Below are 140,808 nucleotides of genomic sequence, written 5' to 3'. Positions count from 1 at the left end.
TAATTTGTGTTTTGACTGATTTTAATTGTATTTTATTTGCAGGTTCAATTGGTTTATTTGGAGGTGTGCGTTGAATTTGGTGAGCGAGTTTATTTCTGTTTTGGCTGATTTTGATTGTATTTTATTTGCAGGTTTTGATTGGTTTGCTTGGAGGTGATTTGGTGAGCGGTTTAAGTTATGTTTTGGCTGCTTTTAATTAGTTTTAATTGTAGGTTTATACTTTCTGGATTTTTGCTCTACCATTGGATCAAGTCTTAACCATTCGGCTGGAGGACGCCTTCCTCTTCATCCCCTCTGTGGTCTGGCACTATAATTCTTTGTATACCCAATGGTTGGCCCCTGATTCTTTCAAGTATTGTTTCCCTAGTATATTTCCTTGAGCATACATTTTTCTGTACACGTTTATTTGTAGTTCGCAGAATCTGTCCGGGTGTTTGTATGGTTTTTTCTTCCGTTCGGCCTCTCTATTGTCCATTTTAGCCTTTTCCAGTCTTTCCTGTTCTTCGTTTTCTAACCTCAGCAGAGTAGGAAGTCCTTTCCTCAGGATGGGTACATACTTCTCTACTATAACTTTGCGCTCAGCTTCGGAATAGTATCGGTTCGGATCCAGATCTGGATTTTGCTGTTCCTGACGTTGTCCATTACAACGCGGAGGATAAACTTCCGGAGTTGATTGTCATATCTGTGGCGGCTAGATTTCAATCTATTAGGACATGGGGTTGGTCAGCAGTCTGGCCACTTCGGAGTTTGAGTGATCCACGAGTGAATTAGCGAGACGGCCGCTAGCCTTCTCGTAAACCTCCTCGACAGTTTTGATATTGTATACACTTCTGATATTGTCGTTTCTTGTATATCTTGTGGCCCTAACTGCCCTCCTCACTAGTTTGTTTTGGAGTGTTTGTATCTTTTTCACTAATGAGTCGGAAGCCAGAGCACCCCAGACTGGAAAAGCATAATACCAAATTGGCATGATTAATTGTTTTAGGATGGTCACTTTGCAGTCTTTGGCAAGCCGGCTTTTGCAGCCAATAATCCAATCAAGTTTTATTGACGCAGTTCTTGTCTTATTTATAATGGCTTTGACATGGTGGTTAAGGCTAAGTTTCCTATCGAGCGTAACCCCAAGATACATTTGTTTGAATTTGTTAGGAATTCTTTGTCCATTTAACTTAGGCGTACTTTCTTGCTGTGTTTTGCTAAGTTTGTTCAATGTGAAAAATACGTGGCTGTTTTCTTTTCGTTAATGCCCATTTCCCATTTTTTAGCCCAAACACTGAACTTATTTAGGTATTGTTCGTTCATTTTTGCCGCAGTCAGGGGGAAGTCCGCTCTGCTCATAATAATTGTGTCATCTGCATACGTAGCTAACATCCTGTTTTTTTCCCTCAACACCGGTATCGAAGTGGGGTGATATCCATTCAAGCAGTTTGGTAGCGGAACGTCAGATGAGTAGATGCTGTATAGAAGAGGACCTAAATTGCTGCCCTGAGGAACACCGGCTTTTATTTTTCCAATTCTCGATGTAATACCATTGTTGGTAATTACTTCGAAGGTCCTTTCATTTAGGTAGCTTTCTAGTAGCTTGAAGGCCTGAAGAGACACCAGTTTTGATAGCTTATATAGCAAACCGGTGTGCCATACTCTATCAAACGCTTCAGATATATCTATAAAAACAGCTGAGCAGTATTGTTTTTCTTCGAAGGCCCCATAATGAATTGCGTTACTCTTGCTAGCTGTTGTTCAGTGGCATGTTCTTTTCGAAACCCAAATTGATGTGTGGAAGGCTCTAGAGAAATCCTCAAAATCAAATAATCGTTTGATAAAGAGTTTTTCAAAGGTTTTAGCCAATCCCGAAAGGAGACTGATTGGGCGATAGGATGTTACCGACTGAGCAGGCTTATTTGGCTTCAGAAGTAATGTGATTGTGGCGTGTTTCCAAGCTTGCGGAAGTGTCCCAATCTCAACATTGAGTTGAAGATCAGGAGGATGTATAGTAGGGCTTTCTTTGGGAGAGCTTGATTAACACATTGTCTATTCTGTCATTGCCTGGGATTTATTTGAGATCAAGTTTTTGATTTCGGTTGTCAGTTCTGGGAGTGTAAATGGTCTGAGAGGACGTGTTTGTGTCTTTGTTGCTGCATCCGTCAGCTTCTGTTTCTCAATGTCTAGGTCTTTTTGTGTCGTCTCGCGTTCCTTTTCTGAGCTTGTATGTCTGGGTTTGAATCGTTCTTCAAAGTGAGAGACAAATACCTCGGCTTTCTCTTCGTTACTCTTGTCCATACGGGTCGTTGGTTAGAGTTCCCGTCTGCGTGCAAATGGCCAGTTTGGTTGAGGCTGTCTCTTGATTGTATTTGTTACTTTCCAGAGCTTTGCCATTTTGTATCTGTCTTGCGTGTTTATACCTTCAAATTGCTGATTAATGTTGTTTGTTTTAATTTTTGTAATTTTTTCCTGAGGGTGTTCTGGGCGGCCTTGTACAGTTTTTTAGCCTCTTCTGTGCGGAATATTTTAAATCTGAGGTTCAGTTCGTTTTTTATTTGCAGAAGAGCTCTAGTTTCATCGTCTAGTTTGTAGCGTGCTTTGTCCATCCTTCGTTGTCTGTTTTGAAATCCCAGGTCTGTGTCCTTGAATGGAGTTTACATTTTTAGTGGCTAGTTTTACCGCGTCTTGTATGTTTGTAGTCAGTATATTTACTGCGTCGTCAATATCCAGTCCCGAGTGAATTTCCGTGTTTAAGTTTATGGTCTGTTCCAAGTGCTCTTTTACTCTGTTAATATTTGTCTTCTTTGTAATTAGTCGTCTGCCTATAGAACTTTGGGTGAATGTTGTCGGCCCATTTATACACATTTCGATGGTTATTGGCAGGTGATCGGAGTCCAGACTGCTACATGAATGGATTTTCAGCCTATGTTTGTCAAGCCACCACAAACTGCAAAGTCAATGGCCGAGGGTCTTTTTCTGCTGTCGTATGGGTAGTGAGTGGCACCTCCTGTGGCCAAGATATTGTATCTGGCTCCAAAGTTGACGCTTCCATTAGGGCACGCCTCTTTTGCAGGATCTGGCGTTCCCCCACCATGGGTGCTTTGCGTTCCAGTCCCCGCAGCAAAGGAAGCCAGAGGTACCCCTATTATGTTGTCAAAATGCTGTAGTAACGATCTAAAATGACTTTTTGACCAATTGAAGCTGGGTGGACAATATGTTGATGCAACTACAGTCATGTCTTTTCTATTGTTTGTGTTGGGGATAATTACTATTGGTGCACTTTGAAGAAATTCGGTCTGTATTGGCTCAAGCGCGGCATGTCTAATGTTGTCTTTTACATAAGTGACGACGCCTCCTTTTTTATGATTGTTTGGATTGGCAGCGTGATATGTCAGGTAGTTCGGTATTTGTAATAAAGTTGCATCCTGTTTGACCCTTGTTTCGATGACCATCATTATGTGTATGTTCGCATTTGTCATATGAGTTTCTAATTCAATCATTTTATTTTTTATTCCACAGGCATTCCAAAAGGCTACCTTAACGTATTGGAATTGTTGTTGTTGCTGCTGTTGTTTGTGTGCATGAATTAAGTTTGTATTGGCTGGTTGTCTATGTTGTCTGTGATATTAACATAAGTCATTTTAGTTGTCTTCTTCCATTTGGTTGCTGTTATCTCTGTCTGCCTGAGAGGCACGGACTTGTTCACTTTGCCGTTGGAGGGAAGGCTCTGCACTAGACTGCCTAGTTGACTGATGGCAGCCAGGATGTCACTTATGCTGGCTTCGATCTTGTTCAGCCTTTCTTCAAATCGCTTGCTTTCAGGTTCGGCCGGACCCACTGCCATAGTTTTCAAGGACTGCGAGAGTGCAATCTGCTCTTCTCGCAGTCTATTCTGGAATTTCTCCAGATGGCTGGCGGCTGGGTTGGGATTCATGTCCACGGCTATAGGAGCTCTCCGTCCTTTCCCTACTTTATCCTTTTTTTGGCTGGGTGTTTGTTTTCTCTTTTCTCTGTTCTTAATCTTGGTAAGCCTTCTCTTGATTTCGGTACTATGGTGGCTGGGCTTTGGTTGGACATTTCTGCAGAGAAAGGTTTGTGAAGCCCTCACTGGTCCACTTCGGCCTCGTCACAGCCACTCACATCCCTGCGATGGCTACCTGCTGGAAATGGGGCCACTCGGAATGTTTGAGGACGTTTGGATATCTCCTCCATACGCTGGGTCTCCCTATAGCTTGCTTTGTGAGTCTATCCTCATTGATCATTTTATTGACCTTGAGCCTGCTTCTGGCCGCTTTAAAGGTGGACAGCCCTTAAAGCTGCTGACGTGTTCCCCGTCGCAGTTTGCGCACTTGGCTGGGGTGTGTCTGGGCTTCGTGCATTCGGTTGAGAGGTGGCCTCTGGCACACTTCATGCATTTGGGCTCGTTCCGGCAATAATTTTTGGTGTGACCATAGGCCTGGCACCTGTGGCATTGCAGGGGATTCCTGGGTGGCAGCTTTTTTTCAAATGCCACTGACTGGCCTCCTAATACATTTATTTTTAGTATTTCGTCATGCGAGCCATCCTTTTCTGCTCAATCTCTAACTCAAACATGTTTATTGGCCTTCCTGTAACTACATGCTTCATATTGGCGCAGAATCTGACGACGAAGGCCCTTTTTTTAATTCAGCAAAAATCCACTCATTCGTCGTCGAGTAGTGCAGGTGTCTCAGAATATAGCGTGCACCACGCTGACCGTTTGGCTGGTGCGTATGCATTAGCAACTTTTGGTCGTGGAGGAGTTGTGTTATTTTCCTATGGGCGTTCATATCAACGCATTGAATTCTGATACCGTTCCCCGGGGTGCTTTTCGTTTTGAAGCTGTCCACCCCCGCTTGTATAATTGAGTTTTTCTAGTAGGGGAACTATGGCTTTGACACCAGCTATGTGAATAGAAGGCACCCTCTTGCTCGATGGCACTACCTGCCATGGAAGGAGCTCTGGCTGTTCGATATGGTTACTTTCGCTGTCATTGAGATCTTTGCTATGCCTACTCATTGTGGGGAGTGGACAAGGCTGAGCATTTTCGTTTGGCACAGGGACGACGTGTGACACCCCAGTGTCATTACCTTTCTTCTTGGAGGTGACGTTGATAGCCTGTTTGCCTCTGTGGAGTTGTGATTTTTTACCTTCTTGAAATCGGAGGCAAACTTTTTGGCGGCGATGCTTTGGAATTTTGGGGTGTTAAGGTCAAGATCAAGGTCCATTCTCGGTGTGCCGATGGAGGAGTTGTCCTCATCAGTGCTGTCCATGTCCCTATTCAATCTTTTACCGGGGGTAATAACGGGGGCAGGGATGACTGCCGTGTTGAGGGTCCTAGTCATTGGCATATCCTGAGCCAATTTTTGACCAAGTCATCTAAACGACCTCTCTTCTGATCATCTCCCAATGGTGATTGAGTTGAGCATGTCTCCAGCGGAGGCGGTGACTAAGAGACGCCTCTTGCCCCAGGGGCTAGCATTTCGAGTTCCAATCGTGGCTTGACTCGCACATCCATCTGAACACTGAGCTCAGGTCAGCAGAGGATGTTGATGATGCAGCCAATATCCTTGAGAGGAACGTGTTTAGAGGCAGCGAACATGCCACAAGCAGTCTGAGGAGGCCCGTCCGACCTAGAGTCCAAGCTGAGTACCAGGTCAGCAATCGCATACGGCTGATGATTGCCACCAAGAGGCGCCTGAGGAACCTGCTGAAGCGGAACCATGACCGGCAGTGCGACAGCTGTACAACATGCTTGCCACAGGATACATAAGGAGCTAGAAGCGGGCAAAGCCAGACGCGCTGACGCTATCATTGGCTCAATCGATCCTACCGATCGCTACAGCATGCAAAAGCTGTGGAGGTTGACCAATGGTTTGAAGCGGCAGCCAGCAGCCAATTTGCCTGTGAGGAAGTATTGTGCGGATGGAGAGGATAATGCTGACGATCCCTGGTGCAAGAGCACTGAGGAGAAGGCAGAGTCTTTGCATTGCATCTGGAGCAGCGATTCAAGCCTGTTTTGACCAGCGCGGCAGCCGACAGACGAGTCATCGAGGAGTCCTTGAAGAGTTTGGATCCCTGGGCCCAATTTGAGATTCAGAGCGATCACTCTTCCTGAGATTGAGGCACAGGTCAAGGTACTGAAGCTGAAAAAGCCCTGGAATGGACAGGATTGACAATCGGACCATAAAAGCTCTACCTAAGTCTGCTCTTCTATATTTCGCGCTCATATGCAACAGCTCCCTTAGGATTGGTTGTTTTCCTAACAGATGGAAGCACGCGGCTGTTAGCATGATCCCCAAGCCAGGAAAACCCGCCGATAAGTTGGCATCTTATCGTCCCATCAGCCTGCTTTCGGGCCTGTCCAAGCTGTTTGAGCGACTTCTTCTGACCAGGATGATGGAAGCTGATGGATTTTGTTGAGGCTATTCCAAACCATCAGTTTGGCTTCAGACATGTGCACGCGGCTGAACACCAATTGGGGAGAGTTACGAAGTTCATCCTGTCCACTATGAGAACAACCTGTACTGCTCTGCCATCTATATGGACATACAGGAGGCTTTCGATCGAGTCTGGCATGCGGGGTTGAAGGACAAGATGAAGCAGTTGTTACCGGCAGCAATATACAGAGTCTTGTCCCACTACTTGGATGATCGGTCCTTCTACGTTGAATGCACAGGCGGCGTCAAATCGGGAAATAAAATGATTGCAGCAGGCGTTCCACAGGGCAGCGTACTTGGGCCAGTATTATACAACCAGTACACATACGACATGCCTCTTCCTCGCGACAGTGTATGCTCTTGGCCACTTATGCTGACGACACAGCAATTCTGGCCACTGGCATGAACCAGCTCATGGCTACCAACAGCTCAACCGCTTCCTACAGAGATCTCCAACTGGGCAAAGCAATGGGGCATCACATCAATGCCTCCAAAACTGTGCATATAGTGCATACCATTGCGCGCGATCCAACAGCCAGTGGCTGAATTGCAGCCGCACATTGCCGACCAGCGGATTAGTAGCATCGCTGTGCATTCGTATTTGGGGGTCAAGCTGGACGCTAAGCTCCAGTTCCCACACACATAACCAACGTCATCACAAAGGTCAGGGCAAGGGTCCAAAAACTGCGCTGGCTCCTAACTCAAACAGCAAATTGAACGCTCAACACAAAGGTAATGTTGTACAAGCAGATGATTGCACCTATCTGGCAGTACACATTGGCCGTATGGGTCCATTAGCTAGCAGCGCGGAATTTGGACGGATTCAAGTTGAGCAGAACAAGACCCTTCGCTTATTTGCAATGCTCCATGGTATGTGAGGAACGACACATTCACAGGGACCTGGAAGTGGACATGTTGAGGCAGTCTATGAGAGGGCATGCAAAGGTACACGGAGCAAATGAGATCCCACACAACATTGAGGCAGCCAAAGTGGTCAATGACCTTATGTACCGCATAGAGTTACAAGACCCCGGTATTCCGAGTTTCTTGGAAAACACCTACCCAAGGAACTCGCGAAGCACGAATGGAACCGCATCGAGATGATCCTAATCAGCGCCCGTACACGGAAGAGGACCAAATCAGCCACGACAGGAACCTTGATGACATGCGGAGGATGCTGATCAGGATGGATCGCCCAGTGTCGCCGCCATCAGAGTATAACTATTACACAGAGGTCATACTCCCAAGACGAAGATTACTGGAGCCTGCTCCCATAGCCACAATAGACTTGACGATCAGCAGCAGAAGACAGCGATTAGAGCAATTGGGCCTGGCAATTGAAGCAGCTTTGAACGAGATATCCACTCATCAGACGCCTGACACACATTCGCGGCAGAGCGAGAACGGCCAAGTCAATGGAAGCGCGCACATACACACTAGCACAAATGCCCATGAAAGTCAACCACCGTTCAGCAACAGGAACAAGAAGCACAGAAAACAACAACCAAAATGCTCAGCAGCAGTGAAGACTTACGCCAACAAATTCCCGTTCAGCCCCTAAGAAGGCAACAACCATGGCTGCCCCATTTGGACACAGAACACACAAACGCACGAAAGAAAAAACAAATATATGCGAGCGCGACGAATGCCCGGACAAAGCAGACACCGAAATGGCCGTTACGGAATGATCACTCTGCTTAATATCTTCCTAAACCGATTAACTAACGACATAGAAATGGACAACTGCAAATTATTAAAAAGAGTAGAAGACTCATGCGAACGATTGCCAAAAACGCGTCCGAACAAGGCGCTGCTGTTCAAGCTATGAGCGTTAGCATTTCTGCTGCGCAATTTCTGTCTCCTCCTTCTCCTATAGATCTCGAATTGCCGCCAGTGAACTCCCTGAGAGGAAGAGAGAAGCCAACACAACTGGAAGGTGGTGGACTTCGGCCATTTCCACTGATGAGACAACGGACCGTTGCGCACATACAAGCGCACATACAAACACTCATCCACACAAACGCTCAACTCAATGCTGGCTGCCCCGGACCAGAGGGCGGAACAGTAACGAAAGAAGAAAGAAGACCAAACCATAATAAGCAATAGCTCTGGCTGCCCGGACCAGTGGGCAGAGGAGAAACAAAAACAAACAAACAAATAGAATACAACACATAGAATAGATAACATATATATGTATACAATCTCCCTTTTCTGCCAATGAAGGCAACCAAAATGTTCCCCTTAATTATAATCTACTTTTAATCTATCTATAGTATCAAGAGTATTATGCTTTAGCTCTACCCACTCCCTCTCCCCCCTCTGGCAAACGGACTGTTTACCAAAGTGGAGAGATTTTCCCAAAAATATGTTTGCGCCGGCAGCTCTGCTGGCAATGGAGAATTCGCGCTGTAAAAAAAAAAAAGCACTGTATTTGCTGCCTACGGCTGCTAACAGCAGCTTGTAGACAGATATTTATATATTTATAAGATACAGCCTCAACATATTGTACCTAAAAATGTTAGACTAAGTATTGGTATAATAAAGTCCCCATAGCGTAACGTAACTCTGGCTCCCTAACCTGCTGGATCAGGCCAAGGCTCGAGTTGGGTTACGTTACGTTATGTTAGTTACGTATCGCCACCGCTGCATACGACACACAAAAAAACATCCAACCAAATCGCCAAAAAATTCCCAAATTATATTGCACATGTATCAATATACATTGTGCAATATTCTGTAAAAACATTCCGGGCAACGCGAAGTGTTGTTCCGTGCATAAGTTTTCAACTGAAATACATACAACATAACCAAAGTGCCAAAGAGAAAAAAACGTGGGGTAGGCTTCAGCCGCTGCTGACCCCCCCCCCCCCCCCCCTTCGCATATTAACACTTGTGTCTATCTGCACTAATAAAGCTACACAAAACAAACAATGGTACGTAAACCGTGTCCCAAATCTAAAAAGAAGACCACTTTGGCCTCAAGTGCTCCCTGCTCAGACAACGAAACCGATCTGCATTCCCCCCCGCTACTAATGTCGGGAATTTCGCAGAGTGATTTACGCCCCCTTTCCTGTCGCTCGACCTCAATGGCAGATTTGACCAGTGACATGCCATCAACTTCAGCTGCCGCTGCAGCCAAGTTGATGCAGGCCCCGTCCGCTGCACTGTCAAGCAAGCCATTGCTAGCCCCCCCCGCTGCCATGCTAACCAGAGCTCTGCTGCAACTGCCTGTGCTGCCATTCCTGCTGCTGCTAAAGCCACCGCCCTACTCGCGTAGCTGCCGCCGCAGCTAAACGCCCTTCAGTTTCTACAGCTCCTAGTTCTGCTAGTGCTGTTCGTGTAGGTGCCCACGCTGCTCAACATACCCCAGTTTCTACTGGTGCTGCTCGTGCTGCTGCTTCTACTGCTAACTGTGCCCCTGGCAGTTCTGCCATTGCTGTCTCTACCAATCCTACTGCCCTTGCAGCACCTGTGCCGAGCCAGATGACTCTTCACGAGATCCTCAAGGAACAGCGGGAGAAATTGGCAAGGGAGAAGAAAGTAATGGCTATGCTGAAGGCGGAGTCTGAGGGCCGTAACAAGAAGCGGACGACCACCTTGGCCTCGCCGATTACTAAGGCGTCGCAAAGAAGATCAAACGGACAGTATCTCCAAGGAGAAGCGTGACCCTAATCAGATGAACATAACAAACTACTACAATGTACTTTCGGATGCTGACGACTTAGCAAATGACGAGATGGATGTGGACACTGACTGCAGCGAGGGAGAGACGGAAGCCGAGGTACCTGTTCCCACAAACAGGCCCTCTACTTCTCAGACCACCCCCCCGCCTGCCCCTACCACAGCGCACGCTCCTAATGCTGCTGCTACTGCTGACGCCAGAATTGTGCGGCCAGCCCTATTTACATTCCTAATTTTACAGATATCTTTCCCCTGCTCCAGTGCTTCGACAATGCCATTGGCGCTGGTACATATGACACCAGGCCTGCTGCTAATAGTCTCTGAAAGTCATGTGCCACACAATAGATGGACATAGGGCCCTAATTCGGCTCCTAACTGAGGGGGAAGGTGTTGATCACCATACGTTTCGCCTGCGAAGCGAGAGGGGAATGCGTATTGTTTATTCGTCACCTGCACCGTTCCACACCCACAGACTGGGTGCGTGAACAGCTTGGTAGACTCGGATATAAGGTGAGGCATATTGCCAATATACATAAAAGATTTACAAAGGAGCCATTGGACCTATTCGAGGTCGAGCTAGAGCCTCAGGAGATTAACAATAGTATATACGAGCTAACGGCAATTTGCAGCCAACGGGTCAAGGTAGAGAAGCCCATACGCGCGCCAGGTGTTCCCCAGTGCCATAAGTGTCAGATGTTTGGGCACTCGAAGAACTACTGCAGCCGTGCAGTTGTATGTCTGAAGTGTGGGGAGAAGCATGACCCCAAGGACTGCCCAAGAAGCGGGAGGATGTGCCGAAATGCGCAAATTGCGATGGTCCCCATGTTGCCAGCTACCGTGGTTGTATCAAGTATAAGGAGTACTGCAATAAAAGGAGAAATGGGTTTAGATCAGACCAACAAGATGCTAAGTAAACTTTCGATGCCTACCTTACCCGCCACTCAGGGTTTGCGGCGTCCCCGCCAGCCACCCGTCATGAATCAGCAGGGCTTTCCAGCACTGCAGCAGCCAAGCCGCCGGCGAGCGCGCTCAGGTGCAAGAGCTCCTGCTCCTCCAGCTCAGATGAGCAGCTATGCCGATGCACTCCGCACAAGGCAGCCAGCGAGTCATTCTCAGCCTCTTCCAGGGAGGCAAGTATGGCAGTCGTGCCACCCACAGCGACCACAATCGGATTCCAGCCCACTGTGAGCAGTCAGAGTGTCCGTCCTAGCGATGAACTCAGCCAGAAACTGACTACCTCATCGCTCTGCTGACACAGAGCGGATCCAGCATGCGGCCGCTGCTGCTGAATCTACTCAGAAATTGGAAGGGAAAATGGATATATTAATTACACAAATGACGAAGTTAACGGATTGTTTATATGCTAGCATTCAGGCGAATTCCTTTGCCAGAAATGTTTAATACTAATGCTATTTACTCTACCCGCCAACACAGCAATCTAAAGATTGTATTTTGGAACGCCTCGGGACTCCGAGGAAGACAGCCGAACTTGCGGCATTTGCATGCAGACACGAAGTTGACGTTCTGATGGTCTCTGAGTCTCATTTTAAAAAACTCAGAGACCTTCAGCGTTAATGGATACTGCACGTACAGTGCTAATCACCCATCTGGGACTGGTCGTGGGGATCCCTGCTCCTAGTCAGAACTGGAATCCTTCATATTGCCCTGCCTAATATAGAAACAGACCACATTCAGTGTGTATCTGCTACCCTGACCCTGCCTGATGGCGGCCGACTAGTGGTCTCATCCATTTACTGCCCCCATTGCAGGAATGGTCGAGGACGACTTCTTGGCATTGTTTGGTCAGTTGGGACCGAGATTCGTTGCTGCTGGCGATTGGAATGCGAAGAACTCATGGTGGGAAACGCAAGGGCGTGTAGAAGAGGCGGACAGCTGCTCAGGGCTGTACAGAAAAGCAGCTGCAACATTCTGGCCACTGGATCTCCTACCACTACCCGTACAATACTCGGCATACTCCATCGGCAATTGACTTCGCGGTCTACAAGGGCGTGAGGGACGAAGTGCTGCATATCTCCCATCTAAATGACCTCTCTTCTGATCATCTCCCAATGGTGATTGAGTTGAGCATGTCTCAGCGGAGGCGGTGACTAAGAGACGCCTCTTGCCCCCAGGGGCTAGCATTTCGAGGTTCCAATCGTGGCTTGACTCGCACATCCATCTGAACACTGAGCTCAGGTCAGCAGAGGATGTTGATGACACGGCTAGCATTCTTGAGAGGAACGTGTTAGAGGCAGCCGAACATGCCACAAGCAGTCTGAGGAGGCCCGTCCGACCTAGAGTCCAAGCTGAGTACCAGGTCAGCAATCGCATACGGCTGATGATTGCCACCAAGAGACGCCTGGGGAACCTGCTGAAGCGGAACCATGACCCGGCAGTGCGACAGCTGTACAACATGCTTGCCAACAGGATTCACAAGGAGCTAGAAGCGGGCAAAGCCAGACGCGCTGACGCTATCATTGGCTCAATCGATCCTACCGATCGCTACAGCATGCAAAAGCTGTGGAGGTTGACCAATGGTTTGAAGCGGCAGCCAGCAGCCAATTTGCCTGTGAGGAAGTATTGTGCGGATGGAGAGGATAATGCTGACGATCCCTGGTGCAAGAGCACTGAGGAGAAGGCAGCGATTCAAGCCTGTTTTGACCAGCGCGGCAGCCGACAGACGAGTCATCGAGGAGTCCCTTGAGAGTTTGGATCCCCTGGGCCCAATCTGGGCTTCAGGGCGATCACTCTTCCTGAGATTGAGGCACAGGTCAAGGTACTGAAGCTGAAAAGGCCCCTGGAATGGACAGGATTGACAATCGGACCATAAAAGCTCTACCTAAGTCTGCTCTTCTATATTTCGCGCTCATATGCAACAGCTCCCTTAGGATTGGTTGTTTTCCTAACAGATGGAAGCACGCCCCCCCCCCCCCCCCCTTCCTTCGCCATATTCACACTTGTGTCTATCTGCACTAATAAAGCTACACAAAACAAACAATGGTACGTAAACCGTGTCCCAAATCTAAAAGAAGACCACTTTGGCCTCAAGTGCTCCCTGCTCAGACAACGAAACCGATCTGCATTCCCCCCCGCTACTAATGTCGGGAATTTCGCAGAGTGATTTACGCCCCCTTTCTGTCGCTCGACCTCAATGTCAGATTTGACCAGTGACATGCCATCAACTTCAGCTGCCGCTGCAGCCAAGTTGATGCAGGCCCCGTCCGCTGCACTGTCAAGCAAGCCATTGCTAGCCCCCCGCTGCCATGCTAACAGAGCCTCTGCTGCAACTGCCTGTGCTGCCATTCCTGCTGCTGCTAAAGCACCGCCCCTACTCGCGTAGCTGCCGCCGCAGCTAAACGCCCTTCAGTTTCTACAGCTCCTAGTACTGCTAGTGCTGTTCGTGTAGGTGCCACGCTGCTCAACATACCCCAGTTTCTACTGGTGCTGCTCGTGCTGCTGCTTCTACTGCTACCTGTGCCCTGGCAGTTCTGCCATTGCTGTCTCTACCAATCCTACTGCCCTGCAGCACCTGTGCCGAGCCAGATGACTCTTCACGAGATCCTCAAGGAACAGCGGGAGAAATTGGCAAGGGAGAAGAAAGTAATGGCTATGCTGAAGGCGGAGTCTGAGGGCCGTAACAAGAAGCGGACGACCACCTTGGCCTCGCCGATTACTAAGGCGTCGGCAAAGAAGATCAAACGGACAGTATCCTCCAAGGAGAAGCGTGACCCTAATCAGATGAACATAACAAACTACTACAATGTACTTTCGGATGCTGACGACTTAGCAAATGACGAGATGGATGTGGACACTGACTGCAGCGAGGAGAGACGGAAGCCGAGGTACCTGTTCCCACAAACAGGCCCTCTACTTCTCAGACCACTCCCCCGCCTGCCCCTACCACAGCGCACGCTCCTAATGCTGCTGCTACTGCTGACGCCAGAATTGTGCGGCCAGCCCCTATTTACATTCCTAATTTTACAGATATCTTTCCCCTGCTCCAGTGCTTCGACAATGCCATTGGCGCTGGTACATATGACACCAGGCCTGCTGCTAATAGGTCTCTGAAAGTCATGTGCCACACAATAGATGGACATAGGGCCCTAATTCGGCTCCTAACTGAGGGGAAGGTGTTGATCACCATACGTTTCGCCTGCGAAGCGAGAGGGGAATGCGTATTGTTATTCGTCACCTGCACCGTTCCACACCCACAGACTGGGTGCGTGAACAGCTTGGTAGACTCGGATATAAGGTGAGGCATATTGCCAATATACATAAAAGATTTACAAAGGAGCCATTGGACCTATTCGAGGTCGAGCTAGAGCCTCAGGAGATTAACAATAGTATACGAGCTAACGGCAATTTGCAGCCAACGGGTCAAGGTAGAGAAGCCCATACGCGCGCCAGGTGTTCCCAGTGCCATAAGTGTCAGATGTTTGGGCACTCGAAGAACTACTGCAGCCGTGCAGTTGTATGTCTGAAGTGTGGGGAGAAGCATGACCCAAGGACTGCCCCAAGAAGCGGGAGGATGTGCCGAAATGCGCAAATTGCGATGGTCCCCATGTTGCCAGCTACCGTGGTTGTATCAAGTATAAGGAGTACTGCAATAAAAGGAGAAATGGGTTAGATCAGACCAACAAGATGCTAAGTAAACTTTCGATGCCTACCTTACCCGCCACTCAGGGTTTGCGGCGTCCCCGCCAGCCACCCGTCATGAATCAGCAGGGCTTTCCAGCACTGCAGCAGCCAAGCCGCCGGCGAGCGCGCTCAGGCGCAAGAGCTCCTGCTCCTCCAGCTCAGATGAGCAGCTATGCCGATGCACTCCGCACAAGGCAGCCAGCGAGTCATTCTCAGCCTCTTCCAGGGAGGCAAGTATGGCAGTCGGTGCACCCACAGCGACCACAATCGGATTCCAGCCCACTGTGAGCAGTCAGAGTGTCCGTCCTAGCGATGAACTCAGCCAGAAACTGGACTACCTCATCGCTCTGCTGACACAGGAGCGGATCCAGCATGCGGCCGCTGCTGCTGAATCTACTCAGAAATTGGAAGGGAAAATGGATATTAATTACACAAATGACGAAGTTAACGGATTGTTTATATGCTAGCATTCAGGCGAATTCCTTTGCCAGAAATGTTTAATACTAATGCTATTTACTCTACCCGCCAACACAGCAATCTAAAGATTGTATTTTGGAACGCCTCGGGACTCCGAGGGAAGACAGCCGAACTTGCGGCATTTGCATGCAGACACGAAGTTGACGTTCTGATGGTCTCTGAGTCTCATTTTAAAAACTCAGAGACCTTCAGCGTTAATGGATATTGCACGTACAGTGCTAATCACCCATCTGGGACTGGTCGTGGGGATCCCTGCTCTAGTCAGAACTGGAATCCTTCATATTGCCCTGCCTAATATAGAAACAGACCACATTCAGTGTGTATCTGCTACCCTGACCCTGCCTGATGGCGGCCGACTAGTGGTCTCATCCATTTACTGCCCCCCATTGCAGGAATGGTCCGAGGACGACTTCTTGGCATTGTTTGGTCAGTTGGGACCGAGATTCGTTGCTGCTGGCGATTGGAATGCGAAGAACTCATGGTGGGGAAACGCAAGGGCGTGTAGAAGAGGCGGACAGCTGCTCAGGGCTGTACAGAAAAGCAGCTGCAACATTCTGGCCACTGGATCTCCTACCCACTACCCGTACAATACTCGGCATACTCCATCGGCAATTGACTTCGCGGTCTACAAGGGCGTGAGGGACGAAGTGCTGCATATCTCCCATCTAAATGACCTCTCTTCTGATCATCTCCCAATGGTGATTGAGTTGAGCATGTCTCCAGCGGAGGCGGTGACTAAGAGACGCCTCTTGCCCCCAGGGGCTAGCATTTCGAGGTTCCAATCGTGGCTTGACTCGCACATCCATCTGAACATGAGCTCAGGTCAGCAGAGGATGTTGATGACGCGGCTAGCATTCTTGAGAGGAACGTGTTAGAGGCAGCCGAACATGCCACAAGCAGTCTGAGGAGGCCCGTCCGACCTAGAGTCCAAGCTGAGTACCAGGTCAGCAATCGCATACGGCTGATGATTGCCACCAAGAGACGCCTGGGAACCTGCTGAAGCGAAACCATGACCCGGCAGTGCGACAGCTGTACAACATGCTTGCCAACAGGATTCACAAGGAGCTAGAAGCGGGCAAAGCCAGACGCGCTGACGCTATCATTGGCTCAATCGATCCTACCGATCGCTACAGCATGCAAAAGCTGTGGAGGTTGACCAATGGTTTGAAGCGGCAGCCAGCAGCCAATTTGCCTGTGAGGAAGTATTGTGCGGATGGAGAGGATAATGCTGACGATCCCTGGTGCAAGAGCACTGAGGAGAAGGCAGCGATTCAAGCCTGTTTTGACCAGCGCGGCAGCCGACAGACGAGTCATCGAGAAGTCCCTTGAAGAGTTTGGATCCCCTGGGCCCAATCTGGGCTTCAGGGCGATCACTCTTCCTGAGATTGAGGCACAGGTCAAGGTACTGAAGCTGAAAAAGGCCCCTGGAATGGACAGGATTGACAATCGGACCATAAAAGCTCTACCTAAGTCTGCTCTTCTATATTTCGCGCTAATATGCAACAGCTCCCTTAGGATTGGTTGTTTTCCTAACAGATGGAAGCACGCGGCTGTTAGCATGATCCCCAAGCCAGGAAAACCCGCCGATAAGTTGGCATCTTATCGTCCCATCAGCCTGCTTTCGGTCTGTCCAAGCTGTTTGAGCGACTTATTCTGACCAGGATGATGGAAGCTGATGGATTTGTTGATCTATTCCAAACCATCAGTTTGGCTTCAGACATGTGCACGCGGCGAACACCAATTGGGGAGAGTCACAAAGTTCATCCTGTCCACCTATGAGAACAACCTGTACTGCTCTGCCATCTATATGGACATACAGGAGGCTTTCGATCGAGTCTGGCATGTGGGCCTGAAACATAAGATGAAGCAGTTGCTACCGGCAGCGATATAAGGTCTTGTCCCACTACTTGGATGATCGGTCTTTCTATGTTGAATGCACAGGCGGCGTCAAATCGGGAAGCAAAATGATTGCAGCAGGCGTTCCACAGGGCAGCGTACTTGGACCTGTACTATATAATCTGTACACATACGACATGCCTCTTCCTCGCGACAGTGGTATGCTCTTGGCCACTTATGCTGACGACACAGCAATCTGGCCACTGGCATGAACCAGCTCATGGCTACAACAAGCTCAACCGCTTCCTACAGAGCATCTCCAACTGGCAAAGCAATGGGCATCACATCAATGCCTCCAAAACTGTGCATATAGTGCATACATTGCGCGCGATCCAACAGCCAGTGGCTGAATTGCAGCCGCACATTGCTGATCAGCGGATTAGTAGCATCGCTGTGCATTCGTATTTGGGGTCAAGCTGGACGCTAAGCTCCAGTTCCACCAACACATAACCAACGTCATCACAAAGGTCAGGGCAAGGGTCCAAAAACTGCGCTGGCTCCTAAACTCAAACAGCAAATTGAACCTCAACACAAAGGTAATGTTGTACAAGCAGATGATTGCACCTATCTGGCAGTACACATTGGCCGTATGGGGTCCATTAGCTAGCAGCGCGGAATTTGGAACGGATTCAAGTTGAGCAGAACAAGACCCTTCGCCTTATTGCAATGCTCCATGGTATGTGAGGAACGCCACCATTCACAGGGACCTGGAAGTGGACACTGTTGAGGCAGTCTATGAGAGGGCATGCAAAAGGTACACGGAGCAAATGAGATCCCACCACAACATTGAGGCAGCCAAAGTGGTCAATGACCCTTATGTACCGCATAGAGTTACAAGACCCCGGTATTCCGAGTTTCTTGAAAACACCTACCCAAGGAACTCGCGAAGCACGAATGGAACCGCATCGAGATGATCCCTAATCAGCGCCCGTACACGAAGAGGACCAAATCAGCCACGACAGGAACCTTGATGACATGCGGAGGATGCTGATCAGGATGGATCGCCCAGTGTCGCCGCCATCAGAGTATAACTATTACACAGAGGTCATACTCCCAAGACGAAGATTACTGGAGCCTGCTCCCATAGCCACAATAGACTTGACGATCAGCAGCAGAAGACAGCGATTAGAGCAATTGGGCCTGGCAATTGAAGCAGCTTTGAATGATATATCCACTGATCTAACGGCTGACACACATTCGCGGCATAGCGAGAACGGCCAAGGCAATGGAAGCGCACACACACACACCAGCACAAATGCCCATGAAAGTCAACCACCGTCAGCAACAGGAACAAAAGCACTGAAAACAACAACCAAAATGCTCAGCAGCAGTGAAGACTTACCGCCAACAAATTCCCGTTCAGCCCCTAAGAAGGCAACAACCATGGCTGCCCCATTTGGACACAGAACACACAAACGCACGAAAGAAAAAACAAATATATGCGAGCGCGACGAATGCCCCGGACAAAGCAGACACCGAAATGGCCGTTACGGAATGATCACTCTGCTTAATATCTTCCTAAACCGAGCAACTAACGACATAGAATGGACAACTGCAAATTATTAAAAAGAGTAGAAGACTCATGCGACGACTGCCAAAAACGCGTCCGAACAAGGCGCTGCTGTTCAAAAGCTATGAGCGTTAGCATTTCTGCTGCGCAATTTCTGTCTCCTCCTTCTCCTATAGATCTCGAATTGCCGCCAGTGAACTCCCTGAGAGGAAGAGAGAAGCCAACAACAACTGGAAGGTGGTGGACTTCGGCCATTTCCACTGATGAGACAACGGACCGTTGCGCACATACAAACGCACATCCACACAAACGCTCAACTCAATGCTGGCTGCCCCGGACCAGAGGGCGGAACAGTAACGAAAGAAGAAAGAAGACAAACCAAAATAAGCAATAGCTCTGGCTGCCCCGGATCAGTGGGCAGAGGAGAAAAAAAACAAGACAAAACAAATAAAAGACAAGACATAGAATAGATAACATATATATGTATATAATCTCCCTTTTCTGCCAATGAAGGCAACCAAAATGTTCCCCTTAATTATAATCTACATTTAAATCTATCTATAGTCTAGAGTATTATGCTTTAGCTCTACCCACTCCCTCTCCCCCCTCTGGCAAACGGACTGTTACCAAAGTGGAGAGATTTCCCAAAAATATGTTTGCGCCGGCAGCACTGCTGGCAATGGAGAATTCGCGCTGTAAAAAAAAAAGCATTGTATTTGCTGCCTACGGCTGCTAACAGCAGCTTGTAGACAGCTATTTACAAATATTTATAAGATACAGCCTCAACATATTGTACCTAATATGCTAGATTAAGTATTGGTATAAATAAAGTCCCCATAGCGTAACGTAACTCTGGCTCCCCTAACCTGCTGGATCAGGCCAAGGCTCGAGCTGGGTTACGTTACGTTATGTTAGTTACGTATCGCCTCCGCTGCATACGACACACAAAAAAAAACCTGCTCCTCCAGCTCAGATGAGCAGCTATGCGATGCACTCCGCACAAAGGCAGCCAGCGAGTCATTCTCAGCCTCTTCCAGGGAGGCAAGTATGGCAGTCGGTGCCACCCACAGCGACCACAATCGGATTCCAGCCCACTGTGAGCAGTCAGAGTGTCCGTCCTAGCGATGAACTCAGCCAGAAACTGGACTACCTCATCACACTGCTGACACAGGAGCGGATCCAGCATGCGGCCGCCGCTGCTGAATCTACTCAGAAACTGGAAGGGAAAATGGATATATTAATTGCACAAATGACGAAGTTAACGGATTGTTTATATGCTAGCATTCAGGCGAATTCCTTTGCCAGAAATGTTTAATACTAATGCTATTTACTCTACCCGCCAACGCAGCAATCTAAAGATTGTATTTTGGAACGCCTCGGGACTCAGAGGGAAGACAGCCGAACTTGCGGCATTTGCATGTAGACACGAAGTTGACGTTCTGATGGTCTCTGAGTCTCATTTTAAAAACTCAGAGACCTTCAGCGTTAATGGATACTGCACGTACAGTGCTAATCACCCATCTGGGACTGGTCGTGGGGGATCCCTGCTCCTAGTCAGAGCTGGAATCCTTCATATTGCCCTGCCTAATATAGAAACAGACCACATTCAGTGTGTATCTGCTACCCTGACCCTGCCTGATGGCGGCCGACAAGTGGTCTCATCCATTTACTGCCCCCATTGCAGGAATGGTCCGAGGACGACTTCTTGGCATTGTTTGGTCAGTTGGGACCGAGATTCGTTGCTGCTGGCGATTGGAATGCGAAGAACTCATGGTGGGGAAACGCAAGGGCGTGTAGAAGAGGCGGACAGCTGCTCAGGGCTGTACAGAAAAGTAGCTGCAACATTCTGGCCACTGGATCTCCTACTCACTACCCGTACAATACTCGGCATACACCATCGGCAATTGACTTCGCGGTCTACAAGGGCGTGAGGGACGAATTGCTGCATATCTCCCATCTAAACGAGCTCTCTTCTGATCATCTCCCAATGGTGATTGAGTTGAGCATGTCTCCAGCGGAGGCGGTGACTAAGAGACGCCTCTTGCCACCAGGGGCTAGCATTTCGAGGTTCCAATCGTGGCTTGACTCGCACATCCATCTGAATACTGAGCTCAGGTCAGCAGAGGATGTTGATGACGCGGCTAGCATTCTTGAGAGGAACGTGTTAGAGGCAGCCGAACATGCCACAAGCAGTCTGAGGAGGCCCGTCCGACCTAGAGTCCAAGCTGAGTACCAGGTCAGCAATCGCATACGGCTGATGATTGCCACCAAGAGACGCCTGAGGAACCTGCTGAAGCGGAACCATGACCCGGCAGTGCGACAGCTGTACAACATGCTTGCCAACAGGATACATAAGGAGCTAGAAGCGGGCAAAGCCAGACGCGCTGACGCTATCATTGGCTCAATCGATCCTACAGATCGTTATAGTATGCAGAAGCTATGGAGATTGACCAATGGTTTGAAGCGGCAGCCAGCAGCCAATTTGCCTGTGAGGAAGTATTGTGCGGATGGAGAGGATAATGCTGACGATCCCTGGTGCAAGAGCACTGAGGAGAAGGCAGAGTCTTTTGCGTTGCATCTGGAGCAGAGATTCAAGCCTGTTTTGACCAGCGCGGCAGCCGACAGACGAGTCATCGAGGAGTCCCTTGAAGAGTTTGGATCCCCTGGGCCCAATCTGGGCTTCAGGGCGATCACTCTTCCTGAGATTGAGGCACAGGTCAAGGTACTGAAGCTGAAAAAGGCCCCTGGAATGGACAGGATTGACAATCGGACCATAAAAGCTCTACCTAAGTCTGCTCTTCTATATTTCGCGCTCATATGCAACAGCTCCCTTAGGATTGGTTGTTTTCCTAACAGATGGAAGCACGCGGCTGTTAGCATGATCCCCAAGCCAGGAAAACCCGCCGATAAGTTGGCATCTTATCGCCCCATCAGCCTGCTTTCGGGCCTGTCCAAACTGTTTGAGCGACTTATTCTGACCAGGATGATGGAAGCTGATGGATTTGTTGAGTCTATTCCAAACCATCAGTTTGGCTTCAGACATGTGCACGCGGCTGAACACCAATTGGGGAGAGTTACGAAGTTCATCCTGTCCACCTATGAGAACAACCTGTACTGCTCTGCCATCTATATGGACATACAGGAGGCTTTCGATCGAGTCTGGCATGTGGGCCTGAAACATAAGATGAAGCAGTTGCTACCGGCAGCGATATACAGAGTCTTGTCCCACTACTTGGATGATCGGTCTTTCTATGTTGAATGCACAGGCGGCGTCAAATCGGGAAATAAAATGATTGCAGCAGGCGTTCCACAGGGCAGCGTACTTGGACCTGTACTATATAATCTGTACACATACGACATGCCTCTTCCTCGCGACAGTGGTATGCTCTTGGCCACTTATGCTGACGACACAGCAATCCTGGCCACTGGCATGAACCAGCTCATGGCTACCAACAAGCTCAACCGCTTCCTACAGAGCATCTCCAACTGGGCAAAGCAATGGGGCATCACCATCAATGCCTCCAAAACTGTGCATATAGTGCATACATTGCGCGCGATCCAACAGCCAGTGGCTGAATTGCAGCCGCACATTGCTGATCAGCGGATTAGTAGCATCGCTGTGCATTCGTATTTGGGGGTCAAGCTGGACGCTAAGCTCCAGTTCCACCAACACATAACCAACGTCATCACAAAGGTCAGGGCAAGGGTCCAAAAACTGCGCTGGCTCCTAAACTCAAACAGCAAATTGAACCTCAACACAAAGGTAATGTTGTACAAGCAGATGATTGCACCTATCTGGCAGTACACATTGGCCGTATGGGGTCCATTAGCTAGCAGCGCGGAATTTGGACGGATTCAAGTTGAGCAGAACAAGACTCTTCGCCTGATCTGCAATGCTCCATGGTATGTGAGGAACGACACCATTCACAGGGACCTGGAAGTGGACATGGTTGAGGCAGTCTACGAGAAAACTTGCAAAAGGTACACGGAGCAAATGAGATCCCACCACAACATTGAGGCAGCCAAAGTGGTCAATGACCCTTATGTACCGCATAGAGTTACAAGACCCCGGTATTCCGAGTTTCTTGGAAAACACCTACCCAAGGAACTCGCGAAGCACGAATGGAACCGCATCGAGATGATCCCTAATCAGCGCCCGTACACGGAAGAGGACCAAATCAGCCACGACAGGAACCTTGATGACATGCGGAGGATGCTGATCAGGATGGATCGCCCAGTGTCGCCGCCATCAGAGTATAACTATTACACAGAGGTCATACTCCAAGACGAAGATTACTGGAGCCTGCTCCCATAGCCACAATAGACTTGACGATCAGCAGCAGAAGACAGCGATTAGAGCAATTGGGCCTGGCAATTGAAGCAGCTTTGAATGATATATCCACTGATCTAACGGCTGACACACATTCGCGGCATAGCGAGAACGTCCAAGGCAATGGAAGCGCACACACACACACCAGCACAAATGCCCATGAAAGTCAACCACCGCCAGCAACAGGAACAAGAAGCACAGAAAACAACAACGAAAATGCTCAGCAGCAGTGATTACTTACCGCCAACAAATTCCCGTTTCAGCCCCTAAGAAGGCAACAACCATGGCTGCCCCTTTTGGACACAGAACACACAAACGCACGAAAGAAAACACAAATATATGCGAGCGCGACGAATGCCCCGGACAAAGCAGACACCGAAATGGCCGTTACGGAATGATCACTCTGCTTAATATCTTCCTAAACCGAGCAACTAACGACATAGGAATGGACAACTGCAAATTATTAAAAAGAGTAGAAGGCTCATGCGACCGACTGCCAAAAACGCGTCCGAACAAGGCGCTGCTGTTCAAAACTATGAGCGTTAGCATTTCTGCTGCGCAATTTCTGTCTCCTCCTTCTCCTATAGATCTCGAATTGCCGCCAGTGAACTCCCTGAGAGGAAGAGAGAAGCCAACAACAACTGGAAGGTGGTGGACTTCGGCCATTTCCACTGATGAGACAACTGACCGTTGCGCACATACAAGCGCACATACAAACGCACATCCACACAAACGCTCAACTCAATGCTGGCTGCCCCGGACCAGAGGGCGGAACAGTAACGAAGGAAGAAATGAAGACAGAAACAAAACAAGCAATAGCTCTGGCTGCCCCGGACCAGTGGGCAGAGGAGAAACAAAAACAAGACAAAACAAATAAAAGACAAGACATAGAATAGATAACATATATATGTATATAATCTCCCTTTTCTGCCAATGAAGGCAACCAAAATGTTCCCCTTAATTATAATCTACATTTAAATCTATCTATAGTCTAGAGTATTATGCTTTAGCTCTACCCACTCCCTCTCCCCCCTCTGGCAAACGGACTGTTGCCAAAGTGGAGAGATTTCCCCATATGGACGATTGCGCCGGCAACACTGCCGGCAATGGAGATTTCGTGCTGTTTAAAGCATCGTATTTGCTGCCTACGGCTGCTGTTAGCAACCGTAGACAGCTATTTACATACATTTATATTAAGTAACAGCCTCAACAATTTGTACCTAAAATGCTATATTAAGTATTGGTATAAATAAAGTCCCCATAGCGTAACGTAACTCTGGCTCCCCTAACCTGCTGGATCAGGCCAAGGCTCGAGCTGGGTTACGTTACGTTATGTTAGTTACGTATCGCCTCCGCTGCATACGACACACAAACCAAAAACGTTCCGCAAAAATCAAAAAATTAAAGCATTAAACATTGCCAAAAATTCGCAAATTATATTGCACATGTATACATTGTGCAATATTCTGTAAATACATTCCGGGCAACGCGAAGTGTTGTGCCGTGTATAAGTTTTTCACTGACCTACAACATAACCAAAGTGCCGAAAGTGAAAAAACGTGGGGTAGGCTGCAGCCACTGCTGCCCCCCCCCCCCCTTTCACCATTCTCACACTTGTGTCAAATTGCGCTAATAAAGCCACAAAAAACAATAAACAATGGTACGCAAACCGTGTCCCAAGTCAAAGAAGAAGCCCACTGTGGCCTCACGTGCTCCCTTTTCGGACAGCGAAGATGATCTGCATTCCCCCCCGCAACTAATGCCGGGAATCTCACAGACTGACATGCGCCCCCTCTCCTATCGCTCGACCTCATTGGCGGATCTGACAAGTGACATGCCATCAACTTCAGCTGCCGCTGCAGCCAAGTCGATGCAGGCCCCGTCCGCTGCCCTGTCAACCAAGCCATTGCTAACCCCCCCGCTGCCATGCTACCCAGAGCCTCTGCTGCAGCTGCCTGTGCTGCCATTCCTGCTGCTGCCAAAGCCACCGCCCATACTCGCGTAGCTGCCGCCGCAGCTAAACGCCCTCCAGCTGCAACAGCTCCTACTACTGCTAGTGCTGCTCGTGTAGCTGCCCACGCCGCTCAACGTCCTCCAGTTTCTACTGGTGCCCTTGCAGCACCTGTGCAGAGCCAGCCGACTCTGTGCGAGATCCTCAAGGTGCAGCGGGAGAAACTGGCATTGGAAAGGAAAGCAACTGCTAAGCTGATGGCAGAGTATGAGGCTCGGAACAAGAAGCGAACGACCACCTTGGGCTCGCCGATTACAAAGGCGTCGGCCAAGAAGATCAAGCGGACAGCAATCACCAAGGAGAAGCCTGACTCTAGCCAGAGGAGTATAACGAACTACTTCGAAATACTCTCGGATGCTGACGACGTAGCCAATGACGACATGGATATTGACACTGACTGCAGCGAGGGAGAGACGGAAGCCGAGGAACCTGTTCCCACAAACAGGCCCTCTACTCCTCACACCACCCCCCGCCTGCCCCTACCACTGCGCACGCACCCAATGCTGCTGCTACTGCTGACGCCAGAATTGTGCGGCCAGCCCCTATATACATTCCCAACGTCTCTGAAATCGTTCCCCTGCTCCAATGCATTGACAATGCCATTGGCGCAGGCACATATGACACTAAGACTGCCAACAATGGATCTCTTAAAGTCATGTGCCATACAATAGATGGCTATAGGGCCCTAATTCGGCTCTTATCTGAGGGGGAAGGTGTGGATTACCATACATTTCGACTGCGAAGCGAGAGGGGTATGCGTATCGTCATACGTCACCTGCACCGTTCCACACCCACAGACTGGGTGCGTGAACAGCTTGGTAGACTCGGATATAAGGTGAGGCATATTGCCAATATACATAAAAGATTTACAAAGGAGCCATTGGACCTATTCGAGGTTGAGCTTGAGCCACAGGAGAGCAACAATGGTATCTATGAGCTAACGGCAATTTGCAGCCAGCGGATCAAGGTCGAGAAGCCCATACGCGCGCCAGGCGTTCCCCAGTGTCATAAGTGTCAGATGTTTGGGCACTCGAAGAACTACTGCAGCCGTGCAGTTGTATGTCTCAAGTGTGGGGAGAAGCATGACCCCAAGGACTGCCCCAAGAAGCGGGAGGATGTGCCGAAATGCGCCAACTGTAATGGTCCCCATGTTGCCAGCTACCGTGGTTGCATCAAATATAAAGAATACTGCAACAGAAGGAAAAATGGGTTAGAACAGACCAACAGGATGTTGAGCAAACTTTCAATGCCTACCTTACCCGCCGCTCAGGGTTTGCGGCGTCCCCGCCAGCCACCCGTCATGAACCAGCAGGGCTTTCCAGCACTGCAGCAGCCAAGCCGCCGGCGAGCGCGCTCAGGCGCAAGAGCTCCTGCTCCTCCAGCTCAGATGAGCAGCTATGCCGATGCACTCCGCACAAGGCAGCCAGCGAGTCATTCCCAGCCTCTTCCAGGGAGGCAAGTATGGCAGTCGGTGCCACCCACAGCGACCACAATCGGATTCCAGCCCACTGTGAGCAGTCAGAGTGTCCGTCCTAGCGATGAACTCAGCCAGAAACTGGACTACCTCATCACACTGCTGACACAGGAGCGGATCCAGCATGCGGCCGCCGCTGCTGAATCTACCCAGAAACTGGAAGGGAAGATAGATGTACTAATTGCACAGATGACTAAGCTGACAGATTGCTTATACGCTAGCATCCAGGCAAATTCTTATGCCAGTAATGTATAGTACTAGTACTAATTACTCCAATTGACAAGCAATAGCTCTGGCTGCCCCGGACCAGTGGGCAGAAGAGAAACGTAAACAAGACAAAAACAAATAAGAAGACAAGAATTAGAATAGAAAACATACATATATAATCTCCCTTTTCTGCCAAAATGTTTCCCCTTAGTCGATAATGTAAACTTAAACTTAATTTAAAGTCTAGAGTATTTTATGCTTTGGCTCTGCCCACTCCCTCTCCCCGCTCTGGCTAACGGACTGTTGCCAAAGTGGAGAGATTTCCCCCAATGATGATTGCGCCGGCAGCACTGCCGGCAGAGGAGATTTCGTGCTGTTCAAAGCATCGTATTTGCTGCCTACGGCTGCTAACAGCAGCTCGTAGACAGCTATTTACATATATTTATAAGCTACAGCCCCAACAATTTGTACTAAAAATGCTGTTATAGTATAGGTACAATAAAGTCCCCATAGCGCAACGTAACTCTGGCTCCCCTAACCTGCTGGATCAGGCCAAGGCTCGAGCTGGGTTACGTTGCGTTATGTTAGTTACGTATCGCCACCGCTGCATACGACACAACAAAAAAAAAACAAAAAAACGTTCCGCAAAAATTAAAAAATTAATCCAACCAAATCGCCAAAAAAATTCCCAAATTATATTGCACATGTATCAATATACATTGTGCAATATTCTGTAAAAACATTCCGGGCAACGCGAAGTGTTGTGCCGTGCATAAGTTTTCACTGAAATACATACAACATAACCAAAGTGCCAAAAGAGAAAAAACGTGGGGTAGGCTTCAGCCGCTGCTGACCCCCCCCCTTCGCCATATTCACACTTGTGTCTATCTGCACTAATAAAGCTACAAAAAACAAACAATGGTACGTAAACCGTGTCCCAAATCTAAAAAGAAGACCACTTTGGCCTCAAGTGCTCCCTGCTCAGACAACGAAACCGATCTGCATTCCCCCCCGCTACTAATGTCGGGAATTTCGCAGAGTGATTTACGCCCCCTTTCCTGTCGCTCGACCTCAATGGCAGATTTGACCAGTGACATGCCATCAACTTCAGCTGCCGCTGCAGCCAAGTTGATGCAGGCCCCGTCCGCTGCACTGTCAAGCAAGCCATTGCTAGCCCCCCCCGCTGCCATGATAACCAGAGCCTCTGCTGCAACTGACTGTGCTGCCATTCCTGCTGCTGCTAAAGCCACCGCCCCTACTCGCGTAGCTGCCGCCGCAGCTAAACGCCCTTCAGTTTCTACAGTTCCTAGTACTGCTAGTGCTGTTCGTGTAGGTGCCCACGCTGCTCAACATACCCCAGTTTCTACTGGTGCTGCTCGTGCTGCTGCTTCTACTGCTACCTGTGCCCCTGGCAGTTCTGCCATTGCTGTCTCTACCAATCCTACTGCCCTTGCAGCACCTGTGCCGAGCCAGATGACTCTGCACGAGATCCTCAAGGAACAGCGGGAGAAATTGGCAAAGGAGAAGAAGGTAATGGCTATGCTGAAGGCGGAGTCTGAGGGCCGTAACAAGAAGCGGACGACCACCTTGGCCTCGCCGATTACAAAGGCGTCGGCAAAGAAGATCAAACGGACAGTATCCGCCAAGGAGAAGCGTGACCCTAACCAGATGAACATAACAAACTACTACAATGTACTTTCGGATGCTGACGACTTAGCTAATGACGAGATGGATGTGGACACTGACTGCAGCGAGGGAGAGACGGAAGCCGAGGTACCTGTTCCCACAAACAGGCCCTCTACTTCTCAGACCACCCCCCCGCCTGCCCCTACCACAACGCACGCTCCCAATGCTGCTGCTACTGCTGACGCCAGAATTGTGCGGCCAGCCCCTATTTACATTCCTAATGTTACAGATATCTTTCCCCTGCTCCAGTGCTTCGACAATGCCATTGGCGCTGGTACATATGACACCAGGCCTGCTGCTAATAGGTCTCTGAAAGTCATGTGCCACACAATAGATGGACATAGGGCCCTAATTCGGCTCCTAACTGAGGGGGAAGGTGTTGATCACCATACGTTTCGCATGCGAAGCGAGAGGGGAATGCGTATTGTTATTCGTCACCTGCACCGTTCCACACCCACAGACTGGGTGCGTGAACAGCTTGGTAGACTCGGATATAAGGTGAGGCATATTGCCAATATACATAAAAGATTTACAAAGGAGCCATTGGACCTATTCGAGGTCGAGCTAGAGCCTCAGGAGATTAACAATAGTATATACGAGCTAACGGCAATTTGCAGCCAACGGGTCAAGGTAGAGAAGCCCATACGCGCGCCAGGTGTTCCCCAGTGTCATAAGTGTCAGATGTTTGGGCACTCGAAGAACTACTGCAGCCGTGCAGTTGTATGTCTCAAGTGTGGGGAGAAGCATGACCCCAAGGACTGCCCCAAGAAGCGGGAGGATGTGCCGAAATGCGCCAACTGTAATGGTCCCCATGTTGCCAGCTACCGTGGTTGCATCAAATATAAAGAATACTGCAACAGAAGGAAAAATGGGTTAGAACAGACCAACAGGATGTTGAGCAAACTTTCAATGCCTCCCTTCCCCGCCGCTCAGGGTTTGCGGCGTCCCCGCCAGCCACCCGTCATGAACCAGCAGGGCTTTCCAGCACTGCAGCAGCCAAGCCGCCGGCGAGCGCGCTCAGGCGCAAGAGTTCCTGCTCCTCCAGCTCAGATGAGCAGCTATGCCGATGCACTCCGCACAAGGCAGCCAGCGAGTCATTCCCAGCCTCTTCCAGGGAGGCAAGTATGGCAGTCGGTGCCACCCACAGCGACCACAATCGGATTCCAGCCCACTGTGAGCAGTCAGAGTGTCCGTCCTAGCGATGAACTCAGCCAGAAACTGGACTACCTCATCACACTGCTGACACAGGAGCGGATCCAGCATGCGGCCGCCGCTGCTGAATCTACCCAGAAACTGGAAGGGAAGATAGATGTACTAATTGCACAGATGACTAAGCTGACAGATTGCTTATACGCTAGCATCCAGGCAAATTCTTATGCCAGTAATGTATAGTACTAGTACTAATTACTCCAATTGACAAGCAATAGCTCTGGCTGCCCCGGACCAGTGGGCAGAAGAGAAACGTAAACAAGACAAAAACAAATAAGAAGACAAGAATTAGAATAGAAAACATACATATATAATCTCCCTTTTCTGCCAAAATGTTTCCCCTTAGTCGATAATGTAAACTTAAACTTAATTTAAAGTCTAGAGTATTTTATGCTTTGGCTCTGCCCACTCCCTCTCCCCGCTCTGGCTAACGGACTGTTGCCAAAGTGGAGAGATTTCCCCCAATGATGATTGCGCCGGCAGCACTGCCGGCAGAGGAGATTTCGTGCTGTTCAAAGCATCGTATTTGCTGCCTACGGCTGCTAACAGCAGCTCGTAGACAGCTATTTACATATATTTATAAGCTACAGCCCCAACAATTTGTACTAAAAATGCTGTTATAGTATAGGTACAATAAAGTCCCCATAGCGCAACGTAACTCTGGCTCCCCTAACCTGCTGGATCAGGCCAAGGCTCGAGCTGGGTTACGTTACGTTATGTTAGTTACGTATCGCCACCGCTGCATACGACACACAAAAAAATTATATTGCACATGTATTAATATACATTGTGCAATATTCTGTAAATACATTCCGGGCAACGCGAAGTGTTGTGCCGTGTATAAGTTTTTCACTGACCTACAACATAACCAAAGTGCCGAAAGTAAAAAAACGTGGGGTAGGCTGCAGCCGCTGCTGCCCCCCCCCCCCCCCCCTTTCACCATTCTCACACTTGTGTCAAATTGCGCTAATAAAGCCACAAAAAACAATAAACAATGGTACGCAAACCGTGTCCCAAGTCAAAGAAGAAGCCCACTGTGGCCTCACGTGCTCCCTTTTCGGACAGCGAAGATGATCTGCATTCCCCCCGCAACTAATGCCGGGAATCTCACAGACTGACATGCGCCCCCTCTCCTATCGCTCGACCTCATTGGCGGATCTGACAAGTGACATGCCATCAACTTCAGCTGCCGCTGCAGCCAAGTCGATGCAGGCCCCGTCCGCTGCACTGTCAACCAAGCCATTGCTAGCCCCCCCCGCTGCCATGCTACCCAGAGCCTCTGCTGCAGCTGCCTGTGCTGCCATTTCTGCTGCTGCCAAAGCCACCGCCCCTACTCGCGTAGCTGCCGCCGCAGCTAAACGCCCTCCAGCTGCAACAGCTCCTACTACTGCTAGTGCTGCTCGTGTAGCTGCCCACGCCGCTCAACGTCCTCCAGTTTCTACTGGTGCCCTTGCAGCACCTGTGCAGAGCCAGCCGACTCTGTGCGAGATCCTCAAGGTGCAGCGGGAGAAACTGGCATTGGAAAGGAAAGCAACTGCTAAGCTGATGGCAGAGTATGAGGCTCGGAACAAGAAGCGAACGACCACCTTGGGCTCGCCGATTACAAAGGCGTCGGCCAAGAAGATCAAGCGGACAGCAATCACCAAGGAGAAGCCTGACTCTAGCCAGAGGAGTATAACGAACTACTTCGAAATACTCTCGGATGCTGACGACGTAGCCAATGACGACATGGATATTGACACTGACTGCAGCGAGGGAGAGACGGAAGCCGAGGAACCTGTTCCCACAAACAGGCCCTCTACTCCTCACACCACCCCCCCGCCTGCCCCTACCACTGCGCACGCACCCAATGCTGCTGCTACTGCTGACGCCAGAATTGTGCGGCCAGCCCCTATATACATTCCCAACGTCTCTGAAATCGTTCCCCTGCTCCAATGCATTGACAATGCCATTGGCGCAGGCACATATGACACTAAGACTGCCAACAATGGATCTCTTAAAGTCATGTGCCATACAATAGATGGCTATAGGGCCCTAATTCGGCTCTTATCTGAGGGGGAAGGTGTGGATTACCATACATTTCGCCTGCGAAGCGAAAGGGGTATGCGTATCGTCATACGTCACCTGCACCGTTCCACACCCACAGACTGGGTGCGTGAACAGCTTGGTAGACTCGGATATAAGGTGAGGCATATTGCCAATATACATAAAAGATTTACAAAGGAGCCATTGGACCTATTCGAGGTTGAGCTTGAGCCACAGGAGAGCAACAATGGTATCTATGAGCTAACGGCAATTTGCAGCCAGCGGATCAAGGTCGAGAAGCCCATACGCGCGCCAGGCGTTCCCCAGTGTCATAAGTGTCAGATGTTTGGGCACTCGAAGAACTACTGCAGCCGTGCAGTTGTATGTCTCAAGTGTGGGGAGAAGCATGACCCCAAGGACTGCCCCAAGAAGCGGGAGGATGTGCCGAAATGCGCCAACTGTAATGGTCCCCATGTTGCCAGCTACCGTGGTTGCATCAAATATAAAGAATACTGCAACAGAAGGAAAAATGGGTTAGAACAGACCAACAGGATGTTGAGCAAACTTTCAATGCCTACCTTACCCGCCGCTCAGGGTTTGCGGCGTCCCCGCCAGCCACCCGTCATGAACCAGCAGGGCTTTCCAGCACTGCAGCAGCCAAGCCGCCGGCGAGCGCGCTCAGGCGCAAGAGTTCCTGCTCCTCCAGCTCAGATGAGCAGCTATGCCGATGCACTCCGCACAAGGCAGCCAGCGAGTCATTCCCAGCCTCTTCCAGGGAGGCAAGTATGGCAGTCGGTGCCACCCACAGCGACCACAATCGGATTCCAGCCCACTGTGAGCAGTCAGAGTGTCCGTCCTAGCGATGAACTCAGCCAGAAACTGGACTACCTCATCACACTGCTGACACAGGAGCGGATCCAGCATGCGGCCGCCGCTGCTGAATCTACCCAGAAACTGGAAGGGAAGATAGATGTACTAATTGCACAGATGACTAAGCTGACAGATTGCTTATACGCTAGCATCCAGGCAAATTCTTATGCCAGTAATGTATAGTACTAGTACTAATTACTCCAATTGACAAGCAATAGCTCTGGCTGCCCCGGACCAGTGGGCAGAAGAGAAACGTAAACAAGACAAAAACAAATAAGAAGACAAGAATTAGAATAGAAAACATACATATATAATCTCCCTTTTCTGCCAAAATGTTTCCCCTTAGTCGATAATGTAAACTTAAACTTAATTTAAAGTCTAGAGTATTTTATGCTTTGGCTCTGCCCACTCCCTCTCCCCGCTCTGGCTAACGGACTGTTGCCAAAGTGGAGAGATTTCCCCCAATGATGATTGCGCCGGCAGCACTGCCGGCAGAGGAGATTTCGTGCTGTTCAAAGCATCGTATTTGCTGCCTACGGCTGCTAACAGCAGCTCGTAGACAGCTATTTACATATATTTATAAGCTACAGCCCCAACAATTTGTACTAAAAATGCTGTTATAGTATAGGTACAATAAAGTCCCCATAGCGCAACGTAACTCTGGCTCCCCTAACCTGCTGGATCAGGCCAAGGCTCGAGCTGGGTTACGTTGCGTTATGTTAGTTACGTATCGCCACCGCTGCATACGACACAACAAAAACGTTCCGCAAAAATCAAAAAATTAAAGCATTAAACATTGCCAAAAATTCGCAAATTATATTGCACATGTATTAATATACATTGTGCAATATTCTGTAAATACATTCCGGGCAACGCGAAGTGTTGTGCCGTGTATAAGTTTTTCACTGACCTACAACATAACCAAAGTGCCGAAAGTGAAAAAACGTGGGGTAGGCTGCAGCCGCTGCTGCCCCCCCCCCCCCCCCTTCACCATTCTCACACTTGTGTCAAATTGCGCTAATAAAGCCACAAAAAACAATAAACAATGGTACGCAAACCGTGTCCCAAGTCAAAGAAGAAGCCCACTGTGGCCTCACGTGCTCCCTTTTCGGACAGCGAAGATGATCTGCATTCCCCCCGCAACTAATGCCGGGAATCTCACAGACTGACATGCGCCCCCTCTCCTATCGCTCGACCTCATTGGCGGATCTGACAAGTGACATGCCATCAACTTCAGCTGCCGCTGCAGCCAAGTCGATGCAGGCCCCGTCCGCTGCACTGTCAACCAAGCCATTGCTAGCCCCCCCGCTGCCATGCTACCCAGAGCCTCTGCTGCAGCTGCCTGTGCTGCCATTCCTGCTGCTGCCAAAGCCACCGCCCATACTCGCGTAGCTGCCGCCGCAGCTAAACGCCCTCCAGCTGCAACAGCTCCTACTACTGCTAGTGCTGCTCGTGTAGCTGCCCACGCCGCTCAACGTCCTCCAGTTTCTACTGGTGCCCTTGCAGCACCTGTGCAGAGCCAGCCGACTCTGTGCGAGATCCTCAAGGTGCAGCGGGAGAAACTGGCATTGGAAAGGAAAGCAACTGCTAAGCTGATGGCAGAGTATGAGGCTCGGAACAAGAAGCGAACGACCACCTTGGGCTCGCCGATTACAAAGGCGTCGGCCAAGAAGATCAAGCGGACAGCAATCACCAAGGAGAAGCCTGACTCTAGCCAGAGGAGTATAACGAACTACTTCGAAATACTCTCGGATGCTGACGACGTAGCCAATGACGACATGGATATTGACACTGACTGCAGCGAGGGAGAGACGGAAGCCGAGGAACCTGTTCCCACAAACAGGCCCTCTACTCCTCACACCACCCCCCCGCCTGCCCCTACCACTGCGCACGCACCCAATGCTGCTGCTACTGCTGACGCCAGAATTGTGCGGCCAGCCCCTATATACATTCCCAACGTCTCTGAAATCGTTCCCCTGCTCCAATGCATTGACAATGCCATTGGCGCAGGCACATATGACACTAAGACTGCCAACAATGGATCTCTTAAAGTCATGTGCCATACAATAGATGGCTATAGGGCCCTAATTCGGCTCTTATCTGAGGGGGAAGGTGTGGATTACCATACATTTCGACTGCGAAGCGAGAGGGGTATGCGTATCGTCATACGTCACCTGCACCGTTCCACACCCACAGACTGGGTGCGTGAACAGCTTGGTAGACTCGGATATAAGGTGAGGCATATTGCCAATATACATAAAAGATTTACAAAGGAGCCATTGGACCTATTCGAGGTTGAGCTTGAGCCACAGGAGAGCAACAATGGTATCTATGAGCTAACGGCAATTTGCAGCCAGCGGATCAAGGTCGAGAAGCCCATACGCGCGCCAGGCGTTCCCCAGTGTCATAAGTGTCAGATGTTTGGGCACTCGAAGAACTACTGCAGCCGTGCAGTTGTATGTCTCAAGTGTGGGGAGAAGCATGACCCCAAGGACTGCCCCAAGAAGCGGGAGGATGTGCCGAAATGCGCCAACTGTAATGGTCCCCATGTTGCCAGCTACCGTGGTTGCATCAAATATAAAGAATACTGCAACAGAAGGAAAAATGGGTTAGAACAGACCAACAGGATGTTGAGCAAACTTTCAATGCCTACCTTACCCGCCGCTCAGGGTTTGCGGCGTCCCCGCCAGCCACCCGTCATGAACCAGCAGGGCTTTCCAGCACTGCAGCAGCCAAGCCGCCGGCGAGCGCGCTCAGGCGCAAGAGCTCCTGCTCCTCCAGCTCAGATGAGCAGCTATGCCGATGCACTCCGCACAAGGCAGCCAGCGAGTCATTCCCAGCCTCTTCCAGGGAGGCAAGTATGGCAGTCGGTGCCACCCACAGCGACCACAATCGGATTCCAGCCCACTGTGAGCAGTCAGAGTGTCCGTCCTAGCGATGAACTCAGCCAGAAACTGGACTACCTCATCACACTGCTGACACAGGAGCGGATCCAGCTACCCAGAAACTGGAAGGGAAGATAGATGTACTAATTGCACAGATGACTAAGCTGACAGATTGCTTATACGCTAGCATCCAGGCAAATTCTTATGCCAGTAATGTATAGTACTAGTACTAATTACTCCAATTGACAAGCAATAGCTCTGGCTGCCCCGGACCAGTGGGCAGAAGAGAAACGTAAACAAGACAAAAACAAATAAGAAGACAAGAATTAGAATAGAAAACATACATATATAATCTCCCTTTTCTGCCAAAATGTTTCCCCCTAGTCGATAATGTAAACTTAAACTTAATTTAAAGTCTAGAGTATTTTATGCTTTGGCTCTGCCCACTCCCTCTCCCCGCTCTGGCTAACGGACTGTTGCCAAAGTGGAGAGATTTCCCCCAATGATGATTGCGCCGGCAGCACTGCCGGCAGAGGAGATTTCGTGCTGTTCAAAGCATCGTATTTGCTGCCTACGGCTGCTAACAGCAGCTCGTAGACAGCTATTTACATATATTTATAAGCTACAGCCCCAACAATTTGTACTAAAAATGCTGTTATAGTATAGGTACAATAAAGTCCCCATAGCGCAACGTAACTCTGGCTCCCCTAACCTGCTGGATCAGGCCAAGGCTCGAGCTGGGTTACGTTGCGTTATGTTAGTTACGTATCGCCACCGCTGCATACGACACAACAAAAAAACCAATACAAATTCAAATTGCTTTTATCAATGCCCAGTGTGTTATCGGTCGCAACTTCGGCAATTATGCCCAACCATTTCCTCACCCACCCCCCTACCCACTTCAAAGGCCACTAAATCCCAAATGAGGCTGAGCAGGATCAAAATTAACACTGCCATCCTTCGCCACTCTGCCAAATGCCCCAACAATGCCAATACAACCGCCCACAAGATGCTATGCGGTCGACTCTTCGGAGCGTCACGCGCCCGGATCGTAAGATCCGGAAGTTTACAGTATCCGGGCGGTTATACGGGAGCAGGCATCTATCCCCCCCCTTCCCATCCCATCCCCTTGAAACAGAGCAGCCAACACAAACAGCACAAGCACAAGAACACGAGCCATTAACCAAAGACAACGATAAGACACACAGCCACTAAACCAAACGGCCAATTCAAACCTTCCACTGCCTACTTATCGGTGCTGCTGCCCTCGGACTACTTTCATCTCACTCAATATTGGGGTGAGTGAAAGTGGAACCGGGGGTGAGAGCACCGGTAAATGACGATCGGCGATCGGGTCTCTCGAGTGGGGAGTGTAAGAGTTGGCGGACATGTGAGAGTTCCACCATGAACCTCGTCCGCCACTCTCATCTCGTCCACCCGCTCGAGAGGTCGCGATCGTCGGACGTTTGAAAACCGTGTCGTGTCATTTTTTCGTGTCGCCATTACCGTTTCTTCTGTTGTGCCCTGTTTTTTCCTGTGGTGTCTGTTGTGTGCCGTGCCGTGCCGTGCCCCCTGACATGACAAGAGTCCCTTCCCCCCCCACCTCCACTACTACTACCGACAAGCTTTCTTCTCCCCAATAAATAACATTAATGTAAACGCCAACAAAAAACATTAATTTACATATATAAACACAAACCAACTAGAGGGGTTAATAAAGAGTGTGAAGAGTAAGGGGCCTAGATGGCTGCCCTGTGGTACTCCCGAAGAAACCTTTACTGGTAAAGAGAGGGAGTTTTTGAAGAGGACTCTTTGAGACCTGGAACAAAGATAGCTAGAAATCCATCTCAGGAGGTTGGGCGGAAACCCTAAAAGGTCAAGTTTATGCGCTAAAAGGGAATGGTTTACAGAGTCGAATGCTTTACTAAAGTCGGTGTAAATAACATCCGTCTGTAAGTTACCTTGAAAGCCTTTAACAAGTTCGTGGTGGTTGATCGCCGCCTTATAAATCCATGCTGAGTTGGAGATATAAGTGACTTGCAGAGATGTTGCAAGTGCGGAGTTAAAACCTTCTCAAACATTTTAGGAATAGCGGATAACTTTGCTATACCTCTATAATTTTTTGCATCAGACTTGCTACCTTTTTTATGGAGAGGAATTATAAACGATTCCTTCCAGATCGGGGGGAAGCAAGAAGAATCAATGGACAGGGTGAATAGTTTAAGCAAAGGTCCACACAGAACCTCGGCGCAGTACCTGAGTACACAACCTGGAACCCCGTCTGGACCCGGTGAAAACACCGGCTTAACTAGTCGAAGATCATGAAGTAGGGAACATTCATTTAACAAGGGACTGAAAATGCCGTTCGACCTCGGTAAACCGTATGGGTACGGATGACCAGAGTAGCTTTCCTCAGAATAAGTTGTTTTGGAAAAATTGGGCAAAAAGATCGGCAATTGCCTGATCATTATTTGCCGACGTATTACAAAATAATAACGAGGATGGGTGTGCGGACGTTCTACGCTTACTGTTTACGAAGCTGTAAAACTGTTTAGGGTCCTGAGAAAAACGTATCCTGCATCGAGATAGGTAGCATTGAGCATTAAGAACTGAAAAGTTTGACCGAGCTATTACATAGCGAGAGTGAGAAGTAGGATAACCCACTTCTTGAAATTTTTATAAAGTCTTGATTTTAAGTTTTTTAGACTGGATAACTCTCTGGTAAACCAAGGGGGTTTTCCAGATCTAGTCGGACAAGAAAGCGGGACACAAGAATCGAAAAATGTGCCAAGAGCATTGTAAAAAATGTTTGTGCCTTTTATGATATCAGTGCACAAGTACAAAGCGGACCAATCAAAATCCCTAATGAGGTTATTAAGCTTCGCAAACTCGGCTTTACGAAAGCAGCGGACACGTTCAGGTAATCTACTCGACCGATCCAATACAGTTGGTCCTATATCTAGCGACACCTCGAAAGTAGGGTGGTAGGCGTCTTCAGGTATAGTGAGCGGAAGGGCTCGGGTTAACAACACTATGGTCGGATCCGATACAAAGCACAGATCAAGCAATCGACCCAAGGAATTTTTCACATGGGTTACTTGAGACAGGGATAGGTCAAGCAAGCCGTCAACAAAGTCATGTCGTGACATGGGCACTAGGATACTAGACTCGTTAACCGAAGACCAAACAGTTCCTGGCAAGTTGAAGTCACCAAGAACTATCATACGATCTTTATCAGATAGCGAGGAAGAAACAGCGGTTAAAGCGGACAAGTGCTGCTCATAAATTGAAATATCCGAAGAAGGTGGGATATACGAGCAAGTAATGAATATAGCGAAAGCGGGAAGAATCAGTTTTACACACAGGAATTCCAGTTTCTGTTGAACTTGGACTGTGAAGTGTTCCGACGTGAAGTAAGAGTCCACTGCAATTAGAACCCCCCCTGCACGTCGAGACGAACGGTCCTTTCTAAAAGTTGTGTACCGACCTGCCAAAACCTCGGAACTAAGAATGTCCGGCTTTAACCAAGTTTCAGTAAACACAATAACGTGGGAAGCAAATGCAAGACTATCCCGGAAAAGAATGCTGAGCTTACTACGCAAGCCTCTTACATTCTGATAGGTTACTAAAAGAGAAGTTAGTTTTTTGGAAAGGTGGAAGCAAGACGGGAAGTTGAGGAAGAGGAAGAGGAAGTTGAGGTTGAGGGTGGCACACTGGAAAGATTTGGAAGGGATATGGGGGGCCTATTCTTCTTCTTAGCCTTAAACTCCTTCACCACCAAATGCTCCGGCCAAAATTTGGCGGAGCAAATGGTGTCAAATTGAGTTGGGGAGATGCTTATCTTAAACGAGGCTATCTCCCTGGCATAAGAGAAGTTAAATTTCTCCACCTTTAAAGCCACGGCTTTTATTTTGCTTTGAATAAAAGCAATTACATCATTAGATGTGAGGTCAGGGGCCAGCCGTGAAACAAAAACTTGTCGTTTTGGTGGGACTCCCACCAGTGGTTTAGTCACCACAGGTGGCAATATCCGGAGGTCCGGAACGTCTATTTACTGGTGGGATCGGGATAGACGGGACAACTAGCGAACTTGCGGACACCACGGACACGGACGCTGCAGACGTACTTGGCTGCACATTCTCCGAGGCGATGAATTCGGCTACCGAATCTGCATCGCCAGCAGCTGTCGTTGCCCTTGGAGTGGCAAACGAGATCAACTGCTGCACACTTGGAGTGGTCGGAGTCAGTTTTTCGGCGGCGCACGGCTGAGTGACGATTGGCAATTGCAGATCCCGCGGAGTGACCTTTTTGCGCCTCGGAGACTTATTCAGCAGTTTTAAACCGCTAAACTGAGCCTGGCTGCACATTCTCCGAGGCGATGAATTCGGCTACCGAATCTGCATCGCCAGCAGCTGTCGTTGCCCTTGGAGTGGCAAACGAGATCAACTGCTGCACACTTGGAGTGGTCGGAGTCAGTTTTCCGGCGGCGCACGGCTGAGTGACGATTGGCAATTGCAGATCCCGCGGAGTGACCTTTTTGCGCCTCGGAGACTTATTCAGCAGTTTTAAACCGCTAAACTGAGCCTCCATGGCTAGAAGCCGATCGTATTGGTTTTTAAAACCAACGGTCAGCTCCTTAAAGCCACTCCGCGTCTGCCTCATAAAAGCCACCATGTCTTTCTCCACCGCACGGCATGCCTCGCAACTGTAATGCAAGCCATTACGTTTGGCTATAGCATCACTCACGAGGCCAGAAAATCCAGCGCATTTTGCGTGCACTACGCTGTCGCAGAGCCAGCAGGGGACATTCGGCTGATCGTGGGTGATCTGCTTCTTACAGCTTTTTTTGGCACAGACCACAGCGTATTCCATTTTATTATTTATTTATTTACTATTATTTGCAAAACAAATTGGTATCAGACCAATGTGCCAGACAACGCTCAAAGCGGAATTGGTAAAAAAAGAGAGCAGAGTGGAGAGCGGTTATAGCGAGAGCTACTAAGCAGAGAGCGAGAGAAAGTTTAAAGAGCGAGAGAGAAAGAACAGTTATTGAAGTTGAGGTGATAGCGAGAGAGTGATAGTGAGAGTGTTCGCATAGTCGAACACATCACAATTGGTGCAGATAAATCCTTAGGCCTTGAAAAAATTAAAATAATACCAGCATTTGCCAATAGCTTTAACTGACAACTGAACTGAGGCCTAGTATTTTTTCTTTAGAGCGTTATACAAATCAAAAGTCTACATGATGTTAATGCCAGAAAAAAAAGTGCCTTTAAACTCGTTATATTTTATTTTCGCATACCCTACTTACTCTTTGGCAGCAAATCTCCAGTAGCTTTTCTTGTTTTAGATGTTTAAAAACAGTTTTTTAGTTTATAATTGTATATTTTAAAATATTTTACACGCACGTATACACACATAGATTCAAATACTGTAATCATCATTATACATGCTTTATAGGATACAACGGGCGCATCATATGTAATTTCCAGTGTTTATCAGAAAATCAATTGATTACCGAACCAAGCTATATCTCCTATGTATGTGTGTATATACAATAATGTTTTCGTATTTTGCATCGACTTAGCTATACCCTTGCAAATGACATAGTACAGATTTAGCAATAAAACAAATGAACAGTCTAACGTTGACCAACTGACCGATATACTTGCATATACTATGTACCTGTCCTGTTTTGCAAAGATACATAAAGTTCAGATTGCCGAACTAAATGCCTCGTTTTGACAAATAAACGTAATCAGTGATGTTATTCGCTGAAGTTTAGGTTGCATGTCTAGGGAAACTAATCAACCATTTTGTCTGATTCCGACCATTTCATTGCTATGTTTCCGTTCTGTGTATTTCCATATTTTTAATGTGGATGAAAGAGCAAACCGATATTTTCCGAATCAAATGTCACCGTCTAATCATGGAGTAATGCAGAATACATTATCCTTAGAGATCTTCCTAATGAAATTCTTAAGGTGTTTATATAAATTTACAAATAATTGGTAATACATTACATGGTTCAGTTTTTGAGAGATATGTTTTTAAAAGGTAAGGCTTAAAGATAATTAAATAAGGAGTTTTACACTGCATATTCTATTGCTTTGAGTTTAATATGCAGTAGTTTCTTCAGAGTAGACATTTACATATTTCAATCAAGTATTCTTACGCACAACCACAAATATACTAGTATACAATTTTAGTTGTATCAAATTTATTTTAAAAGAATTTTCCTGCAAATAAAAAATAAATAGAATCCGAATCTTTAAGAATTATACATTGAGACATATGCCAGTGCAAGTCTATCTCGAATGTTTTCATGTATTGAAATCTGCTATAATGGTACTTGGTTCGGTGACCGGTGTTTCAAAGCATTAGTAAAAGAGTGTTTCAAGAGAAAACCCCACAAATAAAAATTTAATTGAAAATTAAAAGAATTCAAAAAGCTTTTGATGCAAATCTATCAATGTTCATTTTAAGAAAATTGTATCATTATCCGATCGTTATTTCATTTCAGTCTTTAGTCATTGTTTCAAAAATCTACGAATCATGTGATCAGTTCTATTGCATACGAGTATACCCCTGCAAAGGGTGTTGTTTCATTTCAACTAAAATTGTATTATACGTAGCAATAGCAATAAGCAACGTAACTGCTATTAACTGTATGTATTAGCTATTTATTTCTCATAAATATTGACTGAAGTCTGGATTAATATTGTCTTTTTCAAACCGCAGTTTTATCAGTACATACTAACCTAAGTCGGAGTTTTATAAATCATACCTTCGGATATCAAACTTTGGATTAGTACTACACATGTATATGCTGTCATAAGACATTTAGAGAACAATTCAGCCGTTTTAATGTGAAACATATATATTTGCAAGGGTATTTCAGCTTCGGCTTGCCGAACTGAGATGTTTTTTTTTACATAACTATATTGGGATATTGATTTGGTGGGCAATTTTTCAAATAATCCATTTGTCCTAGTTATGGTAGCACTTTTGATTATTAATGTGCATAATGCATAATGTGCATTTGATTCGGTTTCTTTTCTGTATAGTGATTGCGTGTCCTTGAATTTCTTTACGGCTTAGGCAGCCTAACATAATAACTCTGTTCTGATTCCTATATTATATTATATGATAGCGGACCGCCGCACGCATATAAGGAATCCAATAAATATATACATCATATATTTTAAATATTATTATTATGCACACATAGAAATATTTTGTTTGTCTCTTATTAATTGAAAATGCTAATTTTTACATACATACATACACAGATACATCAAATATAGAGTACTATAACATTTACGTATTACAATTGTATCATCTGGCTATATATTCATAATTATTAAGGGTGTGTTGTTCAATTGACCTGTTTGAAATATCAATTAAAGAATAGCATAAAAAACAGATGTAGAAGCACTGCTGATAAGACATATATTTACTCCTATTAGTTTTTTTACAATGGTTAAATTAAATAAACACAAAAGACATGAACTAATAAAACAAAGACAGAATGCAAATATTTGTTGAGTCTGTTTTAATATTAAAAAATGCTATCTTATGCCCTGGTGCTGAAGGTCGTCCTGTCCTAATAGCTTTATGACTTATAACGGACTTTTTACAGATGCGTTGTGCTTACAGTTATCCGCTGATTTTTTGTTTCAGCAAAAAAAATCACTATGTTTGTAAAAAAAACACCACAATTTGTTAAACAAAATTTAATATTTTGACTCTCCCGAGGGAACATACATACACAGACCCGTTTGAAAAATTATAGCAAACGTTTCTACGTTTGTTTACAAAAAGAATAATAAACCGAGTGTTTCATTAACTTAATCTGTACATGAATTTTAAAATCGCGATAGTAGATTATAGTCAATTATTACTAACGACAGACAGCGCATCATATGGTTTCCTTCCACCTATAATGTATACTGTAAGATATCACAACGCATAAAGGATAAAACTCTGGAGCATTTTACAAACCCTGGGAACTAGGTAACATAGTATTCATTTGTGAACATAGGTGTTTTTGTGTGTGTTACGAGTTGCAGATCTTAGAGATAGTATAAATTACACAAATAATAGAATATTTAGCAGGTGAGCGACATCACATTCCAGTGCTATTTTTCAGTACTATTACATTCAACTAGCACCAACTTTGACATCATGTGGGTTTATAAGTTGGGACTGTAAAGTCACAAAATCTGATGATCTGTTGGTTAGATATCTTGTCCAAATGGAATGTGACTTGTTACCATTAAATGCAAATGCAGAAAACTAACAGAAAAGTATATAATAATCGATCATCACCAACGTCAGCTATTTAAAAACAAATTATAAATACAAATTATCTTTATATTTAATTAAAATTAAAATCAGTCGATTTTTGCATTTGGATTACTTTATGTCGAATATCTGATATCTGATCTTACACAATAATGTTACTTATATCCATACGTACATAAAATACAGTTATAATTATTTGTTTTAATGAGCAACGACGACATATACAAATGATGTTTTATAGATTCTTCTTTCCACTGACATGAGAACTAAAGCAAGGTTTAGTGGGTTTTTTTTTTTATTGTTTCATAGGCGTGTAGCGAACGAGTCATGATCGGATCGAAAAGCTGGTAGACGATACCTATGGTTTGAATTTGTGTTTGTCTTCATGTGAATATATACTATACATATATATATATATATATCGGTTTGTATAGTATGAGTCTGTATATGTTTGGCAGTTTTCTTTTTGGGGAAAGGATTTTACAATTTTCGCATTGCTCAGATGGTCAGTCGACAATAAAAGGGAAAATTGTACCTATAGCATATATTTATTTATGTAAAAATATATGAATCGAATAAAGTATTCGTATATTCGTATGTTAATACACGTTCATATATGTATACATCCACAATAGACACAAATTAAATAGTAAATACCATCTAAACATACAGCTTAAAGCACGCTAGCTCACATTCGCATGGGATACACACACAGCACACATAAATACATACACATGCATATATATTTCTAAATTGCGTTGGTATATAGGGAAAGCAACTCCTTCCTTTTTAATGATTCTTGATTCTATCAACTAGAAGCTTATAGACAAGCTAATTCATAAATCATTTGCATCGCTTTGAGACATAGCTTTTAGGAGACCCTCTTAGGACTCTCTTATTCAGCTGACATTATATTATGAACTTGCTCCAACTTGAATGCCAATCGCTGCTTCTGTGAAAACTCATCTTCCTCCAGAGTAACAGTGAGCTGTTCATTGTATTTTACAGCGTAAGTGTACAACTCATGCAGAGCACAATTGGTATTAAACTCTGTCGTATGCAGCTGAAATGAAATGATCGAAATTAATTTTTTTAAATGAAATAATATTGCTAAATTAGATATGAACTACTAACCCTTGATTCTTCAGCAAGCATAGCATTCATATCTTGATCTGATATGGGTGACATATCTCGAATATCTCTATAGTAGCGATCTACCCACTTACGATACTCTGGAATATCCTTTGCATATAGTAGTTTCGAGCTTGGAGAGTCTTTGCCTGTAACAAAACAGAGTTGTAAAGAAGAGTTTCTCTCGAAAACTTTACCAATTCATACCCAAACGATGATCTGAAGTAGAGCAAGAGTCCATGAATGTTTGAGCCACAACTGATAGGCAGGAGTCTACAATATTCGACTTGTGTATGTCGAAGACAAAGTTTGGATTTTTGATTAGGTTCACCCAAAAACTAAAAGAATACCAAGGAGACTCAATGTCAATATCTACCTCTAATAAAAGTTTTTTAGTTAATAGGATAGGATACGTACCGCAAGGGTAGACTGTTGCTCTTCCACGTATGCACAACCTCAGGATCAGTTATCCCATGCAATTGGGCTTGATCGTCCAGAAAGTCGAACATGTATTTAATTGCCAATGGCAGGGCCGACCCGCGATGTGCAGTGCTGAATATTGTCTCAAACAGATCGTCCACAAACTTCTGCAGCGTGCCCTTAGTCGCTAACAGTCTGGTTAGATAGATCTCGGACACCAGTTTATTGACTCGTTCGCCTTCTTTCTGCATATCACTGTCGTGATGTTTTACCAAATGCCAGTACCTTATACCACTATCCTGCATATCGTTGTTCAGGGGGCTGCCGGCGCGGCTAAATGTCGGAGAGGAGGAGGTGTACTTCGATATATTAAGAGTTTCATACCTAAGATTGACAATAATATGTTAAAATAAATGCATTTGCTGAAAGATGTTAAAAAGTTGTTGTGTTTACTTGTGAGATTTTTCATTTTTATCCGATAATATACTGAAGTTATAGATTGAGCTCTGCTTCGGCACCAAGCTCAATCCAGCTCCATCTGGCACGTTATAGTGCTGCAATGTGTTCAGCTTTTTCCATTCGCTCTCCGTCTTGGAAGTGACGTCTTCATCGTACAAAATGACTCGTCCGGTAGCACCTGTGCGCCACTCTTTTGCAGCAAAATAAATAGATTTAAAATTATAGATATCGCTTAAATTGACATGGACAATCTTTAACTGAAAAAGTTATAATAATAATACCGACTTTTACCAAATCTTACTCATAAATTTTTTCCGAATTATGTTTTTTTGTAGCTGTTGCTTTTACGGCAGTACGCGCAGAAGAAAGTCGAAACGACAAGATAGTTCACCACCATAGAAATAAGTACGACGACAAAATACACTAAATGGTTAATGACGATTGATGCGAATTTAGATTGTAGGCAGCTGCAGCTGTAGCCAGATTTATTTGATTCTTATAATCAAACCAAACGAGAGTCAATAAACCTTGCGTAAAAAAAAAAAACGAGGGGGAACGTTGTAAGTTGCTGCGACCGCAACTCTACATTTATACCCGATACAGACGCTTCCTTCTGGACGTTACACACATCCATTTTCACGCTCTGATAATGATTTCGAGCTCGTCAGAATGCATTGTATCCATTGAGGTTTTGAACAATCTGACCAATTCTTTATGTTAATGCAGAAGAACTTGCAATTATTCTATCATTTCACGTTTCGTTGCAGTAAAAATTTCACAACGCTTATCTATTTAAATTTCGAAATCACCGAAGAAATAGATCTGAAGTAACATATAATATTCGTTTAGTGGTAGTAACAAAGCGCCCTCTTGAAGGTGAATATGCCCTTGAATCAGAATTTTTGGTAGCAATTTCGACAACTAATTAAAAGAATTTTTAATTTTGATAACCCGGATTGTTGCCGCGTGGCCGGAAGAGTTAAAAAGAGACATTTCGCCTCGAAGCCGAGTGCTGTCGATTACGCGTTTTTCGCGTCAGATCTGGCTTGACCTTTTTTCGTCAAAAAAATCTTGTTCGCTGAGAAACATGGAATTAGCACAATTTTTGAGTACTTTTAAGTTTAAAATATTCAGAAATTGAATGTAAATATAGCGATATTCATTAAATAAACAGAGAAAATACCAGCGACATCACTATTAAGCCAGGATAATCTGGTTAAGACAAAACTAAGGAATTCCATAAAATTAAAAAGGACCAGTAGCAGTCTGTGCATACGGTAAAGTTTTATTGTCAGTAAAAGGATATTACTAGTTTTTATTTAAATATACAGGTATGGCTTGCGAAGACTTGGAAAATGCTGTTTTGACTACGAAGTGCCATGTGTGCCAGTGGCTACGACCATGTCGTACGAATGCAAATCAGAAGCTAGCCCCACAGAGCTGGATGAGTTAATAAAAAATATATAAAATAAATATTTACTAACATTTTAATACAAAATTCTTAACACTATTATTTACTCTTTTTGTATTTTCTTTAAAAATTTTCCGCTTTTTTTCGTTTTTTTCCAAGTAGAAACAGCTTTTTTTCTGATAAAAAATTGGCAGCACTGGCCGGGGGTTTCCGACTGCAACTTCAATACGTTGCAATGCTGGCATACGAAAGACAATGAACAGATATCAAAGCAGCGAAGATCTTTGTATATTCTTTATTTTTTGACTCTTGTGCTTATTCGGATTCAGCGACACTCAAATACATATACACAACTGGCCAAAATAATAAGTACACGCTTATGAACTTTCTTTCACGTCCTATAAAACTTTTCTTATAAACATAATTAAAAAATCAAATTTACTTTTAGTTTTCTAACCTACAATAGACTATAAAAATGTTTATCATAAGCATTTTTCATTTCAAATATATATTTTATGACCAACTAAACCTTAAAAACATAAACAAGGGCTGGCCAAAATAATAAGTACAGCAATTCTCCAAATCGAAAATCTAAAAGCGTATCAAAATTTGTCCACTTTTTTCTTATAATTTATAATCTTTTACTAGTATCCTATATAGCAACACTTATTTTGGATGACTTCGGCCATTCTTCTTGGCATACTAGCAATAAGTTTGCGGCAAGTCTCCACTGGAATCTCACACCACGTTTTTTGCACAAATTCTCCACAATTCTTTTTCTTTTCGAAAAGCATTTTTACCAATTTGACGTTTCAAGTCACCCCAAAGGCTTTCAAATGGGTTTAAGTCAGGAGACTGACTTAGTCAAGCTATAACGTTTACATTTTTTCCTGTAAACCAAGCCTTGACCAACTTTAAGGGGTGTGCTTTGGGTCATGTTCCTGTAGAAAGACCGATCTCAAGGGCATGTTTTCCTCAGCATAAGGTTGCATAATGTCTGTCAATATGGATTTATACTCGAATTGGTTCACAGGATCTGTTATGCGATGTACCGGCTCAACGCCATGCCAAGAAAAACAGCCTCAGATACCTATACATCGGCCTCCGTTCTTAACCATTTTCTTTTTGTACCGGAAGTCGAATACTTTGCCTTTGGGTCGTTGTATACATCTTCTGGAGTCATTATCAAAAAGATTTATTTTTGTTTCGTCTCTCAATAATATATTATTCCACTTTTAAGACCCATCTCACCCAGACCATGCCAAATGATTTTCAACGACTTTTTGCCCCATCTTTTTACTCGGAGTAAGAGAACTTTTTGGACTATACGTCCTGTTAGGTCTGTATATTGAAGTCTCCGACGAACCATCAGACCTGATGGTTGACCGTTGTTTGTAAAGATTTCTTCTTCCATCCTCGATTTGCAATAAGCACTTTAGATATTAAAGCATTCTGAAAATAAAACGAGGGGGAACGTTGGGAGTTGCAACGCAACTCTACATTTATACCCGGTACTTAGTCAGTATGGCTCTCCTCCGGCAGACGTCGCTAATATTGAACGACACGACAAAGAGTGCGTGCGAGAGAGACAGAAAATCAGTCTGAGCGTGACGTCGGGCGATGCGTAGCCAGTGCAAATTGATTTGTTCCTTTTGGCTATAATCTGGTCTGTTCTGGTCCAGATTCAGCAATCTGATAGATATGGTCGTTATCTATGATTCTGCGTTTTTAGTTTTCTCGAATCTGCAATATTGTGGATGCAACAGATTTTCGTCCTTTGTGGGGGCGGAAGGGGGTGGGGCGAAATTCTGAGATATACGTTTTATAGTGAGATCTAACAGAAGTGCGGATACCAAATTTGGTTACTCTAGCCTTAATAGTCTCTGAGATTTGTGGATGCCCCAGATTTTCGTCCTTTGCGGGGGCGGAAGGGGGTGTGGCGAAATTTGGACACGAAACGGTCAAGGTCCGATATCACAGGAGTGTGGATACCAAATTTGGTTGCTCTGGCTCTTATAGGTTCTGAGATCCTTGAACTCATATTTTGCAATTGGCAAAACCGACCATGAAACCTGTGTGTTAGAGAGAGACAGAGCGAGAAAGAATGAAATTGTTTTCTTGATTCTGGCTATAATAATTATACGATCTGGTTGAGATTTTACACTCTAGAACATATAGTCATCCTCTACGATTCTACGATTTTTGGTTTTATCGTATCTTTAAAAATGTGGATGCCACAGATTTTCGTCCTTTGTGGGGCGGAAGTGGGCGGGGCGAAGTTTTGAAATATTTTTGTAGCAGTGACATATCACAGAAGTCTGGATCCAAAACAACGTTGCTCTAGCTCTTATAGTCTTTGATCACTAGGCGCTGAAGGGGACGGACAGACGGACGGACGGACAGACAGACAGGGCTCAATCGACTCGGCTATTGATGCTGATCAAGAATATATATACTTTATGGGGTCGGAAACGATTCCTTCTGGACGTTACACACATCCACTTTTACCACAAATCTTATATACCCCAATACTCATTTTGAGTATCGGGTATAAAAAACCGAGCGTCCAGGACTTTTCGCGATTTCCCGGAGAATTTTCCTTTCTTTTTAAAGAATTCTGGAAAACTTATTTTTTTTCAGCAGTACGGCCTATCTAAAGAATTTTTTAAACTCTCATGTACTTAAATATGAAAGAACTCAAAAAAAACCAACAATCCTTTGACCAAATCGTTATCAAATCCTTTAAAATTTACAAATAACACCAGTGTACTTATTATTGTGGCCAGACCAAAAATGCCCATTCAGCAAAAATTTAAGCATAGAATTTTATAAAGATGGCTCCCCACTTTAATTTTTGATTTAAATATTTGGCAACACTGTAACCTTTCCAAATATAAACAATTGGCATCCATACATTTACATATTCCATAACAAACTAGCACGACACCGATGTACTTATTTTTTTGGACAACCGGACAACGTAATTTTTGTTGTGCTGTGTAAGTGGATAGTTCCATAATTTCCCTTTTAATTCTTCCCGGTTTTCCCCTGGGCTTTGGACGTTTATTTCGGTACTCTCAGCAATTTCAACCGAACAAGATTGCAAAAAGCCTTCCTAAAACAATTCTCTGTCTTCATTTCTCAATCCGGAATACGAATCGTCGAATCAGAATGGTTAAATACGGAGAGCTCAAAGTTGAGCAGTTTAAGAAAGAATTGGCTGACCGGGGCTTACCGACAAGCGGTTTGAAAGCCGAACTGCAACTAAAAGCTGCATTGAAGATATCTGTTCTCAATGGAAATGGAAATGATGCAACAAGTGATGTTGCAACAGCAGCAAATGATGCTGCAGATGAAGGGTCAAGGCTACCAACAGCAACAAGTTAGGCTAAAGTTACAAGATCATGGCGAGATGATTAAGGGTCAGGACGAACAATAACAATAGGTTATGTTTCAGATAAAAGATAAAGGTGAAGCCAAGTCACAGATGTTGGAAGCTTTGGCAAAACAGATAAACGAAAAATTGGGCAACGTTGTCAAGAAACTCCACGAAACGTTTAGCGTCTGGAAAAGTCAGTCTCTAGGAATAATTGACGGAAGCTAATCGCGCGCGGCCGCTTTGATGCCTTTCTTGAAGTGTCAACGGATTCCCGACGCAGACAGACTGAATTACGAAGCCGTTAAGCGCACTCTGGAGCGTCGATATGGAGATGCCCACATGCTGGAAGTTCATTGCCTGGAGCTAAAAGACAGGGTACATGGTACGGAGACTCTCTTTAAGAGTTCGCGACAGATATAGAGCAACTATCACGCCTGGCTTACAACGATGCACCAACCGACTTACTGGGGAGATACAAGATCAATGGTTTTATTGACAGTATCAGAGATATGGACACACCCCGCAGTCAGTCAGGCTCTTAATGTGTATCTTTTACGGACTGAGTTGAGTGATGGTAAACGACTGATAAGCAACCAGGGACATAGAGTATTCATAGCAAGTCTCGGTCAAACTTTTCAGTTCAATGCTATAAGAACTACCTATCTCGATGCAGGATACGTTATTCTCAGGACCCTAAACAGTTTTACAGCTTCGTAAACAGTAAGCGTAGAACGTCCGCACACCCATCCTCGCTATCATTTTGTAATACGTCGGCAAATAATGATCAGGCAATTGCCGATCTTTTTGCCCAATTCTTCCAAACCACTTATTCTGAGGAAAGCTACTCTGGTCATCCGTACCCATACGGTTTACCGAGGTCGAACGGCATTTTCAGTCCCTTGTTAAATGAATGTTCCCTACTTCATGATCTTCGACTAGTTAAGCCGGTGTTTTCACCGGGTCCAGACGGGGTTCCAGGTTGTGTACTCAGGTACTGCGCCGAGGCTCTGTGTGGACCTTTGCTTAAACTATTCACCCTGTCCATTGATTCTTCTTGCTTCCCCCCGATCTGGAAGGAATCGTTTATAATTCCTCTCCATAAAAAAGGTAGCAAGTCTGATGCAAAAAATTATAGAGGTATAGCAAAGTTATCCGCTATTCCTAAAATGTTTGAGAAGGTTTTAACTCCGGACTTGCAACATCTCTGCAAGTCACTTATATCTCCAACTCAGCATGGATTTATAAGGCGGCGATCAACCACCACGAACTTGTTAGAGTTTACCTCTTTCATTATTAAAGGCTTTCAATGTAACTTACAGACGGATGTTATTTACACCGACTTTAGTAAAGCATTCGACTCTGTAAACCATTCCCTTTTAGCGCATAAACTTGACCTTTTAGGGTTTCCGCCCAACCTCCTGAGATGGATTTCTAGCTATCTTTGTTCTAGGTCTCAAAGAGTCCTCTTCAAAAACTCCCTCTCTTTACCAGTAAAGGTTTCTTCGGGAGTACCACAAGGCAGCCATCTTGGCCCCTTACTGTTCACACTCTTTATTAATGACTTACCTTCAGTATTAACATACTCTCGAGTACTTATGTATGCGGATGATGTTAAACTCTGTGTCCAGTACAAGGACATTTCATTTCATTCTCGCTTGCAATCCGATCTCAATAACTTTCAGTCATGGTGTTGTGCAAACTTGTTACACCTTAATGCCTCGAAATGCAAAGTTATGACATTTCATCGTTCTAGCCCTTTGTTGGTTCTCTTGAGAGAATTACCCTGGTGGATGATCTGGGTGTTATGTTAGACCCCAAGTTAAAGTTTTCCGAACACATTTCTACCATGGTAAATAAGGCCATGGGCGTGCTTGGGTTTATAAAGAGGTGGTCAAAGGAATTTGACGACCCCTATATAACAAAGACTCTCTATACCTCGCTTGTTCGTCCGATCTTAGAATACGGCTCCTGTGTATGGTGCCCTCAGTACAAAGTACACCAGGACCGTATAGAATCAGTACAGAAAAACTTCTTACTCTTTGCTCTGCGGGGCCTTAACTGGGATGCGGGTGTAAGACTCCCATCTTACTCTAGTAGACTACTATTAGTAAACCTCCCATCCTTAGTTAACCGTAGAAAAATGCTTCGTGTGATATTTATGCACAACTTGATCAGGGGTGACATAGACAGCCCTGATCTGTTGAGCCGCATAAACTTCACGATTCCTATTAGACTGACTAGAAATTTTATACCGTTGTTCCTTCCACTTTGTAGATCGAATTATTCCTTGCATGAACCGTTTAGGGTCTTATGCTCGGAATATAATTCCCTCTACCATATTATATCCACCACTAATTCCTTCCTCTTATTAAATTATTAATCCTTACACACCTTTCTATTAATTAGTAACTGTCGTGGTATTTGTATTTTGATTGCATGCTTAGTTTCTTAGTAAGTTTAGTACTAATTTTCCTCGAATGTTAGTCTAATAGCTATCTTTCTTGCATTTTCGCGTTTGGTTCGGCTACGCACCGCGCGTCATGCGACAGCGCCCCTCGGTCGGTTGGGCGGGAGGAGTGCTGCGTTTTGCCTGGGATCCGCGCGTAACAGCCTTCTGCTGGTGTCACACGGGCCACTTGACGGTGCAGTAACTGCATCGCCTCTTGAAAGATGCAGTCATTGCATGTCAACGTCCAAAGAAAAAAAAAAGTTGCTTCGTCTGCAGAAAGCATTCCCAGAGAAAGTAATGGCCTCGAAATTTGGTAATCTCACTAAAGCTACAGGTGGAGATGCGCAGATAATGGGCAAAATTACAAAGAAGCTTGGTATTGCGATGACGATCCAAGAGCACGATTTCATTTCAACTGACGTCATGGAAGACATCAGATGTAGATTTTAATACCCGCAATGGTTTTACACTTGACTTGAGATATGGGAATTCACAATGGCCTATATGTAAAAACGGTGACAACGGGTACGACAGAAAGATCTATGCATCGTACAAGGAAATGACAAAGCAAAAGATTGACGCTGCAGTTCAAACCGAAACTGCATCATAATTCCGGGCTATTCACTTGCCTCGTGCTTTAACTTGCTTGCGACGAGCGAAAACATCAAATGTTAACTCTCTGCAACGAAAAGCTAAAAATAAGGAGATGTTGATGGAAGCAATTATCAACGACGTGAATGCTTCGGAAACGTAACAATACAATTCTAACGTGCGAAATCTCTTATTTAAGAGTACACAATGTGATCCCAGCCAATTAATTTGGGTGCCTAGAAAACTACAGAGCTATCGGGCAAGGCAACGGCAGTGCGATAGACTTTTGAGTTTTACCCCTGCAATAGAGTATTTGCAGTGAGAGGCAGCTCCACTACGTCTGACGACCACGTTATAGAAGATCTAAAAACTTAGCTATAGGCAGCGTACTAAGGGTTGAATTCTAGTGGTTCGGTGGGATTCGAGATTCGCTTCGTTCTAACCATTATAATAAGCAATTCTGCTTTACCATAGCTTCGAATCGCTTGCTCAAAACGGACCGGATGAAGCGAATCCTGTAATTTGTACTGTGTCAAATCAGAATCGATTCGTTTTTTTCTGACTCGTTCTCTACTCGATTTTGTGGTAGAGAGAACGGTTTTTTGTTTCGTCCTCTGCCTGAAAATATTTATTTCTGTGTGTGGCTTAGAGTGACAGTGCACTGTCACACACTGCAGTGTGTCTGCCCCTGCAGTACCAGCAGTGAGCGATGACGAATGTCATCTACAATGTCATCTAGGCGTTGACGCTAGCCAAATCGAACCCTTTGTTTTTTCTTTTGTTTTTTTCTTTTCCGCGCGTGCCGAACGTAATTCGGTTCTGCCGACCGTGCGCAGTAGCAGAGAACTTCGTTTTATCTTTTCGTCTCCTTTGCGCCTGCGTCGACAGAACTCTTTTGCTTTGATCTTTGCTATTTGCAAGCATCAAACGAAGTTTTAATAAGTGAAATTAAGTACTCTGTGATTATTATTAATATCAGGTAAGTGCAGTTTTTAAATAATTAATAATATGTGTTGTGCGCGTGTTAAATAAAGAAAATTCAATTGTATAAAAGGTTAAATTTATAAAAAAAACTGTGTTCAAATTATATTAATTTTTCGCTGCATTCACATTATATTTCTTTATTCTTCTCTTATGCTCGGGAATAAAAGAAGAATAAAGAAATAGAATGTAGGTTTAAAAACAAATTAAAAAAAAAAAATTAATTAATTAATTAACATATTATTTCAGCGGCGGTGAAGATTAAAATACCCAACGAGCAGATAAAGTGATTAGGAAGGCTATTCACAATATTAAGAATAGTTATTTTCAAAAGGGCGCAAGGGGAAAAAAATACAAAGCTCTGACATCCTTAGACAATAATTAATAATCATTTTTAAAAAATAAAACTAATTGAAAAAATAAACAATTGAATGTATTACTTTTTTATGTGAAAATTCATCGCTTATTAAGTGCATGATTTTTCGGCAATTCTCGATGACAATGTCATCGATTATGCCCTAGGACATCTCCATGTTAAAGTAAACAGCTCAGCGTATGGCCGGTCATCAACTATGTCATCGGGGGTAGTGACGCGGTCACCGACGTGTCAGCAGCTGAGTCATCGATGACCCGTACTGCAGGGACTCTACAAATTTCCATGTGTGTAATAATTTTGTACATGAATGCTATACATGTTCACGCATGCACAAGAGGAATTCTTCGTAGTATGTGCCGAAAGTTTAGGAACATGCTCCATCGAACACACTAAAGGGGCATAAGTGCAGCTGAATACTGTAAATACATGCTGGGCTATACTATGAATTCCCGATACTCAGATAGCAGATGTATATGCGAACTTTTTTTTACATCTGTCTCTTTCTTTATTATTGATATAATAATGATTCGATCTGATCCACATTCGGCCATCTGGCCATTCTTTTTATACCCGATACTCAAAATGAGTATTGGGGTATATTAGATTTGTGGTGAAAATGGATGTGTGCAACGTCCAGAAGGAATCGTTTCCGACCCCATAAAGAATATATATTCTTGATCAGCATCAATAGCCGAGTCGATTGAGCCCTGTCTGTCTGTCCGTCCGTCCGTCTGTCCGTCCCCTTCAGCGCCTAGTGCTCAAAGACTATAAGAGCTAGAGCAACGATGTTTTGGATCCAGACTTCTGTGATATGTCACTGCTACAAAAATATTTCAAAACTTCGCCCCGCCCACTTCCACCCCCACAAAGGACGAAAATCTGTGGCATCCACATTTTTAAAGATACGATAAAACCAAAAACGCAGAATCGTAGAGAATGACCATATCTTTTAGACTGCAGAATCTGAATTGGATCGTATTATTATTATAGCCAGCATCAAGAAAACAATTTCATTTTTTCTCGCCCTGTCTCTCTCTAACACACACGTAGCATAGCCGGCTTTGCTTAGAGTAAAACATTAGCGCCTAGATCTCAGAGACTATAACAGCTAGAGCAAGCAAATTTGGTATCCACATATCCTAATATATCGGACTGAGACGAGTTTGTTTCAAAATTTCGCCACACCCCCTTCCGCCCCCGCAAATGACGAAAATCTGGGGATATTCAAAAATCTCAGAGACTATTAAGGCATTTGGTATCCGCACTTCTGTTAGATCTCACTATAAAACGTATCTCAGAATTTCGCCCCACCCCCTTCCGCCCCCACAAAGGACGAAAATCTGTTGCATCCACAATATTGCACATTCGAGAAAACTAAAAACGCAGAATCATAGATAACGACCATATCTATCAGATTGCTGAATCTGGACCAGATCAGACCAGATTATAGCCAAAAGGAACAAATCAATTTGCACTGGCTACGCATCGCCCGACGTCACGCTCAGACTGATTTTCTGTCTCTCTCGCACGCACTCTTTGTCGTGTCGTTCAATATTAGCGACGTCTGCCGGAGGAGAGCCATACTGACTAAGTACCGGGTATAAATGTAGAGTTGCGTTGCAACTCCCAACGTTCCCCCTCGTTGATTTTGAGATTTTGGTTTGCTTGTATCTTCAAAATTGTGGATGCCATCGATTTTTTCCCTTTTTGGGGACTGGGCGAAATTATGAAAAACACTTGTAACAGAGTGATGTCACAGAAGTCTGGATACACAATTCGGTTGCTCTAGCTCTTATAGCCTCTGAGATCTAGGCGCTCATCGGAACGGACAGACTTGGACTTATCGACTTGGCTATTGATGCTGGTCAAGAATTGAAAGCCGCGAAGGTGAACAGCTACATGCGAGGGGTAAATGCAACATACAGGTTGTGCGGACCATCTCGGACGACGCAGCGCTAGTCATCACCGGGATAGTTCCGTTCAGGGAGCAGATAAGGGAGAGGAAGCGGATTCACTACGCCACGCAGGATAGTGTAGCGTAAGTACGCACCAACGCCAAGTTAAATTACGCCGTCAGAAAAAAGTATAATTGACAGATGGCAGACCCGGTGGGACAACTCACCCAAAGGGCGTTGGACCCACACCCTCATCCTACGGATGGCATGCTGGGTTGGAAGGAAGTACGGCCAGGTAGACTTCTACTTCACCCAAGGTATTTCTATAAGATTGAAACGACGGTATATCTAAGAATGAAGACGCGCTTTTGATTTTGAACCGGTAGCGAGACAAGGGTCCTCCCCGGGAGAACAAATAATAAAAATCTGTATTCTTACAAAATTATTTATCGACAATTTCACCCACGGACCCCTGAAGCCCAATCTGGGTGATTTTGTGTGCAAAACTACATGCGATCATTTCGTACAGCGGAGTTTATTCACGTGCGTACGCTCCTGCACATACCACGCACATACGTACAATTGCGTACAGTTCGATGCGACTGCAGAGGTGACGCGCGCTAAGACTTGTAACCGAAAAACCTCGGCACGACGGATTAACAAACTAAGAAGGATTTTTAGAGAGAAATGAGGAAATCTTTTAGTGAAAAGGAAGAAAGCATATGGAAATAAGTTTCTATTAGCTATTTGGCTTATTAATTATTTGGACTATTTGGTTTCATCGAATACGCATGACGGTAGTCTACTTACCTAGATCTAAATCTTCTTTCCGAGGTCTCTGGCTGGAGGGTATGTTTCTGTAGATTGTCTCCAAGCATTTTTCCTTGACTTGGCCAATTGTATCGCAGTCCAAAACTTTTACGGACACATTCTCTGTGTGGGAAGGCAACATGTCGAGGTTGTTGCAGAAGATTGGCTGCTGTATAATGCTGGCGTAAACATTCATTGGCCGAAAATCGATAGACTGTCGTATGAGTTTCTCCTCACTAAGGGAGTATCTGGCCTCGTGAGTGCAAGCATCAACTGGCCCTTTGTCCACTTGCCCCTTCACAGCACGGAAGAGCATATATAGAGGCTCTCCTGCGCACTCCTTCAAGAATTTGTACAGCAGAAACGTAAACCAAGCACTCAACATTTTCTCAGCCACACTTTCAGTTCGCCGTAGTAGCAATTTCGGATGACTTTTCCCCTCTATGCACTTCTCGATCAGGTCGCCCAACAAGGTCTTCAGAATATCTGTGCAGTATTCCAACTTTGACTGTAATGTAACCATTATTAATGAGGCCACATTGACCCGTTCTCGCATCGAGAAGTATCGATTCGACTCCAGTGTACGTATGAAGAGAAGTAGGAACGTTTTGTTCATTATAAGTTGGCCAAATATACGTAGGCCCTTCTCCTTGCGCAGGAGTTCTGGTCTTTCCCACTGCAACACAACGTGATCTTCGTGGTTGGGAAAGAGAATCTTCATAGCATACGATCGGTAATCCAGGAAGGGAATGCCTCCAGAAGTAAGGTCGCCCGTGAGGTCAGTCATTTCCGTCTGGAGTTCAGCAAAGGCTTCTTTGCATTCGGCAGCCACTCGCAACTCCAGTATGTCCATCTGCTCCTGCATGTTGCGCAAAACTCGGTTCGACTCGGAACTCTTTTTCTTATAGGCCACCAGCAAGGCCACGAAGACGAGCAGCAGGATCACAATGCTGGCTATTACCGCAACTATGACGTTCTCTCCCCAATCCAATATGATGTTCGACGACTCATAGCTCAGTATCCCAATGCGGTACTCCAGCGAGGATCCGATGCGAACAATCACTTCGGGGCCGTTGGGGCTCTTAGTTGCGGTGGATTCGGGCGGAGGTCGACATGTGAGTTGCTGGCGGGAAAGTGACGTGATGTTGCAGAAACCGTTTCCTATTCTCACCTCCACATCGCTCTCCTTGCATGCACGGTCTAAATTGCGACCGTTTATGGTTAGGTACTCGCTCTTAAAGTACTTGACCCTCTCTTCAAACACGAAGTACTCTGGGTTCGGATACAGCTCAAAGTGGTTGTTATGTATCTTCGACAGATTCTGAACACCCAGCACATTGTCCATAAGAAATCCGTACTCGAGGAGCATTGGGCTCTCTGCGTCCAAATACTTGCTGTCTGTCTCAATAATAGGTGATGCACACTCCATTTCCAAGTCCGACTGAACTCGGCACTGGCTTGCATACATCTCCGTATTGTACACCACATAAATGCTGGGGGACTGTATGCTCGTGAATTGGGTGCCAATAACCGAGATTCGAATACCCCCGGCCGGTATGCCCTTGGGAACTTTGATCTGGCCAGTAGGTCCGGAGCTGACGTGCTCAACGGTGGGGTCAAGCACATATTTGAAATTGTAATCGTTAAACTCGCGGGGGCCGTTGTCAAACGACATCTTCAGTCGCCCCTCGATGATCCCTGGCGACGGGGAGGTGCGACATATGGCTTGCGAGGAATCTGCACTCAGAATTTTGCAGGGCAAATGGTCGTTGATGGAAGCTTGGATGCGGGAGCCGGCATTCAAATGCTTTCCAGAAATGTGCACTTCGGTGCCACCGGATGTCGGACCAAACTTTGGATTAAAGTCTAATATTTTCGGATCAACAAACTCGTAATCCTCTTTTGACTCGCCGCGGTAGTCCCCTATTTGGACCACTATTCTTCCGTTTCTATACATCTGTTCGCCTGGACTATCCACCGTGCACACAATTTGCTTTGTGTCGATGTAGAACTGCGGGAATGGCATACAGTTAATGCCAGCTATGCGAACTCCCGAGTAGATGTCGTTGTAGTTCTTGCCCAGATTGATTCCTCGTATCGTTATGTTCGTGCCGCCTTCCCAGGGACCCGTCTTCGGGTCAAATGTGTGAATCTCCGGGTTGGGACAAATCTCGCTCCGATTCAGCCAATCCGTTTTGCCCTCATTGTTCTTATTGCACTGCTCTTCCACCTCACACGTATTGGTGGACGAGCACCAGCCGCAGTTGTACTTGTCCGCCAGGGCCAAGCAAATGCCACAGCTGTCGGACATGTCCCGGCACCGATAAATTACAACTGAAATATCATATATAATTTTAATACATTGCAAATACTCCGCATCCGGTTGAACACTTACCATGGATATTGTGCGGATTATCAAGGGGCTTCGACCCGCCCCAAATAACAGCGAAGGTAGCCGTCAGATTAGGCGATCTGGAGGTATACTGAAACTCCATGCTGTCACAGTAGATGGTGTCGCCAAGCAACTGAGCATTCAGGCTGGTAACACGGCCCTCGATATTGAACTGGCACACGAATCGGGTCTGCACAATAAACTGACCGATGATATGCACCTTGACCTTGATAGATTTACTCGTGCCCGCAGCCACAAGCACTTCGCTTCCGTCGCCTGTTGCATTGATCGTGGGACAGAATCCAGGGCCCGATCTATAGCTAGGGCCTATCCGGCTCACCCCTGTCACCAGTATGTCGTTGCGGCAGTTCTCAGCGGTGTCATGCGTGCACCGATGTGCCTCCACGCACCAATCACATGGGAACTCTGAGGACACACAGCGTGTGCACGAAGAGTGGGTACTGCAGTCAAAAAAGGTGAAGTCCGTGGACACCAAGTCCGGTCCGTTCCTGGTGCGCACAGATAACTTAGCTGTGAAATGGTGTTTTCCCTGCTCAATTTGTGGCAGCATGTCTGTGCGGGGTGTGGTGCAGTTTACTCCGTTGCGTTTCTTGGTGGCGTTGGTGAAGAGCGCCTTGTCCTCGGTGGTAAAGGCACATATCAGATTCTCCTTCAGCTGCGGCAAGTGATCGATGATTAGCTCCAGGGTGCGAGCGGTAGTGCGTTGCAGCTGGTGCGGGACAACACTCGTTATTGTCGTGCACTTTCCAGTCTTGTAGCTGACCCAGTACAGCGGGTCGTTGGCATCATCCTGGCAATTGGAGCGCGGACTGCACTTGTTCTCCAAGGAGCACCAGCCACAGTACGGATCTCTGGCGCCCAAGCACTCTCCACAGGTCTTATAGTCGGAGCAGTCGAAGACCTTTACCTTGCTCACTCTGCTCTCAGACATGGCATAGATGTAGAGATTCTGGTTGTCAAACTTCATGTCTTGATTGATAGCCGAGCCCACATCCACGGGAAAGCTGGCGTATTCGTTTGCAACGGACGACGATTCGACCACAACCTTCTTAAGGTATCCGTCCACTGTTCCAACAAAGACAACCGTGTATCCGCTGGTGCTAGTGGCCGCCACTGAGGTGAGTCTTGTGCTAAACATAGCCACGGGTACGGATGTGATGGGGTTCTCTCCTCCCAGCGGAGAATTCACGTCTAATCCACAGAAATCCTCGCCAATAGTTTGCAGTTTCTGGAATTGCGAAAAAAAAAGATGTAAAATATTTAGTAATTCTTTTAATTATAATACGGTTGGTACGGCCGTACCCGTATTTATGTTACTGTTTGCAAAGTTAAAGCAAAGATTACACCATACCAAAAAAGATATTCTATGTCATGGTATTTCATGACACCCCGTAGACTAAGGCGAAAGCGGGGTTTCACAATTCGTATTCGTTGCTCTCTCGATATTTTGCGCACTATTCGAAGCCTCGCTTGTATTTGGGCACTGGCAATTCGGCCCGCATGACTTTGTATAGTCTGGATCTAGCAGTTGAGTATTGCATATCGAATAGGACTTCAATCTGACACAGTCTTCAACCGCCCGTCTTTAATCTGCCCCGACTTAAATCGATCTAAACAAGTTCAGTTATTCTTTAAACGGAGCTGAGTTGATTCGATTTTCCGAATATGTTCAGACCTTTTCTGTCTTCTTCTGAGCTGTCACAAAAATAATATGGAGGGAACATTATATACATATAAACCTTATAATAAATTCGGTAAACAGTCGTATCATTGATAAAGAGATCTTTATTGACCCCTGTGGCCATACAGGCGATTCTGGATTTACGGAAGGAAAACAACGGTTTTCAAGGGGCACGGAAAGACTTACCCATATACAAAATATTGGCAGAAAATTTTAGTAATTTGCTCTGTCGCATTCCGAAATAAAAAATTTAATTGAGAGTACAATTTTTCAATAATTGGGTTGATGTTTTAAATTTGATTCCTATCCGTATTAGCATCAAAACACAAATCAGATGTTTTTATAACGCAATAAGCAATAACTCAACTATGCTCCACTTGAAACTATCATTCTGCGTTATTCAGGCAGGCTCCGTTTTTCACTTACTTTCGCGTTTTCGGTTCTCAGCCAAAATGGTCCTTTTTTTATATGCTTAATTATACCCGATACTCAAAATGAGTATAGGGGTATATTAGATTTCTGATGAAAATGGATGTGTGTAACGTCCAGAAGGAAGTGTTTCCGACCGCATAAAGTATACATATTCTTGATCATGTCTGTCTGTCCGTCCCTATGAGCGCCTAGTGCTCTATAAGAGCTAGAGCAACGACATTTTGTATTCAGACTTTTGTAATGTCACTGTTACAAGTGTATTTCAAAATTTGCCCCCACCGCCCAAATTCGTGCTGTTACGCGCAAAACATTTTTGCCAACTTTCCGATAACCGAATCGGGCAGCATCAGCTATTAGCTCGAAATCGAAAAGTATTGCTGCCGTGACCAATTATCTCAGAGCCAAATTTAAGATTTAATAATTTAATCTAAATTACCCTGGTAAAATTTATGTTAATGCATCAAGTGAAACCAGCAGGCTGACTGACTGATTTTTTCTGCGCGGCAGCAAACATGCGTTGTTGTAAATTAGTTAAGAAATAAATAAATAATGGTCCCGAACCCCCATTGGAAATGGATCAGCGATCCAGGTATCAAATTTTTTTGTTCTGATAATAATACGTCTATAATACAGTGGCGAGCACATGTGGATACATGTTTATCACTTTTCACTTTAAGCGCCTGTAAAATCTTTAAAAATGAATCCTTTTAATTTTTTTTTTTTAAGATTCTTTAATTTAGTGAGAATTAAAAAAGATAATAATTTCAATTCAAAGAGATCCTTTTCCTTAAGAAATTTTAATTTTTTCAAAAAAAGAGCATGTATCCACTTTTGCACGTTTCAAATTTTTGTACTTTAATAATTTTTTAAATATATTTGTTCCAAAGGGCCTTAGCTTTTATCATATTCCAAATAAGTATTGGCATACTCTCGACTAAATTTAGTAGCTGCTGGCAAGGTATCATGCGCCACTCCGACCTCTCGCGCTCCCAAAGACTCACCCAATCCCTTTGGTTCAGACTCGTACTTTTCCAAGGTTTTTTAAACAGAGCCCATCGATTTTCAATGGGATTTAGATCTGGGCTATTGAGCAGGCCACTGGATTAAGTGAAAACTCGAGTTATTCGGACGATTTATCAAGAATTTAGCCTTGTGCGTCGGGCTACCATCTTGCTATAAAGTGATCTCGGATGGGGGGGAAGACACATTTGTCTATAAAATTTGACAAAATGGGTTCCTAAATATGAAGATAATATTCTTTCTTCATTATTCCATTTATATTTAAGCATTTATATGCTTAATTATACCCGATACTCAAAATGAGTATAGGGGTATATTAGATTTCTGATGAAAATGGATGTGTGTAACGTCCAGAAGGAAGTGTTTCCGACCGCATAAAGTATACATATTCTTGATCATGTCTGTCTGTCCGTCCCTATGAGCGCCTAGTGCTCTATAAGAGCTAGAGCAACGACATTTTGTATTCAGACTTTTGTAATGTCACTGTTACAAGTGTATTTCAAAATTTGGCCCCACCGCCCAAATTCGTGCTGTTACGCGCAAAACATTTTTGCCAACTTTCCGATAACCGAATCGGGCAGCATCAGCTATTAGCTCGAAATCGAAAAGTATTGCTGCCGTGACCAATTATCTCAGAGCCAAATTTAAGATTTAATAATTTAATCTAAATTACCCTGGTAAAATTTATGTTAATGCATCAAGTGAAACCAGCAGGCTGACTGACTGATTTTTTCTGCGCGGCAGCAAACATGCGTTGTTGTAAATTAGTTAAGAAATAAATAAATAATGGTCCCGAACCCCCATTGGAAATGGATCAGCGATCCAGGTATCAAATTTTTTTGTTCTGATAATAATACGTCTATAATACAGTGGCGAGCACATGTGGATACATGTTTATCACTTTTCACTTTAAGCGCCTGTAAAATCTTTAAAAATGAATCCTTTTAATTTTTTTTTTTTAAGATTCTTTAATTTAGTGAGAATTAAAAAAGATAATAATTTCAATTCAAAGAGATCCTTTTCCTTAAGAAATTTTAATTTTTTCAAAAAAAGAGCAAGAAAGAATATTATCTTCATATTTAGGAACCCATTTTGTCAAATTTTATAGACACATGTGTCTTCCCCACATCCGAGATCACTTTATAGCAAAACGGTAGCCCGACGCACAAGTCTAAATTCGTGAAAAATCGTCCCAATAACTCGAATTTTCGCTTAATCCAGTGGCCTGCTCAATAGCCCAGATCTCAATCCCTTTGAAAATCGATGGGCTCTGTTTAAAAAACATTGGAAAAGTACGAGTCTGCACCAAAGGGATTGTGTGAGTCTTTGGGAGCGCCTGAAGTCGGAGTGGCGCATGATACCTTGCCAGGACCTACTAAATTTAGTCGAGAGTATGCAAATACTTATTCGGAATATGATAAAAGCTAAGGCCCTTTGGAACAAATATTTTTAAAAAATTATTAATGTACAAAAATTTAGAACGTGTGGATACATGCTCTTTTTTTGAACAAATTAAAATCTCTTAAGGAAAAGGATCTCTTTGAATTTAAATTATTGTCTTTTTTCATTCTCACCAAATTAAAGAATCTTAAAAAAAAAAATCACAATGCTTGATTCATTTTTAAAGATTTTACAGGCGCTTAAAGTGAAAAGTGATAAACATGTATCCACATGTGCTCGTCACTACATGCCTTACTACCGGGTTGTTCTTAAAGTTTTATTTGTAAAACATTAATCTCTTGAGTTTATAATCTTTTCCTTCTTGATCGTCACATTTATAATGAATCTTCACTGACATATCGATACTTGTCGCAGACCAGTCGAATACATTCGTATACATTCTCACATTACTATCGATAAGTAAATATTTAATAAATATTCATATCTTACATGTTTTTATACCCGATACCAGATACCCGAAAAGGGCCAACATAAAAATAAAACGAGAGGGAACGTTGTGAGTTGCTAATAACGGCGCTAACATTGAACGACAAAAAGTGTGTGCGAAAGAGACAAAAAAATAGGTAAAACGTGTAGGGCGCTATAATAATGATCCGATCTGATCCAGGTAATCTGGTAGATATGGTTATTCTCTATGATTTAGCATTTTTAATTTTTTTGTATCTTAATAATTGTGGATGCCACAGATTTTCTTTTTTTTTTTCGGGGCGGGGCGAAGTTTTGAAATACACTTGTAACACTGAGATATCACAGGAGTGTGGATACCAAAATGGTTTCTCTAGCTCTTATAGTCTCTGAGATCTAGGCGCTCACCTGGAGCGACAGACGGACAGACAAACGATTCGGCTTTTGATGCTGATCATCTATACATATGTTTATACTTTATGGAGTCGGAGCCGCTTTCTTCTGGACGTTACACACATCCACTTTCCTCACAAATCTACTATACCCCTATACGCATTTTGTGTATCGGGAATAAAAACTAGAGGCAAGAGGGCTTTGTCCTGTGTCTCGACTCTACTCTGTGACTGTCCTCAAATTAGCTGTATTTTTCTAACTACAGCGTGATACGGGGAGAGCGTGTGGCCTCACTGTGGCCACCCTACGTTTTAGAACAACCAGGTATTCATGGAGAAAACCAGAAGCGCTTCTGAAAATATCAGAAGTCACAGCAGCAGTCAGCAACAAGAAGTGTCGAAATCACAGCGCTGGAATTTGTCAGAATTCAATAGTCGCAGCGGACAAAGGCAGTCGACGTCGAACTGTTTAATACCCTACCCTATTGCTAACACTGAAATACAATTAATGATTTATATTTAATTCCCATTTATATAAGAATACAAACTAAGTACATATGTTTTACATACCGTTAAAACGCACGGCATACTGGGCGATATAAAGTCCAGTCCGCGCATTCCATTGCCATTGAAGCACGATTTGATATTTTGCATAAATTTACGACGAATGGATTTCAATGAGTAAATGCAGAGGGCCGAGCTGTTGGTGGGTGCGTTTCCATCTCCCTTGGAGAAAACAGCAAACAGAACGTCGTCTTGGATGGAAATGCCCAAGCTTTGGGCCAGATCCGAGCTTGGCTTTCCCAAGAAGCCGGCCTGCACCAGATTAAATTTTGTGCCGCCCTGGGCCTCGCTGATGCACTCGACAGGGATTTCAGTGTACGAATAATAGTTGGAGTCCTCCTGGCATATACGTACCAGTTTCGTTATGTACTCCTTCGGGGACGAATGGTGGTTGTGCTTCAGTTGGGTCGTCAGAAAGTATGAGAACCGCTCTGAGCTGAAGCCATATACATAGTTCACGAAATATGATTCCCGGGCGTACGAATTGATGAATGTTCGGGTTCCGGTTGTTACCGCTGATGAAGCGATCTGGAACATCTTGGTCTTCTCTAGAGATCGTGACGCCACAGCGGGGATTTCGCTGCGGTATGGCGAATTGTTTGTGTATGTGACTCCGACATACATTACATTGGTCACAGGATGCTGGGGAGGTCCCGGTGCTATGAATGCCACTGTTGAAGACTTGGCGTCATTTGCCACCACTGCATCTGGTACCTCGTGCTCAATTATACTGACGTTCTGCAGATTGCGCACTGTACACGTGCCCTGGAATAGGGAGCCGCACGCGATTAGGCGCGATGTGGCCCGGTCTATTAGCAGCACTTTGTTATAGTTGTCTGTCGGACTACGAACGGCGTTTAGCGGACAGTCGAGTATGCTGCACTCGACAGAATCGTTCTGGGGTCCGGTTTTCACTGTCTCGTGGAGGTCCAAGTCCGGCGACAGCTGATACAAACGGTTAACTCCGCCCACAAACACCCGTCCAGTAATTGTGTCCACCAGGATGTGGTTTAGTCGGGTGTCGAAGTTGGCCACATTTGTAATGGTGGTGCTTAGATTCTTAGCTTCATTGACGGCGACATTTGCGTCAGTTAAGCTTATGGAATCGTTTTGCAAAGACGCAACCATTCTTTCAGCCCGAAAGCGAGCAGCGACGGTCCGTGAATGTCCTGATCGTAGCCAGTACTCATGATGATCTCCCAGAGTTGCTAGTAGCAGAAACCATAGAAAGAAATGCATCTCCTCAATCGCTCCTTATCTCGGCGATCCGATGCACTTTTTGTATTGCAATGCAAAGGGTACCCAATTAGCAAAATGCTAATATTCCTGGATTTAGCTAGTCGTTGGGTCTACTCTCAGGTATGGTATTATTCGTTGATAAATGCAGGATGTGCTTTTATTGTACTCTGTCTGTGGGTTCCTCCTTCAAGTGGTTTCTTCTTATCTGTTATCCATTTGACATCGAGTTGATCGCTCTAGTGTCTTTCAGGGAACTACCATTTGGTTATTAGCGGCAACATAGTTTCATCTTCTTTATGGAAGGATACAAAAATAGTAATTACAATTTAACTTCAGTGAAATTTGTTATTGCATTTGTTTTCGTTTCCTCAAACATATATGTATATAAATGCTTAAATATATAATGTATGTGTGCCAAAATGAAAACTGAAGAATATATGGAATAACTATCAAGTTCAATATGTGGTATGGGTTATCTATGTACATTAGCTAATGCGAATATATACGGATAAACCCGAAAATTCCTTTCCTTTCTGTACAGAATGCAGCATTGGGAAAATTCAGGTGGGAAATTTTAATGAAAAAATTAAAACCATGAATATTTGCGGCCGGCGAACCCAGTCACAATAATGGTGAGGGTCCTTTTGTGAGGAATGGAATTCTGGACCGGAATCAATCTGTATTCTGAAGCAAAAATAAAATTTAAAAATAAAAGAATTTCGCGGCAGACGGTATCGGAAATTAACAAATCATCCCTTAAAGATAGAATTATTGTTTATTTTTGGGATTGTGTCTGGGTGTTAGCCTAATGACATTTTTTATGTACAAATTAATGTTCATATGGATGCATAGTCGAATATTATTTATTTCAATAAAATGCAAAAAAGTTCAGTGCATATAATGCAAGTATGTACATATGTGCGAGGGTATGTGCATATGTGCACACGTACATACAGCCAAACTACGATTCTTTCCTGCATCTACCACGCCCCTTACACCAACATAAATTTCTTTCTTTCTATGCACATATGTATGTGCATGCATACATACATTTACAATATCTTTTGTATATACATACATAAATATGTATTTAGTTGCGGAGCATCGATGCATTTTTTCTACCCAAATTAAAATAACTTCACTTTTTATGTATGATTGTTCATCTATATGTACATTTGTATGTAGAACTCGCAGTTTTTATGTGTCATAGATAAGTATATACATACATAAATAAAATAACAAATGTTGATAGATATGTACAACTTTAGCTACTAACATGCACGAAGAGAATAATAACGCACTAACCGATTTGAACTGTAAGTTTCAATTAAAGTCGAATTATCTGAGTTAATGATTTAAATTTGCTTTACTCTCGAGCAGTCTTCGATTTTCACTTTTCACAATGGGTTCGGGGTTCGGTCTTTGGTGCACTTTTGTATGTATAACTGAATCAAGCGAGGATGAGCGGTGCTTGTTTTAACTCCACGCCGGATGGATATACATACAAGATCTAATTATATCACATTTAATCGGTACCTATGAAAACTACATCCTCGGACAATACACCATTTCGTTTTAATTTACTTATTTTTTGCAAATTTACACATTTTCTCTGAAAGTAACAACTAGAGATGGGACAAAACAATTTTATTTCACTACCGATACTTTATCATATTAGTACAAACAAACACTAGTCTAGTATATACATATGTAGATGTGCCAGTTCATACAAAACAGAAAGCGTACCAGCCGAATTTTCGGCGGCAGCTCCCAGGTCTTCCGTTGTAGGACTTGTCTCGTTCGGCTCGCGCCTTGTCACAAGACAGGCCATATATATACATAAGAATATATATGTATATATATTTTAGTACAAAGATGATATGTTCAAATATATCATTATTTTCATTTAAAAAGATTAGATGCAGTTATGGTTTGCTTACATGGTTTGCTTATGGTTGCTTACAAGAGTGTAATTTTTAAAGGACTCAGGGTCTAAAAATGTTCCCTTTGGTATGGAACAATCAAATATAAAGTTACTAGAGGGTCAGACGCATATGAACTCGCTTCGCCAACCCTCGCACAATGGGGCCTCAATGGAAAATAGGTGGCAAAAGCCAAAGAATATACGCATCTAAAAGCAAATTTTCCAGATCTTTCAAAAATCGAATTTTTTATAAAAGCTGTCGCATTTATAATATGCCATTTTTAGTGTGCGGTTGCGTCAGTTAAGTCGATCTAGAAGCCAAACCGCTTATGAACTAAATACAAGAATATTCAAAGAACATTTACAAAAAATAAAAATTTATATTGTTGTAAAGTCAAATTAAAGTTTAAATATAATACAAAAAAAAACCAAGGGGAACGTTGTGAGTTGCTGCTGCGACCGCAACTCTACATTTATACCCGACACTTAGTCAGTATGGCTCTCCTCCTGCAGACGGCGCCGACATTGAACGATAAAGAGTGCGTGCGAGAGAGACAGAAAATCAGTGAGAACTTGATGTCGGGTGCTGCGTAGTGACCGAAAATTGGTTTGTTACTTTTGACTATTATTATAATCCGATCTGATCCAGATTCGGCAATCTGGCAGATATGGTCATTCTCTATGTTTTCGACCAACACCACCACCCCCAGCCAGTACGGTTATGCTACACTCACTGATGGGCAGGTGGGAAGTGCGACGCTTGCGTAGCTGTTATCAGCCAACACTGAAAGTGTCGCCATAAATAAAAGGAAAATTAGCCAAATTGATGCCAAGCAGGTTAAATATAAGATTAAGAAAAATCGATCAAATAAGCATTGCTTTTAATTGTTTTTAAAAATATATTAGGTTTGTTTTGCGAAGTAATAGGTAACGCCAAACCTGTTCCGTTGCGATACTTTCATGAATTGGTGCCTGAATTAAGTTGTGCAGTAAAAATTCACAATTTTATGTTTCTCTAATTCTTTACATATGCACATAATTTTTCATTTATTTATTATTTGAATGTTTTAAGCTTTATAGTCTCTCATAACATTTACCTATAATTTAAATTTTAAAATTCTGTATGTATGTAGATATAGCAAGTGATGTGCAAACTATATTTCAGTAATACGGGGATATATCCTTTCCCCGTATGCATGTTTCTATCTAATTTAATTTTCTTACCAATTGAACACTCAGGCCACGTCTTGCACACGTTTACATCTTAACGCTTTATTCCACGCCCCCGTCCGCTAGAATGTCCAGAATTAGTAGGTAAATTACTTAAAATTTCCATCACAATTGCAGCAAGTTCTTAGAAGGTTTTAATATTACCCAGGACTGAATGGAACAGTTTTATATCTGTAATTATTGATCCGAAAATATCGTTGTGCACTTATTGTTACTTGCAGTACAATTAAATGATACTGTGGTTATAATGTAATGCCCTCTGCACACTGAGAGGAATAGCTTCCCGGGGGAACAGTGGGAATTTTTGACAGATGTAAAACGCCGATTCACACTGGCACCATTCACCGTCCGCCAAAAACAGCTGATGACAATAACAATAACAAAGTTTTAGCATGGCCAATTTGTTTGGTTGTACAAATTTCACAATCTTTTGGCTGTGGTTCAACAGCAAGATATTTATTCAACAAATGTTTATTCGGATATCGATAACTAAGTCGTGGCAGTGTAAATAATAGCAATGACGCAGGTACGACGATCTTTTCGGTCCGGTAATTTTCCAACAACAAACACACAGTCTTGAGCGACGCACAACGTCAATCGAGATCCTTCTAGGGCGCAAGATTGCAAAAACAACATGATTTATACCATGAAGCATCGAACGAAAATTATTAAATTAATAATACATCCTGTTTTTTTATATAATTTAAACAAGTTTGCAATGTTTTCTCAACAAGACCCTAAAGCTTTTTGGGTTTTTCTGTACTTGTCTAATGATACAATTAGTTTAAAGTGTTTGTTTTAAGAATTATATGTACATATGTATGTATGTATATTTTTACCTTTTCCCAGAGCCATAATTTTAAGGCGTCTAAATTGGAATTTGTATATGGTTTTTTGTTGTTGTTATTTGTGATGATAGTTGCGCTGATAGGCAGAAAAGTGCAAAAAGAATCGAATATTTGGAAAACACGTACCAGCTTTCGACAAGGTCGTCCCGTCACTTTTCGCCTCCACTAGGTCCCTATTTGTATCCTATGTAAAAAAACTGCGTATTCGGCTAGACGCAAAGACGCCTGCCGCAGCCGTAGTATAAGCTGTAATGTAAGGGCACTTGTACGTAAAAGGTAATGTTACATTTTGTTTGAACATTGAAGACATTGAAAACATGTATTAAATTTATTTATTAAAATAACACTGAAACGGGTAATGTACGTGTACATTTGTAGTATTTTATTAAATCTTTTTTAAGAACGTCAGAAATACAAACATATGCGTATGCATGTATGGTCATATGTACATTTGTATGTGTGTTAATATGCAACATACATGAGTAAGTTCACTGGCTTATTACATACATCGACTTTTTCTATATATAAATTCGAACCATATGCTAAATACCATTAAATACATAAACATATACATTATTTAAAACTGAAGACTTATATTCTAGGGAGGTGTCGGTGTCTCTGTCTTAATGAGTTGTCCTAAATACTCGTATGTTATTGGAAATTAAGTTCGTTGCAATTAATTTCGATTATACACTCATATGTATGTATGTATGTTTCCACACACTTCATACAGTTGGATAGCATAGCAATCCCAATAAATAATAATAAATACATTATACATATGTACATACATATGTATGTATGGAGAGATCGATATTTTGGCTTGATTCGCCAATGGTGTTGCATTCCCATATTCATTATTATCTTCTTATATATGTATATATATGGCATAGATGCCATATATGAAATTTGATGAATTTTCATAAATTAAAATAAATATGTACAGCCATATGTACGTAACTGAATAACTCTGCTTAGTTAGTTGAATAGTATCCAATTTATTCAACTATATATGTATTTATGTATGTAAATTGCGTTTCCAAAAATAATAGATGTACTAGGGCACTGATCTGATCTACTCAATATGTGTATCGCCTAAGCTGGGAAGGAGATAGGGAATGGCATTGTGTCGAGGTGCTCATTTGTTATATTATTTGCAATTGACAGTCTGGATGTGGCTCGCGTCAAGATCAGAACCAGGACCATCCGGATGAAAAATCGGTGATGTTGTAGACACTGATGCGGATAGCGATGTTGGAGGCGTAAGAGCTTGACCTGATATAACTTCACTAAGTGAAATGCATACACCCATTTTCATCATACCCATACCCTTCTTCGCACCCATGCTCATCTTCAGGTGTGAACATAGTGCCATTTGTGGAATAAAATTAGGTGGGCTATCGATATCGCTGGTGTTTGTAGCTTCCTCACTAACAACCGAATGCACTTGTTGATACTTATCCTGCTCCTCAACTGCATGTACGGCAGCAACTGCTACCGCGGCTGCTGCCTTGGATAGGAGCTCAGAAGGCAAATTAAAAATTGACGATCACTGAAGACGCGGCCAGTAATTACTACCCGCTAGATCTGATACATTCTGCGTTGATATCTGCACGGGAACAGACACACCGGCAGAGATAACACCTGTACAAAATAAAAGAGGGAGACTCTTGATTAGTTTACTGTCATATAACTCAACTTTCACACCTGTACCCTACCTGTGTTCGATGTCATTGAAGAACTGTTACCATAAACTCCGTGTTGAGGAGGTTGTTGGTGTGCAGCTGCTGGATTGCACGGTGCGTTTCGATGGTGGGGCGGAGCATACGGAGATCCAAGAGACAGCGGATCGTGAAACATATAGGGATAGCTGTCCCTTTGTTGCAGGCATGTAGGCGTCATCGAGCCTAACGAAGAGGTCATTGAGCTATCGAAATGAGTAAGTTTCTGTTAATACTTCTCCAAAGCGCAGCTTGATCAACTGCTAGAGCTGCATTGTAAATTTACATATATGTATATGTATACATTTCATATAAATATATACATTTCACAAAAGGAAATTAATAAGGACACCTTGGCGTACCGAAATTCATTATTTATTGTTACGTTTTTGCTCAGAGTCGGCTTTATGGCGGGGGTTATTTGTTTTCAAGCTTTAACATTTTTTGGGCCGAATTCGATTGTCTTCCCTAAAGTCGCTTGTTTCTCATATTAGCACGTTAGGTGGCCAATGCACGTTTGGGTTAAGTACTAAATTATTCTTTATTTTATCCATTAATTGAGTTGGATGTACAATCTTTACACCAGAAGAATAATTGAGATCTTATTTTTTCACTATTCTAGGTAATACTGCTCTCGATTCTGTCAAGTAACTATTTAAGCAGCTGAAAAATCACGATTGTATCGCTGTTCGCAAAAGAATAAATTAATTTTATGGTGAAACAAATGTAAAAAAAAATCGTTTTAGCCATTTGGGAGATTTGTGTATATACATATTAGATTTTATTTGTTTCAATATTTTTTACATTTTTTTATTTACATCAACGTCCGTTAATTCGCGCCAGAGGGCGTACAAATTGCACGACGCAGAGTGAGTGGGAGAGGGACAGAAAATGAGTAAGCGCGTGGCTGGGGGTTGCGTAGCTACAGAAATTTAATTTGTTTCCTTCTGGCCATAATAATGATTCGATCTGTATCAGATTAAGGCCCTTATCGGGATGGACAGAAAGACATGGCTATATCGAATCGGCTATTGATGCTGATCAAGAGATATATACTTTATGTGGTCGGAAACGCTTCCTTCTGGGTTTTACACACATTCATTTTCACTAAAAATCTAATACACCCCTATACTCTTCGAGTACCGGGTATAAAAATAAACGAAATGATACAAATTATTTATTAAAAAGCTGGCTCTTATTTTGCTATGCCTAATACACGAAAAGCTCTGAAAAGCCTTCTGTTGCTAAGCTACTCTTTGAGAGAGGAGAGGGAATGAAGATCGAAACCAAAACCAGAACAACAACTTATTGAGTACTGGACTTAAATACTGTGGTATCTCTAATGGAAATATGGAATGGGGATCTAATATTAATAATTATTTTATAGGGTTATTATCCACCGATGCGCCCAAATTAGTAGCGACCAAAAATAATATATTATCCGATTATAAAACAATAATAACAATACATATTTATTGATTTATTTATGTACATATATAGATAACTGTATCGGAGATCCCAGTGCACTTGTTTAACGTGTGTTGCTACGTTTAGTGCAATACAGGTTTCGAATTTTAACCAACTTACTTGTAATTTTCTGCCATCGTTGCTATGGGCTGCGGGATAGAGGAGTACATAGCATTGAAACCAGCGTTTAGGGGTATGCGTGGTGCTACAGCTTGAAGTGGTGGGCTTTCCGAGCTTGTATGCGTGGCATTTGCGTCACCTCCGAGAACCTATAACATATGAAAATCGAGCTATTGTGAAACCATATTAAGTGCTATAATTACTTACAGTTGGGGCATTGGATGTATCGGGTAGGGTGTTGTTGCTGATTATAGCTGACGATGCTCCTTCCGAACCAATGCCGTTGCCCGCTGAGCTAACAATACCGGGCGTCGAGTTGCTCGACGGTGTGACGGAGGAAGATGCAGCTGTACCTGGTTGATTATTTGTGCTGGCTCTACCGCTACTGCCACCTACATTATCTGCGGACCGTCTTTGAGTGCGCATCTTTTCCTCTCGCCGCCACTTGGCCCTCCGGTTAGAGAACCATACCTGTTCATGAAAAAGTTGTATTATATTGCATTATAGGTTTAAATCATATTACTAAATTCATGATGCATGAGTGTACGTTAAAACTAAAACTAAAGTTAACATCATATGCCTTATAAGTTTGATCACTATTAAAAGTAATTAGAATTAAAATATGCTTCCAATTTGCAAATTAACAGATGACCCTGAAAATCACACGAATATTAATCGTTAGCTGACACACCATAAACAACTACACGAAATGTAGTTTACTTACATCTTTTTGTTCTTTATGTCCGATAGTCTAAAAGCAGTTTTAACAGTCTAAAAGATATCGAGAAACCCGAAAACACAGAATCGTAGAGAATGACCATATCTTTTTTATATCAAGAAAGAAAAAATCAATGTGCAGTTGCCACGCAAATCTACACACTCGCTTACTCATTCTCTCTCACACACACTCTTCGTAGTACAATGTGTGTGCTCTCTGGCTGAGAGGAGCCATACTTACTGATTATCGGGTATAAACTTTGAGTCGTGGCCGTAGCTGCGACTCACAAATGGATTTTTTGCCAAACAAAAATTCATAAAAAGCGATCTAAACGTTTGTTAGATTTTCATTTATTATATTTGATTGGCTTCGATTTTTCTTTAAGCTTTCTTTTACATCTGTCTTTTTTCCTATTCTTACACCAATATCAGCCGTTTTATTCCGCTCTCTTCCGACAGATCACACACATTGAATGAGGTATAGTGCGTATGTGTGGGTGTGAGCGAGAGAGAATTGGTTGCGTAGCCACTACAAATCGACTTTTTATACCCGATATACCCGATATACCCGAGGTATATTAGATTTGTGATGAAAATGGATGTGTGTAACGTCCATAAGGAATCGTTTCCGGCCCCATAACGTATATATATTCTTGATCAGCATCAATAGCCGAGTCGATAGATCCATGTCTGTCTGTCCGTCCCTATAAGCGCCTAGTGCTCCAAGACTATAAGAGCCAGAGCAACGACATTTTATATTCGGACTTCTGTGATATGTCACTGTTACAAGTATATTTCAAAACTTCGCCCCGCCCACTTCCGCCCCCACAAAGCGCGAAAATCTGTGGCAGAATCGTAGAGTCTGCCTTCTTCTAGAGTGCAAAATCTGAACCAGATCGTATAATTATTATAGCCAGAATCCAGAAAACAGTTTCGGCTTTGCCTATTACAAAATGTGAGTTCCTAGATCTCAGAGACTATAAAAGCTAGAGCAACCAAATTTGGTATCCTCACTCCTCTGATATCGGACCTAGACAAGTCTGATTCAAAATTTCGCCATACCCCCTTCCGCCCCCGCGAAGCACGAAAATCTAAGGCATCCACAAATCTCAGAGACTATTAAGGCTAAAGTAACCAAATTTGGTATCCACATGCCTGTTAGATCTCACTATAAAACGTATATTTAAAAATTTCGCCCCACATCTTCCGCCACCACAAAGGACGAAAATCTGTGGCATCCACAACATTGAAGATCCGAGAAAAACTAAAAACGCACAATCATAGAACCATATCTACCAGATTGCCGAATCTGGATCAGATCGCATTATTATTATAGCCAAAAGGAACAAATCAATTTTGAGTGGCTACGCAGCGTCCGACGACACACTCAGACCGATTTTCTGTCTCTCTCGCACGCACTCTTTGTCGTGTCGTTTAATATTAGTGTCGTCTGCCGGAGGAGTGCCATACTGACTAAGTATCGGGTATAAATGTAGAGTTGCGTTCGCCTCAGCAACTCACAACGTTCCCCCTCGTTATACCCGATACTCAAAATGAGTATTGGGGTATATTAGATTTGTGGTAAAAGTGGATGTGTGTAACGTCCAGAAGGAATCGTTTCCGACCCCATAAAGTATATATATTCTTGATCAGCATCAATAGCCGAGTCGATTGAGCCCTGTCTGTCTGTCCGTCTGTCCGTCCGTCCGTCCGTCTGTCCGTCCGTCCGTCCGTCCGTCCGTCCCCTTCAGCGCCTAGTGCTCAAAGACTATAAGAGCTAGAGCAACGATGTTTTGGATCCAGACTTCTGTGATATGTCACTGCTACAAAAATATTTCAAAACTTCGCCCCGCCCACTTCCGCCCCCACAAAGGACGAAAATCTGTGGCATCCACATTTTTAAAGATACGATAAAACCAAAAACGCAGAATCGGTGAGGATGACCATATCTTCTACAGTGCGAAATCTGAACCAGATCGTATAATGATTATAGCCAGAATCAAGAAAACAATTTCATTCTTTCTCGCTCTGTCTCTCTCTAACACACAGGTTTTATATCTCAGAATTTCGCCCCACCCCCTTCCGCCCCCACAAAAGACGAAAATCTGTTGCATCCACAATATTGCACATCCGAGAAAACTAAAAACAGAATCATAGATAATGACCATATCTATCAGATTGCTGAATCTGGATCAGATCGGATCATTTTTGTAGCCAAAAGCAAGAAATCAATTTTCAGTGGCTACGCAGCGCCCGACGTCACGCTCAGACTGATTTTCTGTCTCTCTCGCACGCACTCTTTGTCGTGTGGTTCAATATTAGCGGCGTCTGCCGCAGGAGAGCCATACTGACTTAGTATCGGGTATAACTGTAGAGTTGCGGTGTCCGCAGCAACTCACAACGTTCCACCTCGTTTTATTCTGGCTATAATAATAATAATCCGTGTCGATCCAGATTCGGAAATATGTTAGCGCCGCGACACTACAATACCCCACAATACAAACAGACGGACATAGTTCCATACATCTGATGATGGTAATCAATAATATTAAGAATATTTATATATATATATATATATATATATATATATATCAAGAAAACTAAACAAATAAATAAAAATAACAAATATGTATTGAGTTTCTTGCTTTAAACTCTTGAATTAAATTGTTTCTGTTAACCTTGAACTTCTTTAACTGATTTCAAAAATTATTTGCGTTGAAAAAATCAGGAATATTACATTACCTTTTCAATGGGTGCAAAACCAATATTTCTCCTGTTCTATATAATTAATAACTTTGCCCATTTTTTTTTCGAAAAAAAGATAAGGTATGGATGCATGGATCGTGGACGTCAATCTTAATTCGACAGATAATACAGATGCTATGACTGTGTAGAGAGTACAGCCGAAAACGAAGCAGCTATGAAGTGCCTGTTATTGCTGAGCACATTAAAGTCATAAACACTCAAGTGTCACAGAGGACGACAATTCGTTCAAGTCCTCACGTCAAACGAATTGATTTGAGCACTTTTGCGTCGGTGTTTGAAAATTTGCAGTTGAAGTGTAATGAAGCTATTACTTTGGTCATGCAGTCGCGTTCGCGTTCGCAGTTGGAGACACACCCTTCACATAGTAGCTATGCAGAGAATCAAAATTTAGCAATATGACAAAGGGGTGAATGTGAATAGGGATTACAATATTTGCTGGGCCTTAATATTTACACCATAACATTTATTACTTTGCGTTATTGTTGCCGCTTCCACTTCATCCGACATGTTTCCCCTTAAGTTCGTCAGTGTCCTCCAATGTGCCCGCGTCATCGGCTACTCAATGCAAAAAACAAGAGATGTTTCAAGTGTCTTTACAGTCAAATTGTTTTTATTCACTTACACAAACAATCCGACTGTGCCCGACGACAAAAAACCATTACAAATGAACGGAATTCGCAGGGTGAATTGTAGTGTTTTGGGTTGATTTTTGACTCTGTCTGATTGTATCCCCTCGCTTAGTACTGACTCGTTTAGTTAAAATACGAAAAAATTACTTGCATTAAGAGCTAGAATGTAAGAAGACAAAGCTACCTACAAACACAGACGGGTTGTAGAATTTACTGTTCGGATACTTTTCTGCAATGTGCAGGAGATATAGTTGTCTGAGTGTCAGGGTGTCAGAGATAGAGTTGCAGCGAGCTGAAAGCAAAGGGCGACTTAAGGGCCCCTTAATCATAGCTGCAAAGCACAGGATTGTGTATTGATAGCATCTTGCCTTTGCAGCCACAGAAAAGACAACAGAAGTTGAAGGAGAACAAGTCATTCGTATATTTATGCACAGATGTACATATATATATATTGTATAGCGTGTACGCCTATTTAGCATTATTTCACATTCTTTTAAAACACATTTTCCGATGCCAACTTATTTATTTGAAAATTAAAATAAAATCACAAAAATATTTTGATCCAATGCTTCATAGAAATGAGATATTTCGTGCATATATGTATGTACTTGTTTTTAAGCGATTGTATCTTTTGTATAAAGGAGTAGTCTTAGATCAATTGTTTTTCTTAAAACGATAAACTTAATATTTGTTAAAAAGCACACCTTGGTGAATCCGCGTCTAGTCATTAGAATAATCATTTAGTGTGGACAGCCCCATTTTACAGTTGGATGGCAGGCGTGGCAAACTCAGTTTCATACGGACTGACAGATCGTCCCCCCTTGACGGCAAGGCAATGACAATGCTGAAGGCACTTTTAAAAACCACCCTGATGTGCGCCGTGAGCGGTGAAAAGAAATTCTTTCAGGGGGCCTAATCTAATGCCTGCCTGCAACACCACCAACGCAACTTAGTGGGTATTGATACGATACTGTTTTGGGGGATTCGTTAGAGCTCAGAATAAGGTACATATGCAATACACAGTAGAATTTCAGACCACTTTTACATCCATGTAACTTCTGTTACTGTATCTGCAGGACAAGCCACAGGGCTCGCTAAAAGATTAGCCTTCTTCTAGGGTTCTACCGATGGCCCAGTAACGTGCGTTTACACTGGAAGTGGCAAAAAGAAGGAGCCGTAATACATGATTTCGCAGAAGCTAAGGTTACAAGGACTCCAGGCAAGGCGACTCTGGAAATACAGATAAAGGATACTTCTGGCAAGTAGTATACGATGTCCAGTTAGTAATAATCTTTCCCTTTAAAAAAAAATATAGGGTGCTAAGTCTCATTCAGATAGCTTTAGGTTTACATTCGATTCATGGGAAAGCCTTTATGTGGAGGAATTACTTCCTTCTTTGAGTTAAAAAACATCTAACCAAAACTATAAAAACCGGCAAGGCTTTAAAAATCTCTTTAAAAGATAAAAGTCTGGCGCCAAAAGCATTGTAAAGTCTCAGAATAACTGATATCAAAGTTTGTGACGAAAGACAACATCCAAGTTAATAGATGTACTATAAAAAATCATACATGAATAATGTCTCTTAAATGTTCTGGGACTAGCAGATTAGACTTGACTGAACATTTTCCATGATTATTGTTTTAGCAATTTATTTTTCCAATTTCTTGTATGAATTTAATTAATTAATAATCATTGAATAAATGAAAGTTGTAGCGCCACATTAGAGAACACTAACATACAAAAAATGAAATCGTTAATCAGACTTATTTTCTGTACAAGTACGGACAAAGTAGCTTTTGAAAAACCGTTGCCGACTATTAAATCGACCCTTTTCGTCACAAAATGAAATATAAGAAATTTTGGGACTTCAAAATTTCTGTGTTACCATACATTTACCTCGTAAAAAGGTTTTTTTATATAATCAAACAAAACTGAAAGACAAACCTGAATACGTGCCTCTGGCAAACCAATTTTTTCAGCAAGTCTCTCTCGCGCAAATACGTCCGGGTAATGTGTTCGCTCAAATTCTGTAAATTGCAAGACAAATAAATATGGTTATTTATACTATAGGATTAAATTAATAGTTACCTTTCTCCAGGCTGTCAATTTGTTCATTGGTAAAAGAGGTTCGATTGCGCTGAAGTTTTCTTTTCAGCCGTAGCCGCATTTGAGAGTCCTCGTCTCCAGATGAATTGTGATCGGAATTGCCATCTGACGTACTCTCGTGCGAGGGGTGAGATACATCACCGGGATATATATCTAAAGAGAATATAAAATGGAAATTTATTATTTGAGGCGGGATGTGATACAGTTGTGTTTGAGTTAGATTCTGTGTTTCTGTGAGAGATAATTGGAAAGGATACAAGTTATATTACAAAGTTTTCCTAACAAAGACGTTGTTATTCGACCGACCTTTCTCCAATTATATACTATATATAATTGCATATACTAGCCCACTCAGCAAAAAAAAACAAAAAGTTTTCATTTTGATTTAACACCTTTTTTTGTGAAAAAATATTGTTAAAAACAAAAAAGAGACTTAATTAATGATATATGAACTTTTACCTAGAAAATTCAGCTATTAATCTTTGGTATTAGTAAATTTAAATGCCGAGGTAGGAGTACTAAAATGCCTGCGATAAAATTTCAGTTAGAATTCGATTTTCAACCGATTTAGCTCTAAGCTTCCGTAAAAACCATTTACAAGTATGTGGAAATGATAAGAAAACGTCGAATTAAATGAAGTAACTGGAACTAACAATTAACAATTGGTATCGGAGCCGATGACTGCCGCATGCTCTCTCTCTCTCTCGGTCTACCAAAAGATGCTGTTCGCAATAGGGACGAATTGAATGGTTCAATAATGCGGGAAGTGTGTACAATCATAGATTTTTCATTAGAAAAAGAGGGACCACGACCACGTATCATCAAAATGGTGAAGATTTTCGCCCTTACTGAGACAGTAGGGAGTGTGGCAAAAATTTTGAAACAAACTTGATTTCAGTGTAATATCATAGAAGTCTACACAGAGAGAGAGACTTTCACTACACTTTCACTAATATATCCCTATGCTCTTTTAGACTAAAAAAATATCGGGTATGAAAATATATTCTATTTTTCTACAATTCAAACCATTCGTTTTAGTCATTTAATCAAAATCTAAATGTGGTCAATCGGCTAAAAAATTGTTTCGGATATGAATCGAAAGTCAGGGGAATAAGAAAATTGGTTTAGTTTAATTAATTTTGCAGATTGTTTTTCGTATTTGATAAAAATGCTTGCATATGCCTTACTGTTGTGGGCCTGCGTCTGTGTGTGTGGTTGATACAGCAATCAAGTTGATTGGACGAGATAATATGAGATAAGAGTATAGGCACATGGGCAGGGGTATGTTTATTGGAAAAAGGACATATGTCATTCTAATTCATTGATCGCAAAATAAACAAAAACAATTGAAGTTAACAAAAGGAACAGAAGCCAAAGCCAAATAACGAATGCTATGCCTCAATTAGATTTAATGGCAAACAACAAATGACCAACAAATTAACTTTTTGTTTGGCATGCTGTTTGATCATCTGTGACAAAATACTATCAAGAGAGATTTGAGAGATTGCATTGAAGGTGGAGGGTTACTGATGCTATTCTTTTAGCACACACACACACACACAGAGCACTGTGTTTGGTCCGAAGCGTCTTACTCATGCATTCATACTTATAAATTTATATACATACATATATACATATATTATATATGTACCTGTTCCATGAAGATGTAAATAGGTATTATCGAAGAATAATAAAAGCAGATTAGTTGCTGTTGGCAGAAAACAGCAAAATCAAGCTCTATAAGAAGGGTTTGGTAGTCAATAGTCCCAAGAAGAATGTATATACATATGTATGTAATCTTATGATTTATGGTAAATAATTGATCCTCTAAAATATGATTACTTCGGTGAGGCAGTACTCAAGAGTATGTTTGATTCGTGGAAATGCATGTAACAGCAAAAGGGAAGCGTTTCCGACCTTATAAAGTATCTATATATAGCTATGTATGTCCCGTTTGACGCCTGGTTCTCATTGGACTGGTTTTATACTCGATTGAATTTGTTAAGCGGCTGCATCGTGCGATTGGGCAATTGCTTATTGATTTTTTGATCACTACACGAATCTAGCTTGTAGCAGCGTGAATCTTTTCGTCCGAATAGTATTTGATAGCAGCATTCATGCTTGATTAGATAGGACAACTATGTAACTGCAAGTTAATACTTAAATGTATTCTTTTAGCCTCCACTACCACAACCGATTGTTTCTCGACTATGGAAATCAACTGTTTATTATTTATTTGTAATTAAGAACAAGGGTGCTTACTTACCTCGCTTTTGAACTTCGTCCCGGTTAATTTGTCCAGATAAATTCGTTGGCGTCGGCAGGGCCGTTGGTGTTGGCGGTAGGGCCAAGTGTGCCGTTGTGTTGCTTGGATACCATGCCCAACCACTGGTTTGTCCATTGAACATGCGGAGCTTTTCATAGACAGACTCGTTTTGCTGCTGCGCCTGCTGCTCCTTTTGCGATGCCAAATTGCGCAAGACTCGATTTATAGATGAAACCTGCAATTAAGCACAGTTCACAAAACATACATATATCCACATGTACGTACATACATATGTACATAAACATAGTATTACTGAAATTAATTATTCTGATCTGTTGTATTCTGCCATTCAAATATATTTTGTAGATTTTGTATTTTGTATTGTACCTACAATACACATGTACATACATGTGCACAGCTGTGTGTACATGTGTATTACATACGTTTGTGTATTGAAGAGTAACTTTCGTAACCTACCCTCTAACGAAACATTGCAACGGTAAAGACGAGACACGATTGGCTAACGACGATAGCCAATCCCCGCGTTCGAGAGCGGGAAAGATATAGAAAGCCGAGAGCGATTAGTACAGTCTACTCTTTTTCTTAATTTTCGTAAATACGAAATCAAGAAACGAAGCGGTAAAATTCTTATCTTTCAATTGGAATTTTTGATTTCACAACTCGAATGTTTTTTTCTTTTCGAAGATATGTGAAATATATATACATACCTATGTATGTTCATACATATGTATATGTCCAAGTACTAAAAACCTGCGTGAATCCACAGTAAAATTTAAAGCTTGCAATATTCGGACAATACATATATATAAATATGTAGAATAACTTTGTTTTCCCGAACTTTGGAACCATTGCAAAATTTTGTGAATCAATCTGAAAAATACTGAGATTCGTTTGGACCTCTCTATTAGAGGTCTTAAATTGCTCACTTTTTATATAAACTGGGATACATTTTAATTCGATCCAAACCCGACCATTCTCATCTTCCATTGTATAGTCCCCATTACCATGTTTTCATTGGTGTTGGAGTTCAAGACATTGTAGGGCTGAACCAATATACACAAACATACAATTTTGATGTGCAAAGACTCAAACTTCAAAACAAAAAGCAAACAAGATTTGTAGCACAATCATCTTTACACTTTTGCGAAGACATTACCGTTTCTACGTTACTGCGGAAAATACAGATAATCTGTATACCCGCTACTCTAAGAGCATAGGGTTACCTTAGTGTAGATGTGTCTAACAGCAAGAAGGAAGCATTTTCAACCTCATGAAGGGGATTTAATCCTGATCAGTAATAGCCGAATCGATATAGACATGGCCGTCTTAATGAGCGCCGAGATCTCAGAGACTAAACAAGTTAGAGCAGACTTTTATGATGTTACACTGTTACAAGTGTATTTCAAAATTTCGCACCCACAAAGTGTGAAAATCTATTTCATCTACAATCATAGAGAACGCCCATACATAACTATCAGATTGCCGAATCAGGATCACATCGATTTATAATTATAACCAGAATGAATTGCCTGTGGTTGACCCACGGTCGCTCCCTCTCTCTATCTCTCTGTCTTCGGCAATCTTACCATGGATATATGGATAATATGCTCATTCTCTATGATTTCGCATTTTGAATTTTCTCGTATCTTAAAAGTTGTGTATGCCGCAGATCTTCCTCCTTTGTTGTGGCGGGGCGAATTTTTGAAATACATTTTTAACAGTGAGATATCACAGAAGTCTGAATAACAAAGTCGTTGCTCCAGCTCTTATAGTCTCTGAGAACTACGGCGCGTAGTACGAGCGCCATAGGGACGGACAGACAGTCATGGGTCAATCGACCCGGCTATTGATGATATCAAGAATACATGTACTTTATGGGGTCGGAAACGCTTTCTTCTGGACGTTACACACATCCAATTTCCCCACAAATCTAATATTCCCCTATACCTCATTTTGATCATCGGGTATAATAATCGTGTTCCAAGATGTTTGTGGTTGATGCCGGAAAAGGAGGGAAAAGACTTAGCAGTGCGAAGGATACTCTTTGCTAGGGTCGGCACACTTTCGTAAGGTTTTTGCAACGCTCGGAAAAAGTATCTCCGCTATTTTTGTAAGCAATTATTGGGCCACTTGCATTTTGGTGTACGCAGTATTCATACATAAATTTAAGTAGAAACCGCCAAGTATGCGCGACTGCTGTCAAAGAATTAAAAGAAGCGAGGGGGAACATTGTGAGTTGCTGCGGAGACCGCAACTCTACATTTATACCCGATACATAGTCAGTATGACTACATTAAACGACAAAAAGTGCGTGCGAGAGAGACAGAAAATCAGTCAGAACGTGTCGACGGGCGCTGCGTAGCCACTGAAAATTGATTTGTTACTTTTGGCTATAATAATAATCCGATCTGATGCGGATTCGGCAAGATTCGGCAATCTGGTAGATATGACCATTCCCTATGATTGTGATGAAAAATTAATTTTCTCCTATATTCAAAATTGAGGTGGCCACAGATTTTTGTCTTTTATAGGGGCGGAAGGGGGGTGGGGCGAAATTTTCAAAACACACTTGTAGCAGTGAGCTCTCTACAGTGAGCAAAACGAAATACACTTGTAACAGTGAGTTCTGCAGTGAAAAATTACAAATAGTTTTGTAACAGTTAGAGCTCTACAGTCAGGTCTAATAGTCAAGGTCCGATATTTCAGGAGTGTGGATCAAAAATTTGGTTGCTCTAGCTCTTTTAGTCTCTGAGATCTAGGCGCTAATGTTTTGCGCTACATTCTCAACGATTCTGGTTTTTGGTTTTCTCGTATCTTTGAAATTGTGGATGCCACAGATTTTTGCCCTTTGTGGAGGCGGAAGTGGGCAAGGCAAAGTTTTTAAATATACTTGTAACAGTGACATATCACAGAAGTCCGGATATAAAATGTCGCTGCTCTAGCTCATATAGTCTTTGAGAACTAGGCGCTAATAGGGACGGACAGACAGACAGGGCTCAATCGACTCGGCTATTGATGCTGATCAAAAATATGTATACTTTAAGGGGTCGGAAACGATTCCTTCTGGACGTTACACACACCCATTTTAACTACAAATCTAATATACCCCAATACTCATTTTGAGTATCGGGTATAAAAATGTTGCTTCTGAATATGTTCTTCATATAACCAGATTTATAATTGGTACAAAAACAAAATTGGATTATATCTATCAGCGTGACATGTATGTAAATAGGTACAGATATTTAGATATACCCAACGTCATTACCACAAACATACAAAATGCCACTTTTGCAGTTGCCTTAAGTGTCGCCACGTGCCATGGGTTCAACATTTCTTTGGACACTTTACTCCTCATTTAGCACAATTGAGTTGACGCTGGGCCGAGTATGGGTATAATGAATTACTGGTCGTTATTATTTGTACATAAAAGCATCAAAGAAGATCAAAGAAATTGAATCAAGAGACCAAGAAGCTTTTCATGTAATTTTTTTCGTGCAGAGTGTACTTACATTTTGTACAAAAGTTTTTAAAGCACACAATAAAGCATATCCGACGCTTTAAAGTGCATATTTGCATACAAACTAGTATTATCATCGCACTTTGTATTTTTGTTTAGCTGAGATACTAATGTATTGTGTATTATACCCTGTACTATGTAGATGGCCCACATATCCAACCAAATAAAGTATATATATGTTTAGAATCAATAGCCCACTCGATATAGCTATATCTGACTGTCCGTCCGTCTGTCCTTCTTGTTTGTTGCATAGTTCTCATAGACTATAAGAGCTAGAATAACTATATTTTGTTTCTAAACCCCTATGATATCACACTGAAACAAGTGTAAGCCATTCATATATGGCATTAGGTTGCCAGCGAATAAACGAAGAGCAAGTCGCGCCCCCTTTATTTCTCTCCATGTTTTTTCCATCTATCATGACAAGGATCAAACTTAATTGAGAGACAAGCGCGGCCTTTTTTGACCATCATACCCAGCACGACTCAAGTTACGACTCGATATAACCTCTCATATAGAAAAAAACCTAGCTATCGATCCGTCTGTTAATGTTTCTTAAGAACAGACCAATTCTACAAGTACATATGTACATACTGCTTCTTCGACATTCTTTTCGTTAGAAACACCTTATAGAAAAAAGGCTATTTTGAAACAGATCTCTTGCTGAAAAGCACAGCGCCACAGTTTTCCTAAGACTACTCACCCTTCTTTCTACCGCATTGTACTGGTAATATAAATCTATCTCTCTCTTAGAACAGGCATTATGTAACCAGTTGGCACCAACTTATATGTCTATACTAGGCCAGTCCTAACGTTGTCTGTGGCAGAGGTCCGATCTTACTATTCATAAAATAAGACCACTTAAATGGGCCGAAATTAGTTGCGAAAATTTAAAAATGACTCGACTTTTGATGTTGATCAAGAAAATATCTACATTGTGGAATCTAGAATGCTTCCTACTACGATCAATCTGGCGATTAGGAACTGGTTAGGCCCAAAGAAACTTAGTCGGACGGGACGGCAATGTGGCGGTCGAGAACTTATATGTCATTACCTAATGTCGTTATTAATTGTATTGGAGCACAGTTACACTTATTAGACGCATCAGATATCTAAACGGCACTAGAAGTCGGGCTTTCTTTATATTTTAAGATGAATATTCCACATACTCGTATGTTGAATGTGCTGATTTAACATTCTGTGGCCTCAGAAACCCTTACAACCTCCAACCACCTAATCTTCCACTAGGAAAGAGGTCTTGCTCTTCTGTGGGATTAGACGAACAATGCGGTTGTTTACCTGATGGAATAATGAAATTGTATTCATTCGGTTGAGACCATTGAAAATTAGAAAGATCTCCGAAACTAGACCAAGGTCTATGTATCCATTCCCTAATCCGTTTTAAGTGCGATGGATTCTTTTTGTTTTGAAATTATTTAATCCTTTGTGCGTCCTAGCCTTTTGTTTGGATATACATACTTTACTGCAATCTTGATCGCAGAAACTTTTCCTGCTACAGGATTAAGAATTAGTTTTTCTGCCAACCCTACACACAAAATTACTGTGGAATTAGTATTTTAGTTTAGTGATTACCTTAATAAATCTGTTCTGAAATACAAATCAACTTGTTCTAATCAACCGACACACATTTGTCGTATCTTTCAACTGAGATTTGTAGGGTAGTTAGACTATAATAAAAAAAAAACTAAGATATAGTTAATAAGGAAATTCATTAATAATGAATTAATAAGTTTCATAATATTCAAAAATATATTTCTGATCGTGATCTGGCTGAAACTTTGCTGAGACCGAAACCCAAATTTGGATGACTATACTATACTACTCTTAAAACAAGTCTTTGTAAAAAAACCTGACTGAAATATTTTGGTACATTATACATTGAAATTTTCTATATGCTCATTTCAAAAATAAAGCTTTCTATTTCCGTCTGTCGTCACATATTCTTTATTGAATAGGTAGATAGGATCAGCCGAATCGAACTACTATATTATACGAGAATAATTTTTAGTTTTACATAAACATCCAACCCAGCCGAAAAGGAATGAAGAAACTATATACCTGTCATAGAGACTCCAAGATATACGTAAAAGTATTAAAAGCTTCAGCTCCATAAACTGAAATGCCAGATTCCGGCATTCCAGATTTTTCCTTGGAACCCAAATCAAGCAGCATTATTCTGCCGCCGCGAATTCTAATTCTTAAATTTATGTTCAGGAATTTGCCAATAGAAAACCGATCAATGAAATTCTTATATCATTCGTGAAAAGAGTATTGTTTAAATACAATACAACAGTGGCCGGAAACTGTTTGCTGTCAAGTTTTTATCTTAAATAGTCAAATCAGTTTTAAAGTAAATCTAAGGACGTGTCATGTATTTCAAACAGATTTGCTTTCATTACGAGCATACAATTTAATTTGTACACAATTCGATACTTACACTTGGAATGTTATCACTATTGCAAACTTGCTCCGAAAGTAGTCGATCTCGAATTTCCCAAGCAAATATGCTGGGACATTCCCGCTTGTAATCTGCAATTTTTTGTACGACCGGCGTTGTAGCTACTCGTGGTTTGGAACCACCTATTGCTCGAGGTTTGATTGATCCCGTTTCATAGTATCTAAAACGAAAAGAGAATAAAATATCAGTGCATGATAACACGATTATGTTATTTAAGAAGACTCAAAAAGAATAGCTTAGCTGTACTCGTTGTTTAGAATAGTTTAATATTCTGATGGGCGCTGATCAAGATAAAACATACATCTTATACTATACTGTATAAGAAATACTGTACAGTACACCTAATACACAAACAAAGACTAGCTTCGACTAGAAACGAATGTGCACTGTAAATATATGTATAAGGTTTACCGTTTTTAGAGGTTATACCAGCTGTACATAGAACTTTAAAGAACCACTAAATATTACGTTTGATTCGTTAAACACTGCTAGCTATATTTCAATACAAATATTACATATTTTTAGAACGGGATTGGGGATATATCGGGTTCGAGTCTCACCTGCCCAATATTTTGCTTACGCAGCCATTTGAAACTTGAAGTATTCTCGAAATATCACATGGACGAGCGCCCGAGTGAGCCAGCTCGACTATCTTTTGACGCGTTGAGTCGGGCAGTGGACGGCCATTTACATAGACGCCGCCTAACTGATTAATACCACTATGACCCGCAGTGGAGCATCCGAACAACGCACTCTGACCGACCGAAGAGTGGGGATGATGCCCATGCATTATGTGTTCAGTTGTTAGCATCATGATTGCTGATTGGTGTATTGGTTGTTCCAATTTCGATGCCAATTTGAACGTACTTGATACAAATTCAGTTTAGTATTTGTTTTCGCGCGAATCACTGCTTAATGGTTGCAAAAGAGTGGGATTTCGTTTTGTATTTTTTACTTGTGTATACATATATTTTATATTTTTCACTTGTTTATTCAACACTAGACTATCACTATACGATACTCGGCGGGCTAGTTAGCTTTTCTTCAATTTTAATCTTTGTACTTTTCGCCAGCTCGTTTCGCATTTAGCAAATTTTAACACTCTGTACAGTTTTGTTTTTAGCGTAACGGAATATCCGATTCGTAAGTCGGAACTAAAATTTAACTAAAGATTGGTCCCGATATTATCTGCCACAGGTGCAGGCAGGTGCTGCCGTGCCGTCAGCGACCCGGCGGCAGGCAGGGCCACGGATTGCGTTCACGTTTATTAATCTAAGTACTAGTATGTGCATTCGAAATAATCAAATCGCAGCCATCGTGACGTCGGCGTCGGTCTTAGTTTCCTCTGAACAAAATTTTCTTCTACTAACTGGTTTCAGTGGCGAGGCGAGGCGCGCACTTAGCCAAGCGAAACGTTAATGAGCTCTCATGCGAAAAAACACTGGCAAGAGCAACAGTACAGTAAAATCATCATTGCCAGCCATTTTGACAGAGTTATACTCTATCTGCCTCTTTCGTTCTGGTTGCGGTCTGTGGGTAACGCGTCCATGGGATGTATGGGTATGCGTTTTCCATATCAAAAACAGAGATGGCAGTAGCTACACAAGAGAGATGAGCAACACAGAAACAGAGCATACAACTGACGAGAGCGAATGGGAGTTGAGTAAAAGAGGGATGGCAACAATAAACTGTCGGTGTAGAACAACTTCGTCCTGACCCTTTCTATCATGATGAGGGACATTTGGTTGGTTGTTTGATAATTATTAGTTGAAAACGAGAGGGCTTTAACTTTATGAATTCAGATGATAATAACGATGGCAAACAAAACTGCATTCATTCATACATACATATATATGCTTATGTATGTATGTGTATGTACATAAGAGAACCCATTTCCATCTTTCGTTTCGTCTGCATATGCATATGAATGAACGCATGTAAAAGTTTCGTTTTTGTAAGCTTTTTTGCCTACATACACACTTGTATGTACTTGGACAGAGACATACCTTATGTTAAAGGCTTTTGCACATTTCCATTATAATATTTTGTTTTGTTGAAAAGCAGAAACCACCTCAAACTCAGAGCCACTAGGTGGCGAGGAGTGAGTCACAATTCATGCTTATGTATACAAAATAAAGATATTTCAAAATAAATAACTAACGAAAATCAACTTTTAAAACAAGGAATACATGCATACATCTCACACATTATATATACATAAGTACATATGTAAATGGTAATGAAACAGTTCAGATTTTTTAATAGAAAAATAATCCATTTATATCCGAAAATTTGGATTTTTAAATCTAGAAATTTTAGAAAATACAATTTGAAACTCGTTTACTTCACATCTCAGAGACAAGGCTTTGAGTTTGCAAACTGCCGTATATGTCAGTTACACAATTTCCACCACCAAGCAAGCACCAGCAGAACAGTAACTAGTATCATCCAAGAACTTACAACCATCCCCAAAGATTCAAGCAGCATTCAAGCCTACTGGCACTCAACATGCCGCCCGACACGTTTTTGGGATTTTTGAAGTCACACGCACCACCGGATAAGCCCCTTACCCTGTGTCCCCCGTCAACCCCCGCCACCCACAAGCCACCAATCACACAACCTTTGGCCCATTCTCTCACTGACGGCATCTGTGTAGGGTGCTTGTTCTTCAAAGGGAAATACTTATTCCCGGTTCGACTTTTTGTAATTCCTTCTGCGTGTGCCAAAAATTTCATGGAGCATTGTGGAGGTGACGAATCTGATTTTTCTGGAATGTGTGAATAAACGTTAATTTATTTCATATTCTGTTGCCCCGGCGTACATTATAAAAATTTTAACACCTCCCGCCCATGGAATGTCATGTTCAATATGGGATTTATATGTATGTGTTACCGGGTTTTACATTAAAACAGAGAAACGGTCAGTCGGAAAACGTTTAGTCAGGTTACCACATTTGCATCCGTCATCATTTTATATTCCTTCAGTGACTACTTTTGAAATTAGTTTTAAGGCACATTTACACTATGTACATACATAGATAGATATCTCTATACATATATATGTAGAATTTCCTATGCGCAGAAAAGGACTGGAAACAAATGATGATACATTTTAGTGACTTTTCCATTCATAATGTAATAGGACATATCGGCTTGTTTGTTTTCTTAGCGAAACACGATAAGAAAAATGTAATAAGTATTACCGAACATGTTATTTTAATCAATCAATTTTATATAGTCATCAAACAAGCTTAGAAAATATATAATACATATATAATTTTTGGCAATGAGCTTTGAAGAAACACATTAAGCAAGCTGTAGCTGTGGTTGAATTTGGTGGGAATATCGACAGAAGCAACAAAGTTTTTTTACTACATATGGAAATACATATTCTTTATTAAGTGGAAACTTCTCTTTGGCTCTTTGTGCTGCTCAAAATCAAAGTACACTCTGGAAGGATAAAACAGACTCGTATACCTTCAGCAATATAGCAGAATATATGTATGCACGTACATGCATATATGTATGTATACCCTGTGAATTGAGAGAAGGCTGTTACTGCCGTGAGAAGGTGAGAAAAGATGGGAGTTCCAATCGGCTGGCTAATTGACTAAATCTGTTAATATATTTTTTCGTGCTGAGGCTATAAAATGAAAAATGTTCTCGTACTGTCCATTATATTTTCATTAGGCGTGTGTCGACAACAATGTTGATGGGCGGAACATTGCTGAAACAAAAACAGCCGGCACTAACACAACTCTCGATGTTTTGCGATCTCTTCTAATACCTGAGCCTGTTAAGAATGCCCAAGCTGGCTCACAAAAAGTCGTCAGCCACAGATTCCCTCGCAGTCGAAGAGTCGAACAAAAACCGAGCATGGGACAGACAACAATTGAAGAGAAGAGCAAAAGGACGAGAGTGTAATTTAGCTTAGATAACAAAGAATCGGAGAGACAAGACCAAAACCAAAAAAAAACCGCAGCCGATGCCGACAAGGTTTTGTAACGAACAAAAGAGGTCAAAGTTGCTACACTAAACAGACGAACAAATACGAGTGCTTGGCCTGCCGGCCGACTCCCGTCCCATCCAAGAGTTTGTTAGACAAATAGAAGAGCACGAACATTTTGACAGTCAACCCTACTTAGGGGTGCCTGCCCTGTGCTATACGCTGCGCTGAGCCTACCCTTCAAGTAAACAATTAAATAAAATGATGCATTGTGTGTGGATTTGCGCTTGAATAAAACTGCATGGTCCCGCCGTTGTGGTTGTTGTTTTTGTTTTTAAAGGGCGCGATATATCTTTGTATGTAATACATATGTACACACTCGTATGTAAGTTATACATATGTACACATTTGAAGAGATAATATTAACATATACATATGTACATATGTATGTTAACAACTACATCGAATAACTATGTAAATATATATGATTGTATGTGCATAAAAACTGTCAGGCTTGGCGAAAAGAGAAAATAGTAAAACAATCTCAAATTATGATACCTGTAAAATACGTACATAGATATGAAGTATTTCTTTTGGGTTCGGGATATCGTTGGCAAAAAAAATCATTCAGCCAAACAGAAACATGTTGTGACGGGACAATAAATCCAAATACTTCGTTATCATCGAACAGTGGGATAGACTCAATAAAAACTCGACAAAAATCAATACACTTTTACATCCCACATCACTAATCTTCAACAAAATAAACTGATTTTTTTTGGTTAACGTTTTTCTGAAAGCATTTTCATAATGGAAAATGTATGGAATTTTTTCTTTTTGAAATTTCTCTTTGATATTTCTAACGAACGTTTATATTATAATTAAAACTAAAAGTTATCTCATCTCATTGATATAGACTTAAAATCACTCTTCCTGTAGGGGAAAATTATTGATAGCGTCCAATTACAGTGATGAAGTCGGCAGTACTTGTTGGATGGGACCGGGACGACCTGGACCTGGACTGGGGCTGGGTTGTGAACAGCACAGCACAGCTCAGCAAAGCGCTGGCTGGCAGCAGCACGCGTTTCGTATTATTTGCCGGATGCGGAAATATTATTTTAAATAACTGCGTACCATCACGAAGGACAAATCAAGGCAGGGCAAGGCGCAAAACAAGGCAAGGAAAGTTAATGCGCCGGCTGTGGGTTATTCAAGGGACTGGATCTGAGGGTACATCGATATCATCGTATCGTTCTTAACTGCTATTGCGCCTGTTAAGTGGCATTGGTATGAGGTAAGAGGAGAGGGCGAGTGTGAGTGAGCGTGTGCACGGGAAATTAACAAAGGAGCGTGCAGAATCTGATTCGTAATATTTGCTTACCAAAAGCTACCATCGTTTATTAATTTATTGTTCGAGTTTATAGAATCGTATCGTGCGTTCCTCCCAAAAATACCTCTGAACTGCAGTGGAGAAGAAGACAGAGGATTGCCTTGACAATGAATTTATTACTTCTCAGATATGTATAAATCGTATCAGTTTATACTTAAACTTGTCTAGTTTTGAGTTATATAAGAAATGAGATTATACATTTTAATTCGTTCCCTTACTAAGAGAAAGTCAGAGTCAGCCGAGTCGTTATATTTCACGAGTCGGAGTGGTAAATTGTTCAAACTAAGTAATTAGGCAGTCTTGACGGTGAGTGCGCCCGCGAGAGTTTTCTAGCCGGTACTCAGTTTGTATATACATATGTAATCTTATGATTTAAGTATGTACCTTATCTAATATGTATATTTTTTCATTCCATCTATCCCGTCTACTTAATAAATGATATACCCTAGCTATTTTCATACCGCACCTTACGATACATCCTTCTCTGTCTCTCTCTTCCCACCCCCAATTAATATTTTGAAATTTAGTGTGATATCACAGGAGTCTGAACAAAAAGGTTGCTCTACCTCTTATGGTTTCTGAGAACTAGGAGACAAACGATACAGATATGGCTGTATTGGGTCAGCTTTAGTTAATCAAGAATTTACTTTATGGGGTCGGTAGCGCTTCCTTTTCACTGTTTAATACATCAAAATATAAAAAGGAAGCTGCTGGAAAAATGGAACCATTCTTTGCGATTTTTATAGACACAATATACAATATATTGATAAAATGAAATTAGATCTTGGTTTTTTGCTAATTATTCTTAAATTTATTTTTTATATTTTTATTTAATTTATTTTTTATTTTTTAAAGTATGTTTTGCTATTGTGACAGAATAGCTGATTTAATTCCAATTTTAATTCTCTAAGATGAAGTGTTTAGTAACATATAATATACCCTGTATAAAAATTTCTTATTTAGAACTGTAGCGCGCCGACAATCAGGGTACCGCAAGTAAGAAAGTGATAATTTGAAGAAAAATATTAATTCAGTAAGTTTTTGATGTTAAAGGGTTAACTATGTACTAATGTGAGAGGAAAAAAAATGACGATTCCCAAAGGACGAATCAAAGAAGCATACCCTTAAGTTAAGGCGTCGTTTGATTTTTACAAGCCGTGCTGTACGGTATACGAATTTTAGCAATTTAGTTTATAACAATGAGTGGGAACGAATGGGTATTACAACTGAGCCATTGTTGCTGCGTGGCGTGGCGTTGCGTTGACAACGCCAAGCGGCAAAGTGGCCAGCCAGCCAGTATGGGCGTTTAAATCTCTATTTACTGCACCTCGTATCCAGCTGTGAGTCGTGAGGGTGGGGTTGTGGTGGTGGCTGTTTTTGAATAGTACTGACGTTTTACATCATCATCAGCATCGACACACGGCCCGGCCCTCGTTCTTATCCTCTTCCTCGTTTGTAATCGTTCCTTTAGCACAGCCAACGTCACCGTCACCGCCTGCTGTTGCCAGCAAACTCGAAAGGCCAACAGCCGCTCTGCCACGTGTCGCTGACAAACTGCTTAAACACGCCATTGATGAATTCAAATACGCCTGGTTTTTGGACCTGGGTCGTTCCTCTCCCTGTTCATGTGCTCGACAAATTACACTCTTTGCGGCATTTTGCGCTTTTAACAATTTTATTGTTATCGATCGGTGGTCTGGTCGCCTGGCTGCCAATTACCAAGTGGGGGACCAGACAAGCACCAATTGTGCATCAATCCGACAGGCGGGTAAAGATCTGCCGGAGAGGAACCTTAACTCTGACTGCCACGGGAAGTCTGAAAAAAGCTAACGTCCCGACGACGAAATTATCATTGCGGTTTTTAGGATGTACCTAAAACAAATGTATATGGACGACGGAGAAAACCTTTGCGTTCGTTTTACTCGGCCTTGGCTTGACTTGACCCTATACCATCGACCATTCAAGTATGTACATAAACACTTACGCTTAGATAAACATGTAGATATAAACGTGTAAAAAGGGATTAGTAGGTAGGTGGTGGTGGTCAGCAAAGCTAAGCCCAGTTGAATTTAGGTGTGCGTCAAATGAAGGATTACAAGAGCTGTTACTGTAAATGTCAATTTCCAATTTACCTTAAATATAAAGGCTCAACCCTTTGTATTTGAAAATCTTTTTCAATTTCATTTAATTTTCCTTTGTGATCGAAAATTCGCAACTGATGGTTCTCGAGATGACTTAAATGGAGTACAATCTATGCACCTAAAAAATAATGGAAAAAGGGCGTGTGCTTGTTACGAATAGTACACTATACGTTTGTACACAAAGACCGACGGGCAGACTGGCAAGATGCCTGGAGCAACTCGCCTGACTTCTGATCCTTAGCAAGAATATACATACATACATATGTATGTATTTAGAGTCGAGCACCTGTCCCTGCGGCATTCAATTGACTTGACTGATGGGAAAGATCACTTCATCTGGATGTAACTCATGGAGAGACCATCACATCATCCATCCATCATTTATAATCATTGAAAAAATGCATCTATCGTATATCCTTTGGTCGGTTGACTGTGGCCGTTATAATTGATTAAAGTTCACTACCAGATAACTATCATCTATGCTCGTAAGATGTATTTTGTAATCTTATGCGTAAAAAAGTGTGCACGTACAACATCATAGTGGAGTGGGTCGAGTCGACAATAAGATAACCAGATAGCCACTCACTGGAGGCATGTCGCAACATCTTCAATTAGGTGTATCAGCATGTGAATGCATATACCTGATACGTAGAGTACTTATGTGTAACAGTAAGAATTAACATAAACGACTATGTTAAATCAATGGGTGATTCAAAATACACATGCTGCCTATATCTCGGATAGTATATCAAAGTGTCAAACTCCCTTACGCATTTCCACACTGATTAAGATCGTAAAGAATAATAAATACAAATCGATACGTTGGCATCATTATTATAGCGGTAATGAGGAAAAAAACTCCAGGCTTAACTCAAATCTTTTTTCCAGTGCAGCTTTGCAGTAAAGGAAAGTTCGCTAAGAGTTCGCTAACTGTGGGACTAGTTTTGCATGGAAAAAGCTAGTCTGAGTATATCGAATCAGCAATTGTCGTCTGATGCACGGATAAATGGAAATAAATCAGTTATATACCCTGATCAAGAAAATATAGTCTTATGGTAAGGAGTCGAAAACGAGACACTTTTTACTTTAGAAATATTGGGTATAAAAAAAATTATTATATACATCCATAGATGTAGAATCAGGCTTTTCATATTCAGTTATTATATTTAAATACTCATATAAATTTGTGCTTACATTTTTATATGCTTCAACATCCCGGTCCGACGCAAATTTAAATCTTGTGTGTCCCTCGTCATAGGCAGCAAATTAAATTATTGTATAACAAATGTTTCGGCAATTTTCATGAATTCAAAATCATTGAGATGAAATAATGAAAATCCCAAAAAACAATCAAAGGGATATCCAAACCCAAAACTTTACCCCTGGTGCAAGCAGACCCGACCACCCTTCCTGCTTTTCACTACGTTTTTACATCTCTTGCACTACCAATTTCGTTTTCGTTTCGGCACTGCCTGACCCTTTTTGTGTGTTTGACTTACGTTCGGGGTGCTGTTGTCTGCGGACGCGTGCGTGTTTGTTGGTGAGCCACACACATTTGCGTCACTTCAGCATTAATATGAAAAGTAGGCGTTTCTCTCTTGATAAAGTTATATTAGCACGCCCAGTTGATCCAACTTCAAGTCCAATCTAGACTTTACGGCAGGGATAGCATGTGACACAACGATCAATTAGTGTTGGTAGTCGAATCCATAGTGCTATCAGTCAAATAAGGTTTCCACCAAAAATAGCAAGTCTAGCCAACTTGTACTTTCAAAGTACAATTCTGCCGCTGCTCTAACGCTGCGATTCTACCAGTTCTACCAGGGTTTACATATATCTGGTCTCACCGACTTATCTTGAAGTCTGGTTGAATATAACGATTCCGACGTTGTTGGCGTAAGGTAAAGTAATAGTTTGCCTAATACGTACATAAATATTTGCATAGGTAATATTAACCTTTGCTATATAGAATCTAGCTCTATATTATATAGTTGTATAATTTTATATTATATATTTATGTTGCATTGCATACTTACAACTATCATATTATAAGGACCACGCCCACTCCTGTTGTACTTGGATTTTATAAATTGTTCTGCGAGCTGAAATGAACAAATGCTTTGTTTCATTATTTTTACTGCGGATGCAATAATGAACAACACAGAAATCATTTAAGTAACAATACGATGCGCCCCCAGTGAAAGATGAAGACTCAATGCGATGATGACAATTACAATGAGAATTTAGCCGCGGCTGCGGTGGATGGTCGTCGTCATCATCAGGGGCCCAACTGAGCACAACTCGCTTTGGCTTTGTTGTAGCCGGAGCTGCCACTTCACTGGGCAATTAGCCACTCGCCCGGAAAAGGAAAAGGGGAGCTTCAGCAGCAGCATCGAGCAAAGCTGCTCAAAATAAATTTGTGAGTTCTGAACGAACCCTAGCCTGAGTTGAGCCTTACCAATAGCCGTATTAACGCCAGACATTTCGCCAGTGCCCGTGTCGTACTGCCGCTTGTTCAATTTCACTGCGAATGGCATCTCCATCTCAGATAGCAGATTGATGGTGCAGACGGCCTTCCCTCGCCCCGTCCTGTTCATTATAACAATTCTGTAGACGAGAACAAATCTATAGCAACTATTAACACGAGTATTATATATACATACATACATATATAGTATATGTATATACCTTTTTGCCTTATGTTAGTTTAAATACTAATAAAGTGGTATGACTATATCGGACATCTTTATAGCGAGCGGCAGTCAGATCGCCATATAGTCGCAAAACGTTAGAATTGTACAACGAATTTTTTTTTAAATCGAGAAAAACCTTTCGCCCTGTTATAGATTTCGTTATACAAAATTCAATGGCATCCACTAAGTACTGGGCATCTGTCTCTCTTTGTCACTGCACCCGACTATATGGCTCGGTTCTGCCTTGTTTTTGTTTTTTTGAGCTCACCTCTCAGTGGCATTGTGTCTTCAATCCAATCCAATCCAACAAGTGTTGTTGACAGCATCACTTTCCACATTTCATTTTGTGTCATTAATTTTGGAGTCGGAGCAACCGCATTGGGAAAAATAACAGCTGATCCCTCTTGGCTTTGTTTTTTTTTCTCTCGACATGCTTGTTCGACTCCTCGACTGGAACTAAATTGTGACATGTGATAAGAATTTTTCAGATAAATCTCGATGCCTCCGCTTCGGCATAGTGGTGGGATCAATATGTTTAATTCTCATTGTCGTTGACATTTCCTTGCCTTTAGTATAACAGAGGTAGTAGAATTCTTTCAAAGCTGAAGTATCTTCATATATACATATATCACCATCAGCAAGCTACTAAAGCTTGTTCTTCTGCTGCACCCCTGCTGCTACTGAAACAATAGCAAACAATAACCCCATTAATATACACATTTCATGGTTATCACAATTTTGCATGGGAATTTCTGCACTTGCCTTGGCTTTGGTCATATTGTTGGTTAGAAGTCGCACTTGAACAGAGAGTGAGGATGACAGGATCGCGACAGCGAAAGAGAAGCAACTATTGACTCTTGAGTTAGATTGGGTGCATAGTTCAGCAGAGTTTTCACACGCGTCGCTTCCACCCTACAAATCAATATAGTATACATTAATTTGCTGTTAATTAACAACTGTTAAAAGCTAAGTCTTTAAAAAATAAAAATGTAAAAAATTAAATTTACTGAAGCCTTGCGGCCTTGCGGTCAGAAAACTTTAGTTTTGGCCCTTTTATAATGATTGAGAAAAGTTATATTTTATTGAATGTAAGATACACTTTGCAACACAACGGACCTTTTATAGGTCCAAGTGAGCTTGGGGGCGGGAGGCTCTTATGCCCCCCTCCCGGCTACCGCCTTAACCTAAGATACACTTTTTTGTTATTATTGATATTATTACGAATGATCGTCGGAAGGTCGGAAAGCGCTATAAAAATAAGTTTAAAAAATCGAAACAATGGAAAATTTGGTAGATTCCAAGTGTTCACGTATAAAACTAGTTGTAAAACACAGAGGAGATTCAAAAAATATTAAACTATTTCGTGATCTTTTCAATACTCATACAATTAAACAATTTTTTTGACCTGACCAAAAACCTAGAATGAATTTTTTGACAAATATAAAAGTGAATACTTTTTGATTTCATGATTTTTGAAAACAAGTACATTTCGGCTCAAATTTGTCTTTTTTCTTTTGCTTATTATATTCATTAGTTACTTTAATAAGGTTTTTTCCTGATAAAAATACCAAAACTTAACAAAAACCAAAAAAGTCACATGTTTTGTACTGTCAACATTTTCACATGATTCCACATGTCCACATGATTACTACTGTATCGGTAACATATTTATTGTTTATTGGCTGAATAAATTTAAAATATATATTTTCAAATAGAAATAGAATAAATATATACAAAAAAAATAAAAAATATAAAAGCATTTGTAATTTAATTGGAAATTAAGTTCACTGCTTTCCATCAAAAGCAGCGCAGGCCTGACCTTTCCCTTATATCCGATACTAAACGAGGGGGGATACTTAGTCAGTATGGCTCTCCTCTGGCAGACGCCGCTAATATTAAAAGACACGACAGAGTGCGTTCGAGAGAGACAGAAAATCTGTCTGAGCCACTGCAAATTGATTTGATCTGATCTAGATTCAGCAATCTGATAGATATGGTAATTATCTATAATTCTGCGTTTTTAGTTTTCTCGAATCTGCAATATTGTGGATGCCACAGATTTTCGTCTTTTGTGGAGGCGGAAGTGGGCGGGGCGAAGTTTTGAAATATTCTTGTAGCAGTGACATATCACAGAAATCCAGATCCAAAACATCGTTGCTCTAGCTCTTAAAGTCTTTGAGCACTAGGCGCTAATAGGGACGGACAGACAGACAGGGCTCAATCGACTCGGCTATTGATGCTGATCAAGAATATATATACTTTATGGGGTCGGAAACGATTCCTTCTGGACGTTGCACACATCCATTTTCACCATAAATCTAATATATATAAAAAGAGTATAGGGGCTTAGGTAAGATTTTTCGGGGAAAATGGATGTGTTAAACGCCCAGAAGGAAGCGTTTCTAAGCCCATAAAGGACGAAAATCTGTGGCATCCACAATTTTTAAGATACGAGAAAATCAAAAACGCAAAACCATAGAGAGATTGTCGAATCTGGACCAGATCAGATTCGTTCGCGCCCTCTGGCGGGTTGGAGCCATACCTACTAAGTATTCCCCCCCGTTTAATTTTATTTTTGGCGAATTATGAATGATCCTAATGGACAAAGCTGAGCCCCACGAGGGCAACTTTCGATTAATATATTTTACACTATATTTAGAGAATCAATAAAAGATCAAATAGATCTTCCTGGAAATTTTTGTATTGCGTGGCAGTTGACGGAACGGAAGGAGCTTTGGCTACTAAATTCGATTGGCATTAGAGTGCAGCCATATTATAGCGCATTAAATATTTTATACGTTTGGGAGATTTTCATATAATACCCAGCAAACGTTGTTTTGCTAGTCGAAGAAATAAATTTGATTTAAAGGCTCGATGAAATGGTTGGCGTTGTTGGTCAATTCCTCTACGTTTGTCGCGTTTTTGGTCAATTCCTCTACGTCTGTCGACTATGTTTTCTTGGATTTGTTCACTTGAAACTCGTACTCTTATATCTCGCATGGCTCTAGACGTGATCGTTTGTCGACTCAAAATTGGCCCCTCTGCGTCTTACTGGCATTGCTCAAATATATTAAATTCTTGGGTTATATTGCTATATTATGTTTGCTATTGAACTTCTTCTAAATGGATCGACCGATTTTCTTGAAATTTTATGTGCTTTCGATAGATGTTTTCGCTTTGGAGATGAAACGAATAATGATTTCATAAACAATATTCAAACCCCAGGACCGAATTTTAGTTTCCGCCTACTGGGATTTCATATGTGCAAAAAAAAGTTGTATTCAATTTAATATTTTTATACCCGATACTCAAAATGAGTATTGGGGTATATTAGATTTGTGGTAAAAGTGGATGTGTGTAACGTCCAGAAGGAATCGTTTCCGACCCCATAAAGTATATATATATATTCTTGATCAGCATCAATAGACGGAGTCGATTGAGCCATGTCTGTCTGTCCGTCTGTCCGTCCGTCCGTCCGTCTGTCCGTCCCCTTCAGCGCCTAGTGCTCAAAGACTATAAGAGCTAGAGCAACGATGTTTTGGATGTTTCCGCCCCCACAAAAGGCGAAAATCTGTGGCATCCACAATTTCGACGATACGAGAAAACTAAAAACGTAGAAGATGACTATATCTGCTAGAGTGCAAAATCTGAACCAGATCGTATAATTATTATAGCCAGAATCAAGAAAAGAATTTCATTCTTTCTCGCTCTGTCTCTCTCTAACACACAGGTTTCATGGTCGGTTTTGCCAATTGCAAAATATGAGTTCAAGGATCTCAGAACCCATAAGAGCTAGAGCAACCAAATTTGGTATCCACACTCCTGTGATATCGGACCTTGACCGTTTTGTGTCCAAATTTCGCCACACCCGCTTCCGCCCCCGCAAAGGACGAAAATCTGGGGCATCCACAAATCTCAGAGACTATTAAGGCTAGAGTAACCAAATTTGGTATCCGCACTTCTGTTAGATCTCACTATAAAACGTATATCTCAAAATTTCGCCCACCCTCTTCCGCCCACACAAAAGACGAAAATCTGTTGCATCCACAATATTGCAGATTCGAGAAAACTAAAAACGCAGAATCATAGATAACGACTATATCTATCAGATTGCTGAATCTGGATCAGAACAAATCAATTTGCACTGGCTACGCAGCGCCCGACGTCACGCTCAGACTGATTTTCTGTCTCTCTCGCACGCACTCTTTGTCGTGTCGTTTAATATTAGCGGCGTCTGCCGGAGGAGAGCAATACTGACTTAGTATCGGGTATAACTGTAGAGTTGCGGTGTCCGCAGCAACTCACAACGTTCCCCCACGTTTTTCATCTGTCTCTGTTTTTTAATACTGACAATAACATTACCAATTCACCAAGCGGTTGTCGTAACATTTGACCAAGAAACTATGGGTCTAAAATCAAGATCAAATAACAATTTAAATTCGTAAAAATTAAACACAATACAATACATCGCAAACGTCTCACCGATCTTGCCGTTTTCTGTGAGGACATCGCGGCTCTTTTTGTTGACCACATCCAGACGGTTCTGTTCTACAGCTTGACAACGTTCTTTACCGGGCTGTCGCTATTTTAAAATATATTATTTCTAACGCACAATACCGGAAAGGGAAACGTTTCTAATAACGGAAACGAAACGACGATCATGAACTTCATACATCCGTTCGTTCCAGCCAGGCTGGCAACGTGGAACATTTGTTCAACATCTGTTTTTTTCCAGGTGGCGGCCTAGCGCGAATCGAGCTCTGTTTGAGAGCAATTGTCTACTAACTAACTATGTAATGTGCCACGGTTACACAAAATTCTAACGGAAGACCGCAATTCCGTAAAACAGTGCGCCTTAACAGCGCTGAAAGGGAGCAAAACAACGCCACCTACATGACTTGGTTTGCCCTGCAAATTGCTTGCATGTATGGTACGTGTATGTAAGTATAAAGGCATGTCAAAAAGTAGATAAGACAACGGAGGTATTTCACACTGCCGCTTATGTAAAAAAACGGCCAACAATTTTTCAAGCGCACACATTTCCCCTTCAGGTGTCGTTTTTGTTAATTACATGCAAATTACATGTAGCAAATGTGTAGTTAACGTGTAGTTACCATGTCAAGACATTGATGACTGACTTTGCGATATGTCGAAAATATATATTTACACACATCCATTTTCACCATAAATCTAATATATATAAAAAGAGTATAGGGGCTTAGGTAAGATTTTTCGGGGAAAATGGATGTGTTAAACGCCCAGAAGGAAGCGTTTCTAAGCCCATAAAGTATATATATTCTTGATCAGCTTCAATAGCCGAGTCGTTTGAGTCATATCTGTCTGTCCGTCCCGATGAGCGCCTAGATCTCAGAGGCTATAAGAGCTACATACCTAAACAAAATTTAATATCCACACTCATGTGATTTCGCACCGTCACAAAAGGATTTCCAAATTTCGCCCTCACAAAGGACGAAAATCTGTGGCATCCACAATTTTTAAGATACGAGAAAATCAAAAACGCAAAACCATAGAGAGATTGTCGAATCTGGACTAGATCAGATTCGTTCGCGCCCTCTGGCAGGTTGGAGCCATACCTACTAAGTATTCCCCCCCGTTTAATTTTATTTTTGGCGAATTATGAATGATCCCTAATGGACAAAGCTGAGCCCCACGAGGGCAACTTTCGATTAATATATTTTACACTATATTTAGAGAATCAATAAAAGATCAAATAGATCTTCCTGGAAATTTTTGTATTGCGTGGCAGTTGACGGAACGGAAGGAGCTTTGGCTACTAAATTCGATTGGCATTAGAGTGCAGCCATATTATAGCGCATTAAATATTTTATACGTTTGGGAGATTTTCATATAATACCCAGCAAACGTTGTTTTGCTAGTCGAAGAAATAAATTTGATTTAAAGGCTCGATGAAATGGTTGGCGTTGTTGGTCAATTCCTCTACGTTTGTCGCGTTTTTGGTCAATTCCTCTACGTCTGTCGACTATGTTTTCTTGGATTTGTTCACTTGTAATTCGTACTCTTATATCTCGCATGGCTCTAGACTTGATCGTTTGTCGACTCAAAATTGGCCCCTCTGCGTCTTACTGGCATTGCTCAAATATATTAAATTCTTGGGTTATATTGCTATATTATGTTTGCTATTGAACTTCTTCTAAATGGATCGACCGATTTTCTTGAAATTGTATGTGCTTTCGATAGATGTTTTCGCTTTGGAGATGAAACGAATAATGATTTCATAAACAATATTCAAACCCCAGGACCGAATTTTAGTTTCCGCCTACTGGGATTTCATATGTGCAAAAAAAAGTTGTATTCAATTTAATATTTTTATACCCGATACTCAAAATGAGTATTGGGGTATATTAGATTTGTGGTAAAAGTGGATGTGTGTAACGTCCAGAAGGAATCGTTTCCGACCCCATAAAGTATATATATATATTCTTGATCAGCATCAATAGCCGGAGTCGATTGAGCCATGTCTGTCTATCCGTCTGTCCGTCCGTCCGTCCGTCTGTCCGTCTGTCCGTCTGTCCGTCCCTTTCAGCGCCTAGTGCTCAAAGACTATAAGAGCTAGAGCAACGATGTTTTGGATCCAGACTTCTGTGATATGTCACTGGTACAAGAATATTTCAAAACTTTGCCCCGCCCACTTCCGCCCCCACAAAAGGCGAAAATCTGTGGCATCCACAATTTTGACGATACGAGAAAACTAAAAACGCAGAATCGTAGAAGATGACTATATCTGCTAGAGTGCAAAATCTGAACCAGATCGTATAATTATTATAGCCAGAATCAAGAAAAGAATTTCATTCTTTCTCGCTCTGTCTCTCTCTAACACACAGGTTTCATGGTCGGTTTTGCCAATTGCAAGATATGAGTTCAAGGATCTCAGAACCCATAAGACCTAGAGCAACCAAATTTGGTATCCACACTCCTGTGATATCGGACCTTGACCGTTTCGTGTCCAAATTTAGCCACACCCCCTTCCGCCCCCGCAAAGGACGAAAATCTGGGGCATCCACAAATCTCAGAGACTATTAAGGCTAGAGTAACCAAATTTGGTATCCGCACTTCTGTTAGATCTCACTATAAAACGTATATCTCAAAATTTCGCCCCACCCTCTTCCGCCCACACAAAAGACGAAAATCTGTTGCATCCACAATATTGCAGATTCGAGAAAACTAAAAACGCAGAATCATAGATAACGACTATATCTATCAGATTGCTGAATCTGGATCAGAACAAATCAATTTGCACTGGCTACGCAGCGCCCGACGTCACGCTCAGACTGATTTTCTGTCTCTCTCGCACGCACTCTTTGTCGTGTCGTTTAATATTAGCGGCGTCTGCCGGAGGAGAGCAATACTGACTTAGTATCGGGTATAACTGTAGAGTTGCGGTGTCCGCAGCAACTCACAACGTTCCCCCACGTTTTTATCTGTCTCTGTTTTTTAATACTGACAATAACATTACCAATTCACCAAGCGGTTGTCGTAACATTTGACCAAGAAACTATGGGTCTAAAATCAAGATCAAATAACAATTTAAATTCGTAAAAATTAAACACAATACAATACATCGCAAACGTCTCACCGATCTTGCCGTTTTCTGTGAGGACATCGCGGCTCTTTTTGTTGACCACATCCAGACGGTTCTGTTCTACAGCTTGACAACGTTCTTTACCGGGCTGTCGCTATTTTAAAATATATTATTTCTAACGCACAATACCGGAAAGGGAAACGTTTCTAATAACGGAAACGAAACGACGATCATGAACTTCATACATCCGTTCGTTCCAGCCAGGCTGGCAACGTTGAACATTTGTTCAACATCTGTTTTTTTCCAGGTGGCGGCCTAGCGCGAATCGAGCTCTGTTTGAGAGCAATTGTCTACTAACTAACTATGTAATGTGCCACGGTTACACAAAATTCTAACGGAAGACCGCAATTCCGTAAAACTGTGCGCCTTAACAGCGCTGAAAGGGAGCAAAACAACGCCACCTACATGACTTGGTTTGCCCTGCAAATTGCTTGCATGTATGGTACGTGTATGTAAGTATAAAGGCATGTCAAAAAGTAGATAAGACAACGGAGGTATTTCACACTGCCGCTTATGTAAAAAAACGGCCAACAATTTTTCAAGCGCACACATTTCCCCTTCAGGTGTCGTTTTTGTTAATTACATGCAAATTACATGTAGCAAATGTGTAGTTAACGTGTAGTTACCATGTCAAGACATTGATGACTGACTTTGCGATATGTCGAAAATATATATTTACACACATCCATTTTCACCATAAATCTAATATATATAAAAAGAGTATAGGGGCTTAGGTAAGATTTTTCGGGGAAAATGGATGTGTTAAACGCCCAGAAGGAAGCGTTTCTAAGCCCATAAAGTATATATATTCTTGATCAGCTTCAATAGCCGAGTCGTTTGAGTCATATCTGTCTGTCCGTCCCGATGAGCGCCTAGATCTCAGAGGCTATAAGAGCTACATACCTAAACAAAATTTAATATCCACACTCATGTGATTTCGCACCGTCACAAAAGGATTTCCAAATTTCGCCCTCACAAAGGACGAAAATCTGTGGCATCCACAATTTTTAAGATACGAGAAAATCAAAAACGCAAAACCATAGAGAGATTGTCGAATCTGGACTAGATCAGATTCGTTCGCGCCCTCTGGCAGGTTGGAGCCATACCTACTAAGTATTCCCCCCGTTTAATTTTATTTTTGGCGAATTATGAATGATCCCTAATGGACAAAGCTGAGCCCCACGAGGGCAACTTTCGATTAATATATTTTACACTATATTTAGAGAATCAATAAAAGATCAAATAGATCTTCCTGGAAATTTTTTGTATTGCGTGGCAGTTGACGGAACGGAAGGAGCTTTGGCTACTAAATTCGATTGGCATTAGAGTGCGCATTAAATATTTTATACGTTTGGGAGATTTTCATATAATACCCAGCAAACGTTGTTTTGCTAGTCGAAGAAATAAATTTGATTTAAAGGCTCGATGAAATGGTTGGCGTTGTTGGTCAATTCCTCTACGTTTGTCGCGTTTTTGGTCAATTCCTCTACGTCTGTCGACTATGTTTTCTTGGATTTGTTCACTTGAAATTCGTACTCTTATATCTCGCATGGCTCTAGACTTGATCGTTTGTCGACTCAAAATTGGCCCCTCTGCGTCTTACTGGCATTGCTCAAATATATTGAATTCTTGGGTTATATTGCTATATTATGTTTGCTATTGAACTTCTTCTAAATGGATCGACCGATTTTCTTGAAATTGTATGTGCTTTCGATAGATGTTTTCGCTTTGGAGATGAAACGAATAATGATTTCATAAACAATATTCAAACCCCAGGACCGAATTTTAGTTTCCGCCTACTGGGATTTCATATGTGCAAAAAAAAGTTGTATTCAATTTAATATTTTTATACCCGATACTCAAAATGAGTATTGGGGTATATTAGATTTGTGGTAAAAGTGGATGTGTGTAACGTCCAGAAGGAATCGTTTCCGACCCCATAAAGTATATATATATATTCTTGATCAGCATCAATAGCCGGAGTCGATTGAGCCATGTCTGTCTATCCGTCTGTCCGTCCGTCCGTCCGTCTGTCCGTCTGTCCGTCTGTCCGTCCCTTTCAGCGCCTAGTGCTCAAAGACTATAGGAGCTAGAGCAACGATGTTTTGGATCCAGACTTCTGTGATATGTCACTGGTACAAGAATATTTCAAAACTTTGCCCCGCCCACTTCCGCCCCCACAAAAGGCGAAAATCTGTGGCATCCACAATTTTGACGATACGAGAAAACTAAAAACGCAGAATCGTAGAAGATGACTATATCTGCTAGAGTGCAAAATCTGAACCAGATCGTATAATTATTATAGCCAGCATCAAGAAAAGAATTTCATTCTTTCTCGCTCTGTCTCTCTCTAACACACAGGTTTCATGGTCGGTTTTGCCAATTGCAAGATATGAGTTCAAGGATCTCAGAACCCATAAGACCTAGAGCAACCAAATTTGGTATCCACACTCCTGTGATATCGGACCTTGACCGTTTCGTGTCCAAATTTCGCCACACCCCCTTCCGCCCCCGCAAAGGACGAAAATCTGGGGCATCCACAAATCTCAGAGACTATTAAGGCTAGAGTAACCAAATTTGGTATCCGCACTTCTGTTAGATCTCACTATAAAACGTATATCTCAAAATTTCGCCCCACCATCTTCCGCCCACACAAAAGACGAAAATCTGTTGCATCCACAATATTGCAGATTCGAGAAAACTAAAAACGCAGAATCATAGATAACGACTATATCTATCAGATTGCTGAATCTGGATCAGAACAAATCAATTTGCACTGGCTACGCAGCGCCCGACGTCAAGCTCAGACTGATTTTCTGTCTCTCTCGCACGCACTCTTTGTCGTGTCGTTTAATATTAGCGGCGTCTGCCGGAGGAGAGCAATACTGACTTAGTATCGGGTATAACTGTAGAGTTGCGGTGTCCGCAGCAACTCACAACGTTCCCCCACGTTTTTCATCTGTCTCTGTTTTTTAATACTGACAATAACATTACCAATTCACCAAGCGGTTGTCGTAACATTTGACCAAGAAACTATGGGTCTAAAATCAAGATCAAATAACAATTTAAATTCGTAAAAATTAAACACAATACAATACATCGCAAACGTCTCACCGATCTTGCCGTTTTCTGTGAGGACATCGCGGCTCTTTTTGTTGACCACATCCAGACGGTTCTGTTCTACAGCTTGACAACGTTCTTTACCGGGCTGTCGCTATTTTAAAATATATTATTTCTAACGCACAATACCGGAAAGGGAAACGTTTCTAATAACGGAAACGAAACGACGATCATGAACTTCATACATCCGTTCGTTCCAGCCAGGCTGGCAACGTTGAACATTTGTTCAACATCTGTTTTTTTCCAGGTGGCGGCCTAGCGCGAATCGAGCTCTGTTTGAGAGCAATTGTCTACTAACTAACTATGTAATGTGCCACGGTTACACAAAATTCTAACGGAAGACCGCAATTCCGTAAAACTGTGCGCCTTAACAGCGCTGAAAGGGAGCAAAACAACGCCACCTACATGACTTGGTTTGCCCTGCAAATTGCTTGCATGTATGGTACGTGTATGTAAGTATAAAGGCATGTCAAAAAGTAGATAAGACAACGGAGGTATTTCACACTGCCGCTTATGTAAAAAAACGGCCAACAATTTTTCAAGCGCACACATTTCCCCTTCAGGTGTCGTTTTTGTTAATTACATGCAAATTACATGTAGCAAATGTGTAGTTAACGTGTAGTTACCATGTCAAGACATTGATGACTGACTTTGATATGTCGAAAATATATATTTACACACATCCATTTTCACCATAAATCTAATATATATAAAAAGAGTATAGGGGCTTAGGTAAGATTTTTCGGGGAAAATGGATGTGTTAAACGCCCAGAAGGAAGCGTTTCTAAGCCCATAAAGTATATATATTCTTGATCAGCTTCAATAGCCGAGTCGTTTGAGTCATATCTGTCTGTCCGTCCCGATGAGCGCCTAGATCTCAGAGGCTATAAGAGCTACATACCTAAACAAAATTTAATATCCACACTCATGTGATTTCGCACCGTCACAAAAGGATTTCCAAATTTCGCCCTCACAAAGGACGAAAATCTGTGGCATCCACAATTTTTAAGATACGAGAAAATCAAAAACGCAAAACCATAGAGAGATTGTCGAATCTGGACTAGATCAGATTCGTTCGCGCCCTCTGGCGGGTTGGAGCCATACCTACTAAGTATTCCCCCCCGTTTAATTTTATTTTTGGCGAATTATGAATGATCCCTAATGGACAAAGCTGAGCCCCATGAGGGCAACTTTCGATTAATATATTTTACACTATATTTAGAGAATCAATAAAAGATCAAATAGATCTTCCTGGAAATTTTTGTATTGCGTGGCAGTTGACGGAACGGAAGGAGCTTTGGCTACTAAATTCGATTGGCATTAGAGTGCAGCCATATTATAGCGCATTAAATATTTTATACGTTTGGGAGATTTTCATATAATACCCAGCAAACGTTGTTTTGCTAGTCGAAGAAATAAATTTGATTTAAAGGCTCGATGAAATGGTTGGCGTTGTTGGTCAATTCCTCTACGTTTGTCGCGTTTTTGGTCAATTCCTCTACGTCTGTCGACTATGTTTTCTTGGATTTGTTCACTTGTAATTCGTACTCTTATATCTCGCATGGCTCTAGACTTGATCGTTTGTCGACTCAAAATTGGCCCCTCTGCGTCTTACTGGCATTGCTCAAATATATTAAATTCTTGGGTTATATTGCTATATTATGTTTGCTATTGAACTTCTTCTAAATGGATCGACCGATTTTCTTGAAATTTTATGTGCTTTCGATAGATGTTTTCGCTTTGGAGATGAAACGAATAATGATTTCATAAACAATATTCAAACCCCAGGGATTTCATATGTGCAAAAAAAAGTTGTATTCAATTTAATATTTTTATACCCGATACTCAAAATGAGTATTGGGGTATATTAGATTTGTGGTAAAAGTGGATGTGTGTAACGTCCAGAAGGAATCGTTTCCGACCCCATAAAGTATATATATATATTCTTGATCAGCATCAATAGCCGAAGTCGATTGAGCCATGTCTGTCTATCCGTCTGTCCGTCCTTCCGTCCGTCTGTCCGTCCCCTTCAGCGCCTAGTGCTCAAAGACTATAAGAGCTAGAGCAACGATGTTTTGGATCCAGACTTCTGTGATATGTCACTGGTACAAGAATATTTCAAAACTTTGCCCCGCCCACTTCCGCCCCCACAAAAGGCGAAAATCTGTGGCATCCACAATTTCGTTGATACGAGAAAACTAAAAACGCAGAATCGTAGAAGATGACTATATCTGCTAGAGTGCAAAATGAACCAGATCGTATAATTATTATAGCCAGAATCAAGAAAAGAATTTCATTCTTTCTCGCTCTGTCTCTCTCTAACACACAGGTTTCATGGTCGGTTTTGCCAATTGCAAAATATGAGTTCAAGGATCTCAGAACCCATAAGAGCTAGAGCAACCAAATTTGGTATCCACACTCCTGTGATATCGGACCTTGACCGTTTTGTGTCCAAATTTCGCCACACCCCCTTCCGCCCCCGCAAAGGACGAAAATCTGGGGCATCCACAAATCTCAGAGACTATTAAGGCTAGAGTAACCAAATTTGGTATCCGCACTTCTGTTAGATCTCACTATAAAACGTATATCTCAAAATTTCGCCCCACCCTCTTCCGCCCACACAAAAAACGAAAATCTGTTGCATCCACAATATTGCACATTCGAGAAAACTAAAAACGCAGAATCATAGATAACGACCATATCTATCAGATTGCTGAATCTGGATCAGATCAGATCATTTTTATAGCCAAAAGGAACAAATCAATTTGCACTGGCTACGCAGCGCCCGACGTCACGCTCAGACTGATTTTCTGTCTCTCTCGCACGCACTCTTTGTCGTGTCGTTTAATATTAGCGGCGTCTGCCGGAGGAGAGCAATACTGACTTAGTATCGGGTATAACTGTAGAGTTGCGGTGTCCGCAGCAACTCACAACGTTCCCCCACGTTTTTCATCTGTCTCTGTTTTTTAATACTGACAATTACATTACCAATTCACCAAGCGGTTGTCGTAACATTTGACCAAGAAACTATGGGTCTAAAATCAAGATCAAATCAAAATTTAAATTCGTAAAAATTAAACACAATACAATACATCGCAAACGTCTCACCGATCTTGCCGTTTGCTGTGAGGACATCGCGGCTCTTTTTGTTGACCACATCCAGACGGTTCTGTTCTACAGCTTGACAACGTTCTTTACCGGGCTGTCGCTATTTTAAAATATATTATTTCTAACGCACAATACCGGAAAGGGAAACGTTTCTAATAACGGAAACGAAACGACGATCATGAACTTCATACATCCGTTCGTTCCAGCCAGGCTGGCAACGTTGAACATTTGTTCAACATCTGTTTTTTTCCAGGTGGCGGCCTAGCGCGAATCGAGCACTGTTTGAGAGCAATTGTCTACTAACTAACTATGTAATGTGCCACGGTTACACAAAAGTCTAACGGAAGACCGCAATTCCGTAAAACTGTGAGCCTTAACAGCGCTGAAAGGGAGCAAAACAACGCCACCTACATGACTTGGTTTGCCCTGCAAATTGCTTGCATGTATGGTACGTGTATGTAAGTATAAAGGCATGTCAAAAAGTAGATAAGACAACGGAGGTATTTCACACTGCCGCTTATGTAAAAAAACGGCCAACAATTTTTCAAGCGCACACATTTCCCCTTCAGGTGTCGTTTTTGTTAATTACATGCAAATTACATGTAGCAAATGTGTAGTTAACGTGTAGTTACCATGTCAAGACATTGATGACTGACTTTGCGATATGTCGAAAATATATATTTATATAAATATCGATATACCCGCGGTTTTTCAAATTAACTTGACTAACGGCGGTTAGTACAAAATATATACAGTAAAACGGGTATACTTTTCATACCCGATACTCAGAATGAGTATTGGGGTATATTAGATTTGTGGTAAAAGTGGATGTGTGTAACGTCCAAAAGGAATCGTTTCCGACCCCATAAAGTATATGTATTCTTGATCAGCATGAATAGCCGAGTCGATTGAGCCCTGTCTGTCTGTCCGTCCGTCCGTCTGTCCGTCCCTATTAGCGCCTAGTGCTCAAAGAATATAAGATCTAGAGCAACGATGTTTTGGATCCAGACTTCTGTGATATGTCACTGCTACAAGAATATTTCAAAACTTCGCCCCGCCCAATTCCGCCCCCACAAAGAACGAACATCTGTGGCATCCACAATTTTAAAGATACCAAAAAAACCAAAAACGCAGAATCGTAGAGAATGACCATATCTTTTAGACTGCAGAATCTGAATTGGATCGTATCATTATTATAGCCAGCATCAAGAAAACAATTTCATTTTTTCTCGCCCTGTCTCTCTTAACACACACGTAGCATAACCGGCTTTGCTTACCAAAGCAACCAAATTTTTGATCCACACTCCTGAGACATCGGACCTTGACGAGTTTGTTTCAAAATTTCGCCACACACCCTTCCGCCCCCGCAAACGACGTAAATCTGGGTAACTAGAGTAACCAAATTTGGTATCCGCACTCCTGTTAGATCTCACTATAAAACGTATACCTCAGAATTTCGCCCCAATAAGAATAGTACTACTACTACCTACAGTTTTGAAGATACAAAACAAAAAGCATCTTCCAAGGTATTTTTGAAAATATGAAATGGCGTTTATATATTGCACGTACTGCAAAACCCTGGATTTAAATGCAAAATATTTATAAGATAGAAAATGGTTTATAATACAAAGAGCTAGTCGCATTAATCAAAGTTCTTCTCAACTCTATACTTTGAGACCTGCCCACGCTCTAATGAATAATTGTAGATCAAAACACAACTGGCTTCCTCATATTTATGATCTATAATTTGATTTGCTTTGCTGCACGGATTGAATGGATGTTAGGATTTTATTAAGGTTTGATAGTCCAAAAAATTACCGAAGCTAGTCTTTAGCACATCTATGATTCCGAGACCTCAACCATTCTCGTATGCTCGTCTTGCCATTTGGCTCTTTAAATAAAGTTTAAAACAGTGACCTTAGTGACCCAAAAGAAGAGAAGATGATGATAATTCAATTAAAGATATTTCCTATTAAAAAAGAAAGTTATAATCCCAAAAATATTTGTAAGGACATCCTGGTTTAAGCAACACAAAATTTAAAGTCAGACAAAAATAGCTGAAGCGCTGGAGATTTATTATTCCTAAGTTGAAGGTGCATACATACATATACATATATGTATCTATGTAATTGTAAGCATCTGTATATATAAAGAAATGGATAGTGAACGAGGGGGAACGTTGTGAGTTGCTGCGGACACCGCAACTCTACGGTTATACCCGATACTAAGTCAGTATGGCTCTCCTCCGGCAGACGCCGCTAATATTAAACGACACGACAAAGAGTGCGTGCGAGAGAGACAGAAAATCAGGCTGAGCGTGACGTCGGGCGCTGCGTAGCCACTGCAAATTGATTTGTTCCTATTGGCTATAAAAATGATCTGATCCAGATTCAGCAATCTGATAGATATGGTCATTATCTATGATTCTGCGTTTTTAGTTTTCTCGAATGTGCAATATTGTGGATGCAACAGATTTTCGTCTTTTGTGTGGGCGGAAGGGGGTGGGGCGAAGTTTGGAAATATTTTTGTAGCAGTGACATATCACAGAAGTCTGGATCCAAAACATCGTTGCTCTAGCTCTTATAGTCTTTGAGCACTAGGCGCTGAAGGGGACGGACAGACGGACAGACGGACGGACGGACGGACGGACAGACAGACAGGGCTCAATCGACTCGGCTATTGATGCTGATCAAGAATATATATACTTTATGGGGTCGGAAACGATTCCTTCTGGACGTTACACACATCCACTTTTACCACAAATCTAATATACCCCAATACTCATTTTGAGTATCGGGTATAAAAATGTATAGTATTACATCACTTGAGAACAGCTGTGCCCAAGGGCTTACCAGGGGATGAGGGAGATGATGTACATATGTTAATGTCAGAGTACTTTGGATACCAAATTTTGTTGCTTTAGCTCTTATAGTCTCTGAGAACTATTCATCAAACAAGACGGACGGACAGACAGATATGGCTTTATCGACTTGGCTATTTATGCTGATCAGGAATAAACATACTTTATGGTGAAACGCTTGCTTCTGGGCGTTACACACATCCACTTTCCCTATAAATATAATATGCCCCCTATACTCTTTTGGAGTATCGGGAATAACTAGCTTAAAAGCTCAGTATAAGGTGAGCGCCGTGTGGATCGCAAGAGCGCACCACAACGAGTTAGCACCAGAGCGCTGTTTACACTTAATAAGCCAAGCCAAGGTAAAGCCAACGACAGGTTTGCTTATAAGTCATCACTTCTTAAAAATTCTACAAATAACTTCGAAGACATATTTCAGGAGAAGAACCGGATATGTCAGTTCAATGAATTCGTATGCGTATTGATTGATGATTCGGCAAGCTTTTGACAATCACCTGTTGAGATATCGCCAATTGGTTGAGCAGCGCTGCGTCGACATGTACGTAGAGGTCGAAACTGGGCGTCTCAACTTCATTCGTTTCAATCAGTCGATGTTAAGATCAGACGAATACAACCACTTTCATGAGTGAGGGAAGCGCCGCAAACATGGGTTGTTTGGTCATTCTCCCATCTACTTATGCAATGATATTCATCATGTTTACTTGCAATCCTAAATGGCCCGAAATTACGAATCTGTTGCTGACAGGCCAAACATCCACGGATTGACTGACACCATTGCACGAGTATTTAAACAAAAGATCAGAGTACTCATGTTTTGGTGATTTCCGTTGGTTGAATAGCAGAAGCGTGGTTTACCACATACACACATTCTGCTTTGAATTGCACAAAGCGTTTTATCTGTCCGTTGGTGAGTGACACAATCAGTGGAATCGGCGTCGCTCACCAGATAAAAACGCAGATCATAATAATCGTGATAAAAGTTATAAAAGGTCCACTTTTGTCGAAAACGTTCTCAACCATTGCAATTTAAAGAACTGCAACTCCATCAAATACGCCGATCCCAACGACGAGGTGACGAAGTTTAATTGGACGTTAAGTGAGTTGTGACGAGGCAATTTTGCGGCCGTTTTCATTTCCGAGCGCAAAGAACAGTACGACCTCCAGCGATAGCATTATAAAATTTATTTTGGACATGCGAAAGCGATCCGTTTGAATGAATTTACTCTATTCAGAAATGTCACGCTATTAAGCGTTTATCTGAAGGCGTTAAATTGGGGCGAGACAACGTTCGCCGTTTTCGCTAGTTTATAATACAAAATTTTAATTGTTTTACCATATTTTATTTTACTATATTTGTATTAACTACGAGATTTAAGTCTTCACTGCACATAAACCGAGACTGAAATGATAATATAACTAAAATATCACTATACTCTCGGAGTACCGGTTATAAAAAGTATTCTTAAACGAAGAGGCTATAGCCGCTAAAGAACTCTTTTATGACTACTTTACAAGTATCAAAAGAGGAGATGACTTATAATTGTGTTACATTTAGATCAACTCTTCTTTTTATTGCTACAATAAAAGCCAGGAAATATATTTGATTGCCTTTTAAAACACACCCAATTAATTCATTAAGGCTACTAAAAAGTTGTAAAGTTATAGTTTTATTAATATGCCAACGCAACGCAAAACTCACACTTATATATTTCGACTACCTGGTGGTAAAGTATTCCATTCAAACTAATATAAGTCTTTAACTATAATATTATTAATGCATTCGAGGTATGATGTGATGCTCTCAGCTTCTACGATATTGTGGAATAAACCGCACACATTTTTGACTCCTGACCCTCCTATAGCTCCGATAGCCAGCTTAATTTAATTTTCATGCCAACATTTGGTTGGGACAGTTAATTAAATTAAAAGCAATATTCACAGTTCGATGAATTCGAAATACAAAAAAAAAATGTATGTGCTATGTACTATACAACATGACCGCTTTGTATGTTTTGGACTTTTATGGTACAAAGAGCGCAGACGCGTGAAATTGCTAACGCCCCTTAATATCCTCTTCCAATTGGTTGGATTTAACATTTAATGGACTTGTATCTAGTGGTAAAAGTGTCTTATTGGCTGGGAAGTTTCCCGAAGCTTGCGGAATTTCCTTCCCCTTTTAGGATTTTTCATGAGGTGCAAGTGCAGTTCGTCTCAATGTCAACCAAAAACTGTTTTTCGCATTCAGTTTTCGATGACATTTCGTGGCGTGATATTCGAGTGCTCAGAGCCCTGATTTTTCTCGGCATTACAATGCAAACAAATAAATACATATATATGTATATATACATGCATCTATACAACGGTCTATAATCTTTGAAACCCATAGGTGTACATCGCCGGCTTGAAATAACTGAACAAGTTTTGTCATAATAAAATCGCGCTACATTTGTATCCGTATATATAGATTGTAGATATAGTATCTGACTAATCTTTACAGCAAGCCTTTTCATTACGGAAAGAAGGCTTCCTTAATCCGACATAACAGCATTTGGATGTTCTAGTAGGTTAAGAAATTATATAATAGGATTAAACATGGTCGGCGAAGTAATTTTGTAATTAGATGAAAACGGGTATTGTATTTAAATATTCAAATTGCCAAACTTCAAGTTTTTACATTTATGCATTTAATTTGTATAGGATATAGTTGGATATAACGTTATTAAATGATTCCCCAAGTTCCCGTTGCAAATATACATATATGTATGTAAACATACATATATTATATAGTAAATACTGCTTACAGAATTTGGTACTGACGATAAAGATAGAGAGAGAGAGAAAGAGAGAGGCGGTGTCATTGGGTGCATTCCAGGCATCACTTTTTGCTGCTAAGCTACTCTGGGTGTGAGAGAGAAAAATATATTCAGCTGATGGGGCGTCCTGAGCTGATGACGCGGAATATATCAATAGTTGCGATTTTACATTCCTTGAGATAACCATATTTGCTTTTTACAAAATCTCAAAAAAATTAATAAACTTTAGTTAATGGTGCTTGGACATTTTGAGATGACCAAACTAGATGACCTTATGTTATAGCTTATATAGGAAAGATCCTATTAAATGCAAATTGTTATCATTTTATGGTCCCAGCCCCTTGTTGGCCCCTTTCTCCCTCGGTGAAAGTTCTCTTGACAGAATTTTAGAGATCACAAAATAATGTTTTCTGGACCACATTTCTACCAGAGGAAATAAGGTCCTAGGTGTGGCCGTGCTTGGCTTTACAAAGATTTGGTCAAAATAAATAAAAAACAGACACCTTTAAAACACCACATATATATGTATACATGTATATCCCACTTAAGAATACGGCCCTCAGTTATAAGTACACCAGACCCGTATAGAATCAGTCCGAAAAAGTTTTCTTTGATGGAAATTTGTATTTAACCATTTTGCCCTTATAGATTATGGTGTGATTTTTATGCATACCTTGATCAAATGCGATGTAGTTAGATCTGACTTTTTGAGCCACTCTACATATCGTATTCACCAGAAACTGTACACCATTGTTACTTCTGCGTTGTAGATCTAATTATTTCTTGCATGGTCCGATTAGGGGTTTTTACTAACTCCATTCATCTTCTTAAAATACTGTCCATTAACCTGTTCGTATTAGTGCGCTAAATTTATTTTATTTTTATTTATTTTCTTTCCTAGTGCTACATACTTAACATAGTTTTTTCCCTTGTATAGGAAAATTATTGGCGGAAATCGGCCGGATCAGACCAAATTATCTATATTATATATATATATCATATAGCGGCAATAAGAATAATCGAATGAAAGGACTACATTCCATTTATTTCTTAAACTTATTTTCTTCCCGTCCTGTTTGTACATAGTGCAATCTAAAGTTATACAAATCTAGCATTTTATCTTATATACTCGTGGCTACCATTTAGAAAAAACGTTTATAAACCAAGGGTCAAATCTCAATCAATCTCAATTTCCTTTATTATATAGCGTATATTTTATAAAGTATGTTATTTGGCGCAGTCTAGAAATGAATAAATTCTGATTTTCAGTGACGTCCGTTGATAACGTTGATAATTGGAAAACAGAATAAACTATTGACTTAGCTTAGTACACATATCGACAAAATATTCAGCGAGCCCCAAATCTCCATAAGAGTTGGGTTGGGAAAATAGGGGCTGGCAGCCGTTGAGGAAATATCTTCAGCAAATTATGAATGATCCAAAAATATGTATAGACTATTGAACTATGAATACAGTGGATGTTGCTTGGTCACATTCGGTCGCAGAATAACTTACTATACTATCAACATATTGTGTCGATTTGAGTACAGAAAATCGTCTTTAAACAAGGATGTCGAGCCGAACCTAATACGTTTTTATATCGCTTCTCAACGGATGTACCCAGAGATGTATTTAAATTACAAAAGGGCTAGATCCAGAATAATTCATTTCCATAATTTCCAAATTATCCCATAAAATATAACCGATTACCTTCTTGATCAGCATCAATATCCGTATCGACAGTCATTAATCTGTCCGTCTTTCCATATTGATGAGTGCATAGATCGCCGAGACTATTGAAACTGGATAATGTAGTGTGTGATTACACACTAGGATCAAGTTTGCTTCAAATTTTCGACCTCCTAAAACTGAATGATACGTGGAGCCGAACTTTTGCAAAATATGAGACTGCCACTATCGCACAATCATCAATGATAATCGTATGTACTCAAATAACTTGCGATTGGATTGAGGAAAATTTTAATAAGAAAAAACACTTTTCTCGAACAGGTGTCATGAGAACGATCTACCTGTAAACTTTTATGGATTTTTAACGTCTGATGGATTGCCCCTAAAAAAATGTTTTTCTTAATCTAAGCGGGTTAAAATACATGTATTGCAAAATATATGGCGGGACCTGTCCTGTACATATTAATCACAAATTAGCCAGAAGTTTCTGATGGAGACGAAGCGTTAGTTCCGCATATTCAATATTTCCATGGATACGCGTTCTGTACATATAAAAACCGTTGTAATTAGACAAAGTAAACTCAATTATCCGCGCATTTCACTTACAAACGTTAATCGTCAAGCAATTTAACCCAATTAAATATGCATGATGTTGTACGTGTAAACAAAAGGCCATCACTGCCACCAGCACGACTTCAGCACGGCAATGGCATGGCAGCCTGTGTCCTGTGTAATGTCTCTCCGCCGCCCTCAAATAGAACACCTATTATTTGCCTGTTGACAGCAACCACTCAAGCGAATTATTGCCAACTCATCAGTGGGTATTTTAGTCTTTATCTACCCCAGTATCTGTATTTGTATTCGTACTCGTCAAAGGGCATATGCTTTCGTGCTTCAACCCTCAGACCCAGTCTGAGGCCCAGACCGAACCGAAACGTAATCGTTTTCGATTTCAATAGTCCATCGGGCATGTAAAATCGAGAGATTGTATGACGACACGACCGACGAGTGGGCTCATTTTGTACCCAAACTTTGAAATATGAGAGCTCACTGAATGGACAACACAAGTGTTAGTGTGAGGCACGCCCACGCCTCGTATAAACAAAGCACTCAAATTAATTGGAGATAATTGAATTTGTATAGCACATGTGTGGATGTTACTATTTTAATTGGGCAAAGTGTTATGGGATCATTATGTTTACATACTAGGAACAGTTAGGAGCAACCATTTAAGTTTATTTTAAGAGTTTAATTTATTTTCAGGTTATATTTTGACTTGTTTCTTGACTATGGACAAGAGCCTAGCTTGCATATATATGGATATAAAACACACCTAGTCGTAGTGGAACTGATGATTACAAACAACCCTATGGAAAATTCAATAGCCTCAGGGAATCATCATCATCCCACCCCGCTTATCTAAGTACATCTGCCAGATTGTTAACAATCTGCTGTTTTTTCTAAATACTAACATAATTTTGTCATTATTTACCTCACTGGTTTGTAATTCGTTCAACCCTCTGGTCTTCTAGTGGGTGACTGGGGTTCCGGTTCTACCGTCTCCCTTCTCGAGTTAAGGAGTCCGTCCTGTTCTAATCATTTGTTTCGCCTTTCGTTAGCGATTTAAGCATGGGTATGTAATAACAATGGCATTAAGCTTAACAATCTGTACTGTATAACTTTTTTTCTAACCTTATTATCTTTAACGAATGTACTCTAGGGACCAGTCTCCTTTTCAATTATGCCATTCACACGCATTCTATAATTGAATGAGGGAGTTTTGGCATAAGGGATGCGATGCGCAAACGCCTGATTATTTTATATGAAACAAATTTGTAACATAAATTGTTATTAGTCCCATTTCTGACCAGAATCTTATCAATTCCCCAGCTAATATGCTTTTTTTCTGATTTTGAAAGACCTCAAGTATTTGCCCAATTGTGTATACATATGAATTTTATTCGTTCTTACAGCCTAACAACAAGACTTTCTACTGTATAATTACTGATCCAAGCAAGAGCCGATTGGGATTAGATTGGTCGTCGAACTTCAAGTGAACTTTAGTTCGTCGCGCCTCCCAGGCTACAAATGGGCATTTCCGAGGAAATGTCAAGCGAGGCCAACAAATAAAAAGTCAATAAAAACTCATTTCCATATACTCCATATAGTTCGCCTTTTTATACCCGATACTCAAAATGATTATAGGGGTATATTAGAGTTGTGATGAAAATGGATGTGTTTAAAGTCCAAAAGGAAACGTTTCCGACCCCATAAAGTATATATATTCCTGATCAGCATCAATAGTCGAGTCGATTATGTCTGTCTGTCCGTCCCAATGAGCGCCTAGTGCTCAGAGACTATAAGAGCTAGAGCAACGACAATTTGTATCCAGACTTATATGATATGTCACTGTTACAATTGTATTTCAAAACTTCGCCCCGTCCCCTTCCGCCCTCACAAAGGACGAAAATCTGTGGCATCCATAATTTTAAAGATACGTGAAAACCAAAAACGCATACTCCTGTTAGATCTCTCTTTTACAAGTATATTTCAAAATTTGAAAATTTCAAAATAATATTTCTGACTTATGAATAAACATATTTTTTAATAATTTACACAAAAAAGCGAAAAAACTGTATTTACTGACATATTTATGTACATGTATATATGTAGTTACATAAACGAAAATGATTGGATGTATTATACAAAAAACAAAAACCAACAATTTTGTTTTCCAACTTGTTCATAAGATATTCAAACAAATTGCTGAATATCCTATAGTCTCTGGGAGATGGGTAAAAAGTGCAAGTCCAATATCGCAAAATATAAAACAAAATTTATTATATGCATATACGTTGTTACATATTTATGTATATGCATCCCTTTTGGCTATAAAAATAATCCGATCTGATCCTGATTCGGCAATCTGCTAGATATGGTCATTCTATATGGTTGTTTTTAGTTTTCTCGTATCTTCAATATTGTGGATTTCACAGATTTTCGTCCTTTGTGGGGGCGTAAAGGGATGGGGCGAAATTTTGAAATACACGTATAACAATGAGATCTAAGAGGAGTATGGATACAAAATTTGGTTTCTCTAGCTATAATAGTCTTTGCCATTTGTGGATGCCAAAGATTTTCTTCCTTTGCGGGGCGGAAAGGGGTGGGACGATATTTTGAAATCCACTTGTGCAGGTTGGATATCACTGGAGTGTGGATGCCAAATTTGGTTGCTCTAGCTCTTATAGTCTCTGAGCTCTAGGCGCTCATAGGGACGGACAGACAGACATGGCTCAATCGACGCGTCTATTGATGCTGATAAAGAATATATATACGTTATGGGGTCAGCGACACACACATCCATTTTCACCACAAATCTAATATACCCCTATAATCATTTTCAGTATGGGGTATAATTATAACCCTGTATTCTTTTATTACAGGGTATGCGCTGTACTTTGTAATATTTAGACTAGAAGAACTGCATACAAATATTTGATTCTCTCAACAGTTATTATTCTTTAGACTTATTATTATTATTATTTTAGACTTAGTTGATGAATAATATTAAATTTAATGCCTTTTTCAATCTGTATATTTATTTTAGTTCTTTAGTAAATGGCGTTTCCGGAAACCGTACAAAAAACTGAAACATCATCGAATCCACCTAATGGAATGGAAAACAGTCAGACATCTCAAAGGTCAAATCATGTACGTAGAAAGACACTATTGAACGTACAAGTTCTGCCAGTACGGCTATTCGTTAATGAAAATATATATTACGGGCAGAACAGATTACGATTACTTTGACATTTATAGTTCCACTTTATGTAGTTACGGACATAGTATGAAATATATTTATACCGTATATTTTGACGTATCAGTGTAATTGTACATATGTATCTTGTGATATGTATTTATTTTTTTTAATATATTCCGTTTTTTATAAATTTTTTCGTTTTTATTTTAATGTACGGAACAAGAACACTTAGAAAACTATGTATCAATTAATTAATTTATGGCGAAAATATAAATATTTAAAAGAAAATTCGGCAGAAAAATTTCCAAGAAATTTGTAGTTTTTCTTTTTCTTTTTAAGACATGAATGTTTTCTAATATATTTGCTTCAGCTGCATGACTAGCTATAAAATGTACATTTTACATCTATTTGAGGCTATTTGAGGTTTGCATACGTGTTTCTTCTAAAACTGCGCAAGTTTACATTCACAATGAATAGTCAGCTGCCATAAGGAGACAATTTGGAAATCTTTTTTAAGGGTGCGTCAATTTCTCTTACTAAAAGAAAACCAAAGTAAACAAATGATTCCCTTGTGGTATCATTAGCTACGTGCTTTCATTTTTTCTTTTCTTTTTCATGGCTTATAAAGATTGGAAGTCCAGAGCGGTGAAAAACTTTTTTGAGTTTAAAATACGATTTTATTGTTAACTTGATGATGAATGCCAAGTAGAAAAATGGCACACGTAGCGTGCATATAAATTCTGTTTAAGTTGAAATGGTTGGATTATATATGTATTAGTGTCTAATGACGGTAATTTATAAATAGATCTCATTTCACTAACAAAGCGCTAACATACCTATATCAATTAAAAGTAAAATCTAAGAAAATTGTTTTTTTCTAAATATAATTCAGTAAAATGTAAAAAAGTATTGTCTTGTGGATTAAAACTTTAAATTGAGTCCCCCAAATGACAAAAATAATAATAAATACGAACAACTCGTGCTAACCCCATACAATTTTTATACCCGATACTCAAAATGAGTATTGAGGTATATTAGATTTGTGGTAAAAGTGGATGTGTGTAACGTCCAGAAGGAATCGTTCCGACCCCATAAAGTATATATATTCTTGATCAGCATCAATAGCCGAGTCGATTGAGCCCTGTCTGTCTGTCCGTCCGTCCGTCTGTTCGTCCCTATTAGCGCCAAGTGCTCAAAGACTATAAGAGATAGAGCAACGATGTTTTGGATCCAGACTTCTGTGATATGTCACTGCTACAAGAATATATCAAAACTTCGCCCCGCCCACTTCCGCTCCCACAAAGAGCGAAAATCTGTGTGCAGAATCATAGAGGATGACTATATCTTCTAGAGTGCAAAATCTGAACCAGATCGTATAATTATTATAGCCAGAATCAAGAAAACAATTTCATTCTTTCTCGCTCTGTCTCTCTCTAACACATAGGTTTCATGGTCGGTTTTGCCAATTGCAAAATATAAGTTCAAGGATCTCAGAACCTATAAGAGCCAGAGCAACCAAATTTGGTATCCACACTCCTGTGATATCGTACCTTGACCGTTTTGTGTCAAAATTTCGACACACCCCCTTCCGCCCCCGCAAAGGACGAAAATCTGGGGCATCCACAAATCTCAGAGACTATTAACGCTAGAGTAACCAAATTTGGTATCCGCACTCTTGTTAGATCTCACTATAAAACGTATATCTCAAAATTTCGACCCACCCCCTTCCGCCCCCACAAAGGACGAAAATCTGTTGCATCCACAATATTGCAGATTCGAGAAAACTAAAAACGCAGAATCATAGATAATGACCATATCTATCAGATTGCTGAATCTGGATCAGATCAGATCATTTTTATAACCAAAAGGAACAAATCAATTTGCAGTGGCTACGCCGCTCCCGACGTCACGCTTAGACTGATTTTCTGTCTCTCTCGCACGCACTTTTTGTCGTGTCGTTTAATATTAGCGGCGTCTGCCGGAGGAGAGCCATACTGACTAAGTATCGGGTATAAATGTGGAATTGCGGTGTCCGCAGCAACTCACAACGTTCCCCCTCGTTTTTTTAATATCGTTACTTTAAGTTGAAAGCCCAATTCTGTGAAAAAACAGAGATGGTTCTTAATGTTTAATGTTTTTATTTCAAGAAAATGGGATTTGGGAAAATACAAAATGGTTCTACCCGTAAATATCTGATTGCGGCCTTACACATTTGGATTAAATACCCCCTAAAACAACGCAATAAACAGAAATTCTGATTTACATCTAGCACGGATTCAAGTAATTGAGCATTCTTCTTCTTTTTGTATTCGTTTTGTTAATATTATATATATCAAGTTTCGCAAAATTTAATGCACTTCCAGACTTGTAAAAAGAGCGAAAATAAACCAAGGGGATGCAAATTAAAGGAGGCAAAGTACATAGATTTGACTCTTGGCAAGTCAGTCAGTGAGCGACGAAAATTGTATTTTCAAGACTATTTTTTCGTGTGATAATCTAACCCACCTCTAGGCTTTTCTTATTTAATATTTTATATATATGGATTGTGATTAAACATATTTTTGTCTTTCATTATGATGCAAACAAATGCAAGACATTTTTTTAATTGTTTTTATAGCTGAGCCATAGTTTATCAAAGTCATTAGATAAGGTTAACCACATAGTGTTGTATGACAGCAGCATTTTACAGCATTTTGTCAACAAAACTATTGGCGAGTCATTGAGATAGATCAAATACTTAACACTGAGAGACCAGTTTGCGTAAAATCAGACTATATCAACTTCACTTTTGATGCTGTTCTATAAATATAATTACATTTAGTATTCCTATACATGATGGTGTCTGAGACGATTCTTTCTGCCCGTTACATACATTCGCTCTACCATAGGAAGATTTTATTGCCTCAATTAATGTACGTTTATTATTTTTAGGTTAGCTCGGTTCTGCTTTATGGAATACCAATTGTGTCTTTGTACATTGAGGGTCAAGAGCGACTCTGCTTGGCGCAAATCTCAAATACTCTTCTAAAACAGTTCAGCTACAATGAAATACATAATAGACGTGTGGCGCTTGGCATTACCTGCGTCCAATGTACACCAGTACAGTTGGAGATTCTGAGAAGAGCAGGTGCCATGCCGGTAAGTTCACGGCGATGCGGAATGATAACTAGAAGAGAAGCTGAGCGTCTTTGTAAGAGTTTCTTGGGCGACAACTCACCACCTCGATTGCCTGACGACTTTGCATTTAATGTGCAGCATAAATGTGCATGGGGATGTCGTGGGTCATTCTTACCATCTCGGTATAACTCATCACGAGCCAAATGCATCAAATGTGCATTCTGTGGAATGTTCTTCTCGCCGAATAAATTCATTTTTCATTCACATCGCATCACAACAAACGACAGGTACGTTCAGCCCGATGCTGCCAACTTTAATTCCTGGCGACGGCATATGACGCTAAGTGGAAACGCCCACGACGAAAAAATTATCTATGCATGGGAAGATGTCAAGGCAATGTTTAATGGTGGCACCAGGAAAAGACTCGTTAGTAGCAATAGTAATGTTAATCGCAATCGAAATCAAAGCTCACCAACGTCATCGTCAGCTACTACAATAATAGGTGGAAGTACTTGTAGCTCACCAACTGACTGTGAGATACTAGATACTAAAAACATAGCATGCAAGGAGGCCCCATTATCAAAGCGATCCGTTGATCACCAATATAATTACAGTACCGTGGCTGCAGCCGCCGCTGTGGTCGGGGTTACGGCTGTAGCTGCTGCTACGGTTGGAGTACCTTTCAATTTACATCACTCTTCGGTCCTTTCACCCCTTCACTCGCTTCGCAACGACCACGACCTTGCGATAATGCCCCTTTCAAGAAATTTTGTTGTGGACTATATGTGGCAGCAACAGGACGGAAATCATCAGCAGCAGCAATCGAAAAATTCGAAAATCTGCGGCGCCGAGCCTTGTGAATCGGCTCTTGACTTCGAATCATGCCCAATGCCATGGGCTAGGGCAGAAACGAATATGCCATCAACGACATCTAATGCCGTTCGCTTGGGGGAGCGGGAGCGTCATCAATTTAATATGAGAAACGAAACTTCGTCTACTTCTATGTGTGGCATTATCAAAAATCGAAAGCTGTCTGATGTCGGCAGCAGTGGTCTAACGTTTTCTGATTATAACATTCCATCGATATTAAGCTGCTCTGCATTTAAACCAGTTGTCGCTTCAGCAGCAATTGTATCTACTTCATTATACACTAGGTCTAGTGACTCGAATAGCAACGTTTACATTACCCCAACTCAAACGGCCCGAACAACAACAGTTCTAACGCATAACAGTATTACAACTGCCTCGCACCGCTTACCAACAGGAGACAGTTTTTCGCCAATATTAGACACTATCCAATCCAATATTGAAAGTGAGAGAATCAATTTTTCGACTTCATTATCCATTCACAACAAAAACAGCTCGGATAAATCAATTTCATCAGAATCGGCTTACGGAAGAGGAAGACATTTATATGATAATGATGACGACGACGATGAGGTTGTGGATATCGAAACAACGGAAGACGAAGTTCTTAATGAGCATTTCGCAGAGTGTCCACATTCAGCAGCTGATATATCATCTGAAAGTGAAAGTTCAAGTCATTCTCAGACACCAAGTACAAATATTGATGTAGATGCTGATGCTGATGTGGATGTGGATGGTATTACAACGGATGCCGAGGATCAACTTGAGTTGAAATCAAATGTTTGCTTGCTGGATAATACTAACCGCTCCATATCAAACTCAAATGGAAAAGTAAAAGTGGCTGGGACTTCCTTGAATGCGGAACCCGCAATTTGCGAGGAAGGCTATAAATGTAATGAGGTATACAAATTATTTTATTGCGATATCTTTCTCTTAAGCTTTTTGTTTTGATAATGCTGCTCGTGGAAATATACACACAAATATACACTTTTGACAATAACTAAAGTTTTGACCCATTTAATGACAATGCTCTTAATGTGCGGAATTGGAATACCACATCATACTGATGGATCGGTGTCAAGAATATACATACTGTATCAAAATAATCGATGGATCTGTCAGCCAGTTTTTCTGACGAAGTTAGCCTACCTATCTTGTTTATCACAATTTTTACACTTAATCTCTTGTTTTCGATTAAGGAGACCTTAGCACCTATAAACAAGAAGTTTTTGTTTTATCACTGATACTCCCAACATCATTTTTGGTTCGAATTTCAATTTCTCTCATGTATTTCCGCACAGACCTCACTGGCCAGAGGGAACCACTGGTAACTTACGCTGCAATCAGCAACGTTTTCAGATATCTTACGCTTACTGAGTTTACAAGCAGTTTCAGTTTCATGAAGAATGTACATTTAGCATCTATGTCGATAAAGACATTTCGAGTTTACTGATGAAACCTAATACCTACATTTCGAAGACTGTAAGATCCACACATATGTATGTATGTATGTAACTGGTTTCAAACTATTAGGGTACCTTCCACATACTTATACGCGTAGTCCCACCAATATAAATTCATTTGTCCAATTTAATATGTAATCACTTTTTTAAAATTCATTCTAGGAGACGAAAGGGTTCAATGGTCATTTAAGAATTTTCACTCGAGGAAAGAGTTTTAAGCACCAACCGGAACGAAATAGTTCAAAAAAGGCAACAACTACATTTTCGAAAAAGAAATTTTACTCGAAATCTGTGGCCATTAAATCTGCTCAATCACAAGTACAGCACAGAGTTGCCTTTCCAGTATTCTTTAAGTCGCAAGTAAACCCGTTTAATGAGCATCATCCACGACCAACGACACTGAGCCCTAACTCTCTTTCGGACTCATCTAACGCATGGAGCTATCCACTTGGTAATATTCGGCAGCTATATTGTTATGAAAGTAGCCCAACAGCCAATAAAAATTGTGTTGATTTTAAGTAAGCCTAACAAAATATAAAAGTCTATTAAAATTAAAATGTCTCGTGGTCATTTAAATGCAATGCAGGTAAGGTATCTTTCATTATAAAATAGGATATTTTAGGAATTTGACTTTGTCTATATCTCTCTATTATATAAAAGAGTTTTTTGATCGACGCCGTATCAATAACATACTCCTAACTTAAATTGGCTGGTTGCAATTTCCACCGTAAACATTGTTACATTCTCATAAAATCTCATTGTGCTATCGGTCTTGCACCTGCATAAGCCATAAGCTCTACATATGTACATATATGTAACAATAAATTGTACATAAGTTTAACTGAAACGCTCGACTTTTTATACCCGATACTCAAAACGAGTATTGGGGTATATTAGATTTGTGGTAAAAGTGGATGTGTGTAACGTCCAGAAGGAATCGTTTCCGACCCCATTAAGTATATATATTCTTGATCAGCATCAATAGCCCTGTCTGTCTGTCCGTCCCTATCAGCGCTTAGTGCACAAAGACTATAAGAGCTAGAGCAACGACGTTTTATATCCGGACTTCTGTGATATGTCACTGCTACAAGTATATTTCAAAACTTTGCCCCGCCCCCTTCCACCCCCCCTTCCAAAGGGCGAAAATCTGTGGTAGAGGATGACTATATGTTCTAGAGTGTAAAATCTGAACCAGATCGTATAATTATTATAGCCAGAATCAAGAAAACAATTTCATTCTTTCTCGCTCTCTCTCACTAACGCACAGGTTTCATGGTCGGTTTTGCCAATTGCAAAATATGAGTTCAAGGATCTCAGAACCTTTAAGAGCCAGAGCAACCAAATTTGGTATCCACACTCCTGTGATATCGGGACCTTGACCGTTTTGTGTCAAAATTTCGACACACTCCCTTCCGCCCCCGCAAAGGACGAAAATCTGGGGCATCCACAAATCTCAGAGACTATTAAGGCTAGAGTAACCACATTTGGTATCCGTACTACTTTTAGATCTCACTATAATACGTATATCTCAAAATTTCGCCCCTCCCCCTTCCGCCCCCACAAAGGACGAAAATCTGTTGCATCCACAATATTGCAGATTCGAGAAAACTAAAAGCGCAGAATCATAAATAATGACCATATCTATCATATTGCTGAATCTGGATCAGATCAGATCATTTTTATAACCAAAAGGAACAAATCAATTTTGTCGTGTCTTCGTTGTGTCGTTTAATATTAGCGGCGTCTGCCGGAGGAGAGCCATACTGACTAGGTATCGGGTATAAATGTAGAGTTGCGGTGTCCGCAGCAACTCACAACGTTCCCCCTCGTTTTATTTAAAAAAGTCAACAGCTCAATGGGATAACAAATATATTTTGACAGACAATACCAAAGACATTTTAATAATAATCGCCATATATTTCAACGAAGGACAAGAGCTTAAAGCGTGCCGAAGAGAGCGATTGTACCTGCACGTTTTTTCCCAAGTCGTATTACACTTATGTTTTAAAAACGGTTGCAAATGAGCTTGCGAACTTCAAAATGAAATCCACATACATATGTAGAACATAAATACAAATTTGAATGCGTGTGAAAAAACTATAAACATATTTGCTGATGAAGTTTATACACATATGACTCAGTGTATTTTTGGTCTTTCTGCTATCTAAGAATCCGTTATAAGATTGTTCTTGTTGTCTGTCTATCCCATTGATGTACTTGTTAGAGAGAGAGAGGGAGTGTGTTATCAGAGACTCGCGCAAGGGATCAAGTTTGGTTTTTTTATAATCCGTGGTAAGTTAAGGTTAAGGCGAACTTATTCAGTTCGTTCACTGCAGTAATATTTATTTTTTGTTCGCTCAACACTAATATATAAGAACATATGTACATATATTTTTATTAAAGACTAAAGACTTCTTCGGCCGAAATTTTATTCCGTGTCGTTGCCTTATATTTTATGCAAATGTCTGACCGCCAAATAGTTTTTGTACGTACATTTTTTAATAAATCGCGGTCTGTCGACGGTATTTTGTGGCGTACGAGCGAGACCAATGCGTAGGAGGCTTGCCCCTAGTACAGTGTTGACATTTTAGCTTATTTTAAGCTAGATTTGGCTTATTTTAAAACCAAATAGCTTGAAAAATATTTGAAATGCTTATAGCTTGAAATGTAGCTTATTTAAAATAATTAGTACAACAAAATTTATGTTTTTTTATTTTTTTGTAATATTTTTTAATTTTTAGCGAGAAAACTGATACAAATTATATTTCTTGTTCATATTTTGGTATATCATTTTGTGTATAAATGTATAGTAATTTTTCGTTGATAAATTTTAGACACACTACAGTATTGTTTGCACTTTTACATAAGAGAAAATGCCGAAAGTGTCTTATAATCAAAATTTCCACAATTTCTGTTTAAATTTTGAAGAATTTAAGGAGTGTCTACGCAATGTGCTAACTGACCCCACAAAATCGTACAGCTGCTTTTATAATGCAAAAATTGGGTTCAAGTTGTGCGAATTACGGCAGCATGCTGTCGCTAAAAAACGTCCAATGCAACCATGGCACAAACTAACAAAATACCTTTTATTAAAAAGTCCTCAAGAAACAGAGGAGCAGGAGGCTGCGGTTTGTTTGTACCTTGCTGAGCACTCGTCCATAGCATAATGAAGTGGAAGAAATCATGTCATAGCTTAAATAATAAATAAAAATAAAAAAAGTATATCGACAATATTAAAGTATCCATGATTTTGATGTGTTTTTATGTTTTAAGCTATTTTTAGCTTATTCTAGCTTATTTTTTTTCAATCTAGCTTATGGTGACTCTCAAATCTGGCAGCACTGGCACTGGCACCCTAGTGTAATCATAATAATAGAAAAATACAATCTTAATCGTACTTATGTACCTTTACACATACGCTTCACTTCCATTTTTAGACAATTCAAACAGAGAGACTGAGGGAAGCGTCGCATTGCGAATATAGTTATTGATTAAACTTTCTCTATAAATAACTTGGAAATAAATTAATTTTAACAAAAAATTGTATTCCATTATGAAGATCCATGTTACTAATATTAATTTTAAACATAAAAACAAAAAAAACCTTTGGCATATCAAAAAAACTTAAAAGTATAAAAAAGGCCCTTTTCTACGCGCAACAACTATTCGGTCACATTGTAGTTTGTACGAAAAAAATTGTTTTCCACCAGTTTTATTTGTGTTTTTCCCCAATTATAAAGAAATAAACGGGTGTCCGAATAAATGTTGTGCTGAATGTATGTGCACGTACGCAAAGTTATTTTTTAACTGTTCTTTTCATCCTCTTTTTACGATCTTGTCCGCTTTTTTGGCAGACACACATACAATGAAAGCCTCAGTATTTCTTTTTTGAACGACGCGTCGTTGTCGTTTTCGTTGTCGAAACATAGCCGCTATTGCAGACTTCAGTGCTGTTCAGAGTTTTTGTGTAATTGAAATGACAAATAATATTAATTATTATTATTGTTGCGGACATACGCACGCACCGGCGCACCACCCTACACCAGGAGCCGGTGAAATTAGTGCTCCGCAGCAGAAACGTCCCCAACAAGTGCTCAGCGGAGGATATACAAGACGAATGATGGAGTTATGGACTGCTATTGAGGAAACTGAGGAGCAGCAAAAAAAACAAGAGCAGCAGCTGTTGGACAAAGTAAATGTATGTATTTATCAATTATCGACACCGATTTTAAAGGAAGAACTGGATGAATATTTTCTTATTGATAATGATTTGACGATTTAAGGCTGCAGAAATTTGGAATAGATTCCATTTAAATTTTAATGACGAGAGCTTAACGCACAGCATATCACGTTTAAATAATGCTGTGCCCGATTGTTGTTATATGTCAAAAACTACTGCTAAACAATCAAAAATTACTGATTATTTAAAATAAGAATAAAAAGAAAAACCAAACATAGAAATTAATCTTGTTGTATTATGAATTATGTGTATGTATACGAGTTTTTATGAAAAAAAAACATGCTATTGAATAGTGTTGGGTAAACATTGCACATTTTGGTGAACATGTTCACTTGTTCTTTTTTAGTAAGTGAGTCAACTCACTCATATTGCTCACTTGCTCTCTTAGATTTCTCAGTTACTCACTTGCTCAGTTGCTCACTTGCTCAGTTGCTCTGTTGCTCACTTGCTCAGTTGCTGACTTGCTCACTCAGTTGTTCACTATTCATGCACAGATGGTTCCAAATTTCACTATACTTTCGAATTAGCGACATATAGAATATTTGAAAGAGTTAACAGCTTTGCCGGTAATACAAAAAGTGTGAAGTAAACGCAAATATGAGCAACAGCTGACAGATCGCAAAATGCCCTTTGAGGAGCAAAATTGCGCAAAAAGTGAGTAAAGAACAAGTGAACAAAAATGAACAAGTGAACAACAAAGAACAAGTGAGCAAAAAAGAACAAGTGAACAACAAAGAACAAGTGAACAACAAAGAACAAGTGAACAAAAAAGAACAGCTTGGAAGGAACATGTTCAGTTGCTCACTTAAGTGAACAACTCTTTTTTGTTCACTCACTCATGAGCAACACAACACTATTATTGAATTAATTTGTTACTTTTTTTTTTATTAAAAAATTAATTGGTTCTATTTTAAAACCTATTACGAACACTGCAACCATAAAATAAAGAAAAACTAATTTTTTTAGAGCGTCTTCCGGGTATAACGACGTAAAATTGTCGGTCCCTTTAGTGTCGTTATAACCGGAGTCTACTGTATATCCATTGGTTCCATGTGTAGAGCGAAGTCGTGGCCTTCTTCACTCTATCTATGACATTCGGCATTTAATTAAGCTTTTTCTCAATTACCAACCCTAACTAACTGGAACTGTCGCCAAAGAAGAGCGTGCATCCATTTAATATTGGTGGATTGGGGAAGGCACCTTGTATTTGTTTGTGAATAATACGAGTTCCGTTTTTGAGGGATTTACTCCCAAGCCGCGCGATTCTGTCCGTACCGACAGTTGCGCTAGCTTTGCGGTCATTAAGTCGCAGAGTGTTTGGGGGTATTTCCCCGAGGAGATAATTGCAAAGTCGCGTAAGCCACGTCCCCTCCCTTCCAGGTCGCATAGAATCTAATTGACTGCTATGTTCTACAGAAAAGAAGACAGGACGACACCTTGCGGGGTGCCTCTGTTGACATACCTTGACTGGGCGGACGATCCCATCGATGATGTCTCTGAAGGCTCCACAATTTCAAGGCTATTAGTGAGTATTCATTGAGATGCAGAGAGCCTTGGAGGTGAAGACTTACTATGTCTTAAGCCAAGCTCGCGGGAATGTACCCACAGCCATTTTTGCCCAGACTGATTTTATAGTCTGCCCCGTGCTTCTCCTGCAGCTTTTACATAGAATGTCTATTTGTTTTCTTTTCCCCCCTAGGTTTGTTAGAGGTGCACACTGCAGTGAAGGCGTTGTTTCATGCTTCCGTGAACGTGCTCACTAGATGGTGTAGTTCGTCCTTTGCATCCGAGCATGTTAGTGATTTTTATGGGAGTGAGTCCTCCAGGGTTGTACTATATTTTTCCCAGTTTGCATTTCTGGGGTTAATGTGGTTAGTCGGACTTTCCAACTCTTGACTATGTCTAACAGTTTGTATAAGGTCAGTAACCTATTACCGATGAAGCTTAAGATGAAGCTGAAAAGTGGCTCACTCCTTACATTTGTGTCCGAGCTTCCCCCGAGCTCTGGATGCTGCTTTAAAGTGGTGGAGATTGATCTGGAGGAGCCTTTAGAGGACATCTTTAGAGTTCTCCGCCACTGTAATGTGAGCGTCTAGGCCGTCTTCGACTTCGTCGTCGCGACATATCGCCTCGAAGTCATGCCTCAGAGTGCTGTCGGTCGAGTAACCTTCCAGGTCTGTCTCCATCTTATCGTCGGGTGCTTAGATTTCCAAGACAAGCAGCGGTCGGCCGGTACCGCTTCTAGCCACTTCCACTGGTTCTTTGGGACGCCAATCAGCGTCCTCTCTCTGGATATCTGCGTGAACGAGGTGTTTGGCAGTACTATGGAGCGATTCGGTGCTAGCCCAGGAGTCTCCTGCGAGCGTTGCGTCCGCAACCTTCGAAGCCCACTTAACCTTTTTCAGCCAGTTGTCCGTTTGGCTGGACATCTGGCTTGCATCTTGCCGACGAAGTATGTTGCCAGCACGTTTTGGCTTAGACGTTAGTCGATGGCGTCTCGCCCCCCACCACTTTACCAGCAGGTAGAGCAGCCGCAGAATTGCATAACCACTCTGCCAAGGTATCGGTTTCGGGAGGTGATTTACCAACCGCCCTGTATCCGGGATGGACTCTTTTGGTTCGCCCTAACGTCTTTCGCAGCGCAGGTTTTTTCCGCTATGTTTGGCGTTGGGCCAGGCCTTTGGGCCGCTGCCTTTCCCTGTTTGGGATTTCTCCCTTTTGGCATTTGGAGAGTGCCAAACTCATCTATGTTTTTTATTTGCTTACAATATTCCATTCTATTCCTACGAACAGCAGAAAAGGGGTCTGGTACGTCCGGGCAGAGATCCACATTGTCCGGATAAGGCATCCGTAGAACAGGGGGTTGCCAAGTCCCTGAACTCTCCGTTAATGACTGGGCCAGTTTTATACACCGGCCCCCAAACCAGGCTGACTCTAGGCACGGGAAGAATAAACCACTTAGTCCGGCCCGGTGTGAGGTGAGTGTTGGGGGTTCGGATGTGGGTAGGTAATGTGCAGGGATAGAGAAGTGTGTGAGCTTGTTATACGAGGCGGCACAACAAGCGCATCGTCAGTGTTGCTGCTTCGCGAACACCCGCTGGCTGTCCGGGGCTGCTTATTTTCGGTACTCTCCATATGTAGGCCGTTCCCACTTTAGAGCCACTTCACAAGCTCTTCAGACCAGATGCCAGATGTAAACTACCAACGCACATTGCAAAACGCGTGGGTGCACGTTGCTGGTATAATCTCAATTTGCTAAAACCAGGTGCATAGTCTGTGAACTGGACAACATACTGAAAGAGAACAATTAATTATAGAAATTCGTCAAATCAAAACGTAACAGCTAACGCCAGAAGTGGTATTGAAGAAATGTTAAATTTTCAGAGACAATGTTTTTTTGATGGATGGAAGATGGCTGGTGGTGGATGGTGCTAGTGGGAATTGAAGTTTCACTTCTGTTAAAAAATCCCACCGCTCCCCATAGATGAGCTGTGTGGGAAAAGGCTATAAACAATATTGCAATAGCTGATCGCTAATTTATTTTTCTGTGGATGGAGCCATAAACCATACAGTATATAGATGTGCCAGTTCATACAACGAATGTGTCGCACAGCGAACACAGAAAACTAAATCTCAGGGTCTTCGGCTCTGGCGTTAGCAACGATTTCCATGTGTTAGTACAACACGCACAAAATTGTTTCACAAAAATTTGTGATTGTATGATCTTTTCGGTTTTTTAGAGTTCTGTATTTCTGTTTTATGTTGTGCTTTTTAATTTGTGGGTGCACATGCATTCTCAGGTACCTTTCGTGTGTATTATTGTTTGCTATGGAGGCTATTTGTCAGGGACGTGTTTCTTTCCCATGTTCCAAAATCCAAACCAAACTTTAGGAATTCATTTTCTCGTACTCCACTCGTATTTTATGAAATATTAGTCGATGATTTTCACTATTTTTTCCATCCATAGTTTGTCGTGATTTTCACAAAATTATTTTATTTAAATTATATATGTTACGAACAAATGTCACTGTGTGTATTTTGATAGTTTTACTTAAATCGTAAATAATACCGTACAATATTCTGTTTTGCAAGAAGGGACCTATTACATCGTGTGCAGATACTTCTAACTTAAATATTACATATGTATGTATGTATACATTTTTACTCGTCAGGAGACATAAACGCGTTTTTGTAATTGAGTACTCTTGTTATTTTGAACTGTATGCGCATAGCTAACATTTTCAAAAATAGTAGCTTTAACTCAAATTAAATTAACCTGGACGGAATCCGGCTGAAATACTCGACTTCGTAAAAAATGGATATAAGAAAAGATCAAGCGAGGTAAGAATTATTTATTCGACTATTACTATAATACTATTTTTCCTACGATTAATAAGTTAAGCGTTAGGCCCAAGTGTTTTGTTTAAAACTTTCTGCACTTGTAAGCGACGAATTTATTTACGTATATATGTAATTATTAAAAATAAATATACATATGTACATATGCATACGTGTATGTATTAATGCGGATGTCTAGTGAAAGCTGTTTCCAATTTACTTTTACTGATAAATATTTTGACCAGTTCCCAAGTTCTTGCACATGCCTGTGGAAATACCTATATCTGTTTAATAAAAAATTATTTTGTTACCCCCTTTTTTAAGGTACTCAAGAGCAGATTTGTTGGCACTACGTTATGAAGGAAGTAGTCGCCAGCGCCCCCAATGTGCTAATCGAAATGAACTGCAGACTTTGAATTTTTGGAAAGTTAACGCTATTGCAAATGTCCCCAGCAACTATGCAAATCCAAATAAAATCAGCCTGTCCCCAGAGACGGATAACTCCAGTCTAAGCAGCTCCAATAATGGATTAATAAGCTCGCGGCGCGCCATGCGAAATCGGGAGCGAGCCAATAACTATTATCAGCGCTTTGCACCCAGTGATTCCCACTCAATGTGTATCGAAGACAAGGATAAAGATACACAATCGACGCAAAGCGTTCTGGGTGGTCCACCGTTCAAATCGTCAATCATCGATCATCGGAGCATATCTTCATCGCATTTAATGCCGGCATTTGCCAAAAGACGCTTCGCTGCAGTCAATTGCGGTAACGGCACTGAAAATGAACCGATAAACACCAATTGTGACGATATTGCAGTCGGGGAGACTGTGATTGTAGAGCTAGACCATACCCATGTATCCACTCCCACGCACAACCACAGCCAGAGCAAAGGCATGAGCTCCCCAATCAGGAAAGGCAGTGAATGGGGGGAGAGCTGTGAGAGACGTTCCAACAATGTCCAACAAGATCATGACCAATCTCTGGCATCTTCTCCGACGTTTTCGACGACTCGTCAGGAAAGGCGCATTGGGAGTGGTCGACTTTTGCCCAGAACCGATAATTGGGACTACAAAGGCCAACAGCAGTCATCATCTGGTATTGAAAAGGAAAAGGAAAGATCTCAGAATGGAAGTGGAAGTATTAACCAACAAAATCAAAGCCAGAACCAGAACCAACAGCGCCCGCGGACGTTTAGTGGAAGACATGGCGATCGACTTACTGAGCATATAGGAGATAGACGGTTTCAATACGACAACAAAAGATCTGTCGACAGGCAAGGAGTGAGCTCCCGCCGGTCATCAAACAAGGACTCTGGATGTATCCAAGGTCGGGGAAAGCGCACAAACATGTACCATCAGCATGACAGGCACGAAGAACCCGAGTGGTTCAGTGCTGGTCCGACGTCTCAGCTAGAAACAATAGATTTGCACGGATTCGACGATCACGACCACAATGATGAGCGCTCAGAGTTTGAAGACAAGGCGAATCGATTTCCGTCAAAGCCAAGTCAACTTGCTGAACCAATTGTAGTCGACGGTGCTTCAACAAGTAGCAGCATGTCCAGCCTAAACGTAGTCGAAGTGAAGACCAAGGACGACAACAAAGACACTGGGGAAAGTGTCATTCAGCCCCAACTGGAACCTACCAAACAAAGCAAAAACCATCAGCAATCAGGCCGTTTACCCTGTACCTCAAACTCCGAGGGTGAATTCAACTTTGATGCATTTCTCAACATGCACCCCCTGGATCCTACACTTATGGTAAATATAACCATTTCCTATAGTCGTTGTTTATTTTTTTGTATCGGCTTTTATGTAACAGACGAGCCAATTTAGCCCACTTCGTTTTTTATAGTATGTCACGCGGATTTCGTAGACCAACAATTGTCGTCACCACTACATTATTTACTCAGACCCTGCAGAAGTAATATACCCTTTTCTAATAGGACTCCGATTGTGTTTTCAGCCAAATTGTTCCGTTTTTAAGTGCTCCAGTTTTCGCAAATTTTTGTCACCTTTTCTCTTGTCCTTTTAAAAGCACAATTTAGTGTACATATTGCACAAAATACATCTGATGTATTGATAACCTAATCGGACTAAAGACAAAGGTTCACTTTGATATTATTATATTATATTGAAATGATTAGGCGGGGTCTCTTCGCAGCAATTCGACTCTCAGCGACTTACTCTCGCGTCAAAGATGAATAGGTGAATAGAAAGAGATTGGGATTGTTATGATTATCCTTCCTACGAGCCTCTCTGAACAAGTCTCTCAATACACTTTGCCTCAACAACACGAGCACACCAACCCAATAGACAAGGAACAAGAATAACGGAAAGAAATAATGGATAAGAAGAAGACGAGACTGATAGAAGTGGGAAATACCCGGGCAACAGCAGAGAACTGGACTATTAAAAATTTCGTAGTTAATTCATTCATAGCGAACCGAGCACAATACACTGAGAATTAAATTATGATCCGACATATATGTCTGTATGTACATAGATGTCTGAGTAACAATATAAGTAATTAGTTGCATACCAATAAATATATATATATGTGCATTTTCAATAACCGTAGAGTAATGATGGCGATGAGCAAGATGAAACCAAGGGAACGTCTCGCTTTAGCCGGTGGTTTCGACCCAAAGA

At 41.7% G+C, this 140,808-nt stretch overlaps 4 protein-coding genes and 1 long non-coding RNA gene across 17 annotated transcripts in view; 2 read left to right on the top strand and 3 right to left on the bottom strand.

Annotated features, from left to right (window-relative positions):
* Nucleotides 1–42,539: 42,539 nt before the first annotated feature.
* On the bottom strand, nt 42,540–68,798 carry LOC108164428 (plexin-A2). 5 transcript variants are annotated; one of them, XM_017300110.2, is made up of 9 exons: nt 68,692–68,798; nt 65,923–67,447; nt 59,944–61,189; nt 57,549–59,882; nt 45,651–45,846; nt 45,195–45,581; nt 44,985–45,115; nt 44,781–44,926; nt 44,542–44,709 (listed from the first exon to the last, which is right to left on the bottom strand). In XM_017300110.2, the coding sequence occupies exons 2-9, from the start codon at nt 67,153–67,155 to the stop codon at nt 44,542–44,544; spliced, it is 5,841 nt and encodes a 1,946-aa protein (XP_017155599.1). In that variant the 5' UTR covers nt 67,156–67,447; nt 68,692–68,798. The 5 variants fall into 5 exon arrangements, with proteins under 5 accessions (XP_017155600.1, XP_017155599.1, XP_017155597.1 ...); XM_017300108.2 differs by having other exon boundaries at nt 68,461–68,796; XM_017300109.2 differs by having other exon boundaries at nt 65,923–67,444; nt 68,461–68,796.
* Nucleotides 68,799–70,585: 1,787 nt separating this feature from the next.
* Nucleotides 70,586–130,112, top strand: LOC108164474. 4 transcript variants are annotated; one of them, XM_033394302.1, is made up of 6 exons: nt 121,101–121,187; nt 121,634–121,793; nt 121,903–122,003; nt 123,978–124,081; nt 127,062–129,014; nt 129,740–130,112. In XM_033394302.1, the coding sequence occupies exons 4-6, from the start codon at nt 123,989–123,991 to the stop codon at nt 130,097–130,099; spliced, it is 2,406 nt and encodes an 801-aa protein (XP_033250193.1). In that variant the 5' UTR covers nt 121,101–121,187; nt 121,634–121,793; nt 121,903–122,003; nt 123,978–123,988; the 3' UTR covers nt 130,100–130,112. The 4 variants fall into 4 exon arrangements, 2 of the variants coding, with proteins under 2 accessions (XP_033250194.1, XP_033250193.1); XM_033394303.1 differs by lacking the exons at nt 121,101–121,187; nt 121,634–121,793; nt 121,903–122,003 and adding an exon at nt 70,586–71,433; XR_001775848.2 differs by lacking the exons at nt 123,978–124,081; nt 127,062–129,014; nt 129,740–130,112 and adding an exon at nt 122,344–122,576 and having other exon boundaries at nt 121,634–122,003.
* Nucleotides 71,509–90,386, bottom strand: LOC108164475 (paired box protein Pax-6). 4 transcript variants are annotated; one of them, XM_017300227.2, is made up of 9 exons: nt 89,530–89,783; nt 88,949–89,129; nt 82,950–83,184; nt 80,666–80,836; nt 80,522–80,604; nt 74,673–74,936; nt 74,466–74,614; nt 72,876–73,084; nt 71,509–72,801 (listed from the first exon to the last, which is right to left on the bottom strand). In XM_017300227.2, the coding sequence occupies exons 1-9, from the start codon at nt 89,781–89,783 to the stop codon at nt 72,707–72,709; spliced, it is 1,641 nt and encodes a 546-aa protein (XP_017155716.1). In that variant the 3' UTR covers nt 71,509–72,706. The 4 variants fall into 4 exon arrangements, 3 of the variants coding, with proteins under 3 accessions (XP_017155716.1, XP_017155717.1, XP_017155719.1); XM_017300228.2 differs by having other exon boundaries at nt 72,707–72,801; nt 80,534–80,604; nt 89,530–90,382; XR_004473292.1 differs by lacking the exons at nt 71,509–72,801; nt 72,876–73,084; nt 74,466–74,614; nt 74,673–74,936 and adding exons at nt 78,405–78,503; nt 78,571–79,807 and having other exon boundaries at nt 89,530–90,386.
* On the bottom strand, nt 119,545–121,377 carry LOC117189221. The gene is made up of 3 exons (XR_004473293.1): nt 121,212–121,377; nt 120,977–121,144; nt 119,545–120,912 (listed from the first exon to the last, which is right to left on the bottom strand). It is a non-coding gene; the product is annotated as an uncharacterized LOC117189221 (long non-coding RNA).
* Nucleotides 130,113–137,777: 7,665 nt separating the features above from the next.
* The window catches only part of LOC108164462 (protein cup), a 5,429-nt gene continuing 2,398 nt past the window's right edge, over nt 137,778–140,808 (top strand). The window contains exons 1-4 of one of the 3 annotated variants that reach the window (XM_033394293.1): nt 137,778–137,960; nt 138,050–138,158; nt 138,480–139,917; nt 140,738–140,808. The exon at nt 140,738–140,808 is cut by the window's right edge and continues 59 nt beyond it. In XM_033394293.1, the coding sequence (XP_033250184.1) occupies nt 138,133–138,158; nt 138,480–139,917; nt 140,738–140,808 (1,535 nt within the window). In that variant the 5' untranslated portion in view covers nt 137,778–137,960; nt 138,050–138,132. Of the gene's footprint in view, nt 138,159–138,479; nt 139,918–140,737 lie in introns of all 3 variants that reach the window. The other 2 variants (XM_033394292.1, XM_017300195.2) reach the window with 2 other exon arrangements.

Source organism: Drosophila miranda, chromosome 5 (assembly GCF_003369915.1).
Source record: "Drosophila miranda strain MSH22 chromosome 5, D.miranda_PacBio2.1, whole genome shotgun sequence".
Taxonomy (NCBI): Eukaryota; Metazoa; Arthropoda; class Insecta; order Diptera; family Drosophilidae; genus Drosophila; species Drosophila miranda.
This window is presented reverse-complemented; position numbering and strand designations above follow the sequence as displayed.

Bases quoted from the DNA above. Each gene is read 5' to 3' on its own strand.
- LOC108164428 (XM_017300110.2), bottom strand. From the start codon at position 67,155: ATGCATTTCTTTCTATGGTTTCTGCTACTAGCAACTCTGGGAGATCAT. The intron at 59,883-59,943 runs GTAAGTGTTCAA...ATGATATTTCAG, and splicing joins TAATCCGCACAATATCCATG to TTGTAATTTATCGGTGCCGG. The intron at 44,927-44,984 runs GTATGAATTGGT...GTTTTGTTACAG, and splicing joins TACTTCAGATCATCGTTTGG to GCAAAGACTCTCCAAGCTCG.
- LOC108164475 (XM_017300227.2), bottom strand. From the start codon at position 89,783: ATGATGCTAACAACTGAACACATAATGCATGGGCATCATCCCCACTCT. The intron at 83,185-88,948 runs GTAAGTATCGAA...GCTTAATTGCAG, and splicing joins ATAGTGATAACATTCCAAGT to GTTTCATCTATAAATCGAGT. The intron at 74,615-74,672 runs GTAAGTAATTAT...CATATGTTATAG, and splicing joins ATACATCCAATGCCCCAACT to GTTCTCGGAGGTGACGCAAA.
- LOC108164474 (XM_033394303.1), top strand. From the start codon at position 123,989: ATGGCGTTTCCGGAAACCGTACAAAAAACTGAAACATCATCGAATCCA. The intron at 124,082-127,061 runs GTACGTAGAAAG...TATTATTTTTAG, and splicing joins CATCTCAAAGGTCAAATCAT to GTTAGCTCGGTTCTGCTTTA. The intron at 129,015-129,739 runs GTATACAAATTA...AATTCATTCTAG, and splicing joins AAGGCTATAAATGTAATGAG to GAGACGAAAGGGTTCAATGG.